The sequence below is a fragment of the Telmatherina bonti genome, assembly GCF_933228915.1.
Source record: "Telmatherina bonti genome assembly, chromosome: 7".
Taxonomy (NCBI): Eukaryota; Metazoa; Chordata; class Actinopteri; order Atheriniformes; family Telmatherinidae; genus Telmatherina; species Telmatherina bonti.
The window spans coordinates 3,226,632-3,370,810 of record NC_136625.1 but is presented as its reverse complement, the minus strand read 5'-3'; the positions used below and the strand labels follow the sequence as shown (position 1 = coordinate 3,370,810).

Below are 144,179 nucleotides of genomic sequence, written 5' to 3'. Positions count from 1 at the left end.
CATCCAGCCGACTTACAACCGACTTCAAGCCAACATCCAGCCGACTTACAACCGACATCAAGCCAACATCCAGCCGACTTACAACCAACATCAAGCAAACATCCAGCCGACTTACAACCGATATCAAGCCAACATCCAGCCGACTTACAACCGACATCAAGCAAACATCCAGCCGACTTACAACCGACTTCAAGCCAACATCCAGCCGACTTACAACCGACAACCAGCTGATATCAAGGCAAAATTCAAGTACCTTTCAGCCAAGATCCAGCCAACTGTCATCTGGTTTTCAGCTGACATCGAGTGAACTACATCTCATCTGGCTCTTTTCTGCCCCGCCTGACCCTCACCTATCTCCACAGAGTAGGATGGCATCTCTGTGCTCTCAAGGGGGAAACTGTACAGATGACATTCAGCACATGAGGATGTGGAAACGCTTCCAGGTACCTGACTACACCTCCACACAAAGCGCCCACCTGCAGCCTCATGTGTTTCCCACTGTGGACGTCCCCGACCACGCCCATTACATAATTGGGTCTGTCATCTTGTTGGTGGGAGTGACGGGCATGCTGGGAAATGCTCTGGTCATCTATGTGTTCTGTCGCAGTCGGACTCTGCGGTCTCCTAGCAATGTCCTGGTGGTGAACCTGGCAGCTGCGGACTTCCTGATGTCAGTGACGCAGTCTCCGGTCTTCTTCGTGGCGAGCCTGCACCGCCGCTGGGTGTTTGGGGAGCGAGCCTGCGAACTGTATGCCTTCTGTGGCGCTCTGTTTGGCATCGCCTCCATGATGACACTCACAGCCATTGCGGCAGACCGCTGCCTGGCAATCACGCGGCCTCTGGTGCTAGTGGGCGGAGCCAGTCGCCAGCGGGTGTACATGGTGGTGGCAGGGGTGTGGCTGTACTCCTTGGGTTGGAGCCTGCCTCCGTTCTTCGGGTGGAGTGCCTACGTCCCAGAAGGTCTGCAGACATCCTGCAGCTGGGACTACATGAGCTTCACGACGGCTGTGCGTGCCTACACCATCCTGCTCTTCATCTTCGTCTTCTTCTGTCCACTTGCTCTCATTGCCGGCTGCTACTTGGCCATCTTCAGGGCGGTCCGGAGGGCGGGGCAGGAGGTGGCGAGGCTTAACCGTGGAGAGACTAGTCAGGCGTATGAGCGGCTACGCAGCGAGTGGAGGATGGCCAAAGTTGCTCTGGCGGTGATTCTGCTCTTCATCTTGTCCTGGTCGCCTTACTCTGCAGTGGCTCTGATGGCCACCGCGGGCTACGCCCACCTGCTGACTCCATACATGAACTCAGTCCCTGCTGTCATCGCTAAGGCCTCCGCCATCCACAACCCCGTAATCTATGCCATCACACACCCAAAGTACCGAGCCGCCATCAGTCGCTACTTCCCACGACTGCGGTCCGTGCTCCGGGTCCACGACCATGATCTACGTTCGTCTTTCAGCTCCAGCGCTGCCTCATCGCGCAGCACCACGCTGACCAGCTCACCAGGACTCCGACTCGGCTCCGGGACAAGGACCAGCGGTCGCTGGGGCAGGAGCCGGCTGTCCTCTACGTCAGAAACGGAGTCCTGCTGGACGGAGAGCGAAGCTGATGCGTCCAGCGCGGGATCCAATGTCTTCAACAGGCAGCCCACCTCCAACACAGAGTCCTCCAGTCCCACAGACCGGCAGATGGAGGCAGACGTACCTGAAGGAGGCGTTGCCAAACCGCTGCTGCTTCCTTTGTGACACCTGAAGCACGAGTCAGAGCCAGATTCCAGTTGTGAAGCTCCTGAAGTGTCTCTCCCTGCTTCGGTCAGTGGCGAGATGAAGACGGCGTCTTGCTCTCCTCTCGGACTCCAGGATCAGGGGACTTTGAAACTCTTGGAAAGGAGGAGCTGTATCTCCTCAGTGTGAAGGTGTCAAATCCCCCGTCTGGTGGGAATGAAGGTGTCGAGGTAAACAGAAGTTTTTTCCCTGGTGGGCTGTTGGCGGTCTCTGTACAAGTCTCCAGTGGCAGACCGTACTTAATCCTGACACAGGCGAAACTCGTCCTTTCTGCTGGCAACCAGACGATCCATGATGTGTTGGACTGGCAGGGCTCCATGGGCTGTTGGGAACTTGGTTTCTAGCACTGGGAGTACCACTTTCTTTTTGTTTGGTTTTCCTAAGATCCGCACTATTCTGTAAAGTAGGGTTGTCACGATACCAAATTTCTGCTTGGATACCGATACCATGATGTATTTCCATGTTTTATAAAATGGTAAAACGCACTCTGGTATCAACATTTCCTTTATTCTAAAACAGACTTTGGGAAGAAAAACACTAATAGAGTTGGAAATGAAAAGAAAAGCACCATGTTAAAACAGTGAAGCAACAACTCCTCCTCGACTGGCTGCTTGTATGACTGGTTTTCCTTTTTTATTAATAATAATAATAATAGTCCGTTTTATTTCCATACCTCAGCTCACCTTCCAAAGAAGAAAATGAATAAATGAAAAATTTAACATTATCCCAAGACAAACTGCAGATGGTTAAAAGGGGCGGAGAGGGTCGGCCACTTTAACCAGAGGAGCTTCAAGTTCCGCAGCGACTGAAGGCTCCTCATGGTGGTGAGGTCCGACAGGTGAGGAGGAGGTCCGACGGGTGAGGAGGAGGTCCGACGGGTGAGGAGGAGGTCCGACGGGTGAGGAGGAGGTCAGACAGGTGAGGAGGAGGTCAGACGGGTGAGGAGGAGGTCCGACAGGTGAGGAGGAGGTCAGACAGGTGAGGAGGAGGTCAGACAGGTGAGGAGGAGGAGGTCAGACAGGTGAGGAGGAGGAGGTCAGACAGGTGAGGAGGAGCAGGTCAGACAGGTGAGAAGAAGGTCCGACAGGTGAGGAGGAGCAGGTCAGATAGGTGAGGAGGAGGTCAGATGGTGAAGAGGAGGTCAGACAGGTAAGGAGGTGGTCAGACAGGTGAGGAGGAGCAGGTCAAACAGGTGAGGAGGAGCAGGTCAGACAGGTGAGGAGGAGGTCAGACAGGTGAGGAGGAGGTCAGACAGGTGAGGAGAAGGTAAGACAGGTAAGGAGGAGCAGGTCAGACAGGTGAGGAGGAGCAGGTCAGATGGTGAGGAGGAGGTCAGATGGTGAAGAGCAGGTCAGACAGGTAAGGAGGAGGAGGTCAGACAGGTGAGCAGGAGGTCAGAAAGGTAAGGAGGAGCAGGTCCGACATGTGAGGAGGAGGTCAGACAGGAGAGGAGGAGGTCAGACAGGTGAGGAGCAGGTCAGACAGGTGAGGAGGAGGTCAAACAGGTGAGGAGGAGGTGAGACAGGTAAGGAGGAGCAGGTCAGACAGGTGAGGAGCAGGTCAGACAGGTGAGGGCGAGCAGGTCAGACAGGTGAGGAGGAGCAGGTCAGACAGGTGAGGAGGAGGTCAAACAGGTGAGGAGGTGGTCAGACAGATAATGAGGAGCAGGTCAGACAGGTGAGGAGGAGGTCAGACAGGTGAGGAGGAGGTCAGACAGGTGAGGAGGAGGTCAGACAGGTGAGGAGGAGGTCAGAAAGGTAAAGAGGAGGTCAGACAGGTGAGGAAGAGGTCACACAGGTGAGAAGCAGGTCAGACAGGTGAGGAGGAGGGCAGACAGGTGAGGAGGAGGTCAGACAGGTAAGGAGGAGAAGGTCAGAAAGGTAAAGAGGAGGTCAGACAGGTGAGGAGGAAGTCAAACAGGTGAGGAGCAGATCAGACAGGTAAGGGGGAGCAGGTCAGATAGGTGAGGAGGAGGTCAGACAGGTGAGCAGGAGGTCAGACAGGTGAGGATGAGGTCAGACAGGTGAGGAGGTGGTCAGACAGGTGAGGAGGAGGTCAGACAAGTGAGCAGGAGGTCAGACAGGTAAGGAGGAGAAGGTCAGACAGGTGAGGAGGAGGTCAGACAGGTGAGGATGAGGTCAGACAGGTGAGGAGGTGGTCAGACAGGTGAGGAGGAGGTCAGACAAGTGAGCAGGAGGTCACACAGGTAAGGAGGAGAAGGTCAGACAGGTGAGGAGGAGGTCAGACATGTGAGGAGGAGGTCAGACAGGTGAGGAGGAGGTCAGACAGGTAAGGAGGAGCAGGTCAGATAGGTGAGGAGGAGGTCAGACAGGTGAGGAGGAGGTCAGACAGGTGAGGAGGAGGTCCGACGGGTGAGGAGGAGGTCAGACATGAGAGGAGGAGCAGGTCAGACAGGTGATGAGGAGGTCCGACAGGTGAGGAGGAGGTCAGACGGGTGAGGAGGAGGTCCGACAGGTGAGGAGGAGGTCAGACAGGTGAGGAGGAGGTCAGACAGGTGAGGAGGAGGTCAGACAGGTGAGGAGGAGGAGGTCAGACAGGTGAGGAGGAGGAGGTCAGACAGGTGAGGAGGAGCAGGTCAGACAGGTGAGGAGGAGGTCAGAAAGGTAAGGAGGAGCAGGTCCGACAGGTGAGGTGGAGGTCAGAAGGTAAGGAGGAGCAGGTCCGACATGTGAGGAGGAGGTCAGACAGGAGAGGAGGAGGTCAGACAGGTGAGGATGAGGTCAGACAGGTGAGGAGCAGGTCAGACAGGTGAGGAGGAGGTCAGACAGGTGAGGAGGAGGTCAGACAGGTGAGGAGGAGGTCAGACAGGTGAGGAGGAGGAGGTCAGACAGGTGAGGAGGAGGAGGTCAGACAGGTGAGGAGGAGCAGGTCAGACAGGTGAGGATGAGGTCAGACAGGTGAGGAGCAGGTCAGACAGGTGAGGAGGAGGTCAGACAGGTGAGGAGGAGGTCAGACAGGTGAGGAGGAGGTCAGACAGGTGAGGAGGAGGAGGTCAGACAGGTGAGGAGGAGGAGGTCAGACAGGTGAGGAGGAGCAGGTCAGACAGGTGAGGAGGAGGAGGTCAGACAGGTGAGGAGGAGGAGGTCAGACAGGTGAGGAGGAGGAGGTCAGACAGGTGAGGAGGAGCAGGTCAGACAGGTGAGGAGGAGGAGGTCAGACAGGTGAGGAGGAGGAGGTCAGACAGGTGAGGAGGAGCAGGTCAGACAGGTGAGGAGGAGGAGGTCAGACAGGTAAGGAGGAGCAGGTCCGACAGGTGAGGTGGAGGTCAGAAGGTAAGGAGGAGGAGGTCCGACAGGTGAGGAGGAGGTCAGACGGGTGAGGAGGAGGTCAGACAGGTGAGGAGGAGGTCAGACAGGTGAGGAGAAGGTAAGACAGGTAAGGAGGAGCAGGTCAGACAGGTGAGGAGGAGCAGGTCAGATAGGTGAGGAGGAGGTCAGATGGTGAAGAGCAGGTCAGACAGGTAAGGAGGAGGTCAGACAGGTAAGAAGGAACAGGTCACACAGGCGAGGAGGAGGTCAGAAAGGTAAGGAGGAGCAGGTCCGACAGGTGAGGTGGAGGTCAGAAGGTAAGGAGGAGGAGGTCCGACAGGTGAGGAGGAGGTCAGACGGGTGAGGAGGAGGTCAGACAGGTGAGGAGGAGGTCAGACAGGTGAGGAGGAGGTCAGACAGGTGAGGAGGAGGTCAGACAGGAGAGGAGGAGGTCAGACAGGTGAGGATGAGGTCAGACAGGTGAGGAGCAGGTCAGACAGGTGAGGAGGAGGTCAGACAGGTGAGGAGGAGGTCATACAGGTGAGGAGGAGGTCAGACAGGTGAGGAGGAGGAGGTCAGACAGGTGAGGAGGAGGAGGTCAGACAGGTGAGGAGGAGGAGGTCAGACAGGTGAGGAGGAGCAGGTCAGACAGGTGATGAGGAGGTCCGACAGGTGAGGAGGAGGTCCGACGGGTGAGGAGGAGGTCAGACAGGTGAGGAGGAGGTCAGACAGGTGAGGAGGAGGTCCGACAGGTGAGGAGGAGGTCCGACAGGTGAGGAGGAGGTCAGACATGAGAGGAGGAGCAGGTCAGACAGGTGATGAGGAGGTCCGACAGGTGAGGAGGAGGTCAGACGGGTGAGGAGGAGGTCAGACAGGTGAGGAGGAGGTCAGACAGGTGAGGAGGAGGTCAGACAGGTGAGGAGGAGGAGGTCAGACAGGTGAGGAGGAGCAGGTCAGACAGGTGAGGAGGAGGTCAGAAAGGTAAGGAGGAGCAGGTCCGACAGGTGAGGTGGAGGTCAGAAGGTAAGGAGGAGGAGGTCCGACAGGTGAGGAGGAGGTCAGACGGGTGAGGAGGAGGTCAGACAGGTGAGGAGGAGGTCAGACAGGTGAGGAGGAGGTCAGACAGGTGAGGAGGAGGAGGTCAGACAGGTGAGGAGGAGGAGGTCAGACAGGTGAGGAGGAGCAGGTCAGACAGGTGAGGAGGAGGTCAGAAAGGTAAGGAGGAGCAGGTCCGACAGGTGAGGTGGAGGTCAGAAGGTAAGGAGGAGCAGGTCCGACATGTGAGGAGGAGGTCAGACAGGAGAGGAGGAGGTCAGACAGGTGAGGATGAGGTCAGACAGGTGAGGAGCAGGTCAGACAGGTGAGGAGGAGGTCAGACAGGTGAGGAGGAGGTCATACAGGTGAGGAGGAGGTCAGACAGGTAAGGAGGAGCAGGTCAGACAGTTGAGGAGGAGGTCAGACAGGTAAGAAGGAGCAGGTCAGACAGGTGAGGAGGAGGTCAGACAGGTGATGAGGAGGTCCGACAGGTAAGAAGGAACAGGTCACACAGGCGAGGAGGAGGTCAGACAGGTGAGGAGGAGGTCCGACAGGTGAGGAGGAGGTCCGACAGGTGAGGAGGAGGTCCGACGGGTGAGGAGGAGGTCAGATAGGTGAGGAGGAGGTCAGATGGTGAAGAGCAGGTCAGACAGGTAAGGAGGAGGTCAGACAGGTAAGAAGGAACAGGTCACACAGGCGAGGAGGAGGTCAGACAGGTGAGGAGGAGGTCCGACAGGTGAGGAGGAGGTCCGACAGGTGAGGAGGAGGTCCGACGGGTGAGGAGGAGGTCAGACAGGTGAGGAGGAGGTCAGACAGGTGAGGAGGAGGTCCGACAGGTGATGAGGAGGTCCGACAGGTGAGGAGGAGGTCAGACATGAGAGGAGGAGCAGGTCAGACAGGTGATGAGGAGGTCCGACAGGTGAGGAGGAGGTCAGACGGGTGAGGAAGAGGTCAGACAGGTGAGGAGGAGGTCAGACAGGTGAGGAGGAGGTCAGACAGGTGAGGAGGAGGAGGTCAGACAGGTGAGGAGGAGGAGGTCAGACAGGTGAGGAGGAGCAGGTCAGACAGGTGAGGAGGAGGTCAGAAAGGTAAGGAGGAGCAGGTCCGACAGGTGAGGTGGAGGTCAGAAGGTAAGGAGGAGCAGGTCCGACATGTGAGGAGGAGGTCAGACAGGAGAGGAGGAGGTCAGACAGGTGAGGATGAGGTCAGACAGGTGAGGAGCAGGTCAGACAGGTGAGGAGGAGGTCAGACAGGTGAGGAGGAGGTCATACAGGTGAGGAGGAGGTCAGACAGGTAAGGAGGAGCAGGTCAGACAGTTGAGGAGGAGGTCAGACAGGTAAGAAGGAGCAGGTCAGACAGGTGAGGAGGAGGTCAGACATGAGAGGAGGAGCAGGTCAGACAGGTGATGAGGAGGTCCGACAGGTGAGGAGGAGGTCAGACGGGTGAGGAGGAGGTCAGACAGGTGAGGAGGAGGTCAGACAGGTGAGGAGGAGGTCAGACAGGTGAGGAGGAGGTCAGACATGAGAGGAGGAGCAGGTCAGACAGGTGATGAGGAGGTCCGACAGGTGAGGAGGAGGTCAGACATGAGAGGAGGAGCAGGTCAGACAGGTGATGAGGAGGTCCGACAGGTGAGGAGGAGGTCAGACGGGTGAGGAGGAGGTCAGACAGGTGAGGAGGAGGTCAGACAGGTGATGAGGAGGTCAGACAGGTGCGGAGGAGGTCAGACAGGTGAGGAGAAGGTAAGACAGGTAAGGAGGAGCAGGTCAGACAGGTAAGGGGGAGCAGGTCAGACAGGTGAGCAGGAGGTCAGACAGGTAAGGAGGAGAAGGTCAGACAGGTGAGGAGGAGGTCAGACAGGTGAGGAGGAGCAGGTCAGATAGGTGAGGAGGAGGTCAGATGGTGAAGAGCAGGTCAGACAGGTGAGCAGGAGGTCAGACAGGTGAGGAGGAGGTCAGACATGAGAGGAGGAGCAGGTCAGACAGGTGATGAGGAGGTCAGACAGGTGAGGAGGAGCAGGTCAGACAGGTGAGGAGGAGGTCAGACAGGTGAGGAGGAGGTCAGACAGGTGAGGAGGAGGTCAGACATGAGAGGAGGAGCAGGTCAGACAGGTGATGAGGAGGTCCGACAGGTGAGGAGGAGGTCAGACATGAGAGGAGGAGCAGGTCAGACAGGTGATGAGGAGGTCCGACAGGTGAGGAGGAGGTCAGACGGGTGAGGAGGAGGTCAGACAGGTGAGGAGGAGGTCAGACAGGTGAGGAGGAGGTCAGACAGGTGAGGAGGAGGAGGTCAGACAGGTGAGGAGGAGGAGGTCAGACAGGTGAGGAGGAGCAGGTCAGACAGGTGAGCAGGAGGTCAGACAGGTGAGGAGGAGGAGGTCAGACAGGTGAGGAGGAGGTCAGACGGGTGAGGAGGAGGTCAGACAGGTGAGGAGGAGGTCAGACAGGTGAGGAGAAGGTAAGACAGGTAAGGAGGAGCAGGTCAGACAGGTGAGGAGGAGCAGGTCAGATAGGTGAGGAGGAGGTCAGATGGTGAAGAGCAGGTCAGACAGGTAAGGAGGAGGTCAGACAGGTAAGAAGGAACAGGTCACACAGGCGAGGAGGAGGTCAGAAAGGTAAGGAGGAGCAGGTCCGACAGGTGAGGTGGAGGTCAGAAGGTAAGGAGGAGGAGGTCCGACAGGTGAGGAGGAGGTCAGACGGGTGAGGAGGAGGTCAGACAGGTGAGGAGGAGGTCAGACAGGTGAGGAGGAGGTCAGATGGTGAAGAGCAGGTCAGACAGGTAAGGAGGAGGTCAGACAGGTAAGAAGGAACAGGTCACACAGGCGAGGAGGAGGTCAGAAAGGTAAGGAGGAGCAGGTCCGACAGGTGAGGTGGAGGTCAGAAGGTAAGGAGGAGGAGGTCCGACAGGTGAGGAGGAGGTCAGACGGGTGAGGAGGAGGTCAGACAGGTGAGGAGGAGGTCAGACAGGTGAGGAGGAGGTCAGACAGGTGAGGAGGAGGTCAGACAGGAGAGGAGGAGGTCAGACAGGTGAGGATGAGGTCAGACAGGTGAGGAGCAGGTCAGACAGGTGAGGAGGAGGTCAGACAGGTGAGGAGGAGGTCATACAGGTGAGGAGGAGGTCAGACAGGTGAGGAGGAGGAGGTCAGACAGGTGAGGAGGAGGAGGTCAGACAGGTGAGGAGGAGGAGGTCAGACAGGTGAGGAGGAGCAGGTCAGACAGGTGATGAGGAGGTCCGACAGGTGAGGAGGAGGTCCGACGGGTGAGGAGGAGGTCAGACAGGTGAGGAGGAGGTCAGACAGGTGAGGAGGAGGTCCGACAGGTGAGGAGGAGGTCCGACAGGTGAGGAGGAGGTCAGACATGAGAGGAGGAGCAGGTCAGACAGGTGATGAGGAGGTCCGACAGGTGAGGAGGAGGTCAGACGGGTGAGGAGGAGGTCAGACAGGTGAGGAGGAGGTCAGACAGGTGAGGAGGAGGTCAGACAGGTGAGGAGGAGGAGGTCAGACAGGTGAGGAGGAGCAGGTCAGACAGGTGAGGAGGAGGTCAGAAAGGTAAGGAGGAGCAGGTCCGACAGGTGAGGTGGAGGTCAGAAGGTAAGGAGGAGGAGGTCCGACAGGTGAGGAGGAGGTCAGACGGGTGAGGAGGAGGTCAGACAGGTGAGGAGGAGGTCAGACAGGTGAGGAGGAGGAGGTCAGACAGGTGAGGAGGAGGAGGTCAGACAGGTGAGGAGGAGCAGGTCAGACAGGTGAGGAGGAGGTCAGAAAGGTAAGGAGGAGCAGGTCCGACAGGTGAGGTGGAGGTCAGAAGGTAAGGAGGAGCAGGTCCGACATGTGAGGAGGAGGTCAGACAGGAGAGGAGGAGGTCAGACAGGTGAGGATGAGGTCAGACAGGTGAGGAGCAGGTCAGACAGGTGAGGAGGAGGTCAGACAGGTGAGGAGGAGGTCATACAGGTGAGGAGGAGGTCAGACAGGTAAGGAGGAGCAGGTCAGACAGTTGAGGAGGAGGTCAGACAGGTAAGAAGGAGCAGGTCAGACAGGTGAGGAGGAGGTCAGACAGGTGATGAGGAGGTCCGACAGGTAAGAAGGAACAGGTCACACAGGCGAGGAGGAGGTCAGACAGGTGAGGAGGAGGTCCGACAGGTGAGGAGGAGGTCCGACAGGTGAGGAGGAGGTCCGACGGGTGAGGAGGAGGTCAGATAGGTGAGGAGGAGGTCAGATGGTGAAGAGCAGGTCAGACAGGTAAGGAGGAGGTCAGACAGGTAAGAAGGAACAGGTCACACAGGCGAGGAGGAGGTCAGACAGGTGAGGAGGAGGTCCGACAGGTGAGGAGGAGGTCCGACAGGTGAGGAGGAGGTCCGACGGGTGAGGAGGAGGTCAGACAGGTGAGGAGGAGGTCAGACAGGTGAGGAGGAGGTCCGACAGGTGATGAGGAGGTCCGACAGGTGAGGAGGAGGTCAGACATGAGAGGAGGAGCAGGTCAGACAGGTGATGAGGAGGTCCGACAGGTGAGGAGGAGGTCAGACGGGTGAGGAAGAGGTCAGACAGGTGAGGAGGAGGTCAGACAGGTGAGGAGGAGGTCAGACAGGTGAGGAGGAGGAGGTCAGACAGGTGAGGAGGAGGAGGTCAGACAGGTGAGGAGGAGCAGGTCAGACAGGTGAGGAGGAGCAGGTCAGACAGGTAAGGAGGAGCAGGTCCGACAGGTGAGGTGGAGGTCAGAAGGTAAGGAGGAGCAGGTCCGACATGTGAGGAGGAGGTCAGACAGGAGAGGAGGAGGTCAGACAGGTGAGGATGAGGTCAGACAGGTGAGGAGCAGGTCAGACAGGTGAGGAGGAGGTCAGACAGGTGAGGAGGAGGTCATACAGGTGAGGAGGAGGTCAGACAGGTAAGGAGGAGCAGGTCAGACAGTTGAGGAGGAGGTCAGACAGGTAAGAAGGAGCAGGTCAGACAGGTGAGGAGGAGGTCAGACATGAGAGGAGGAGCAGGTCAGACAGGTGATGAGGAGGTCCGACAGGTGAGGAGGAGGTCAGACGGGTGAGGAGGAGGTCAGACAGGTGAGGAGGAGGTCAGACAGGTGAGGAGGAGGTCAGACAGGTGAGGAGGAGGTCAGACAGGTGAGGAGGAGGTCAGACATGAGAGGAGGAGCAGGTCAGACAGGTGATGAGGAGGTCCGACAGGTGAGGAGGAGGTCAGACATGAGAGGAGGAGCAGGTCAGACAGGTGATGAGGAGGTCCGACAGGTGAGGAGGAGGTCAGACGGGTGAGGAGGAGGTCAGACAGGTGAGGAGGAGGTCAGACAGGTGATGAGGAGGTCAGACAGGTGCGGAGGAGGTCAGACAGGTGAGGAGAAGGTAAGACAGGTAAGGAGGAGCAGGTCAGACAGGTAAGGGGGAGCAGGTCAGACAGGTGAGCAGGAGGTCAGACAGGTAAGGAGGAGAAGGTCAGACAGGTGAGGAGGAGGTCAGACAGGTGAGGAGGAGCAGGTCAGATAGGTGAGGAGGAGGTCAGATGGTGAAGAGCAGGTCAGACAGGTGAGCAGGAGGTCAGACAGGTGAGGAGGAGGTCAGACATGAGAGGAGGAGCAGGTCAGACAGGTGATGAGGAGGTCAGACAGGTGAGGAGGAGCAGGTCAGACAGGTGAGGAGGAGGTCAGACAGGTGAGGAGGAGGTCAGACAGGTGAGGAGGAGGTCAGACATGAGAGGAGGAGCAGGTCAGACAGGTGATGAGGAGGTCCGACAGGTGAGGAGGAGGTCAGACATGAGAGGAGGAGCAGGTCAGACAGGTGATGAGGAGGTCCGACAGGTGAGGAGGAGGTCAGACGGGTGAGGAGGAGGTCAGACAGGTGAGGAGGAGGTCAGACAGGTGAGGAGGAGGTCAGACAGGTGAGGAGGAGGAGGTCAGACAGGTGAGGAGGAGGAGGTCAGACAGGTGAGGAGGAGCAGGTCAGACAGGTGAGCAGGAGGTCAGACAGGTGAGGAGGAGGTCAGACAGGTGAGGAGAAGGTAAGACAGGTAAGGAGGAGCAGGTCAGACAGGTGAGGAGGAGCAGGTCAGATAGGTGAGGAGGAGGTCAGATGGTGAAGAGCAGGTCAGACAGGTAAGGAGGAGGTCAGACAGGTAAGAAGGAACAGGTCACACAGGCGAGGAGGAGGTCAGACAGGTGAGGAGGAGGTCATACAGGTGAGGAGGAGGTCAGACAGGTAAGGAGGAGCAGGTCAGACAGTTGAGGAGGAGGTCAGACAGGTAAGAAGGAGCAGGTCAGACAGGTGAGGAGGAGCAAGTCAGACAGGTGAGGAGGAGGTCAGACAGGTGAGGGCGAGCAGGTCAGACAGGTAAGGAGGAGGTCAGACAGGTAAGGAGCAGGTCAGACAGGTGAGGAGGAGCAGGTCAGACAGGTGAGGAGGAGGTCAGACAGGTGAGGAGCAGGTCAGACAGGTGAGGAGGAGGTCAAACAGGTGAGGAGGAGGTCAGACAGGTAAGGAGGAGCAGGTCAGACAGGTGAGGAGGAGGTCAGACAGGTGAGGAGGAGGTCCGACAGGTGAGGAGGAGGTCAGACATGAGAGGAGGAGCAGGTCAGACAGGTGATGAGGAGGTCCGACAGGTGAGGAGGAGGTCAGACATGAGAGGAGGAGCAGGTCAGACAGGTGATGAGGAGGTCCGACAGGTGAGGAGGAGGTCAGACGGGTGAGGAGGAGGTCAGACAGGTGAGGAGGAGGTCAGACAGGTGAGGAGGAGGTCAGACAGGTGAGGAGGAGGAGGTCAGACAGGTGAGGAGGAGGTCAGACAAGTGAGCAGGAGGTCAGACAGGTAAGGAGGAGAAGGTCAGACAGGTGAGGAGGAGGTCAGACAGGTGAGGAGGAGCAGGTCAGATAGGTGAGGAGGAGGTCAGATGGTGAAGAGCAGGTCAGACAGGTGAGCAGGAGGTCAGACAGGTGAGGAGGAGGTCAGACAGGTGAGGAGAAGGTAAGACAGGTAAGGAGGAGCAGGTCAGACAGGTGAGGAGGAGCAGGTCAGATAGGTGAGGAGGAGGTCAGATGGTGAAGAGCAGGTCAGACAGGTAAGGAGGAGGTCAGACAGGTAAGAAGGAACAGGTCACACAGGCGAGGAGGAGGTCAGACAGGTGAGGAGGAGGTCCGACAGGTGAGGAGGAGGTCCGACAGGTGAGGAGGAGGTCCGACGGGTGAGGAGGAGGTCAGACAGGTGAGGAGGAGGTCAGACAGGTGAGGAGGAGGTCCGACAGGTGAGGAGGAGGTCCGACAGGTGAGGAGGAGGTCAGACGGGTGAGGAGGAGGTCAGACGGGTGAGGAGGAGCAGGTCAGACAGGTGAGGAGGAGGTTAGACAGGTAAGGAGCAGGTCAGACAGGTAAGGGGGAGCAGGTCAGACATGTGAGGAGGAGGTCAGACAGGTGAGCAGGAGGTCAGACAGGTGAGGATGAGGTCAGACAGGTGAGGAGGTGGTCAGACAGGTGAGGAGGAGGTCAGACAGGTGAGGAGGAGGTCATACAGGTGAGGAGGAGGTCAGACAGGTAAGGAGGAGCAGGTCAGACAGTTGAGGAGGAGGTCAGACAGGTAAGAAGGAGCAGGTCAGACAGGTGAGGAGGAGCAAGTCAGACAGGTGAGGAGGAGGTCAGACAGGTGAGGGCGAGCAGGTCAGACAGGTAAGGAGGAGGTCAGACAGGTAAGGAGCAGGTCAGACAGGTGAGGAGGAGCAGGTCAGACAGGTGAGGAGGAGGTCAGACAGGTGAGGAGCAGGTCAGACAGGTGAGGAGGAGGTCAAACAGGTGAGGAGGAGGTCAGACAGGTAAGGAGGAGCAGGTCAGACAGGTGAGGAGGAGGTTAGACAGGTAAGGAGCAGGTCAGACAGGTAAGGGGGAGCAGGTCAGACAGGTGAGGAGGAGGTCAGACGGGTGAGGAGGAGGTCAGACGGGTGAGGAGGAGCAGGTCAGACAGGTGAGGAGGAGGTTAGACAGGTAAGGAGCAGGTCAGACAGGTAAGGGGGAGCAGGTCAGACAGGTGAGCAGGAGGTCAGACAGGTAAGGAGGAGAAGGTCAGACAGGTGAGGAGGAGGTCAGACAGGTGAGGAGGAGCAGGTCAGATAGGTGAGGAGGAGGTCAGATGGTGAAGAGCAGGTCAGACAGGTGAGCAGGAGGTCAGACAGGTGAGGAGGAGGTCAGACATGAGAGGAGGAGCAGGTCAGACAGGTGATGAGGAGGTCAGACAGGTGAGGAGGAGCAGGTCAGACAGGTGAGGAGGAGGTCAGACAGGTGAGGAGGAGGTCAGACAGGTGAGGAGGAGGTCAGACATGAGAGGAGGAGCAGGTCAGACAGGTGATGAGGAGGTCCGACAGGTGAGGAGGAGGTCAGACATGAGAGGAGGAGCAGGTCAGACAGGTGATGAGGAGGTCCGACAGGTGAGGAGGAGGTCAGACGGGTGAGGAGGAGGTCAGACAGGTGAGGAGGAGGTCAGACAGGTGAGGAGGAGGTCAGACAGGTGAGGAGGAGGAGGTCAGACAGGTGAGGAGGAGGAGGTCAGACAGGTGAGGAGGAGCAGGTCAGACAGGTGAGGAGGAGGTCAGAAAGGTAAGGAGGAGCAGGTCCGACAGGTGAGGTGGAGGTCAGAAGGTAAGGAGGAGCAGGTCCGACATGTGAGGAGGAGGTCAGACAGGAGAGGAGGAGGTCAGACAGGTGAGGAGCAGGTCAGACAGGTGAGGAGGAGGTCAAACAGGTGAGGAGGAGGTGAGACAGGTAAGGAGGAGCAGGTCAGACAGGTGAGGAGCAGGTCAGACAGGTAAGGGGGAGCAGGTCAGACATGTGAGGAGGAGGTCAGACAGGTGAGCAGGAGGTCAGACAGGTGAGGATGAGGTCAGACAGGTGAGGAGGTGGTCAGACAGGTGAGGAGGAGGTCAGACAGGTGAGGAGGAGGTCATACAGGTGAGGAGGAGGTCAGACAGGTAAGGAGGAGCAGGTCAGACAGGTGAGGAGGAGGTTAGACAGGTAAGGAGCAGGTCAGACAGGTAAGGGGGAGCAGGTCAGACATGTGAGGAGGAGGTCAGACAGGTGAGCAGGAGGTCAGACAGGTGAGGATGAGGTCAGACAGGTGAGGAGGTGGTCAGACAGGTGAGGAGGAGGTCAGACAGGTGAGGAGGAGGTCATACAGGTGAGGAGGAGGTCCGACGGGTGAGGAGGAGGTCAGACAGGTGAGGAGGAGGTCACACAGGTGAGAAGCAGGTCAGACAGGTGAGGAGGAGGGCAGACAGGTGAGGAGGAGGTCAGACAGGTAAGGAGGAGAAGGTCAGAAAGGTAAAGAGGAGGTCAGACAGGTGAGGAGGAAGTCAAACAGGTGAGGAGCAGATCAGACAGGTAAGGGGGAGCAGGTCAGATAGGTGAGGAGGAGGTCAGACAGGTGAGCAGGAGGTCAGACAGGTGAGGATGAGGTCAGACAGGTGAGGAGGTGGTCAGACAGGTGAGGAGGAGGTCAGACAAGTGAGCAGGAGGTCAGACAGGTAAGGAGGAGAAGGTCAGACAGGTGAGGAGGAGGTCAGACAGGTGAGGAGGAGCAGGTCAGATAGGTGAGGAGGAGGTCAGATGGTGAAGAGCAGGTCAGACAGGTGAGCAGGAGGTCAGACAGGTGAGGAGGAGGTCAGACAGGTGAGGAGAAGGTAAGACAGGTAAGGAGGAGCAGGTCAGACAGGTGAGGAGGAGCAGGTCAGATAGGTGAGGAGGAGGTCAGATGGTGAAGAGCAGGTCAGACAGGTAAGGAGGAGGTCAGACAGGTAAGAAGGAACAGGTCACACAGGCGAGGAGGAGGTCAGACAGGTGAGGAGGAGGTCCGACAGGTGAGGAGGAGGTCCGACAGGTGAGGAGGAGGTCCGACGGGTGAGGAGGAGGTCAGACAGGTGAGGAGGAGGTCAGACAGGTGAGGAGGAGGTCCGACAGGTGAGGAGGAGGTCCGACAGGTGAGGAGGAGGTCAGACGGGTGAGGAGGAGGTCAGACGGGTGAGGAGGAGCAGGTCAGACAGGTGAGGAGGAGGTTAGACAGGTAAGGAGCAGGTCAGACAGGTAAGGGGGAGCAGGTCAGACATGTGAGGAGGAGGTCAGACAGGTGAGCAGGAGGTCAGACAGGTGAGGATGAGGTCAGACAGGTGAGGAGGTGGTCAGACAGGTGAGGAGGAGGTCAGACAGGTGAGGAGGAGGTCATACAGGTGAGGAGGAGGTCAGACAGGTAAGGAGGAGCAGGTCAGACAGTTGAGGAGGAGGTCAGACAGGTAAGAAGGAGCAGGTCAGACAGGTGAGGAGGAGCAAGTCAGACTGGTGAGGAGGAGGTCAGACAGGTGAGGGCGAGCAGGTCAGACAGGTAAGGAGGAGGTCAGACAGGTAAGGAGCAGGTCAGACAGGTGAGGAGGAGCAGGTCAGACAGGTGAGGAGGAGGTTAGACAGGTAAGGAGCAGGTCAGACAGGTAAGGGGGAGCAGGTCAGACATGTGAGGAGGAGGTCAGACAGGTGAGCAGGAGGTCAGACAGGTGAGGATGAGGTCAGACAGGTGAGGAGGTGGTCAGACAGGTGAGGAGGAGGTCAGACAGGTGAGGAGGAGGTCATACAGGTGAGGAGGAGGTCAGACAGGTAAGGAGGAGCAGGTCAGACAGTTGAGGAGGAGGTCAGACAGGTAAGAAGGAACAGGTCACACAGGCGAGGAGGAGGTCAGACAGGTGAGGAGGAGGTCCGACAGGTGAGGAGGAGGTCAGAAAGGTAAAGAGGAGGTCAGACAGGTGAGGAGGAAGTCAAACAGGTGAGGAGCAGATCAGACAGGTAAGGGGGAGCAGGTCAGATAGGTGAGGAGGAGGTCAGACAGGTGAGCAGGAGGTCAGACAGGTGAGGATGAGGTCAGACAGGTGAGGAGGAGGTCCGACAGGTGAGGAGGAGGTCAGACGGGTGAGGAGGAGGTCAGACAGGTGAGGAGGAGGTCCGACAGGTGAGGAGGAGGTCCGACAGGTGAGGAGGAGGTCCGACAGGTGAGGAGGAGGTCAGACGGGTGAGGAGGAGGTCAGACAGGTGAGGAGGAGGTCAGACAGTTGAGGAGGAGGTCAGACAGGTAAGAAGGAACAGGTCACACAGGCGAGGAGGAGGTCAGACAGGTGAGGAGGAGGTCCGACAGGTGAGGAGGAGGTCCGACAGGTGAGGAGGAGGTCCGACGGGTGAGGAGGAGGTCAGACAGGTGAGGAGGAGGTCAGACAGGTGAGGAGGAGGTCCGACAGGTGAGGAGGAGGTCAGACGGGTTAGGAGGAGGTCAGACGGGTGAGGAGGAGGTCAGACAGGTGAGGAGGAGGTCCGACAGGTGAGGAGGAGGTCAGACATGAGAGGAGGAGCAGGTCAGACAGGTGAGGAGGAGGTCAGATAGGTGAGGAGGAGGTCAGATGGTGAAGAGCAGGTCAGACAGGTGAGGAGGAGGTCAGATGGTGAAGAGGAGGTCAGACAGGTAAGGAGGAGCAGGTCAGACAGGTGAGGAGGTGGTCAGACAGGTGAGGAGGAGCAGGTCAAACAGGTGAGGAGGAGCAGGTCAGACAGGTGAGGAGGAGGTCAGACAGGTGAGGAGGAGGTCAGACAGGTGAGGAGAAGGTAAGACAGGTAAGGAGGAGCAGGTCAGACAGGTGAGGAGGAGCAGGTCAGACAGGTAAGGAGGAGGTCAGACAGGTGAGCAGGAGGTCAGAAAGGTAAGGAGGAGCAGGTCCGACAGGTGAGGAGGAGGTCAGACAGGTGAGGAGGAGGTCATACAGGTGAGGAGGAGGTCAGAAAGGTAAGGAGGAGCAGGTCAGACAGGTAAGGAGGAGCAGGTCAGACAGTTGAGGAGGAGGTCAGACAGGTAAGAAGGAACAGGTCAGACAGGTAAGGAGGAGCAGGTCAGACAGGCGAGGAGGAGGTCATACAGGTGAGGAGGAGGTCAGAAAGGTAAGGAGGAGCAGGTCAGACAGGTAAGGAGGAGCAGGTCAGACAGGCGAGGAGGAGGTCAGACAGGTGAGGAGGAGGTCCGACAGGTGAGGAGGAGGTCCGACAGGTGAGGAGGAGGTCAGACGGGTGAGGAGGAGGTCAGACAGGTGAGGAGGAGGTCCGACAGGTGAGGAGGAGGTCCGACAGGTGAGGAGGAGGTCCGACAGGTGAGGAGGAGGTCAGACGGGTGAGGAGGAGGTCAGACAGGTGAGGAGGAGGTCAGACAGGTGAGGAGGAGGTCCGACAGGTGAGGAGGAGGTCAGACATGAGAGGAGGAGCAGGTCAGACAGGTGAGGAGGAGGTCAGACATGAGAGGAGGAGCAGGTCAGACAGGTGATGAGGAGGTCAGACAGGTGAGGAGGAGCAGGTCAGACAGGTGAGGAGGAGGTCAGACAGGTGAGGAGGAGGTCAGACAGGTGAGGAGGAGGTCAGACATGAGAGGAGGAGCAGGTCAGACAGGTGATGAGGAGGTCCGACAGGTGAGGAGGAGGTCAGACATGAGAGGAGGAGCAGGTCAGACAGGTGATGAGGAGGTCCGACAGGTGAGGAGGAGGTCAGACGGGTGAGGAGGAGGTCAGACAGGTGAGGAGGAGGTCAGACAGGTGAGGAGGAGGTCAGACAGGTGAGGAGGAGGAGGTCAGACAGGTGAGGAGGAGGAGGTCAGACAGGTGAGGAGGAGCAGGTCAGACAGGTGAGGAGGAGCAGGTCAGACAGGTCAGGAGGAGCAGGTCCGACAGGTGAGGAGGAGCAGGTCAGACAGGTGAGAAGAAGGTCAGACAGTTGAGGAGGAGCAGGTCAGATAGGTGAGGAGGAGGTCAGATGGTGAAGAGCAGGTCAGACAGGTGAGGAGGAGGTCAGATGGTGAAGAGGAGGTCAGACAGGTAAGGAGGAGCAGGTCAGACAGGTGAGGAGGTGGTCAGACAGGTGAGGAGGAGCAGGTCAAACAGGTGAGGAGGAGCAGGTCAGACAGGTGAGGAGGAGGTCAGACAGGTGAGGAGGAGGTCAGACAGGTGAGGAGAAGGTAAGACAGGTAAGGAGGAGCAGGTCAGACAGGTGAGGAGGAGCAGGTCAGATAGGTGAGGAGGAGGTCAGATGGTGAAGAGCAGGTCAGACAGGTAAGGAGGAGGTCAGACAGGTGAGCAGGAGGTCAGAAAGGTAAGGAGGAGCAGGTCCGACAGGTGAGGTGGAGGTCAGAAGGTAAGGAGGAGCAGGTCCGACATGTGAGGAGGAGGTCAGACAGGAGAGGAGGAGGTCAGACAGGTGAGGAGCAGGTCAGACAGGTGAGGAGGAGGTCAAACAGGTGAGGAGGAGGTGAGACAGGTAAGGAGGAGCAGGTCAGACAGGTGAGGAGCAGGTCAGACAGGTGAGGGCGAGCAGGTCAGACAGGTGAGGAGGAGCAGGTCAGACAGGTGAGGAGGAGGTCATACAGCTGAGGAGGAGGTCAAACAGGTGAGGAGCAGGTCAGACAGGTAAGGAGGAGCAGGTCAGACAGGTGAGGAGGTGGTCAGACAGATAATGAGGAGCAGGTCAGACAGGTGAGGAGGAGGTCAGACAGGTAAGGAGGAGAAGGTCAGAAAGGTAAAGAGGAGGTCAGACAGGTGAGGAAGAGGTCAGACAGGTGAGGAGGAGGTCACACAGGTGAGAAGCAGGTCAGACAGGTGAGGAGGAGGGCAGACAGGTGAGGAGGAGGTCAGACAGGTAAGGAGGAGAAGGTCAGAAAGGTAAAGAGGAGGTCAGACAGGTGAAAAGGAAGTCAAACAGGTGAGGAGCAGATCAGACAGGTAAGGGGGAGCAGGTCAGATAGGTGAGGAGGAGGTCAGACAGGTGAGCAGGAGGTCAGACAGGTGAGGATGAGGTCAGACAGGTGAGGAGGTGGTCAGACAGGTGAGGAGGTGGTCAGACAAGTGAGCAGGAGGTCAGACAGGTAAGGAGGAGAAGGTCAGACAGGTGAGGAGGAGGTCAGACAGGTGAGGATGAGGTCAGACAGGTGAGGAGGTGGTCAGACAGGTGAGGAGGAGGTCAGACAAGTGAGCAGGAGGTCACACAGGTAAGGAGGAGAAGGTCAGACAGGTGAGGAGGAGGTCAGACATGTGAGGAGGAGGTCAGACAGGTGAGGAGGAGGTCAGACAGGTAAGGAGGAGCAGGTCAGATAGGTGAGGAGGAGGTCAGACAGGTGAGGAGGAGGTCAGACAGGTGAGGAGGAGGTCATACAGGTGAGGAGGAGGTCAGAAAGGTAAGGAGGAGCAGGTCAGACAGGTAAGGAGGAGCAGGTCAGACAGGTAAGGAGGAGCAGGTCAGACAGGCGAGGAGGAGGTCAGACAGGTGAGGAGGAGGTCAGACAGGAGAGGAGCAGGTCAGACAGGTGAGGAGGAGGTCAGACAGGTGAGGAGGAAGTCAAACAGGTGAGGAGGAGGTCAGACAGGTAAAGAGGAGCAGGTCCGACAGGTGACGAGCAGGTCAGACAGGTGAGGGGGAGCAGGTCAGACAGGTGAGGAGGAGCAAGTCAGACAGGTAAGGAGGAGGTCAGACAGGTGAGGGCGAGCAGGTCAGACAGGTAAGGAGGAGGTCAGACAGGTAAGGAGCAGGTCAGACAGGTGAGGAGGAGCAGGTCAGACAGGTGAGGAGGAGGTTAGACAGGTAAGGAGCAGGTCAGACAGGTAAGGGGGAGCAGGTCAGATAGGTGAGGAGGAGGTCAGACAGGTGAGCAGGAGGTCAGACAGGTGAGGATGAGGTCAGACAGGTGAGGAGGTGGTCAGACAGGTGAGGAGGAGGTCAGACAAGTGAGCAGGAGGTCAGACAGGTAAGGAGGAGAAGGTCAGACAGGTGAGGAGGAGGTCAGACAGGTGAGGATGAGGTCAGACAGGTGAGGAGGTGGTCAGACAGGTGAGGAGGAGGTCAGACAAGTGAGCAGGAGGTCACACAGGTAAGGAGGAGAAGGTCAGACAGGTAAGGGGGAGCAGGTCAGATAGGTGAGGAGGAGGTCAGACAGGTGAGCAGGAGGTCAGACAGGTAAGGAGGAGCAGGTCAGACAGGTGAGGAGGTGGTCAGACAGGTGAGGAGGAGGTCAGACAGGTGAGGAGGAGGTCATACAGGTGAGGAGGAGGTCAGACAGGTAAGGAGGAGCAGGTCAGACAGTTGAGGAGGAGGTCAGACAGGTAAGAAGGAACAGGTCACACAGGCGAGGAGGAGGTCAGACAGGTGAGGAGGAGGTCCGACAGGTGAGGAGGAGGTCCGACAGGTGAGGAGGAGGTCCGACGGGTGAGGAGGAGGTCAGACAGGTGAGGAGGAGGTCCGACAGGTGAGGAGGAGGTCCGACAGGTGAGGAGGAGGTCAGACGGGTGAGGAGGAGGTCAGACGGGTGAGGAGGAGGTCAGACGGGTGAGGAGGAGGTCCGACAGGTGAGGAGGAGGTCAGACATGAGAGGAGGAGCAGGTCAGACAGGTGAGGAGGAGGTCAGACATGAGAGGAGGAGCAGGTCAGACAGGTGATGAGGAGGTCAGACAGGTGAGGAGGAGCAGGTCAGACAGGTGATGAGGAGGTCAGACAGGTGAGGAGGAGCAGGTCAGACAGGTGATGAGGAGGTCAGACAGGTGAGGAGGAGGTCAGACATGAGAGGAGGAGGTCAGACAGGTGAGGAGGAGCAGGTCAGACAGGTGATGAGGAGGTCAGACAGGTGATGAGGAGGTCAGACAGGTGAGGAGGAGGTCAGACATGAGAGGAGGAGCAGGTCAGACAGGTGATGAGGAGGTCCGACAGGTGAGGAGGAGGTCAGACATGAGAGGAGGAGCAGGTCAGACAGGTGATGAGGAGGTCCGACAGGTGAGGAGGAGGTCAGACGGGTGAGGAGGAGGTCAGACAGGTGAGGAGGAGGTCAGACAGGTGAGGAGGAGGTCAGACAGGTGAGGAGGAGGAGGTCAGACAGGTGAGGAGGAGCAGGTCAGACAGGTGAGGAGGAGCAGGTCAGACAGGTGAGGAGCAGGTCAGACATGAGAGGAGGAGCAGGTCAGACAGGTGATGAGGAGGTCAGACAGGTGAGGAGGAGCAGGTCAGACAGGTGAGGAGGAGGTCAGACAGGTGAGGAGGAGGTCAGACAGGTGAGGAGGAGGTCAGACATGAGAGGAGGAGCAGGTCAGACAGGTGATGAGGAGGTCCGACAGGTGAGGAGGAGGTCAGACATGAGAGGAGGAGCAGGTCAGACAGGTGATGAGGAGGTCCGACAGGTGAGGAGGAGGTCAGACGGGTGAGGAGGAGGTCAGACAGGTGAGGAGGAGGTCAGACAGGTGAGGAGGAGGTCAGACAGGTGAGGAGGAGGAGGTCAGACAGGTGAGGAGGAGGAGGTCAGACAGGTGAGGAGGAGCAGGTCAGACAGGTGAGGAGGAGCAGGTCAGACAGGTGAGGAGCAGGTCAGACAGGTAAGGAGCAGGTCCGACAGGTCAGGAGGAGCAGGTCCGACAGGTGAGGAGGAGCAGGTCAGACAGGTAAGGAGGAGCAGGTCAGACAGGCGAGGAGGAGGTCAGACAGGTGAGGAGGAGGTCAGACAGGAGAGGAGCAGGTCAGACAGGTGAGGAGGAGGTCAGACAGGTGAGGAGGAAGTCAAACAGGTGAGGAGGAGGTCAGACAGGTAAAGAGGAGCAGGTCCGACAGGTGACGAGCAGGTCAGACAGGTGAGGGGGAGCAGGTCAGACAGGTGAGGAGGAGCAAGTCAGACAGGTGAGGAGGAGGTCAGACAGGTGAGGGCGAGCAGGTCAGACAGGTGAGGAGGAGGTCAGACAGGTGAGCAGGAGGTCACACAGGTAAGGAGCAGGTCAGACAGGTGAGGAGGAGATCACACAGGTGAGCAGGAGGTCAGACAGGTAAGGAGGAGCAGGTCCGACATGTGAGGAGGAGGTCATACAGCTGAGGAGGAGGTCAAACAGGTGAGGAGCATGTCAGACAGGTAAGGAGGAGCAGGTCAGACAGGTGAGGAGGTGGTCAGACAGATAATGAGGAGCAGGTCAGACAGGTGAGGAGGAGGTCAGACAGGTGAGGAGGAGGTCAGACAGGTGAGGAGGAGGTCAGACAGGTAAGGAGGAGAAGGTCAGAAAGGTAAAGAGGAGGTCAGACAGGTGAGGAAGAGGTCAGACAGGTGAGGAGGAGGTCACACAGGTGAGAAGCAGGTCAGACAGGTGAGGAGGAGGTCAGACAGGTGAGGAGGAGGTCAGACAGGTGAGGAGCAGATCAGACAGGTAAGGGGGAGCAGGTCAGATAGGTGAGGAGGAGGTCAGACAGGTGAGCAGGAGGTCAGACAGGTGAGGATGAGGTCAGACAGGTGAGGAGGTGGTCAGACAGGTGAGGAGGAGGTCAAACAAGTGAGCAGGAGGTCAGACAGGTAAGGAGGAGAAGGTCAGACAGGTGAGGAGGAGGTCAGACAGGTGAGGATGAGGTCAGACAGGTGAGGAGGTGGTCAGACAGGTGAGGAGGAGGTCAGACAAGTGAGCAGGAGGTCACACAGGTAAGGAGGAGAAGGTCAGACAGGTGAGGAGGAGGTCAGACATGTGAGGCGCAGGTCAGACAGGTGAGGAGGAGGTCAGACAGGTAAGGAGGAGCAGGTCAGACAGGTGAGGAGGAGGTCAGACAGGTGAGGAGGAGGTCAGACAGGTGAGGAGGAGGTCATACAGGTGAGGAGGAGGTCAGAAAGGTAAGGAGGAGCAGGTCAGACAGGTAAGGAGGAGCAGGTCAGACAGTTGAGGAGGAGGTCAGACAGGTAAGGAGGAGCAGGTCAGACAGGTAAGGAGGAGCAGGTCAGACAGTTGAGGAGCAGGTCAGACAGGTAAGAAGGAACAGGTCACACAGGCGAGGAGGAGGTCAGACAGGTGAGGAGGAGGTCAGACAGGAGAGGAGCAGGTCAGACAGGTGAGGAGGAGGTCAGACAGGTGAGGAGGAAGTCAAACAGGTGAGGAGGAGGTCAGACAGGTAAAGAGGAGCAGGTCCGACAGGTGACGAGCAGGTCAGACAGGTGAGGGGGAGAAGGTCAGACAGGTGAGGAGGAGCAAGTCAGACAGGTGAGGAGGAGCAAGTCAGACAGGTGAGGAGGAGGTCAGACAGGTGAGGGCGAGCAGGTCAGACAGGTAAGGAGCAGGTCAGACAGGTGAGGAGGAGCAGGTCAGACATGTGAGGAGGAGCAGGTCTGACAGGTGACGAGCAGGTCAGACAGGTGAGGAGGAGGTTAGACAGGTAAGGAGCAGGTCAGACAGGTGAGGAGGAGCAGGTCAGACAGGTGAGGAGCAGGTCAAAAAGGTGAGGAGGAGGTCAGGCAGGCAAGGAGCAGGTCAGACAGGTGAGGAGGAGGTCAGACAGGTAAGGAAGAGTCAGACAGGTAAGGAGGAGGTCAGACAGGTAAGGAGGAGGTCAGACACGTAAGGAGGAGCAGGTCAGACAGGTGAGGAGGAGGTCAGACAGGTAAGGAGCAGGTAAGACAGGTAAGGAGGAGCAGGTCAGACAGGTAAGGAGGAGCAGGTCAGACAGGTAAGGAGGAGGTCAGACAGGTGAGGAGCAGGTCAGACAGGTGAGGAGGAGGTCAGACAGGTAAGGAAGAGTCAGACAGGTAAGGAGGAGGTCAGACACGTAAGGAGGAGCAGGTCAGACAGGTGAGGAGGAGGTCAGACAGGTAAGGAGCAGGTCAGACAGGTAAGGAGGAGCAGGTCAGACAGGTAAGGAGGAGCAGGTCAGACAGTTGAGGAGGAGGTCAGACAGGTAAGAAGGAGCAGGTCACACAGGCGAGGAGGAGGTCAGACAGGTGAGGAGGAGGTCAGACAGGAGAGGAGCAGGTCAGACAGGTGAGGATGAGGTCAGACAGGTGAGGAGGAAGTCAAACAGGTGAGGAGGCTGTCAGACAGGTAAAGAGGAGCAGGTCCGACAGGTGACGAGCAGGTCAGACAGGTGAGGAGGAGCAAGTCAGACAGGTGAGGAGGAGGTCAGACAGGTGAGGAGGAGGTCAGACAGGTAAGGAGCAGGTCAGACACGTAAGGAGGAGCAGGTCAGACAGGTGAGGAGGAGCAGGTCAGACAGGTGAGGAGGAAGTCAGACAGGAGAGGAGCAGGTCAGACAGGTGAGGAGGAGGTCAGACAGGTGAGGAGGAGGTCAAACAGGTGAGGAGAAGGTAAGACAGGTAAGGAGGAGCAGGTCAGACAGGTGAGGAGCAGGTCAGACAGGTGAGGGCGAGCAGGTCAGACAGGTGAGGAGGAGCAGGTCATACAGCTGAGGAGGAGGTCATACAGCTGAGGAGGAGGTCAAACAGGTGAGGAGCAGGTCAGACAGGTAAGGAGGAGCAGGTCAGACAGGTGAGGAGGTGGTCAGACAGATAATGAGGAGCAGGTCAGACAGGTGACAAGGAGGTCAGACGGGTGAGGAGGAGGTCAGACAGGTAAGGAGGAGAAGGTCAGAAAGGTAAAGAGGAGGTCAGACAGGTGAGGAAGAGGTCAGACAGGTGAGGAAGAGGTCAGACAGGTGAGGAGGAGGTCACACAGGTGAGGAGCAGGTCAGACAGGTGAGGAGGAGGTCAGACAGGTAAGGAGGAGAAGGTCAGAAAGGTAAAGAGGAGGTCAGACAGGTGAGGAGGAGGTCAGACAGGTGAGGAGGAGGTCAGACAGGTAAGGAGGAGAAGGTCAGAAAGGTAAAGAGGAGGTCAGACAGGTGAGAAGCAGGTCACACAGGTGAGGAGCAGGTCAGACAGGTGAGGAGGAGGTCAGACAGGTAAGGAGGAGAAGGTCAGAAAGGTAAAGAGGAGGTCAGACAGGTGAGGAGGAGGTCAAACAGGTGAGGAGCAGATCAGACAGGTAAGGGGGAGCAGGTCAGATAGGTGAGGAGGAGGTCAGACAGGTGAGCAGGAGGTCAGACAGGTAAGGAGGAGGAGGTCAGATAGGTGAGGAGGTGGTCAGACAGGTGAGGAGGAGGAGGTCAGACAGGTGAGGAGGTGGTCAGACAGGTGAGGAGGAGGAGGTCAGACAGGTGAAGAGCAGGTCAGACAGGTGAGGAGGAGGTCAGACAAGTGAGCAGGAGGTCAGACATGTGAGGCGCAGGTCAGACAGGTGAGGAGGAGGTCAGACAGGTGAGGAGGAGGTCAGACAGGTGAGGAGGAGGTCACACAGGTGAGGAGGAGGTCAGAAAGGTAAGGAGGAGCAGGTCCAACAGGTGAGGAAGAGGTCAGACAGGTAAGGAGGAGCAGGTCAGACAGTTGAGGAGGAGGTCAGACAGGTAAGAAGGAACAGGTCACACAGGCGAGGAGGAGGTCAGACAGGTGAGGAGGAGGTCAGACAGGAGAGGAGCAGGTCCGACAGGTGAGGAGGAGGTCAGACAGGTGAGGAGGAGGTCAGACAGGTGAGGAGGAGGTCAGACAGGTAAGGAGCAGGTCAGACAGGTGAGGAGGAGCAGGTCAGACAGGTGAGGAGCAGGTCAAAAAGGTGAGGAGGAGGTCAGGCAGGCAAGGAGCAGGTCAGACAGGTGAGGAGGAGGTCAGACAGGTAAGGAAGAGTCAGACAGGTAAGGAGGAGGTCAGACAGGTAAGGAGGAGGTCAGACACGTAAGGAGGAGCAGGTCAGACAGGTGAAGAGGAGGTAAGACAGGTAAGGAGCAGGTAAGACAGGTAAGGAGGAGCAGGTCAGACAGGTAAGGAGGAGCAGGTCAGACAGGTAAGGAGGAGGTCAGACAGGTGAGGAGGAGGTCAAACAGGTGAGGAGGAGGTCAGACAGGTAAGGAAGAGTCAGACAGGTAAGGAGGAGGTCAGACACGTAAGGAGGAGCAGGTCAGACAGGTGAGGAGGAGGTCAGACAGGTCAGGAGGAGGTCAGACAGGTAAGGAGCAGGTCAGACAGGTAAGGAGGAGCAGGTCAGACAGGTAAGGAGGAGCAGGTCAGACAGTTGAGGAGGAGGTCAGACAGGTAAGAAGGAGCAGGTCACACAGGCGAGGAGGAGGTCAGACAGGTGAGGAGGAGGTCAGACAGGAGAGGAGCAGGTCAGACAGGTGACGGGCAGGTCAGACAGGTGAGGAGGAGGTCAGACAGGCAAGGAGCAGGTCACACAGGTAAGGAGGAGGTCAGACAGGTGAGGAGCAGGTCAGACAGGTGAGGAGCAGGTCAAACAGGTGAGGAGGAGGTTAGACAGGTGAGGAGGAGCAGGTCCGACAGGTGAGGAGCAGGTCAGACAGGTGACGAGGAGGTCAGACAGGTGAGGAGGAGGTTAGAAAGGTAAGGAGGAGCAGGTCAGACAGGTGAGGAGGAGCAGATCAGACAGGTAAGGAGCAGGTCAGACAGGTAAGGAGGAGCAGGTCACACAGGCGAGGAGGAGGTCAGACAGGTGAGGAGGAGGTCAGACAGGAGAGGAGCAGGTCAGACAGGTGACGGGCAGGTCAGACAGGTGAGGAGGAGGTCAGACAGGCAAGGAGCAGGTCACACAGGTAAGGAGGAGGTCAGACAGGTGAGGAGCAGGTCAGACAGGTGAGGAGCAGGTCAAACAGGTGAGGAGGAGGTTAGACAGGTGAGGAGGAGCAGGTCAGACAGGTAAGGAGGAGCAGGTCCGACAGGTGACGAGGAGGTCAGACAGGTGAGGAGGAGGTTAGAAAGGTAAGGAGGAGCAGGTCAGACAGGTGAGGAGGAGCAGATCAGACAGGTAAGGAGCAGGTCAGACAGGTAAGGAGGAGCAGGTCAGACAGGTGAGGAGGAGGTCAGACAGGTAAGGAGGAGCAGGTCAGACAGGTGAGGGGGAGAAGGTCAGACAGGTAAGGAGGAGCAGGTCCGACAGGTGAGGAGGAGCATGTCAGACAGGTGAGGAGGAGGTCAGACAGGTGAGGAGGAGGTCAGACAGGTAAGGAGCAGGTCAGACAGGTAAGGAGGAGCAGGTCCGACAGGTGACGAGCAGGTCAGACAGGTGAGGAGGAGGTCAGACAGGTGAGGGCGAGCAGGTCAGACAGGTAAGGAGGAACAGGTCAGACAGGTGAGGAGGAGCATGTCAGACAGGTGAGGAGGAGGTCAGACAGGTGAGGAGGAGGTCAGACAGGTAAGGAGCAGGTCAGACACGTAAGGAGGAGCAGGTCAGACAGGTGAGGAGGAGGTCAGAAAGCTAAGGAGCAGGTCAGACACGTAAGGAGGAGCAGGTCAGACAGGTGAGGAGGAGGTCAGACAGGTTAGAAGGAGCTGCTCAGACAGGTGAGGAGCAGGTCAGACAGGTGAGGAGGAGCATGTCAGACAGGTGAGGAGGAGCATGTCAGACAGGTGAGGAGGAGGTCAGACAGGTGAGGAGGAGGTCAGACAGGTAAGGAGCAGGTCAGACACGTAAGGAGGAGCAGGTCAGACAGGTGAGGAGGAGGTCAGACAGGTGAGGAGGAGCAGGTCAGACAGGTGAGGAGCAGGTCAGACAGGTGAGGAGGAGCAGGTCAGACAGGTAAGGAGGAGCAGGTCAGACAGGTGAGGAGGAGGTCAGACAGGTAAGGAAAAGGTCAGACAGGTGAGGAGGAGGTCAGACAGGTAAGGAGGAGCAGGTCCGACAGGTGACGAGCAGGTCAGACAGGTGAGGAGGAGCATGTTAGACAGGTAAGGAGGAGCAGGTCAGACAGGTGAGGAGGAGGTCAGACAGGCAAGGAGCAGGTCACACAGGTAAGGAGGAGGTCAGACAGGTGAGGAGCAGGTCAGACAGGTGAGGAGGAGGTCAGACAGGTGAGGAGGAGCAGGTCCGACAGGTGAGGAGCAGGTCACACAGGTGACGGGGAGCAGGTCAGACAGGTGAGGAGGAGCAGGTCAGAAAGGTGAGGAGGAGGTCAGACAGGTAAGGAGGAGCAGGTCAGACAGGTGAGGAAGAGTTCAGACAGGTAAGGAGGAGGTCAGACACGTGAGGAGCAGATCAGACAGGTGACGGGGAGCAGGTCAGACAGGTGAGGAGGACGTCAGACAGGTGAGGAGGAGGTCAGACAGGTGAGGAGGAGTTCAGACAGGTAAGGAGGAGCAGGTCAGACAGGTCAGGAGCAGGTCAGACAGGTGAGGAGGAGGTCAGACAGGTAAGGAGCAGGTCAGACACGTAAGAAGGAGCAGGTCAGACAGGTGAGGAGGAGGTCAGACAGGTGAGGAGGAGGTCCGACAGGTAAGGAGCAGGTCAGACACGTAAGAAGGAGCAGGTCAGACAGGTGAGGAGGAGGTCAGACAGGTAAGGAGGAGCAGGTCCGACAGGTCAGGAGCAGGTCAGACAGGTAAGGAGCAGGTCAAACAGGTGAGGAGGAGGTCAGACAGGTAAGGAGGAGGAGGTTAGACAGGTAAGGAGGAGCAGGTCAGACAGGTGAGGAGGAGCATGTCAGACAGGTGAGGAGGAGCAGGTTAGAAAGGTGAGGAGGAGGTCAGACAGGTGAGGGCGAGCAGGTCAGACAGGTAAGGAGGAACAGGTCAGACAGGTGAGGAGGAGCATGTCAGACAGGTGAGGAGGAGGTCAGACAGGTGAGGAGGAGGTCAGACAGGTAAGGAGCAGGTCAGACACGTAAGGAGGAGCAGGTCAGACAGGTGAGGAGGAGGTCAGAAAGCTAAGGAGCAGGTCAGACACGTAAGGAGGAGCAGGTCAGACAGGTGAGGAGGAGGTCAGACAGGTTAGAAGGAGCTGCTCAGACAGGTGAGGAGCAGGTCAGACAGGTGAGGAGGAGCATGTCAGACAGGTGAGGAGGAGCATGTCAGACAGGTGAGGAGGAGGTCAGACAGGTGAGGAGGAGGTCAGACAGGTAAGGAGCAGGTCAGACAGGTGAGGAGGAGGTCAGAAAGCTAAGGAGCAGGTCAGACACGTAAGGAGGAGCAGGTCAGACAGGTGAGGAGGAGGTCAGACAGGTGAGGAGAAGCAGGTCAGACAGGTGAGGAGCAGGTCAGACAGGTGAGGAGGAGCAGGTCAGACAGGTAAGGAGGAGCAGGTCAGACAGGTGAGGAGGAGGTCAGACAGGTAAGGAAAAGGTCAGACAGGTGAGGAGGAGGTCAGACAGGTAAGGAGGAGCAGGTCCGACAGGTGACGAGCAGGTCAGACAGGTGAGGGGGAGCAGGTCAGACAGGTGAGGAGGAGCATGTTAGACAGGTAAGGAGGAGCAGGTCAGACAGGTGAGGAGGAGGTCAGACAGGCAAGGAGCAGGTCACACAGGTAAGGAGGAGGTCAGACAGGTGAGGAGCAGGTCAGACAGGTGAGGAGGAGGTCAAACAGGTGAGGAGGAGGTTAGACAGGTGAGGAGGAGCAGGTCCGACAGGTGAGGAGCAGGTCACACAGGTAAGGAGGAGGTCAGACAGGTGAGGAGCAGGTCAGACAGGTGAGGAGGAGGTCAAACAGGTGAGGAGGAGGTTAGACAGGTGACGGGGAGCAGGTCAGACAGGTGAGGAGGAGCAGGTCAGAAAGGTGAGGAGGAGGTCAGACAGGTGAGGAGGAGTTCAGACAGGTAAGGAGGAGCAGGTCAGACAGGTGAGGAAGAGTTCAGACAGGTAAGGAGGAGGTCAGACACGTGAGGAGCAGATCAGACAGGTGACGGGGAGCAGGTCAGACAGGTGAGGAGGACGTCAGACAGGTGAGGAGGAGGTCAGACAGGTGAGGAGGAGTTCAGACAGGTAAGGAGGAGCAGGTCAGACAGGTCAGGAGCAGGTCAGACAGGTGAGGAGGAGGTCAGACAGGTAAGGAGCAGGTCAGACACGTAAGAAGGAGCAGGTCAGACAGGTGAGGAGGAGGTCAGACAGGTGAGGAGGAGGTCCGACAGGTAAGGAGCAGGTCAGACACGTAAGAAGGAGCAGGTCAGACAGGTGAGGAGGAGGTCAGACAGGTAAGGAGGAGCAGGTCCGACAGGTCAGGAGCAGGTCAGACAGGTAAGGAGCAGGTCAAACAGGTGAGGAGGAGGTCAGACAGGTAAGGAGGAGGAGGTTAGACAGGTAAGGAGGAGCAGGTCAGACAGGTGAGGAGGAGCATGTCAGACAGGTGAGGAGGAGCAGGTTAGAAAGGTGAGGAGGAGGTCAGACAGGTGAGGAGGAGGTCCGACAGGTACGGAGGAGTGGTCAGACAGGTGAGGAGGAGGTCAGACAGGTGAGGAGGAGGTCAGACAGGTAAGGAACAGGTCAGACACGTAAGGAGGAGCAGGTCAGACAGGTGAGGAGGAGGTCAGACAGGTGAGGAGGAGGTCAGACAGGTGAGGAGGAGGTCCGACAGGTACGGAGGAGCAGGTCAGACAGGTGAGGAGGAGGTCAGACAGGTGGGGCGGAGGTCAGACAGGTGAGTAGCAGGTCAGACAGGTGAGGAGGAGGTCAGACCGGTGAGGAGGAGGTCAGACAGGTGACGGGGAGCAGGTCAGACAGGTGAGGAGGAGCAGGTCAGAAAGGTGAGGAGGAGGTCAGACAGGTGAGCAGGACGTCAGACAGGTGAGGAGGAGGTCAGACAGGTGGGGCGGAGGTCAGACAGGTGAGTAGCAGGTCAGACAGGTGAGGAGCAGGTCAAAAAGGTGAGGAGGAGGTCAGACAGGCAAGGAGCAGGTCACACAGGTGAGGAGCAGGTCAGACAGGTGAGGAGGAGGTCAGATAGGTAAGGAGGAGCAGGTCAGACAGGTGAGGAGCAGGTCCGACAGGTAAGGAGGAGCAGGTCAGTTAGGTAAGGAGGAGGTCAGACAGGTAAGGAGGAACAGGTCAGAGAGGTGAGGAGGAGGTCAGACAGGTGAGGAGGAGGTCAGACAGGTAAGGAGGAGCAGGTCAGACAGGTAAGGAGGACCAGATCAGAAAGGTGAGGAGGAGGTCAGACAGGTGAGGAGGAGGTCCGACAGGTGAGGAGCAGGTCAAAAAGTTGAGGAGGAGGTCAGTCAGTTGAGGAGCAGGTCAGACAGTTGAGGAGGAGGTCAGACAGGCAAGGAGCAGGTCACACAGGTGAGGAGCAGGTCAGACAGGTGAGGAGGAGGTCAGACAGGTAAGGACGAGCAGGTCAGACAGGTAAGGAGGAGCAGGTCAGACAGGTGAGGAGCAGGTCAAAAAGGTGAGGAGGAGGTCAGACAGGTGAGGTGGCGGTCAGACAGGTGAGGAGCAGGTCAGACAGGTGAGGAGCAGGTCAAAAAGGTGAGGAGGAGGTCAGACAGGTGAGGTGGCGGTCAGACAGGTGAGGAGCAGGTCAGACAGGTGAGGAGCACGTCAAAAAGGTGAGGAGGAGGTCAGACAGGTGAGGAGCAGGTCACACAGGTGAGGAGGAGGTCAGACAGGTGAAGTGGCGGTCAGACAGGTGAGGAGCAGGTCAGACAGGTAAGGAGCAGGTCAGACAGGTGAGGAGGAGGTCAGACAGGTGAGGAGGAGGTCAGATAGGTAAGGAGCAGGTCAGACACGTAAGGAGGAGCAGGTCAGACAGGTAAGGAGGAGGTCAGACACGTGAGGAGCAGGTCAGAAAGGTGAGGAGGAGGTCAGACAGGTGAGGTGGCGGTCAGGCAGGTAAGGAGCAAGTCAGACAGGTAAGGAGGAGCAGGTCAGATAGGTAAGGAGGAACAGGTCAGAAAGGTGAGGAGGAGGTCAGACAGGTGAGGAGGAGGTCCGACAGGTAAGGAGCAGGTCAGACACGTAAGGAGGAGCAGGTCAGACAGGTGAGGAGGAGCAGGTCAGACAGGTAAGGAGGAGCAGGTTAGAAATGTAAGGAGGAACAGGTCAGAAAGGTGAGGAGGAGGTCAGACAGGTGAGGAGGAGGTCCGACAGGTAAGGAGCAGGTCAGACAGGTAAGGAGCAGGTCAGACAGGTAAGGAACAGGTCAGACACGTAAGGAGGAGCAGGTCAGACAGGTGAGGAGGAGGTCAGACAGGTGGGGCGGAGGTCAGACCGGTGAGGAGGAGGTCAGACAGGTGACGGGGAGCAGGTCAGACAGGTGAGGAGGAGCAGGTCAGAAAGGTGAGGAGGAGGTCAGACAGGTGAGGAGGAGGTCCGACAGGTAAGGAGCAGGTCAGACAGTTGAGGAGGAGGTCAGACAGGTAAGGGACAGGTCAGACACGTAAGGAGGAGCAGGTCAGACAGGTGAGGAGGAGGTCAGACAGGTGGGGCGGAGGTCAGACAGGTGAGTAGCAGGTCAGACAGGTGAGGAGAAGGTCAGACCGGTGAGGAGGAGGTCAGACAGGTGACGGGGAGCAGGTCAGACAGGTGAGGAGGAGCAGGTCAGAAAGGTGAGGAGGAGTTCAGACAGGTAAGGAGGAGCAGGTCAGACAGGTCAGGAGCAGGTCAGACAGGTAAGGAGCAGGTCAGACAGGTGAGGAGGAGGTCAGACAGGTAAGGAGCAGGTCAGACAGGTGAGGAGGAGGTCAGACAGGTGAGGAGGAGGTCAGATAGGAGAGGAGCAGGTCAGACACGTAAGGAGGAGCAGGTCAGACAGGTAAGGAGGAGGTCAGACACGTGAGGAGCAGGTCAGACAGGTGACGGGGAGCAGGTCAGACAGGTGAGGAGGAGCAGGTCAGAAAGGTGAGGAGGAGGTCAGACAGGTGAGCAGGACGTCAGACAGGTGAGCAGGACGTCAGACAGGTGAGGAGGAGTTCAGACAGGTAAGGAGGAGCAGGTCAGACAGGTAAGGAGCAGATCAGACAGGTAAGGAGGAGCAGGTCAGACAGGTAAGGAGGAACAGGTCAGAAAGGTGAGGAGGAGGTCCGACAGGTAAGGAGCAGGTCAGACACGTACGGAGGAGCAGGTCAGACAGGTGAGGAGGAGCATGTCAGACAGGTGAGGAGGAGCAGGTTAGAAAGGTGAGGAGGAGGTCAGACAGGTGAGGAGGAGGTCCGACAGGTACGGAGTAGGTCAGACAGGTGAGGAGGAGGTCAGACAGGTAAGGAACAGGTCAGACACGTAAGGAGGAGCAGGTCAGACAGGTGGGGCGGAGGTCAGACAGGTGAGTAGCAGGTCAGACAGGTGAGGAGGAGGTCAGACCGGTGAGGAGGAGGTCAGACAGGTAACGGGGAGCAGGTCAGACAGGTGAGGAGGAGCAGGTCAGAAAGGTGAGGAGGAGGTCAGACAGGTGAGCAGGACGTCAGACAGGTGAGGAGGAGGTCAGACAGGTGAGGAGGAGTTCAGACAGGTAAGGAGGAGCAGGTCAGACAGGTCAGGAGCAGGTCAGACAGGGGAGGAGGAGGTCAGACAGGTAAGGAGCAGGTCAGACAGGTAAGGAGCAGGTCAGACAGGTAAGGAGGAGGTCAGACAGGTGAGGAGCAGGTCAGACAGGTGAGGAGCAGGTCAAACAGGTGAGGAGGAGGTTAGACAGGTGAGGAGGAGCAGGTCCGACAGGTGAGGAGCAGGTCAGACAGGTGACGGGGAGCAGGTCAGACAGGTAAGGAGGAGCAGGTCAGACAGGTGAGGAGGAGGTCAGAGAGGTGAGGAGGAGCAGGTCCGACAGGTGAGGAGGAGGTCAGACAGGTGAGGAGGAGGTTAGAAAGGTAAGGAGGAGCAGGTCAGACAGGTGAGGAGGAGCAGATCAGACAGGTAAGGAGCAGGTCAGACAGGTAAGGAGGAGCAGGTCAGACAGGTGAGGAGGAGGTCAGACAGGTAAGGAGGAGCAGGTCAGACAGGTGAGGGGGAGAAGGTCAGACAGGTAAGGAGGAGCAGGTCCGACAGGTGAGGAGGAGCATGTCAGACAGGTGAGGAGGAGGTCAGACAGGTGAGGAGGAGGTCAGACAGGTAAGGAGCAGGTCAGACAGGTAAGGAGGAGCAGGTCCGACAGGTGACGAGCAGGTCAGACAGGTGAGGAGGAGGTCAGACAGGTAAGGAGGAACAGGTCAGACAGGTGAGGAGGAGCATGTCAGACAGGTGAGGAGGAGGTCAGACAGGTAAGGAGGAACAGGTCCGACAGGTGAGGGCGAGCAGGTCAGACAGGTAAGGAGGAACAGGTCAGACAGGTGAGGAGGAGCATGTCAGACAGGTGAGGAGGAGGTCAGACAGGTGAGGAGGAGGTCAGACAGGTAAGGAGCAGGTCAGACAGGTAAGGAGGAGCAGGTCAGACAGGTAAGGAGCAGGTCAGACACGTAAGGAGGAGCAGGTCAGACAGGTGAGGAGGAGGTCAGACAGGTTAGAAGGAGCTGCTCAGACAGGTGAGGAGCAGGTCAGACAGGTGAGGAGGAGCATGTCAGACAGGTGAGGAGGAGCATGTCAGACAGGTGAGGAGGAGGTCAGACAGGTGAGGAGGAGGTCAGACAGGTAAGGAGCAGGTCAGACACGTAAGGAGGAGCAGGTCAGACAGGTGAGGAGGAGGTCAGAAAGCTAAGGAGCAGGTCAGACACGTAAGGAGGAGCAGGTCAGACAGGTGAGGAGGAGGTCAGACAGGTGAGGAGGAGCAGGTCAGACAGGTGAGGAGCAGGTCAGACAGGTGAGGAGGAGCAGGTCAGACAGGTAAGGAGGAGCAGGTCAGACAGGTGAGGAGGAGGTCAGACAGGTAAGGAAAAGGTCAGACAGGTGAGGAGGAGGTCAGACAGGTAAGGAGGAGCAGGTCCGACAGGTGACGAGCAGGTCAGACAGGTGAGGGGGAGCAGGTCAGACAGGTGAGGAGGAGCATGTTAGACAGGTAAGGAGGAGCAGGTCAGACAGGTGAGGAGGAGGTCAGACAGGCAAGGAGCAGGTCACACAGGTAAGGAGGAGGTCAGACAGGTGAGGAGCAGGTCAGACAGGTGAGGAGCAGGTCAAACAGGTGAGGAGGAGGTTAGACAGGTGAGGAGGAGCAGGTCCGACAGGTGAGGAGCAGGTCACACAGGTGACGGGGAGCAGGTCAGACAGGTGAGGAGGAGCAGGTCAGAAAGGTGAGGAGGAGGTCAGACAGGTGAGGAGGAGTTCAGACAGGTAAGGAGGAGCAGGTCAGACAGGTGAGGAAGAGTTCAGACAGGTAAGGAGGAGGTCAGACACGTGAGGAGCAGATCAGACAGGTGACGGGGAGCAGGTCAGACAGGTGAGGAGGACGTCAGACAGGTGAGGAGGAGGTCAGACAGGTGAGGAGGAGTTCAGACAGGTAAGGAGGAGCAGGTCAGACAGGTCAGGAGCAGGTCAGACAGGTGAGGAGGAGGTCAGACAGGTAAGGAGCAGGTCAGACACGTAAGAAGGAGCAGGTCAGACAGGTGAGGAGGAGGTCAGACAGGTAAGGAGGAGCAGGTCAGACAGGTGAGGAGGAGGTCAGACAGGTAAGGAGGAGAAGGTCCGACAGGTCAGGAGCAGGTCAGACAGGTAAGGAGCAGGTCAAACAGGTGAGGAGGAGGTCAGACAGGTAAGGAGGAGGAGGTTAGACAGGTAAGGAGGAGCAGGTCAGACAGGTGAGGAGGAGCATGTCAGACAGGTGAGGAGGAGCAGGTTAGAAAGGTGAGGAGGAGGTCAGACAGGTGAGGAGGAGGTCCGACAGGTACGGAGGAGCAGGTCAGACAGGTGAGGAGGAGGTCAGACAGGTGAGGAGGAGGTCAGACAGGTAAGGAACAGGTCAGACACGTAAGGAGGAGCAGGTCAGACAGGTAAGGAGGAGGTCAGACACGTGAGGAGCAGGTCAGACAGGTGACGGGGAGCAGGTCAGACAGGTGAGGAGGAGCAGGTCAGAAAGGTGAGGAGGAGGTCAGACAGGTGAGCAGGACGTCAGACAGGTGAGGAGGAGGTCAGACAGGTGAGGAGGAGTTCAGACAGGTAAGGAGGAGCAGGTCAGACAGGTAAGGAGCAGATAAGACAGGTAAGGAGGAGCAGGTCAGACAGGTAAGGAGGAACAGGTCAGAAAGGTGAGGAGGAGGTCCGACAGGTAAGGAGGAGCAGGTCAGACAGGTGAGGAGGAGGTCAGACAGGTGAGGAGGAGGTCAGACAGGTAAGGAACAGGTCAGACACGTAAGGAGGAGCAGGTCAGACAGGTAAGGAGGAGGTCAGACACGTGAGGAGCAGGTCAGACAGGTGACGGGGAGCAGGTCAGACAGGTGAGGAGGAGCAGGTCAGAAAGGTGAGGAGGAGGTCAGACAGGTGAGCAGGACGTCAGACAGGTGAGGAGGAGGTCAGACAGGTGAGGAGGAGTTCAGACAGGTAAGGAGGAGCAGGTCAGACAGGTAAGGAGCAGATCAGACAGGTAAGGAGGAGCAGGTCAGACAGGTAAGGAGGAACAGGTCAGAAAGGTGAGGAGGAGGTCCGACAGGTAAGGAGGAGCAGGTCAGACAGGTGAGGAGGAGGTCAGACAGGTGAGGAGGAGGTCAGACAGGTAAGGAACAGGTCAGACACGTAAGGAGGAGCAGGTCAGACAGGTAAGGAGGAGGTCAGACACGTGAGGAGCAGGTCAGACAGGTGACGGGGAGCAGGTCAGACAGGTGAGGAGGAGCAGGTTAGAAAGGTGAGGAGGAGGTCAGACAGGTGAGGAGGAGGTCCGACAGGTATGGAGGAGCAGGTCAGACAGGTGAGGAGGAGGTCAGACAGGTGAGGAGGAGGTCAGACAGGTAAGGAACAGGTCAGACACGTAAGGAGGAGCAGGTCAGACAGGTAAGGAGGAGGTCAGACACGTGAGGAGCAGGTCAGACAGGTGACGGGGAGCAGGTCAGACAGGTGAGGAGGAGCAGGTCAGAAAGGTGAGGAGGAGGTCAGACAGGTGAGCAGGACGTCAGACAGGTGAGGAGGAGGTCAGACAGGTAAGGAGGAGCAGGTCAGACAGGTAAGGAGCAGATCAGACAGGTAAGGAGGAGCAGGTCAGACAGGTAAGGAGGAACAGGTCAGAAAGGTGAGGAGGAGGTCCGACAGGTAAGGAGCAGGTCAGACACGTACGGAGGAGCAGGTCAGACAGGTGAGGAGGAGCATGTCAGACAGGTGAGGAGGAGCAGGTTAGAAAGGTGAGGAGGAGGTCAGAAAGGTGAGGAGGAGGTCCGACAGGTACGGAGCAGGTCAGACAGGTGAGGAGGAGGTCAGACAGGTAAGGAACAGGTCAGACACGTAAGGAGGAGCAGGTCAGACAGGTGGGGCGGAGGTCAGACAGGTGAGTAGCAGGTCAGACAGGTGAGGAGGAGGTCAGACCGGTGAGGAGGAGGTCAGACAGGTAACGGGGAGCAGGTCAGACAGGTGAGGAGGAGCAGGTCAGAAAGGTGAGGAGGAGGTCAGACAGGTGAGCAGGACGTCAGACAGGTGAGGAGGAGGTCAGACAGGTGAGGAGGAGTTCAGACAGGTAAGGAGGAGCAGGTCAGACAGGTCAGGAGCAGGTCAGACAGGGGAGGAGGAGGTCAGACAGGTAAGGAGCAGGTCAGACAGGTAAGGAGCAGGTCAGACAGGTAAGGAGGAGGTCAGACAGGTGAGGAGCAGGTCAGACAGGTGAGGAGCAGGTCAAACAGGTGAGGAGGAGGTTAGACAGGTGAGGAGGAGCAGGTCCGACAGGTGAGGAGCAGGTCAGACAGGTGACGGGGAGCAGGTCAGACAGGTAAGGAGGAGCAGGTCAGACAGGTGAGGAGGAGGTCAGAGAGGTGAGGAGGAGCAGGTCCGACAGGTGAGGAGGAGGTCAGACAGGTGAGGAGGAGGTTAGAAAGGTAAGGAGGAGCAGGTCAGACAGGTGAGGAGGAGCAGATCAGACAGGTAAGGAGCAGGTCAGACAGGTAAGGAGGAGCAGGTCAGACAGGTGAGGAGGAGGTCAGACAGGTAAGGAGGAGCAGGTCAGACAGGTGAGGGGGAGAAGGTCAGACAGGTAAGGAGGAGCAGGTCCGACAGGTGAGGAGGAGCATGTCAGACAGGTGAGGAGGAGGTCAGACAGGTGAGGAGGAGGTCAGACAGGTAAGGAGCAGGTCAGACAGGTAAGGAGGAGCAGGTCCGACAGGTGACGAGCAGGTCAGACAGGTGAGGAGGAGGTCAGACAGGTAAGGAGGAACAGGTCAGACAGGTGAGGAGGAGCATGTCAGACAGGTGAGGAGGAGGTCAGACAGGTAAGGAGGAACAGGTCCGACAGGTGAGGGCGAGCAGGTCAGACAGGTAAGGAGGAACAGGTCAGACAGGTGAGGAGGAGCATGTCAGACAGGTGAGGAGGAGGTCAGACAGGTGAGGAGGAGGTCAGACAGGTAAGGAGCAGGTCAGACACGTAAGGAGGAGCAGGTCAGACAGGTGAGGAGGAGGTCAGAAAGCTAAGGAGCAGGTCAGACACGTAAGGAGGAGCAGGTCAGACAGGTGAGGAGGAGGTCAGACAGGTTAGAAGGAGCTGCTCAGACAGGTGAGGAGCAGGTCAGACAGGTGAGGAGGAGCATGTCAGACAGGTGAGGAGGAGCATGTCAGACAGGTGAGGAGGAGGTCAGACAGGTGAGGAGGAGGTCAGACAGGTAAGGAGCAGGTCAGACACGTAAGGAGGAGCAGGTCAGACAGGTGAGGAGGAGGTCAGAAAGCTAAGGAGCAGGTCAGACACGTAAGGAGGAGCAGGTCAGACAGGTGAGGAGGAGGTCAGACAGGTGAGGAGGAGCAGGTCAGACAGGTGAGGAGCAGGTCAGACAGGTGAGGAGGAGCAGGTCAGACAGGTAAGGAGGAGCAGGTCAGACAGGTGAGGAGGAGGTCAGACAGGTAAGGAAAAGGTCAGACAGGTGAGGAGGAGGTCAGACAGGTAAGGAGGAGCAGGTCCGACAGGTGACGAGCAGGTCAGACAGGTGAGGGGGAGCAGGTCAGACAGGTGAGGAGGAGCATGTTAGACAGGTAAGGAGGAGCAGGTCAGACAGGTGAGGAGGAGGTCAGACAGGCAAGGAGCAGGTCACACAGGTAAGGAGGAGGTCAGACAGGTGAGGAGCAGGTCAGACAGGTGAGGAGCAGGTCAAACAGGTGAGGAGGAGGTTAGACAGGTGAGGAGGAGCAGGTCCGACAGGTGAGGAGCAGGTCAGACAGGTGACGGGGAGCAGGTCAGACAGGTGAGGAGGAGCAGGTCAGAAAGGTGAGGAGGAGGTCAGACAGGTGAGGAGGAGTTCAGACAGGTAAGGAGGAGCAGGTCAGACAGGTGAGGAAGAGTTCAGACAGGTAAGGAGGAGGTCAGACACGTGAGGAGCAGATCAGACAGGTGACGGGGAGCAGGTCAGACAGGTGAGGAGGACGTCAGACAGGTGAGGAGGAGGTCAGACAGGTGAGGAGGAGTTCAGACAGGTAAGGAGGAGCAGGTCAGACAGGTCAGGAGCAGGTCAGACAGGTGAGGAGGAGGTCAGACAGGTAAGGAGCAGGTCAGACACGTAAGAAGGAGCAGGTCAGACAGGTGAGGAGGAGGTCAGACAGGTAAGGAGGAGCAGGTCAGACAGGTGAGGAGGAGGTCAGACAGGTAAGGAGGAGCAGGTCCGACAGGTCAGGAGCAGGTCAGACAGGTAAGGAGCAGGTCAAACAGGTGAGGAGGAGGTCAGACAGGTAAGGAGGAGGAGGTTAGACAGGTAAGGAGGAGCAGGTCAGACAGGTGAGGAGGAGCATGTCAGACAGGTGAGGAGGAGCAGGTTAGAAAGGTGAGGAGGAGGTCAGACAGGTGAGGAGGAGGTCCGACAGGTACGGAGGAGCAGGTCAGACAGGTGAGGAGGAGGTCAGACAGGTGAGGAGGAGGTCAGACAGGTAAGGAACAGGTCAGACACGTAAGGAGGAGCAGGTCAGACAGGTGGGGCGGAGGTCAGACAGGTGAGTAGCAGGTCAGACAGGTGAGGAGGAGGTCAGACCGGTGAGGAGGAGGTCAGACAGGTGACGGGGAGCAGGTCAGACAGGTGAGGAGGAGCAGGTCAGAAAGGTGAGGAGGAGGTCAGACAGGTGAGCAGGACGTCAGACAGGTGAGGAGGAGGTCAGACAGGTGGGGCGGAGGTCAGACAGGTGAGTAGCAGGTCAGACAGGTGAGGAGCAGGTCAGACTTGTAAGGAGGAGGTCAGTCAGTTGAGGAGCAGGTCAAAAAGGTGAGGAGGAGGTCAGACAGGCAAGGAGCAGGTCACACAGGTGAGGAGCAGGTCAGACAGGTGAGGAGGAGGTCAGATAGGTAAGGAGGAGCAGATCAGACAGGTGAGGAGCAGGTCCGACAGGTAAGGAGGAGCAGGTCAGTTAGGTAAGGAGGAGGTCAGACAGGTAAGGAGGAACAGGTCAGAGAGGTGAGGAGGAGGTCAGACAGGTGAGGAGGAGGTCAGACAGGTAAGGAGGAGCAGGTCAGACAGGTAAGGAGGAGCAGGTCAGACAGGTGAGGAGCAGGTCAAAAAGGTGAGGAGGAGGTCAGACAGGTGAGGTGGCGGTCAGACAGGTGAGGAGCAGGTCAGACAGGTGAGGAGCAGGTCAAAAAGGTGAGGAGGAGGTCAGACAGGTGAGGTGGCGGTCAGACAGGTGAGGAGCAGGTCAGACAGGTGAGGAGCAGGTCAAAAAGGTGAGGAGGAGGTCAGACAGGTGAGGAGCAGGTCACACAGGTCAGGAGGAGGTCAGACAGGTGAGGTGGCGGTCAGACAGGTGAGGAGCAGGTCAGACAGGTAAGGAGCAGGTCAGACAGGTGAGGAGGAGGTCAGACAGGTGAGGAGGAGGTCAGATAGGTAAGGAGCAGGTCAGACACGTAAGGAGGAGCAGGTCAGACAGGTAAGGAGGAGGTCAGACACGTGAGGAGCAGGTCAGAAAGGTGAGGAGGAGGTCAGACAGGTGAGGTGGCGGTCAGGCAGGTAAGGAGCAAGTCAGACAGGTAAGGAGGAACAGGTCAGAAAGGTGAGGAGGAGGTCAGACAGGTGAGGAGGAGGTCCGACAGGTAAGGAGCAGGTCAGACACGTAAGGAGGAGCAGGTCAGACAGGTGAGGAGGAGCAGGTCAGACAGGTAAGGAGGAGCAGGTTAGAAATGTAAGGAGGAACAGGTCAGAAAGGTGAGGAGGAGGTCAGACAGGTGAGGAGGAGGTCCGACAGGTAAGGAGCAGGTCAGACAGGTAAGGAGCAGGTCAGACAGGTAAGGAACAGGTCAGACACGTAAGGAGGAGCAGGTCAGACAGGTGAGGAGGAGGTCAGACAGGTGGGGCGGAGGTCAGACCGGTGAGGAGGAGGTCAGACAGGTGACGGGGAGCAGGTCAGACAGGTGAGGAGGAGCAGGTCAGAAAGGTGAGGAGGAGGTCAGACAGGTGAGGAGGAGGTCCGACAGGTAAGGAGCAGGTCAGACACGTAAGGAGGAGCAGGTCAGACAGGTGAGGAGGAGCAGGTCAGACAGGTAAGGAGGAGCAGGTTAGAAAGGTAAGGAGGAACAGGTCAGAAAGGTGAGGAGGAGGTCAGAAAGGTGAGGAGGAGGTCAGACAGGTGAGGAGGAGGTCCGACAGGTAAGGAGCAGGTCAGACAGGTGAGGAGGAGGTCAGACAGGTAAGGGACAGGTCAGACACGTAAGGAGGAGCAGGTCAGACAGGTGAGGAGGAGGTCAGACAGGTGGGGCGGAGGTCAGACAGGTGAGTAGCAGGTCAGACAGGTGAGGAGAAGGTCAGACCGGTGAGGAGGAGGTCAGACAGGTGACGGGGAGCAGGTCAGACAGGTGAGGAGGAGCAGGTCAGACAGGTGAGGAGGAGTTCAGACAGGTAAGGAGGAGCAGGTCAGACAGGTCAGGAGCAGGTCAGACAGGTAAGGAGCAGGTCAGACAGGTGAGGAGGAGGTCAGACAGGTAAGGAGCAGGTCAGACAGGTGAGGAGGAGGTCAGACAGGTGAGGAGGAGGTCAGATAGGAGAGGAGCAGGTCAGACACGTAAGGAGGAGCAGGTCAGACAGGTAAGGAGGAGGTCAGACACGTGAGGAGCAGGTCAGACAGGTGACGGGGAGCAGGTCAGACAGGTGAGGAGGAGCAGGTCAGAAAGGTGAGGAGGAGGTCAGACAGGTGAGCAGGACGTCAGACAGGTGAGGAGGAGGTCAGACAGGTGAGGAGGAGTTCAGACAGGTAAGGAGGAGCAGGTCAGACAGGTAAGGAGCAGATCAGACAGGTAAGGAGGAGCAGGTCAGACAGGTAAGGAGGAACAGGTCAGAAAGGTGAGGAGGAGGTCCGACAGGTAAGGAGCAGGTCAGACACGTACGGAGGAGCAGGTCAGACAGGTGAGGAGGAGCATGTCAGACAGGTGAGGAGGAGCAGGTTAGAAAGGTGAGGAGGAGGTCAGACAGGTGAGGAGGAGGTCCGACAGGTACGGAGCAGGTCAGACAGGTGAGGAGGAGGTCAGACAGGTAAGGAACAGGTCAGACACGTAAGGAGGAGCAGGTCAGACAGGTGGGGCGGAGGTCAGACAGGTGAGTAGCAGGTCAGACAGGTGAGGAGGAGGTCAGACCGGTGAGGAGGAGGTCAGACAGGTAACGGGGAGCAGGTCAGACAGGTGAGGAGGAGCAGGTCAGAAAGGTGAGGAGGAGGTCAGACAGGTGAGCAGGACGTCAGACAGGTGAGGAGGAGGTCAGACAGGTGAGGAGGAGTTCAGACAGGTAAGGAGGAGCAGGTCAGACAGGTCAGGAGCAGGTCAGACAGGGGAGGAGGAGGTCAGACAGGTAAGGAGCAGGTCAGACAGGTAAGGAGCAGGTCAGACAGGTAAGGAGGAGGTCAGACCGGTGAGGAGGAGGTCAGACAGGTAAGGAGGAGCAGGTCCGACAGGTAAGGAGGAGCAGGTCAGACAGGTGAGGAGGAGGTAAGACAGGTGGGGCGGAGGTCAGACAGGTGAGGAGCAGGTCAGACAGGTGAGGAGCAGGTCAGACAGGTGAGGAGCAGGTTCCGTTTGTTCTCCTGGTTAGTATGATTGAAATGCTGTTTTTTCCTCCTCAGTGTTCTCTGTGTTTGGAAACTGTACATGAAACATTATATGGACATAACTCGTGCAATAAACCTCATCTATTGTAGGCTAATAGAATGGTTTGACTTAATGGTTAATAATAAATATGAAAGGTGAAATGGTCGATGAGATACGTTCGGTCTGAAAGCAGGTTTGTGCTGCAGCTGCACTCCAACATTAGTCAGAGGATTTCTGCAGGAAACCGGATCGGTGAAGCGTTACCGTTAGCTTCTGCCTGTTTGGTTCTGGTTCCTGTTTGTTTAGATCTACTTTCTTTTTTCTACTGTTGTTGTTTGTGGTTGTTTTAATAAACTCCTCCTTCTTCTCATCTGCCACATCCCGTTTCTTCTCCTTAATCTGCTCTGCTGTTCAGCACGTCTGTGTAAATAAAGTTAAACAGATTAGCGTGGCATGCTAGCAGAGCTGATTAGCTCCTGTTAATCCAGCTTCAGTCAAGATGGCGGACAGGATCCCCGTCCTGCTCTCAGGTACGTCCTACACCACACTCCAGAACCAGAACCACAGAGACCTTACAGGACCAGAACCACAGAGACCTTACAGGACCAGAACCACAAGGACCCGAAGGGTCCAAAACCAGAACCACAGAGACCCAGCAGGTCCAGAACCACAGAGACCCAGCAGGTCCAGAACCACAGGGATCCAGCAGGACCAGACCCAGAACCACAGGGACCCGGCAGGTCCAGAACCACAGAGACCCAGCAGGTCCAGAACCACATAGACACAGCAGGACCAGAAATTAGGACATCGTGAAAACTGCCCTGAAAGTAGAACCTGGTCTGGGCTGGTCCAGTCTGGTCTGGTCTGGTCCAGTCTGGTCTTGTCCGGTCTTGTCCGGTCTGGTCCAGTCTGGTCTGATCTGGTCTGGTGTGGTCCACTCTGGTCCTACACCTGGACTTACACCTGGACCGGGACCTGGACCTACACTTTGACCTGGACCTCGACCTACACCTTGACTTACACCTGGACCTACACCTTGACTTACACCTGGACCTACACCTTGACTTACACCTGGACCTACACCTTGACTTACACCTGGACATACACCTGGCGTTACACCTGGATCTACACCTGGACCTGAAACTACACCTGGACCTGAACCTACACCTGGACCTACACCTTGACTTACACCTGGACCTACACCTTGACCTGGACCTGGACCTACACCTGGATTTACACCTGGACCTACACCTGGCGTTACACCTGGATCTACACCTGGACCTGAAACTACACCTGGACCTGAACCTACACCTGGACCTACACCTTGACCTGGACCTACACCTGGACTTGCACCTGGACCTACACCTGGACCTGGACCTGGACTTACACCGGCACCTACACCTGGACTTACACCTGGACCTGAACCTACACCTGGACATGGACTGACACCTGGACCTACACCTGGACTTGCACCTGGACCTACTCCTGGACCTGGACCTGGAACTGCACCTGGCGTTACACCTGGACCTGGACCTGGAACTACACCTGGCGTTACACCTGGACCTCAACCTACACGTGGACCTGGACCTACACCTGGACTTACACCTGGACCTGGACCTTGACCTGGACCTACACCTGGACCTGGACCTACACCTGGACCTGGACCTGAACCTGGACCTACACCTGGACCTACATCTGGACCTGGACCTGAACCTGGACCTACACCTGGACCGACATCTGGACCTGGAGCTGAACCTACACGTGGACCTGGACCTACACCTGGACCTACACCTGGACCTACACCTTGACCTGGACCTACACCTGGACTTACAACTGAACCTGAACCTGCACTTGGACCTGGACCTTCACCTTGACTTACACCTGGACCTGGACCTGGACTTACACCTGGACCTGGACCTACACCTGGACCTGGACCTACACCTGGATTTACACCTGGACCTACCCCTGGACTTGGACCTGGTCCTACACCTGGACCTGGACCTACACCTGGACTTACACCTGGACCTGAACCTGGACCTACACCTGAACCTGGACTTACACCTGGGCCAACACTTGGACCTGGACCTACACCTGGACCTACACCTGGACTTAAACCTGGACCTACACCAGTACCTGGACCTACACCTAGACTTACACCTGGACATGGACCTACACCTGGACTTACACCTGGACCTTGACCTACACCTGGACCTGCCCCTGTAGCTGGACCTATACCTGGACCTGGACCTACACCTGGACTTGGACCTACACCTGGACCTGGACCTGGACTTACACCTGGAACTGGACCTGGACCTACACCTGGACCTGGCCTTACACCTGGACTTGGACCTACACCTGGACCTGGACCTGGACCTACACCATGACTTACACCTGGACCTACACCTGGACTTAGACCTACATCTACACTTACACGTGGACCTGGACCTACACCTGGAACTACACCTGGAGTTACACCTGGACCTACACCTGGACCAGGACCTACACCAGGACCTGGACCTGGACCTACACCTGGACATACAACTGGACATGGACCTGGACCTGCACCTGGACCTGGACTTACACCTGGAACTGGACCTGGACCTGGACTTACACCTTGACTTACACCTGGACTTACACCTGGACCTGAACCTACATCTACACTTACACCTGGACCTGGATCTACACCTAGACCTACACCTGGAGTTAAACCTGGACCTACACCTGGACCTGGACCTAAACCTGGACCTGGACCTACACCTGGACTTACAACTGAACCTTAACCGGCACCGACACCTGGACCTGGACCTTCACCTGGACTTACACCTGGACCTACCCCTGGACCTGGACCTGGACCTACACCTGGACCTGGACCTACACCTTGACTTACACCTGGACCTAGACCTTCACCTGGACCTACACCTGGACCTACCCCTGGACCTGGACCTGGACCTACACCTGAACCTGGACCTGGACCTACATCTGGGCCTACACCTGGACTTACACCTGGACCTACACCTGGACCTGGACCTACACCTGGACCTACACCTGGACCTGGACTTACACCTGGACTTACACCGTGACCTGGACCTAAACCTGAAACTGGACCTACACCTGGACATACAACTGGACATGGACCTGGACCTGGACCTACACCTGGACTTATACCTGGACCGACACCTGGACCTGGACCTGGACCTACACCTGGAGTTACACCTGGACGGACACCTGGACCTGGACCTGGACCTGGACCTGGACCTACACCTGGAGTTACACCTGGACCTACACCTGGAGTTGGATTTACACCTTGACCTGGACCTACACCCGGACTTACAACTGAACCTGAACCGGCACCTACACCTCGACCTGGACCTACACCTTGACTTACACCTGGACCTGGACTTAGACCTGGACTTACACCTTGACCTGGATCTTCACCTGGACTTACACCTGGACCTACCCCTGGACCTGGACCTTAACCTACACCTGGACCTGGACCTGGACCTACATCTCGACCTACACCTGGACTTAAACTTGGACCTACACCTGGACTTACACCTGGACCTACACCTGGACCTCAACCTACACCTGGACCTAGACCTACACCTCGACCTACACCTGGACCTGGACCTACACCTGGACTTACACTGTGACCTGGACCTAAACCTGGACCTGGACCTGGATGTGGACCTACACCTGAATCTGAACCTGGACCTGGACCTCCACCTGGACTTAGACTTACACCTGGACCTGGACCTGGACCTCTACCTAGACCTGGACGTGGACCTACACCTGAATCTGAACCTGGACCTGGACCTACACCTGGACCTGCACCTGGATCTACACCTGGACGTGGACCTACACCTGAATCTGAAGCTGCACCTGGACCTACACCTGGACCTGGACCTACACCTGGACTTACACCTGGACCTACACCTAGACCTGGACCTACGCCTGGACTTACACCTGGACCTACACCTGGAACTGGACCTACACCTGGACCTGGACCTAGACCTGGACCTACACCTGGAACTGGACCTACACCTTGACGTGGACTTACACCTGGAACTGAACCTACACCTGGATCTACACCTGGACTTACACCTCGACCTACACCTGGACTTACACCTGGACCTGGATCTACACCTGGACCTGGACCTACACCTTGACTTACACCTGGACTTACACCTGCACCTACACCTGGACCTGGACTTAGACTTGGACTTACACCTGGACCTGGACTTACACTTGGACTTACACCTGGACCTGGACCTACACCTGGACTTACACCTGGACCTGGACCTACACCTGGACTTACACCTGGACCTGGACGTGGACCTGGACCTACACCTGGACTTACACCTGGACCTGGACCTACACCTGGACCTACACCTGGACCTGGACCTACACCTAGACTTACACCTGGACCTGGACGTGGACCTGGACCTACACCTGGACCTACACCTAGACTTGCACCTGGACCTGGACCTACACCTGGACCTGGACCTACACCTGGACCTACACCTGGACCTGGATCTACACCTGGACCTACACATGGACCTGGACCTACACCTGAACTCACACCTACACCTGGACCTACACCTGAACTTACACCTGGACCTGGACCTACACCTAAACCTACTCCTGGACCTACACCTGGACCTGGACCTGGACCTGGACGTGGACCTACACCTGAATCTGAACGTGGACTTGGACCTACACCTGGACTTAGACTTAAACCTGGACCTGGACCTACACCTGGACTTGGACCTACACCTGGACCTGGACCTACACCTTGACCTGGACTTACACCTGGACCTGGACCTGGACCTGGACCTGGACCTACACCTGGACCTGGACCTACAACTGGAACTACACCTGTACCTGGACCTACACCTGGACCTGGACTTACACCTGTACCTGGACATGGACCTACAGCTTGACTTACACCTGGACCTACACCTGGCGTTACACCTGGACCTGTAACTACACCTGGACCTGGACTTACACCTGGACCTACACCTTGACCTGGACATGGACCTACACCTGGACTTGCACCTGGACCTACACCTGGACCTGGACATGGACCTACACCTGGACTTACACCTGGACCTACACCTGGCGTTACACCTGGACCTGTAACTACACCTGGACCTGGACTTACACCTGGACCTGGACCTGGACCTACGCCTGGACTTACACCTGGACCTGGACCTGGACCTACACCTAGACCTACACCTGGACCTACACCTTGACCTGGACCTACACCTGGACTTGCACCTGTACCTGGACCTGGACATGGACCTACACCTGGACTTACACCTGGACCTACACCTGGCGTTACACCTGGACCTGTAACTACACCTGGACCTGGACCTGGACCTACGCCTGGACTTACACCTGGACCTGGACCTGGAACTACACCTAGACCTACACCTGGATTTACACCTGGACCTACACCAGGACCTGGACCTGGATCTACACCTGGACATGGACCTGGACCTACACCTGGACCTTGACCTACACCTGGCGTTACACCTGGACCTGGACCTGGAACTACACCTGGCGTTACACCTGGACCTCAACCTACACGTGGACCTGGACCTACACCTGGACTTACACCTGGACCTGGACCTTGACCTGGACCTACACCTGGACCTGGACCTGAACCTGGACCTACACCTGGACCTACATCTGGACCTGGACCTGAACCTGGACCTACACCTGGACCGACATCTGGACCTGGAGCTGAACCTACACCTGGACCTACACCTGGACCTGGACCTACACCCGGACTTACAACTGAACCTGAACCTGCACTTGGACCTGGACCTTCACCTTGACTTACACCTGGACCTGGACCTGGACTTACACCTGGACCTGGACCTACACCTGGACCTGGACCTACACCTGGATTTACACCTGGACCTACCCCTGGACTTGGACCTGGTCCTACACCTGGACTTGGACCTGGTCCTACACCTGGACCTGGACCTACACCTGGACTTACACCTGGACCTGGACCTGGATCTACACCTGAACCTGGACCGAAACCTGGGCCAACACTTGGACTTGGACCTACACCTGGACTTAAACTTGGACCTACACCTGGACTTACACCTGGACCTACAACTGGACCTCAACCTACACCTGGACCTAGACCTACACCTCGACCTACACCTGGACCTGGACTTACACCTGGACTTACACTGTGACCTGGACCTAAACCTGGACCTGGACCTGGATGTGGACCTACACCTGAATCTGAACCTGGACCTGGACCTCCACCTGGACTTAGACTTACACCTGGACCTGGACCTGGACCTCTACCTACACCTGGACGTGGACCTACACCTGAATCTGAACCTGGACCTGGACCTACACCTGGACCTGCACCTGGATCTACACCTGGACGTGGACCTACACCTGAATCTGAAGCTGCACCTGGACCTACACCTGGACCTGGACCTACACCTGGACTTACACCTGGACCTACACCTAGACCTGGACCTACGCCTGGACTTACACCTGGACCTACACCTGGAACTGGACCTACACCTGGACCTGGACCTAGACCTGGACCTACACCTGGAACTGGACCTACACCTTGACGTGGACTTACACCTGGAACTGAACCTACACCTGGATCTACACCTGGACTTACACCTCGACCTACACCTGGACTTACACCTGGACATACACCTGGACCTGGATCTACACCTGGACCTGGACCTACACCTTGACTTACACCTGGACTTACACCTGCACCTACACCTGGACCTGGACTTAGACTTGGACTTACACCTGGACCTGGACTTACACTTGGACTTACACCTGGACCTGGACCTACACCTGGACTTACACCTGGACCTGGACCTACACCTGGACCTACACCTGGACCTGGACCTACACCTAGACTTACACCTGGACCTGGACGTGGACCTGGACCTACACCTGGACCTACACCTAGACTTGCACCTGGACCTGGACCTACACCTGGACCTGGACCTACACCTGGACCTACACCTGGACCTGGACCTACACCTGGACCTACACATGGACCTGGACCTACACCTGAACTCACACCTACACCTGGACCTACACCTGAACTTACACCTGGACCTGGACCTACACCTAAACCTACTCCTGGACCTACACCTGGACCTGGACCTGGACCTGGACGTGGACCTACACCTGAATCTGAACGTGGACTTGGACCTACACCTGGACTTAGACTTAAACCTGGACCTGGACCTACACATGGACCTGGACCTACACCTGGACTTGGACCTACACCTGGACCTGGACCTACACCTTGACCTGGACTTACACCTGGACCTGGACCTGGACCTGGACCTGGACCTACACCTGGACCTGGACCTACAACTGGAACTACACCTGTACCTGGACCTACACCTGGACCTGGACTTACACCTGTACCTGGACATGGACCTACAGCTTGACTTACACCTGGACTTACACCTGGACCTACACCTTGACCTGGACATGGACCTACACCTGGACTTGCACCTGGACCTACACCTGGACCTGGACATGGACCTACACCTGGACTTACACCTGGACCTACACCTGGCGTTACACCTGGACCTGTAACTACACCTGGACCTGGACTTACACCTGGACCTGGACCTGGACCTACGCCTGGACTTACACCTGGACCTGGACCTGGACCTACACCTAGACCTACACCTGGACCTACACCTTGACCTGGACCTACACCTGGACTTGCACCTGTACCTGGACCTGGACATGGACCTACACCTGGACTTACACCTGGACCTACACCTGGCGTTACACCTGGACCTGTAACTACACCTGGACCTGGACCTGGACCTACGCCTGGACTTACACCTGGACCTGGACCTGGAACTACACCTAGACCTACACCTGGATTTACACCTGGACCTACACCAGGACCTGGACCTGGATCTACACCTGGACATGGACCTGGACCTACACCTGGACCTTGACCTACACCTGGCGTTACACCTGGACCTGGACCTGGAACTACACCTGGCGTTACACCTGGACCTCAACCTACACGTGGACCTGGACCTACACCTGGACTTACACCTGGACCTGGACCTTGACCTGGACCTACACCTGGACCTGGACCTGAACCTGGACCTACACCTGGACCTACATCTGGACCTGGACCTGAACCTGGACCTACACCTGGACCGACATCTGGACCTGGAGCTGAACCTACACCTGGACCTACACCTGGACCTGGACCTACACCTGGACTTACAACTGAACCTGAACCTGCACTTGGACCTGGACCTTCACCTTGACTTACACCTGGACCTGGACCTGGACTTACACCTGGACCTGGACCTACACCTGGACCTGGACCTACACCTGGATTTACACCTGGACCTACCCCTGGACTTGGACCTGGTCCTACACCTGGACTTGGACCTGGTCCTACACCTGGACCTGGACCTACACCTGGACTTACACCTGGACCTGGACCTGGATCTACACCTGAACCTGGACCGAAACCTGGGCCAACACTTGGACTTGGACCTACACCTGGACCTACACCTGGACTTACACCTGGACCTACACTTGGACCTGGACCTACACCTGGAATTACACCTGGACCTGGACCTACACCTGGACTTACACCTGGACCTTGACCTACACCTGGACCTACCCCTGTAGCTGGACCTATACCTGGACCTGGACCTTCACCTGGATTTGGACCTACACCTGGACCTGGACCTGGACTTACACCTGGAACTGGACCTGGACCTACACCTGGACCTGGACTTACACCTGGACTTGGACCTACACCTGGACCTGGACCTGGACCTACACCATGACTTACACCTGGACCTACACCTGGACTTAGACCTACACCTGGACAACTGAACCTTAACTGGCACCGACACCTGGACCTGGACTTACACCTTGACTTACACCTGGACCTGGACCTAGACCTGGACTTACACCTCTTCCTGGACCTACACCTGGACCTGGACCTTTACCTGGACTTACACCTGGACCTACCCCTGGACCTGGACCTGGACCTACACCTGAACCTGGACCTGGACCTACATCTGGGCCTACACCTGGACTTACACCTGGACCTAAACCTGAAACTGGACCTACACCTGGACGTACAACTGGACATGGACCTGGACCTGGACCTACACCTGGACCTACACCTGGAGTTACACCTGGACCTACACCTGGAGTTGGATTTACACCTTGACCTGGACCTACACCCGGACTTACAACTGAACCTGAACCGGCACCTACACCTCGACCTGGACCTACACCTTGACTTACACCTGGACCTGGACCTACACCTGGACTTACACCTTGACCTGGACCTTCACCTGGACTTACACCTGGACCTACCCCTGGACCTGGACCTTAACCTACACCTGCACCTGGACCTACATCTCGACCTACACCTGGACTGACACTTGGACCTACACCTGGACTTACACCTGGACCTACACCTGGACCTCAACCTACGCCTGGACCTAGACCTACACCTCGACCTACACCTGGACTTACACCTGGACCTGGACTTACACCTGGACTTACACTGTGACCTGGACCTAAACCTGGACCTGGACCTGGACCTGGACGTGGACCTACACCTGAATCTGAACCTGGACCTAGACCTCCACCTGGACTTAGACTTACACCTGGACCTGGACCTGGACCTCTACCTAGACCTGGACGTGGACCTACACCTGAATCTGAACCTGGACCTGGACCTACACCTGGACCTGCACCTGGATCTACACCTGGACGTGGACCTACACCTGAATCTGAACCTGCACCTGGACCTACACCTGGACCTACACCTGGACCTGGACCTGGACCTACACCTGGACTTACACCTGGACCTACACCTAGACCTGGACCTACGCCTGGACTTACACCTGGACCTACACCTGGAACTGGACCTACACCTGGACCTGGACCTAGACCTGGACCTACACCTGCACCTGGACCTGGACTTACACCTGGAACTGAACCTACACCTGGACCTACACTTGGACCTACACCTGGACTTACACCTCGACCTACACCTGGACTTACACCTGGACATACACCTGGACCTGGACCTACACCTGGACTTGGACCTACACCTGGACCTGGACCTACACCTTGACCTGGACTTACACCTGGACCTGGACCTGGACCTGGGCCTACACCTGGACCTGGACCTACACCTGGACCTGGACCTACACCTGTACCTGGACCTACACCTGGACCTGGACCTGGACCTACACCTGGACCTACACCTGAACTTACACCTGGACGTGGACCTTCACCTGGACTTACACCTGGACCTGGACCTACACCTGAATCTGAACCTGGACCTGGACCTACACCTGGACTTACACCTGGACCTGGACCTGGACCTGGACTTACACCTGGACCTACATCTTGACTTACACCTGGATGTGGACGTGGACCTGGACCTACACCTGGACCTACACCTGGACCTGGACCTACACCTGGACTTGCACCTGGACGTGGACCTACACCTGGACCTGGACCTACACCTGGACCTGGACCTGGACCTACACCTGGACCTACACCTGAACTTACACCTGGACGTGGACCTTCACCTGGACTTACACCTGGACCTGGACCTACACCTGAATCTGAACCTGGACCTGGACCTACACCTGGACTTAGACTTACACCTGGACCTGGACCTACACCTGGACTTACACCTGGACCTGGACCTACACCTGGACTTACACCTGGACCTGGACGTGGACCTGGACCTACACCTGGACCTACACCTGGACTTACACCTGGACCTGGACGTGGACCTGGACCTACACCTGGACCTACACCTGGACTTGCACCTGGACCTGGACCTACACCTGGACCTACACCTGGACCTCGATCTACACCTGGAACTACACATGGACCTGGACCTACACCTGAACTCACACCTACACCTGGACCTACACCTGAACGTACACCTGGACCTGGACCTACACCTGGACCTACTCCTGGACCTGCACCTGGACCTGGACCTGGACCTGGACGTGGAATTACACCTGAATCTGAACCTGGACTTGGACCTACACCTGGACTTAGACTTACACCTGGACCTGGACCTACACATGGACCTGGACCTACACCTGGACCTGGACCTACACCTGGACCTGGACCTGGACCTACACCTGGACCTGAACTTACACCTGGACGTGGACCTTCACCTGGACTTACACCTGGACCTGGACCTACACCTGAATCTGAACCTGGACTTGGACCTACACCTGGACTTAGACTTACACCTGGACCTGGACCTACACCTGGACTTACACCTGGACCTGGACCTACACCTGGACTTACACCTGGACCTGGACGTGGACCTGGACCTACACCTGGACTTGCACCTGGACCTGGACCTACACCTGGACCTACACCTGGACCTTGATCTACACCTGGAACTACACCTGGACCTGGACCTACACCTGGACCTACTCCTGGACCTGCACCTGGACCTGGACCTGGACCTGGACGTGGAATTACACCTGAATCTGAACCTGGACTTGGACCTACACCTGGACTTAGACTTACACCTGGACCTGGACCTACACATGGACCTGGACCTACACCTGGACCTGGACCTACACCTGGACCTGGACTTACACCTGGACATGGACCTGGACCTACACCTTGACTTACACCTGGACCTACACCTGGACCTGGACTTACACTTGGACTTACACCTGGACCTGGACCTACACCTGGACTTGGACCTACACCAGGACCTGGACCTACACCTTGACCTGGACTTACACCTGTACCTGGACCTGGACCCGGACTTACACTTGGACTTACACCTGAACCTGGGCTTACACCTGGACCTACACCTGCACCTGGACCTGGACTTACACCTGGACCTACATCTTGACTTACACCTGGATGTGGACCTGGACCTGGACCTACAGCTTGACTTACACCTGGACTTACACCTGGACCTATACCTGGACCCAGACTTACACTTGGACTTACACCTGAACCTGGGCTTACACCTGGACCTACACCTGGACCTGGACCTGGACTTACACCTGGACCTACATCTTGACTTACACCTGGATGTGGACGTGGACCTGGACCTACACCTGGACTTACACCTGGACCTGGACCTACATCTTGACTTACACCTGGATGTGGATGTGGACCTGGACCTACACCTGAACTTACACCTGGACGTGGACCTTCACCTGGACTTACACCTGGACCTGGACCTACACCTTGACTTACACCTGGACCTGGACCTACACCTGGACATACACCTGGACTTGAAACTGGACCTGGACCTACACCTGGACCTACACCTAGACCTGGACCTGGACCTACACCTGGACCTCGATCTACACCTGGACCTACACATGGACCTGGACTTACACCTGGACTTACACCGTGACCTGGACCTAAACCTGAAACTGGTCCTACACCTGGACGTACAACTGGACATGGACCTGGACCTGGACCTACACATGGACCTGGACTTACACCTGGACTTACACCGTGACCTGGACCTAAACCTGAAACTGGACCTACACCTGGACGTACAACTGGACATGGACCTGGACCTGGACCTACACCTGGACCTGGACCTGAACCTGGACCTACACCTGGAGTTGGATTTACACCTTGACCTGGAACTACACCCGGACTTACAACTGAACCTGAACCGGCACCTACACCTCGACCTGGACCTACACCTTGACTTACACCTGGACCTGGACCTTCACCTGGACTTACACCTTGACCTGGACCTTCACCTGGACTCACACCTGGACCTACCCCTGGACCTGGACCTTAACCTACACCTGCACCTGGACCTACATCTCGACCTACACCTGGACTTACACCTGGACCTCAACCTACGCCTGGACCTAGACCTACACCTCGACCTACACCTGGACTTACACCTGGACCTGGACCTACACCTGGACTTACACTGTGACCTGGACCTAAACCTGGACCTGGACCTGGACCTGGACGTGGACCTACACCTGAATCTGAACCTGGACCTGGACCTACACCTGGACCTGCACCTGGATCTACACCTGGACGTGGACCTACACCTGAATCTGAACCTACACCTGGACCTGCACCTGGATCTACACCTGGACGTGGACCTACACCTGAATCTGAAGCTGCACCTGGACCTACACCTGGACCTGGACCTACACCTGGACTTACACCTGGACCTACACCTAGACCTGGACCTACGCCTGGACTTACACCTGGACCTACACCTGGAACTGGACCTACACCTGGACCTGGACCTAGACCTGGACCTACACCTGGAACTGGACCTACACCTTGACGTGGACTTACACCTGGAACTGAACCTACACCTGGATCTACACCTGGACTTACACCTCGACCTACACCTGGACTTACACCTGGACATACACCTGGACCTGGATCTACACCTGGACCTGGACCTACACCTTGACTTACACCTGGACTTACACCTGCACCTACACCTGGACCTGGACTTAGACTTGGACTTACACCTGGACCTGGACTTACACTTGGACTTACACCTGGACCTGGACCTACACCTGGACTTACACCTGGACCTGGACCTACACCTGGACTTACACCTGGACCTGGACGTGGACCTGGACCTACACCTGGACTTACACCTGGACCTGGACCTACACCTGGACCTACACCTGGACCTGGACCTACACCTAGACTTACACCTGGACCTGGACGTGGACCTGGACCTACACCTGGACCTACACCTAGACTTACACCTGGACCTGGACCTACACCTGGACCTGGACCTACACCTGGACCTACACCTGGACCTGGATCTACACCTGGACCTACACATGGACCTGGACCTACACCTGAACTCACACCTACACCTGGACCTACACCTGAACTTACACCTGGACCTGGACCTACACCTAAACCTACTCCTGGACCTACACCTGGACCTGGACCTGGACCTGGACGTGGACCTACACCTGAATCTGAACGTGGACTTGGACCTACACCTGGACTTAGACTTAAACCTGGACCTGGACCTACACATGGACCTGGACCTACACCTGGACTTGGACCTACACCTGGACCTGGACCTACACCTTGACCTGGACTTACACCTGGACCTGGACCTGGACCTGGACCTGGACCTACACCTGGACCTGGACCTACAACTGGAACTACACCTGTACCTGGACCTACACCTGGACCTGGACTTACACCTGTACCTGGACATGGACCTACAGCTTGACTTACACCTGGACTTACACCTGGACCTACACCTTGACCTGGACATGGACCTACACCTGGACTTGCACCTGGACCTACACCTGGACCTGGACATGGACCTACACCTGGACTTACACCTGGACCTACACCTGGCGTTACACCTGGACCTGTAACTACACCTGGACCTGGACTTACACCTGGACCTGGACCTGGACCTACGCCTGGACTTACACCTGGACCTGGACCTGGACCTACACCTAGACCTACACCTGGACCTACACCTTGACCTGGACCTACACCTGGACTTGCACCTGTACCTGGACCTGGACATGGACCTACACCTGGACTTACACCTGGACCTACACCTGGCGTTACACCTGGACCTGTAACTACACCTGGACCTGGACCTGGACCTACGCCTGGACTTACACCTGGACCTGGACCTGGAACTACACCTAGACCTACACCTGGATTTACACCTGGACCTACACCAGGACCTGGACCTGGATCTACACCTGGACATGGACCTGGACCTACACCTGGACCTTGACCTACACCTGGCGTTACACCTGGACCTGGACCTGGAACTACACCTGGCGTTACACCTGGACCTCAACCTACACGTGGACCTGGACCTACACCTGGACTTACACCTGGACCTGGACCTTGACCTGGACCTACACCTGGACCTGGACCTGAACCTGGACCTACACCTGGACCTACATCTGGACCTGGACCTGAACCTGGACCTACACCTGGACCGACATCTGGACCTGGAGCTGAACCTACACCTGGACCTACACCTGGACCTGGACCTACACCTGGACTTACAACTGAACCTGAACCTGCACTTGGACCTGGACCTTCACCTTGACTTACACCTGGACCTGGACCTGGACTTACACCTGGACCTGGACCTACACCTGGACCTGGACCTACACCTGGATTTACACCTGGACCTACCCCTGGACTTGGACCTGGTCCTACACCTGGACTTGGACCTGGTCCTACACCTGGACCTGGACCTACACCTGGACTTACACCTGGACCTGGACCTGGATCTACACCTGAACCTGGACCGAAACCTGGGCCAACACTTGGACTTGGACCTACACCTGGACCTACACCTGGACTTACACCTGGACCTACACTTGGACCTGGACCTACACCTGGAATTACACCTGGACCTGGACCTACACCTGGACTTACACCTGGACCTTGACCTACACCTGGACCTACCCCTGTAGCTGGACCTATACCTGGACCTGGACCTTCACCTGGATTTGGACCTACACCTGGACCTGGACCTGGACTTACACCTGGAACTGGACCTGGACCTACACCTGGACCTGGACTTACACCTGGACTTGGACCTACACCTGGACCTGGACCTGGACCTACACCATGACTTACACCTGGACCTACACCTGGACTTAGACCTACACCTGGACAACTGAACCTTAACTGGCACCGACACCTGGACCTGGACTTACACCTTGACTTACACCTGGACCTGGACCTAGACCTGGACTTACACCTCTTCCTGGACCTACACCTGGACCTGGACCTTTACCTGGACTTACACCTGGACCTACCCCTGGACCTGGACCTGGACCTACACCTGAACCTGGACCTGGACCTACATCTGGGCCTACACCTGGACTTACACCTGGACCTAAACCTGAAACTGGACCTACACCTGGACGTACAACTGGACATGGACCTGGACCTGGACCTACACCTGGACCTACACCTGGAGTTACACCTGGACCTACACCTGGAGTTGGATTTACACCTTGACCTGGACCTACACCCGGACTTACAACTGAACCTGAACCGGCACCTACACCTCGACCTGGACCTACACCTTGACTTACACCTGGACCTGGACCTACACCTGGACTTACACCTTGACCTGGACCTTCACCTGGACTTACACCTGGACCTACCCCTGGACCTGGACCTTAACCTACACCTGCACCTGGACCTACATCTCGACCTACACCTGGACTGACACTTGGACCTACACCTGGACTTACACCTGGACCTACACCTGGACCTCAACCTACGCCTGGACCTAGACCTACACCTCGACCTACACCTGGACCTGGACCTACACCTGGACTTACACTGTGACCTGGACCTAAACCTGGACCTGGACCTGGACGTGGACCTACACCTGAATCTGAACCTGGACCTAGACCTCCACCTGGACTTAGACTTACACCTGGACCTGGACCTGGACCTCTACCTAGACCTGGACGTGGACCTACACCTGAATCTGAACCTGGACCTGGACCTACACCTGGACCTGCACCTGGATCTACACCTGGACGTGGACCTACACCTGAATCTGAACCTGCACCTGGACCTACACCTGGACCTACACCTGGACCTGGACCTGGACCTACACCTGGACTTACACCTGGACCTACACCTAGACCTGGACCTACGCCTGGACTTACACCTGGACCTACACCTGGAACTGGACCTACACCTGGACCTGGACCTAGACCTGGACCTACACCTGCACCTGGACCTGGACTTACACCTGGAACTGAACCTACACCTGGACCTACACTTGGACCTACACCTGGACTTACACCTCGACCTACACCTGGACTTACACCTGGACATACACCTGGACCTGGACCTACACCTGGACTTGGACCTACACCTGGACCTGGACCTACACCTTGACCTGGACTTACACCTGGACCTGGACCTGGACCTGGGCCTACACCTGGACCTGGACCTACACCTGGACCTGGACCTACACCTGTACCTGGACCTACACCTGGACCTGGACCTGGACCTACACCTGGACCTACACCTGAACTTACACCTGGACGTGGACCTTCACCTGGACTTACACCTGGACCTGGACCTACACCTGAATCTGAACCTGGACCTGGACCTACACCTGGACTTACACCTGGACCTGGACCTGGACCTGGACTTACACCTGGACCTACATCTTGACTTACACCTGGATGTGGACGTGGACCTGGACCTACACCTGGACCTACACCTGGACCTGGACCTACACCTGGACTTGCACCTGGACGTGGACCTACACCTGGACCTGGACCTACACCTGGACCTGGACCTGGACCTACACCTGGACCTACACCTGAACTTACACCTGGACGTGGACCTTCACCTGGACTTACACCTGGACCTGGACCTACACCTGAATCTGAACCTGGACCTGGACCTACACCTGGACTTAGACTTACACCTGGACCTGGACCTACACCTGGACTTACACCTGGACCTGGACCTACACCTGGACTTACACCTGGACCTGGACGTGGACCTGGACCTACACCTGGACCTACACCTGGACTTACACCTGGACCTGGACGTGGACCTGGACCTACACCTGGACCTACACCTGGACTTGCACCTGGACCTGGACCTACACCTGGACCTACACCTGGACCTCGATCTACACCTGGAACTACACATGGACCTGGACCTACACCTGAACTCACACCTACACCTGGACCTACACCTGAACGTACACCTGGACCTGGACCTACACCTGGACCTACTCCTGGACCTGCACCTGGACCTGGACCTGGACCTGGACGTGGAATTACACCTGAATCTGAACCTGGACTTGGACCTACACCTGGACTTAGACTTACACCTGGACCTGGACCTACACATGGACCTGGACCTACACCTGGACCTGGACCTACACCTGGACCTGGACCTGGACCTACACCTGGACCTGAACTTACACCTGGACGTGGACCTTCACCTGGACTTACACCTGGACCTGGACCTACACCTGAATCTGAACCTGGACTTGGACCTACACCTGGACTTAGACTTACACCTGGACCTGGACCTACACCTGGACTTACACCTGGACCTGGACCTACACCTGGACTTACACCTGGACCTGGACGTGGACCTGGACCTACACCTGGACTTGCACCTGGACCTGGACCTACACCTGGACCTACACCTGGACCTTGATCTACACCTGGAACTACACCTGGACCTGGACCTACACCTGGACCTACTCCTGGACCTGCACCTGGACCTGGACCTGGACCTGGACGTGGAATTACACCTGAATCTGAACCTGGACTTGGACCTACACCTGGACTTAGACTTACACATGGACCTGGACCTACACATGGACCTGGACCTACACCTGGACCTGGACTTACACCTGGACATGGACCTGGACCTACACCTTGACTTACACCTGGACCTACACCTGGACCTGGACTTACACTTGGACTTACACCTGGACCTGGACCTACACCTGGACTTGGACCTACACCAGGACCTGGACCTACACCTTGACCTGGACTTACACCTGTACCTGGACCTGGACCCGGACTTACACTTGGACTTACACCTGAACCTGGGCTTACACCTGGACCTACACCTGCACCTGGACCTGGACTTACACCTGGACCTACATCTTGACTTACACCTGGATGTGGACGTGGACCTGGACCTACACCTGGACTTACACCTGGACCTGGACCTACAGCTTGACTTACACCTGGACTTACACCTGGACCTATACCTGGACCCGGACTTACACTTGGACTTACACCTGAACCTGGGCTTACACCTGGACCTACACCTGGACCTGGACCTGGACTTACACCTGGACCTACATCTTGACTTACACCTGGATGTGGACGTGGACCTGGACCTACACCTGGACTTACACCTGGACCTGGACCTACATCTTGACTTACACCTGGATGTGGATGTGGACCTGGACCTACACCTGAACTTACACCTGGACGTGGACCTTCACCTGGACTTACACCTGGACCTGGACCTACACCTTGACTTACACCTGGACCTGGACCTACACCTGGACATACACCTGGACTTGAAACTGGACCTGGACCTACACCTGGACCTACACCTGGACCTGGACCTACACCTGGACCTCGATCTACACCTGGACCTACACATGGACCTGGACTTACACCTGGACTTACACCGTGACCTGGACCTAAACCTGAAACTGGTCCTACACCTGGACGTACAACTGGACATGGACCTGGACCTGGACCTACACATGGACCTGGACTTACACCTGGACTTACACCGTGACCTGGACCTAAACCTGAAACTGGACCTACACCTGGACGTACAACTGGACATGGACCTGGACCTGGACCTACACCTGGACCTGGACCTGAACCTGGACCTACACCTGGAGTTGGATTTACACCTTGACCTGGAACTACACCCGGACTTACAACTGAACCTGAACCGGCACCTACACCTCGACCTGGACCTACACCTTGACTTACACCTGGACCTGGACCTTCACCTGGACTTACACCTTGACCTGGACCTTCACCTGGACTCACACCTGGACCTACCCCTGGACCTGGACCTTAACCTACACCTGCACCTGGACCTACATCTCGACCTACACCTGGACTTACACCTGGACCTCAACCTACGCCTGGACCTAGACCTACACCTGGACCTACACCTGGACTTACACCTGGACCTGGACCTACACCTGGACTTACACTGTGACCTGGACCTAAACCTGGACCTGGACCTGGACCTGGACGTGGACCTACACCTGAATCTGAACCTGGACCTGGACCTACACCTGGACCTGCACCTGGATCTACACCTGGACGTGGACCTACACCTGAATCTGAACCTGCACCTGGACCTACACCTGGACCTACACCTGGACCTGGACCTGGACCTACAACTGGACTTACACCTGGACCTACACCTAGCCCTGGACCTACGCCTGGACTTACACCTGGACCTACACCTGGAACTGGACCTACACCTGGACCTGGACCTAGACCTGGACCTACACCTGCACCTGGACCTGGACTTACACCTGGAACTGAACCTACACCTGGACCTACACCTGGACCTACACCTGGACTTACACCTCGACCTACACCTGGACTTACACCTGGACCTGGACCTTCACCTGGACTTAGACCTACACCTGGACTTAGACTTACACCTGGACCTGGACCTTCACCTGGACTTAGACCTACACCTGGACTTAGACTTACACCTGGACCTGGACCTTCACCTGGACTTAGACCTACACCTGGACCTGGACCAGTCCTGCATTGTTCCATTCTCAGAGCAACACTGTTAGATATAGTCGTTTTTATCTGGTACATCCCCCTTCCAAACGGTTCCGGGTCTGAAGCTTCCAGCAGCGTCACATGATCTTCAGACGTTACCTGATGATGTCGCGTCCTCGGAGATGAAGATGATGATGAAGATGATTATGATGAAGATGAAGATGATGATGATGATGATGATGATGAAGATGATGATAATGAAGCTGATTATGATGAGGCTGATGATGATGATGATGATGATGATGATGATGAAGCTGATGATGAAGATGATGATGATGATGAAGCTGATTATGATGAAGATGACTATGATGAGGCTGATGATGAAGCTGATGATGATGATGAAGCTGATTATGATGAAGATGATGATGATGATGATGATGATGAAGATGATGATGATGATGAAGATGATGATAATGAAGCTGATTATGATGAGGCTGATGATGATGATGATGATGATGATGATGATGAAGCTGATGATGAAGATGATGATGATGATGAAGCTGATTATGATGAAGATGATTATGATGAGGCTGATGATGAAGCTGATGATGATGATGAAGCTGATTATGATGAAGATGAAGATGATGATGATGATGATGATGATGAAGATGATGATGATGATGAAGATGATGATAATGAAGCTGATTATGATAATGAAGCTGATTATGATGAAGATGATGATGATGATGATGATGAAGCTGATGATGAAGATGATGATGATGATGAAGCTGATTATGATGAAGATGATGATGAAGCTGATTATGAAGATGATGAAGATGATGATGATGATGATGAAGCTGATGATGAAGATGATGATGATGATGAAGCTGATTATGAAGATGATGATGATGATGATGATGAAGCTGATGATGATGATGATGAAGCTGATGATGAAGATGATGATGAAGCTGATGATGAAGATGATGATGATGATGATGATGAAGCTGATGATGAAGATGATGAAGATGATGATGATGATGAAGCTGATGATGAAGATGATGATGATGATGAAGCTGATTATGAAGATGATGATGATGATGAAGCTGATGATGATGATGATGATGATGAAGCTGATGATGAAGATGATGATGAAGCTGATGATGAAGATGATGAAGATGAAGCTGATGATGAAGATGATGATGATGATGAAGCTGATTATGAAGATGATGATGATGATGATGATGATGAAGCTGATGATGATGAAGCTGATGATGAAGATGATGATGATGATGATGATGAAGCTGATGATGATGATGATGATGATGAAGCTGATGATGAAGATGATGATGAAGCTGATGATGAAGCTGATGATGAAGATGATGATGAAGCTGATGATGATGATGATGATTATGAAGCTGATGATGAAGATGATGATGAAGCTGATGATGAAGATGATGATGATGATGATGATTATGAAGCTGATGATGAAGATGATGATGAAGCTGATGATGAAGATGATGATGATGATGATGATGATGAAGCTGATGATGATGATGATGATGATGATGATGAAGATGATGAAGATGATGATGATGATGAAGCTGATGATGATGATGATGATTATGAAGCTGATGATGAAGATGATGATGAAGCTGATGATGAAGATGATGATGATGATGATGATGATGAAGCTGATGATGATGATGATGATGATGAAGCTGATGATGAAGATGATGATGAAGCTGATGATGAAGATGATGATGATGATGAAGCTGATGATGAAGATGATGATGATGATGAAGCTGATGATGATGATGATGATGAAGCTGATGATGAAGATGATGATGAAGCTGATGATGAAGATGATGATGATGATGAAGCTGATGATGATGATGATGATTATGAAGCTGATGATGAAGATGATGATGAAGCTGATGATGAAGATGATGATGATGATGATGATGATGATGAAGCTGATGATGAAGATGATGCATGTAGTATACCTCTCTCTGTGTCTCCAGCGCTGCTGCTGCTGCTGGCGGCGCCTCCTCCAGCCTCGGCCTTTGTGGAGGAACTCGACGACTCGTGAGTAAAAATATTTTTTATTTCAGTTTTTTTACTTTAAATTCCAAGAAAAGCGCGGCTGACAGATCCGGTCGTGTTTAGCTTCATGGAAAGCAGAGGACCAGACGACATCTGGCTGATCAAGGTATGTACTCCTCCTGACCGACGCTGTTCACGTTGTCCACTCGGCTAACTCCTCCCTGTCTCCGTACAGTTTTACGCTCCCTGGTGTACCTTCTGTAAACAGCTGGATCCGGTTTGGCACCAGGTCGGATCAGAACTGCGGAGTCATGGATCTCTGGTTCAGGTCGGCAAAGCCGATGCTTCAGTCAATCCTGGTTGGTAACGATCCGCCAAAGCTGCCGGTGTCTGAAGTGAAGCTGTGGGTCTGAACAGTTTTATTTGTGCAGGTTTGACCAAGGAGTTCCGTGTAAGGACTTATCCTGCCATCTTCATGTAAGTTGTGGCGAAAACCAGCAAATCTGATCACTCTGCTGAAACTTCACTTCATAAACACATCAGTTTCATAAAAAAGCTTTTTTCAAATTAAACAAACTTTCAGCTGCAGGCGTTACATGTTATTCTGCGTTGGAGTCTGGGGTACCGGACCCCCTTGTACGAGCTGTCCGGTCCCTGTACGACAGGTGTCAGAGTTTGGTCCACATTGCCGGTAGTAAGTCGGATTCGTTTCCGGTGAGGGTTGGACTCCGCCAAGGCTGCCCTTTATCACCGATTCTGTTCATAACTTATATGGACAGAATTTCTAGGTGCAGCCGAGGCGTTGAGGGGATCCGACTTGGTGGCCTCAGGATTGGGTCCCTGCTTTTTGCAGATGACGTGGTCCTGTTGGCTTCATCTGGTCGTGATCTCCAGCTCTCACTTGAGCGATTCGCGGCCGAGTGTGAAGCGGCTGGGATGAGAATCAGCACCTCCAAATCTGAGACCATGGTCCTCAGCCGGAATAGGGTGGATTGCCCTCTCCGGGTCGGGAGTCAGGTCCTGCCTCAAGTGGAGGAGTTTAAATATCTCGGGGTCTTGTTCACGAGTGAGGGAAGGATGGAGCGCGAGATCGACAGACGGATCGGTGCGGCGTCTGCAGTAATGCGGACTCTGCGCCGGTCTGTCGTGGTGAAGAAGGAGCTGAGCCAGAAGGCGAAGCTCTCCATTTACCAGTCGATCTACGTTCCTACCCTCACCTATGGTCATGAGCTGTGGGTCGTGACCGAAAGAAGGAGATCTCGTATACAGGCGGCTGAAATGGGTTTCCTCCACAGGGTGGCCGGGCTCTCCCTTAGAGATAGGGTGAGGAGCTCGGTCATCCGGGAGGAGATCAGAGTAGAGCCGCTGCTCCTCCGCATCGAGAGGAACCAGTTAAGGTGGCTCGGGCATCTGGTCAGGATGCCTCCTGGACCTCCCTGGTGAGGTGTTCCAGGCACGTCCCTCTGGGAGGAGACCCCGGGGAAGACCCAGGACACGCTGGAGGGATTATATCTCTCGGCTGGCCTGAGAACACCTCGGGATCCCCCCGCAGAGTTGGCAAATGTGGCTGGGGAGAGGGAAGTCTTGGCTTCCCTGCTTAGGCTGCTGCCCGCGTAACCTGACCTCGGATAAGCGGTGGACTGATGGAGGTCTTCGTTCTTTGACTCATGTTAGTTCACTGACATCAGCTGTTTTCTTTTTCCAGGGTCAAGAAGGATGTGAAATATAATTATTTAGGCCCAAGAACCAAAGACGGAATCATGGATTTTGCTGATCGAGTCGGAGGGTGAGTTTAAGCTTCTTTCATGGTGGAATAGAACAGACAGGACTCCCTTCTCCTTCTGAGCCAGGTTGTGGGATGATGCACAAAGCTGTTCAGGTCTTAATAAAATCAGGTTTATTTAAACGGGAGAAGTTCAGGGGAAGACGGGTCCAGCCCAGCAGGAAGTGGCAGTTGCCTACTGAAAGACTGTTGGAATCCAGAACCTGGAGCGGTGGTTGGTAGACAGACATGAGTCATAACGAGAGGCAGAGATTAGCTACCTATACGTTGGAGAAGGCAAGGATCCAAGTCCAGGCAGAGTACGGGGCGAGGAGGGTCCGACACGGCGAGAGGAGATAAATCTGGGGACAAGTAGAGGTGGAACGTCTGAAACCGAAGCCCCGAATCCGGTTTGATATCACATGAATGATGACGTCACACGACCGATGACATCACAAGACCAATGGCGACCGATGACTTCACATGACCGATGGCGACCGATGACGCCACATGACCGATGGCGACCGATGACGCCACACGACCGATGGCGACCGATGACGCCACACGACCGATGGCGACCGATGACGCCACATGACCGATGGCGACCGATGACGCCACACGACCGATGGCAATCGATGACGCCATACGACCGATGGCGACCGATGATGCCACACGACCGATGGCGACCGATGATGCCACACGACCGATGGCGACCGATGACGCCACACGACCGATGGCGACCGATCACGCCACACGACCGATGGCGATCGATGACGCCACACGACCGATGGCGATCGATGACGCCACACGACCGATGGCGAACGATGACGCCACACGACCGATGGCAACCGATGACGCCACACGACCGATGGCAACCGATGACGCCACACGACCGATGGCGACCGATGACGCCACACGACCGATGGCGACCGATCACGCCACACGACCGATGGCGACCGATCACGCCACACGACCGATGGCGATCGATGACGCCACACGACCGATGGCGATCGATGACGCCACACGACCGATGGCGAACGATGACGCCACACGACCGATGGCGATCGATGACGCCACACGACCGATGGCAACCGATGATGCCACACGACCGATGGCGACCGATGACGCCACACGACCGATGGCGATCGATGACGCCACACGACCGATGGCGACCGATGACGCCACACGACCGATGGCAACCGATGACGCCACACGACCGATGGCGACCGATGACGCCACACGACCGATGGCAACCGATGACGCCACACGACCGATGGCGATCGATGACGCCACACGACCGATGGCGATCGATGACGCCACACGACCGATGGCGACCGATGACGCCACACGACCGATGGCGACCGATCACGCCACACGACCGATGGCGATCGATGACGCCACACGACCGATGGCGACCGATGACGCCACACGACCGATGGTGACAGATGACGTCACACGACCGATGGCGACCTATGACGTCACACGACCTATGGAGACCGATGACGTCACACGACCGATGGAGACCGATGACGTCACACGACCGATGGAGACCGATGACGTCACACGACCGATGGAGACTGATGACGTCACACGACCGATGGCGACCTATGACGTCACACGACCAATGGCGACCGATGATGTCACATGACCGATGGCGACCGATGACGCCACACGACCGATGGCGACCGATGATGTCACATGACCGATGGCGACCGATGACGCCACACGACCGATGGCGACCTATGACGTCACACGACCGATGGAGACCGATGACGTCACACGACCGATGGAGACCGATGACGTCACACGACCGATGGCGACCTATGACGTCACACGACCTATGGCGCCCGATGATGTCACACGACCAATGGCGACCGATGATGTCACATGACCGATGGCGACCGATGACGCCACACGACCGATGGAGACCGATGACGTCACACAACCGATGGAGACCGATGACGTCACACGACCGATGGCGGCCTATGACGTCACACGATCTATGGCGACCGATGACGCCACACGACCGATGGCAATCGATGACGTCACACGACCGATGGCGGCCTATGACGTCACACGATCTATGGCGACCGATGACTTCACACGACCAATGATGTTACATGAACGATGGCGACCGATGACTTCACACGACCGATGACGTCACACGACCGATGACGTCACAGGACCGATGGCGACCGATGATGTCACACGACCAATGGCGACCGATGATGTCACATGACCGATGGCGACCGATGACGTCACACGACCGATGGAGACCGATGACGTCACACGACCGATGGCGATCGATGACGCCACACGACCGATGGCAATCGATGATGCCACACGACCGATGGCGACCGATCACGCCACACGACCGATGGCAATCGATGATGCCACATGACCGATGGAGACCGATGACGTCACACGACCGATGGCGGCCTATGACGTCACACAATCTATGGCGACCGATGACATCACACGACCGATGGCGATCGATGACGCCACACGACCGATGGCGACCGATGATGCCACACGACCGATGGCGACCGATCACGCCACACGACCGATGGCAATCGATGACGCCACACGACCGATGGCGACCGATGATGCCACACGACCGATGGCGACCGATGACGCCACACGACCGATGGTGACAGATGCCACACGACCGATGGTGACAGATGACGTCACACGACCGATGGCGATCGATGACGCCACACGACCGATGGCGACCGATGACACCACACGACCGATGGAGACCGATGACGTCACACGACCGATGGCGACCTATGACGTCACACGACCTATGGCGACCGATGACGTCACACGACCAATGGCAACCGATGATGTCACATGACCGATGGCGAACGATGACGCCACACGACCGATGGCAACCGATGACGCCACACGACCGATGGCGACCGATCACGCCACACGACCGATGGCGACCGATGACGCCACACGACCGATGGCGATCGATGACGCCACACGACCGATGGCGAACGATGACGCCACACGACCTATGGCGACCGATGACGTCACACGACCAATGGCAACCGATGATGTCACATGACCGATGGCGAACGATGACGCCACACGACCGATGGCAACCGATGACGCCACACGACCGATGGCGACCGATCACGCCACACGACCGATGGCGACCGATGACGCCACACGACCGATGGCGATCGATGACGCCACACGACCGATGGCGAACGATGACGCCACACGACCGATGGTGACAGATGCCACACGACCGATGGTGACAGATGACGTCACACGACCGATGGCGATCGATGACGCCACACGACCGATGGCGACCGATGACACCACACGACCGATGGAGACCGATGACGCCACACGACCGATGGCGATCGATGACGCCACACGACCGATGGCGAACGATGACGCCACACGACCGATGGCAACCGATGACGCCACACGACCGATGGCAACCGATGACGCCACACGACCGATGGCGACCGATCACGCCACACGACCGATGGCGACCGATGACGCCACACGACCGATGGCGATCGATGACGCCACACGACCGATGGCGAACGATGACGCCACACGACCGATGGCGATCGATGACGCCACACGACCGATGGCAACCGATGATGCCACACGACCGATGGCGACCGATCACGCCACACGACCGATGGCGATCGATGACGCCACACGACCGATGGCGACCGATGACGCCACACGACCGATGGCAACCGATGACGCCACACGACCGATGGCGACCGATGACGCCACACGACCGATGGCAACCGATGACGCCACACGACCGATGGCGATCGATGACGCCACACGACCGATGGCGAACGATGACGCCACACGACCGATGGCGATCGATGACGCCACACGACCGATGGCGATCGATGACGCCACACGACCGATGGCGACCGATCACGCCACACGACCGATGGCGATCGATGACGCCACACGACCGATGGCGACCGATGACGCCACACGACCGATGGTGACAGATGACGTCACACGACCGATGGCGACCTATGACGTCACACGACCTATGGAGACCGATGACGTCACACGACCGATGGAGACCGATGACGTCACACGACCGATGGAGACCGATGACGTCACACGACCGATGGCGACCTATGACGTCACACGACCTGTGGCGACCGATGATGTCACACGACCAATGGCGACCGATGATGTCACATGACCGATGGCGACCGATGACGCCACACGACCGATGGCGACCTATGACGTCACACGACCTATGGAGACCGATGACGTCACACGACCGATGGAGACCGATGACGTCACACGACCGATGGAGACCGATGACGTCACACGACCGATGGCGACCTATGACGTCACACGACCGATGGCGACCGATGATGTCACACGACCAATGGCGACCGATGATGTCACATGACCGATGGCGACCGATGACGCCACACGACCGATGGAGACCGATGACGTCACACAACCGATGGAGACCGATGACGTCACACGACCGATGGCGGCCTATGACGTCACACGATCTATGGCGACCGATGACGCCACACGACCGATGGCAATCGATGACGTCACACGACCGATGGCGGCCTATGACGTCACACGATCTATGGCGACCGATGACTTCACACGACCAATGATGTTACATGAACGATGGCGACCGATGACTTCACACGACCGATGACGTCACACGACCGATGACGTCACAGGACCGATGGCGACCGATGATGTCACACGACCAATGGCGACCGATGATGTCACATGACCGATGGCGACCGATGACGTCACACGACCGATGGAGACCGATGACGTCACACGACCGATGGCGGCCTATGACGTCACACAATCTATGGCGACCGATGACGTCACACGACCGATGGCGATCGATGACGCCACACGACCGATGGCAATCGATGATGCCACACGACCGATGGCGACCGATCACGCCACACGACCGATGGCAATCGATGATGCCACATGACCGATGGCGACCGATGACGTCACACGACCGATGGAGACCGATGACGTCACACGACCGATGGCGGCCTATGACGTCACACAATCTATGGCGACCGATGACGTCACACGACCGATGGCGATCGATGACGCCACACGACCGATGGCGACCGATGATGCCACACGACCGATGGCGACCGATCACGCCACACGACCGATGGCAATCGATGATGCCACACGACCGATGGCGACCGATGATGCCACACGACCGATGGCGACCGATGACGCCACACGACCGATGGTGACAGATGCCACACGACCGATGGTGACAGATGACGTCACACGACCGATGGCGATCGATGACGCCACACGACCGATGGCGACCGATGACACCACACGACCGATGGAGACCGATGACGTCACACGACCGATGGCGACCTATGACGTCACACGACCGATGGCGACCGATGACGTCACACGACCAATGGCAACCGATGATGTCACATGACCGATGGCGACCGATGACGCCACACGACCGATGGAGACCGATGACGTCACACGACCTATGGCGACCGATGACGTCACACGACCTATGGTGACCGATGACGCCACACGACCGATGGCGACCGATGACGTCACACAACCGATGGAGACCGATGACGTCACACAACCGATGGAGACCGATGACGCCACACGACCGATGGCGGCCTATGACGTCACACGATCTATGGCGACCGATGATGTCACACGACCAATGATGTTACATGAACGATGGCGACCGATGACTTCACACGACCGATGACGTCACACGACCGATGACGTCACACGACCGATGACGTCACATGACCGATGGCGACCGATGATGTCACACGACCAATGGCGACCGATGACGTCACACGACCGATGGCGACCGATGACGTCACACGATCAATTATGTTACATGAACGATGGCGACCGATGACTTCACACGACCGATGACGTCACACGACCGATGACGTCACAGGACCGATGGCGACCGATGATGTCACACGACCAATGGCAACCGATGACGTCACACGACCAATGGTGACCGATGATGTCACATGACCGATGGCGACCGATGACATCACACGACCGATGGAGACCGATGACGGCACACGACCGATGGCGACCTATGACGTCACACGACCGATGACGTCAGAGGACCGATGGCGACCGATGATGTCACACGACCAATGGCGACCGATGACGTCACACGACCAATGGCGACCGATGATGTCACATGACCGATGGCGACCGATGACGTCACACGACCGATGGAGACCGATGACGTCACACGACCTATGGAGACCGATGACGCCACACGACCGATGGAGACCGATGATGTCACACGACCAATGGAGACCAATGACGTCACACGATCTATGGCGACCGATGATGTCACATGACCGATGGCGACCGATGACTTCACACGACCGATGACGACCGATGACTTCACAGGACCGATGGCGACCGATGACTTCACAGGACCGATGGCGACCGATGACGTCACACAACCAATGGTGAACGATGACGTCACACGACCGATGGCGACCGATGACGTCACACGACCAATGTCGGCCGATGACGTCACACGACCGATGGCGACCGATGAAGTCACACGACCAATGGCGACCGATGACGTCACACGACCGATGATGACCGATGACTTCACACGACCGATGGCGACCGATGACGTCACACGACCAATGGCGACCGATGACGTCACATGACCAATGGTGACCGATGATGTCACATGACTGATGGCGACCGATGACGTCACACGACCGATGACGACCGATGACTTCACAGGACCGATGGCGGCCGATGACGTCGCACGAGCTATGGCGAACGATGATGTCACACGACCGATGGTGAACGATGACGTCACATGACATCACATGACCGCTGACATACTAAATATGATAAATGACAATATGATAAAACAGTGGATTATTTACAATAACCTCACTGCACTGGATCAATAACTATTTACCTGTTGTTACCTGTTGTTACCTGTTTACTTGTTGTTACCTGATTACCTGTTGTTATCTGTTTACCTGTTTTTACCTGTTTACTTGTTGTTACCTGTTGTTACCTGTTGTTACCTGTTTACTTGTTGTTACCTGTTTACCTGTTGTTACCTGTCTACCTGTTGTTACCAGTTTACCTGTTTTTACCTGTTGTTATCTGTTGTTACCTGTCTACCTGTTGTTACCTGTTTACTTGTTGTTACCTGGTTACCTGTTGTTATCTGTTTACCTGTTGTTACCTGTTGTTATCTGTTGTTACCTGTCTGCCTGTTGTTACCTGTTTACTTGTTGTTACCTGTTTACCTGTTGTTACCTGTCGTTATCTGTTTACTTGTTTTTACCTGTTTACCTGTTGTTACCTGTTGTTACCTGTCTACCTGTTGTTACCTGTCTACCTGTTGTTACCTGTTTACCTGTTGTTACCTGTTGTTACCTGTCTACCTGTTGTTACCTGTTTACCTGTTGTTACCTGTTGTTACCTGTCTACCTGTTGTTACCTGTTTACTTGTTGTTACCTGTTTACTTATTGTTACCTGTTTACCTGTTGTTACCTGTTGTTATCTGTTTACCTGTTGTTACCTGTTGTTACCTGTCTACCTGTTGTTACCTGTTTACTTGTTGTTACCTGTTTACTTATTGTTACCTGTTTACCTGTTGTTACCTGTTGTTATCTGTTTACCTGTTGTTACCTGTTGTTACCTGTCTACCTGTTGTTACCTGTCTACCTGTTGTTACCTGTTTACCTGTTGTTACCTGTTTACTTGTTGTTATCTGTTTACCTGTTGTTACCTGTTGTTACCTGTCTACCTGTTGTTACCTGTTTACCTGTTGTTACCTGTTTACTTGTTGTTATCTGTTTACTTGTTGTTATCTGTTTACCTGTTGTTACCTGTTGTTACCTGTCTACCTGTTGTTACCTGTTTACCTGTTGTTACCTGTTTACTTGTTGTTACCTGTTTACCTGTTGTTACCTGTTGTTACCTGTTGTTACCTGTCTACCTGTTGTTACCTGTTTACTTGTTGTTACCTGTTTACCTGTTGTTACCTGTTTACTTGTTGTTACCTGATTACCTGTCCGTCAGGTTTAGAGACATCTGTTGTAAACACACAGACGAGGACGAAGCCAGTCCTACTATGCAGACATGAGCCAGTCTCGTTCCAGCTCATCGTGGGAAGCAGGAGACACACAGTTACCTGTTAACCTAACATGCATGTGTTCGGAGGAGGGGTCAGGGTTAGCAGGGATCAAACCAGTGATCTTGCTGTGAGGCCACAGTGCTAACCACTACGCCACCGTGCAGCTGACAGACACAGAGCACAGTGTCCTCAGCCTGCCTGAAAGCAAACATCCATCTCTCTTTTGTTCAGACCGCTGGTTCGATCTCTGAGGAGTCTGCAGCTGTTTCAGCATGCTATGAGCCGCCATGACGTCATGTTTGTTTACATCGGAGCGACGTCACAGCTCAAGGTACCTGCATTTACACCTGGAGAATGTTTATGAGAACCGTGTTTTATGTGGAACCGTGTTTCCACATAAAAACCGTTTCTTTGCATATCTGCCGAAGAAAAACCCGTTTAGAGACATCAGAGTGAAAACTACAAGCCTGCAGGAAAACCGGATCAGTGGCGGCACTGTGGCAGGACACTTCACCACCACACACTACAGCTGTGAAGGTTCTGCAGGTTCTGCATGTTCTCAGTGTTCTCATCGGATCACAAAACACAACAGATGCATTGGGTTCTAACTGCTAGTTATGTAACCTAAATGTTCCACCAGCACAGGTTCTACTTCAACAGAACACATACATTCTAAAGATACAGCAGAAACATGAGACCAACATGTTGGTTGTGCAGGTTCTGCAGGTTCTGTATGTTCTGCATGTTATACAGGTTCTGTATGTTTTACAGGTTCTGTATGTTCTGCAGGTTCTGTATGTTCTACATGTAACCACATAGACACACCTGAATATAAGCAGCTGATCTGTTCTGTTTGAAGGGAAACTACACCTCAGCAGCAGAAGAACTCATCGTCCACACGTACTTCTTCTCTGCTAGCAGAGACGTCCTGCCGGAGGTACGAGGCACCGAAGTGAACCACTTCTTCTCAGGATGTTTCTGTCTTGTAAGAAGTCTGTCTGTCTGTCTGTCAGGGTGTGTCTCCGGCCTTTCTTCCAGCCGTGGTGCTTTTTAAAGATGGAACCTTCTTCACTTACAGCGGTGAGGCATTAATGTGACCCACCCTTCTACATCCAGGACCAGCTGCTCCTGCTTATGTGGACTCATGTTTCTCCAGATGAACAGTCATTTTATACATGTTCCGTTTGTTTTTAAATGTATCGGAGAAAGGAACCATCATAAAATCCTTTTTTGATCTGGAAGTGAACAATAAAAGAAGCGAGCTGAGATGCAGCTGATCTGTGTTTCAGAGGAACATGACGGAGACCTGAAGTCCTGGATCAAGAGAGAACGTTTCCCCAACTTCATGAAAATAGATGACTATACTCTGTACGCCATGGGAGATTCAGGTAACCATAGCAACCTTAGGTCATCACCTGCAGGCCCGTCCATCCAGCCGCCATGACGGTTGTCCCAAGCTGTCCATTGATCCAGAAAATATGAATATTTCACATCTTAACGGGACTGAATCAGAACCAACCTGTCGGCAGGTAAACTGGTGGTGTTGGCACTGCTGGAGGAGCGGTTCCAGTCTGAGGAGAGCCTGAGGTAACATCCACCCATCCTCCACCCATCATCATCATCATCATCCTCCACCCATCCTCCACCCATCATCATCATCATCCTCCACCCATCATCATCATCCTCCACCCATCCTCCATCCATCATCCACCTATCCAACATCCACCTATCCAACATCCACCTATCCATCATCCACCTATCCATCATCCACCTATCCATCATCCACCTATCCAACATCCACCTATCCATCATCCACCTATCCAACATCCACCTATCCAACATCCACCTATCCATCATCCACCTATCCAACATCCACCTATCCATCATCCACCTATCCATCATCCACGTATCCAACATCCACCTATCCATCATCCACCTATCCATCATCCACCTATCCATCATCCACGTATCCATCATCCACCTATCCAACATCCACCTATCCATCATCCACCTATCCAACATCCACCTATCCAACATCCACCTATCCATCATCCACCTATCCAACATCCACCTATCCAACATCCACCTATCCATCATCCACCTATCCAACATCCACCTATCCATCATCCACCTATCCATCATCCACCTATCCAACATCCACCTATCCATCATCCACCTATCCAACATCCACCTATCCAACATCCACCTATCCATCATCCACCTATCCAACATCCACCTATCCATCATCCACCTATCCAACATCCACCTATCCATCATCCACCTATCCAACATCCACCTATCCATCATCCACCTATCCATCATCACCTATCCAACATCCACCTATCCATCATCCACCTATCCATCATCCACCTATCCAACATCCACCTATCCAACATCCACCTATCCATCATCCACCTATCCAACATCCACCTATCCAACATCCACCTATCCAACATCCACCTATCCAACATCCACCTATCCATCATCCACCTATCCAACATCCACCTATCCATCATCCACCTATCCATCATCCACCTATCCAACATCCACCTATCCATCATCCACCTATCCAACATCCACCTATCCATCATCCACCTATCCAACATCCACCTATCCATCATCCACCTATCCAACATCCACCTATCCATCATCCACCTATCCAACATCCACCTATCCATCATCCACCTATCCAACATCCACCTATCCATCATCCACCTATCCATCATCACCTATCCAACATCCACCTATCCAACATCCACCTATCCATCATCCACGTATCCAACATCCACCTATCCATCATCCACCTATCCAACATCCACCTATCCAACATCCACCTATCCATCATCACCTATCCAACATCCACCTATCCATCATCACCTATCCATCATCCACCTATCCAACATCCACCTATCCATCATCCACCTATCCATCATCACCTATCCAACATCCACCTATCCATCATCCACCTATCCATCATCCACCTATCCAACATCCACCTATCCATCATCCACCTATCCATCATCACCTATCCAACATCCACCTATCCATCATCACCTATCCAACATCCACCTATCCAACATCCACCTATCCATCATCCACGTATCCAACATCCACCTATCCATCATCCACCTATCCAACATCCACCTATCCAACATCCACCTATCCATCATCACCTATCCATCATCCACCTATCCAACATCCACCTATCCATCATCCACCTATCCAACATCCACCTATCCAACATCCACCTATCCATCATCCACCTATCCAACATCCACCTATCCATCATCCACCTATCCAACATCCACCTATCCAACATCCACCTATCCAACATCCACCTATCCATCATCCACCTATCCAACATCCACCTATCCATCATCCACCTATCCAACATCCACCTATCCATCATCCACCTATCCATCATCCACCTATCCAACATCCACCTATCCATCATCCACCTATCCATCATCCACCTATCCATCATCCACCTATCCAACATCCACCTATCCAACATCCACCTATCCATCATCCACCTATCCAACATCCACCTATCCATCATCCACCTATCCAACATCCACCTATCCATCATCCACCTATCCATCATCCACCTATCCAACATCCACCTATCCAACATCCACCTATCCATCATCCACCTATCCAACATCCACCTATCCATCATCCACCTATCCAACATCCACCTATCCATCATCCACCTATCCAACATCCACCTATCCATCATCCACCTATCCATCATCCACGTATCCATCATCCACCTATCCAACATCCACCTATCCAACATCCACGTATCCATCATCCACCTATCCATCATCCACCTATCCATCATCCACGTATCCATCATCCACCTATCCAACATCCACCTATCCATCATCCACCTATCCAACATCCACCTATCCAACGTCCACCTATCCATCATCCACCTATCCAACATCCACCTATCCATCATCCACCTATCCATCATCCACGTATCCATCATCCACCTATCCATCATCCACCTATCCATCATCCACCTATCCAACATCCACCTATCCATCATCCACCTATCCAACATCCACCTATCCATCATCCACCTATCCATCATCCACCTATCCAACATCCACCTATCCATCATCCACCTATCCAACATCCACCTATCCATCATCCACCTATCCATCATCCACCTATCCATCATCCACCTATCCAACATCCACCTATCCATCATCCACCTATCCAACATCCACCTATCCATCATCCACCTATCCAACATCCACCTATCCATCATCCACCTATCCAACATCCACCTATCCATCATCCACCTATCCAACATCCACCTATCCATCATCCACCTATCCAACATCCACCTATCCATCATCCACCTATCCAACATCCACCTATCCATCATCCACCTATCCAACATCCACCTATCCATCATCCACCTATCCATCATCCACCTATCCATCATCCACCTATCCATCATCCACCTATCCAACATCCACCTATCCATCATCCACCTATCCAACATCCACCTATCCATCATCCACCTATCCAACATCCACCTATCCATCATCCACCTATCCAACATCCACCTATCCATCATCCACCTATCCAACATCCACCTATCCATCATCCACCTATCCAACATCCACCTATCCAACATCCACCTATCCATCATCCACCTATCCAACATCCACCTATCCAACATCCACCTATCCATCATCCACCTATCCATCATCCACCTATCCAACATCCACCTATCCATCATCCACCTATCCAACATCCACCTATCCATCATCCACCTATCCAACATCCACCTATCCATCATCCACCTATCCAACATCCACCTATCCAACATCCACCTATCCATCATCCACCTATCCAACATCCACCTATCCAACATCCACCTATCCATCATCCACCTATCCATCATCCACCTATCCAACATCCACCTATCCATCATCCACCTATCCAACATCCACCTATCCATCATCCACGTATCCATCATCCACCTATCCAACATCCACCTATCCATCATCCACGTATCCATCATCCACCTATCCATCATCCACCTATCCATCATCCACCTATCCAACATCCACCTATCCATCATCCACCTATCCAACATCCACCTATCCATCATCCACCTATCCAACATCCACCTATCCATCATCCACGTATCCATCATCCACCTATCCAACATCCACCTATCCATCATCCACGTATCCATCATCCACCTATCCATCATCCACCTATCCATCATCCACGTATCCATCATCCACCTATCCATCATTCACCTATCCAACATCCACCTATCCATCATCCACGTATCCATCATCCACCTATCCATTTTGAGATCAGACCTTTTCACTGAACTAAAAGTCAGAACCAGATAAAACTGGTTCCTGGTCGGATCAAACAGAGACCAAGTCAAACTGACGACATTCAACCAATCAGATCATTGATCAGGCTGATTCTGACTGGCTGAAGCTGTGTAGATGGATGCTCTTCTTCTCTGATTCCTACTTTTAGTCTCTGGCCCGTCCAGGTGGGGTTGGAGGTTCTGGATTTGGTTCTAGTGGAGACCAGGAGTGGACAAACGGGGTGGACTTCCTATCTGTTCCTGACTGTCTTGTTTTCCTTCCAGGTGTAAAACTCTGGTGGAGAAAGTTGCTGTGGAGCACAGAGACACCTACAGCAGGTGAGTTTGGTTCTGAGAACCAGCAGAGATCCCAGCTGGCCCAGTAACCAGACTGGGTTGAAATGAAGTCAGCATTAGACATGTCCTCCTGTCTGTCTTCAGGAACTTCTACTTTGGCTTCATGGAGGGAAGCGAATACATCAGAGGATACGTGATGGGGTGAGTTCAAGGCTCGGCATTCAAAACATGTTGCATTCTGATTGGATGTCTGCTCATCCCCATCATCATCCTCAGTGAGGTCACCATCCCCTCCTTCATGGTGGTGAATCTGTCCAATGACGGCTACTTCCTGCCACCGGGTCCCATAGCAACGGAAGACCACCTGCTGGACTTCATGGATGCTGTCCTGGAGGGCAGTGTGGAGGTGAGCCAGACCGGACTGGATGAGGACGGGAACTGGACCGGACTGGATGAGGACGGGAACTGGACCGGACTGGATGAGGACGGGAACTGGACCGGACTGGATGAGGACGGGAACTGGACCGGACTACATGAGGACGGGAACTGGACCGGACTACATGAGGACGGGAACCGGACCGGACTACATGAGGACGGGAACTGGACCGGACTACATGAGGACGGGAACTGGACCGGACTACATGAGGACGGGAACCGGACCGGACTAGATGAGGACGGGAACTGGACCGGACTAGATGAGGACAGGAACTGGACTTAGATGAAAACATGAAACCTGTCATGTTTCTGGTCTCAGGCCCGGGGAGGAAACGGGGTTCTGCAGCGACTCAGACGGATGATTTATGACGCTAAAACGTCTCTGACGGTAAGTGACATCAGTAGTCCACCTTCCTGGTCCTGTCCAGCTCACGGTCTGTCCTCTCTGTCCCTGCAGCCAGTCTTCAGAGATGCTCCGGTGCTCGGCGGCTTCCTCGTCCTCTTCCCGGTCTCTGTGGCCGCCGTCTTCTTCTACCTGTGCTGTAAGAACCGTCCCAGCCTGAAGGAAGACGAGGACGAGGTCATGCTGATGGCGCCGACGGCGAAGTGCAGCAAGAAGCTGTCTGAGAAGAAGTCAGACTGATGGAGACAAGTCAGAGAGACCTTCTGGTTTTACTTGGATGAGATAAAAACCTGGTTCAGATTCTGTTCCCTCCTCAGGTCTGACAATAAAGATGAAATTCTGCAGAACGACTCCGACTCTGGTCTGGTTCGATGGTTTCTACTTGGTTGATTTGTTCAGATGGAAGTGATTCATGTTTCCATAGCAACCCCCTCATTTCAGACGGACATCTGGCAGGTTGTCCCTGAAGTCCCCGTCCGCTTAGTTCCGGGGTGGACCAGGTTTATAGAGGACCTGAACTGGACCGGGTTTATAGAGGACCAGAACTGGACCAGGTTTATAGAGGACCTGAACTGGACCAGGTTTATAGAGGACAGAAACTGGACCAGGTTTATAGAGGACCTGAACTGGACCAGGTTTATAGAGGACAGAAACTGGACCAGGTTTATAGAGGACCTGAACTGGACCAGGTTTATAGAAGACCTGAACTGGACCAGGTTTATAAAGGACAGAAACTGGACCAGGTTTATAAAGGACCTGAACTGGACCAGGTTTATAGAGGACCTGAACTGGACCAGGTTTATAGAGGACAGAAACTGGACCAAGTTTATGGAGGACCTGAACTGGACCAAGTTTATGGAGGACCTGAACTGGACCAGGTTTATAGAGGACCTGAACTGGATCAGGTTTATAGAGGACCTGAACTGGACCAGGTTTATAGAGGACAGAAACTGGACCAAGTTTATGGAGGACCTGAACTGGACCAAGTTTATGGAGGACCTGAACTGGACCAGGTTTATAGAGGACCTGAACTGGATCAGGTTTATAGAGGACCTGAACTGGACCAGGTTTTTAGAGGACCTGAACTGGACCAGGTTTATAGAGGACAGAAACTGGACCAAGTTTATGGAGGACCTGAACTGGACCAAGTTTATGGAGGACCTGAACTGGACCAGGTTTATAGAGGACCTGAACTGGACCAGGTTTATGGAGGACCTGAACTGGACCAGGTTTATAGAGGACCTGAACTGGACCAAGTTTATAGACGTCCTGAACTGGACCAGGTTTATAGAGGACCTGAACTGGACCAGGTTTATAGAGGACCTGAACTGGACCAGGTTTATAGACGTCCTGAACTGGACCAGGTTTATAGAGGACCTGGACTGGACCAGGTTTATAGAGGACCTGAACTGTACCAGGTTTATAAAGGACCTGAACTGGACCAGGTTTATAGAGGACCTGAACTGTACCAGGTTTATAGAGGACCTGAACCGGTCCAGGGTTATAGAGGAAAGAAACTGGACCAGGTTTATAGAGGACCTGAACTGGACCAGGTTTATAGACGTCCTGAACTGGACCAGGTTTATAGAGGACCTGAACCGGTCCAGGGTTATAGAGGAAAGAAACTGGACCAGGTTTATAGAGGACCTGAACTGGACCAGGTTTATAGACGACAGAAACTGGACCAGGTTTATAGAGGACCTGAACTGGACCAGGTTTATAGAGGACCTGAACTGGACCAGGTTTATAGAGGACAGAAACTGGACCAGGTTCATAGAAAACCTGAACTGGACCAGGTTTATAGACGACAGAAACTGGACCAGGTTTATAGAGGACCTGAACTGGACCAGGTTTATAGAGGACCTGAACTGGACCAGGTTTATAGAGGACCTGAACTGGATCAGGTTTATAGACGACAGAAACTGGACCAGGTTTATAGAGGACCTGAACTGGACCAGGTTTATAGAGGACCTGAACTGGATCAGGTTTATAGACGACAGAAACTGGACCAGGTTTATAGAGGACCTGAACTGGACCACGTTTATAGAGGACCTGAACTGGACCAGGTTTATGAAGGACCTGAACTGGACCAGGTTTATAGAGGACCTGGACTGGACCAGGTTTATGGAGGACCTGAACTGGACCATGTTTATAGAGGACAGAGACTAGACCAGGTTTATGGAGGACCTGAACTGGACCAGGTTTATAGAGGACAGAAACAGGACCAGGTTTATAGAGGACCTGAACTGGACCAGGTTGATAGAGGACAGAAACTGGACCAGGTTTATAGACGTCCTGAACTGGACCAGGTTTATAGAGGACCTGTACCGGTCCAGGGTTATAAAGGACAGAAACTGGACCAGGTTTATGGAGGACCTGAACTGGACCAGGTTTATAGAGGACCTGAACTGGATCAGGTTTATAGAGGACAGAAACTGGACCAGGTTCATGGAAAACCTGAACTGGACCAGGTTTATAGAGGACCTGAACTGGATCAGGTTTATAGACGACAGAAACTGGACCAGGTTTATAGAGGACCTGAACTGGACCAGGTTTATAAAGGATCTGAACTGGACCAGGTTTATAAAGGACCTGAACTGGACCAGGTTTATAGAGGACCTGAACTGGACCAGGTTTATAAAGGACAGAAACTGGACCAGGTTTATAAAGAACCTGAACTGGACCAGTTTTATAGAGGACCTGAACTGGACCAGGTTTATAGAGGACCTGAAATGGACCAGGTTTATAGAGGACCTGAACTGGACCCGTTTTATAGAGGACCTGAACTGGACCAGGTTTATCGAGGACCTGAACTGGACCAGGTTTATAGAGGTCAGAAACTGGCCCAGGTTTATAGAGGACCTGAACTGGACCAGGTTTATAGAGGACCTGAACCGGTCCAGGGTTATAGAGGACAGAAACTGGACCAAGTTCATAGAAAACCTGAACTGGACCAGGTTTATAGAGGAGCTGAACTGGACCAGGTTTATAGAGGACCTGAACTGGACATGGTTTATGGAGGACCTGAACTGGACCAGGTTTATAGACGACCTGAACTGGACCAGGTTTATAGAGGACCTGAACTGGACCAGGTTTATAGAGGCCCTGAACTGGACCCGTTTTATAGAGGACCTGAACTGGACCAGGTTTATAGAGGACCTGAACTGGACCCGTTTTATAGAGGACCTGAACTGGACCAGGTTTATAGAGGACCTGAACTGGACCAGGTTTATAGAGGACCTGAACTGGACCAGGTTTATAGACGTCCTGAACTGGACCAGGTTTATAGAGGACCTGAACCGGTCCAGGGTTATAGAGGACAGAAACTGGACCAGGTTTATGGAGGACCTGAACTGGACCAGGTTTATAGAGGACCTGAACTGGATCAGGTTTATAGAGGACAGAAACTGGACCAGGTTCATAGAAAACCTGAACTGGACCAGGTTTATAGAGGACCTGAACTGGACCAGGTTTATAGAGGACCTGAACTGGACCAGGTTTATAGACGTCCTGAACTGGACCAGGTTTATAGAGGACCTGAACTGGAGCAGGTTTATAGAGGAGCTGAACTGGATCAGGTTTATAGACGACAGAAACTGGACCAGGTTTATAGAGGACCTGAACTGGACATGGTTTATGGAGGACCTGAACTGGACCAGGTTTATAGACGACCTGAACTGGACCAGGTTTATAGAGGACCTGAACTGGACCAGGTTTATAGAGGACCTGAACTGGACCCGTTTTATAGAGGACCTGAACTGGACCAGGTTTATAGAGGACCTGAACTGGACCCGTTTTATAGAGGACCTGAACTGGACCAGGTTTATAGAGGACCTGAACTGGACCAGGTTTATAGAGGACCTGAACTGGACCAGGTTTATAGACGTCCTGAACTGGACCAGGTTTATCGAGGACCTGAACTGGACCAGGTTTATAGAGGACAGAAACTGGACCAGGTTTATGGAGGACCTGAACTGGACCAGGTTTATAGAGGACCTGAACTGGATCAGGTTTATAGAGGACCGAAACTGGACCAGGTTCATAGAAAACCTGAACTGGACCAGGTTTATAGAGGACCTGAACTGGATCAGGTTTATAGACGACAGAAACTGGACCAGGTTTATAGAGGACCTGAACTGGACATGGTTTATGGAGGACCTGAACTGGACCAGGTTTATAGAGGACCTGAACTGGACCAGGTTTATAGAGGACCTGAACTGGACCAGGTTTATAGAGGACCTGAACTGGATCAGGTTTATAGACGACAGAAACTGGACCAGGTTTATAGAGGACCTGAACTGGACATGGTTTATGGAGGACCTGAACTGGACCAGGTTTATAGACGTCCTGAACTGGACCAGGTTTATAGAGGACCTGAACTGGACCAGGTTTATAAAGGACCTGAACTGGACCAGGTTTATAGACGTCCTGAACTGGACCAGGTTTATAGAGGACCTGAACCGGTCCAGGGTTATAGAGGACAGAAACTGGACCAGGTTTATGGAGGACCTGAACTGGACCAGGTTTATAGAGGACCTGAACTGGACCCGTTTTATAAAGGACCTGAACTGGACCAGGTTTATAGAGGACCTGAATTGGACCAGGTTTATAAAGGACCTGAACTGGACCAGGTTTATAGAGGACAGAAACTGGACCTGGTTTATAGACGTCCTGAACTGGACCAGGTTTATAGAGGACCTGAACCGGTCCAGGGTTATAGAGGACAGAAACTGGACCAGGTTTATGGAGGACCTGAACTGGACCAGGTTTATAGAGGACCTGAACTGGACCAGGTTTATAGAGGTCAGAAACTGGACCAGGTTCATAGAAAACCTGAACTGGACCAGGTTTATAGAGGACCTGAACTGGATCAGGTTTATAGACGACAGAAACTGGACCAGGTTTATAGAGGACCTGAACTGGACATGGTTTATGGAGGACCTGAACTGGACCAGGTTTATGGAGGACCTGAACTGGACCAGGTTTATAGAGGACCTGAACTGGACCAAGTTTATAGACGTCCTGAACTGGACCAGGTTTATAGAGGACCTGAACTGGACCAGGTTTATAGAGGACCTGAACTGGACCAGGTTTATAGACGTCCTGAACTGGACCAGGTTTATAGAGGACCTGAACTGGATCAGGTTTATAGACGACAGAAACTGGACCAGGTTTATAGAGGACCTGAAGTGGACCAGGTTTATAGAGGACCTGAACTGGATCAGGTTTATAGACGACAGAAACTGGACCAGGTTTATAGAGGACCTGAACTGGACCAGGTTTATAGAGGACCTGAACTGGACCAGGTTTATAGAGGACCTGAACTGTACCAGGTTTATAAAAGACCTGAACTGGACCAGGTTTATAGAGGACCTGAACTGGACCAGGTTTATAAAGGACCTGAACTGGACCAGGTTCATAGAGGACAGAAACTGGACCAGGTTTATAGAGGACCTGAACTGGACCAGGTTTATAGAGGACCTGAACTGGACCACGTTTATAGAGGACCTGAACTGGACCAGGTTTATGAAGGACCTGAACTGGACCAGGTTTATAGAGGACCTGGACTGGACCAGGTTTATAGAGGACAGAAACTGGACCAGGTTTATGGAGGACCTGAACTGGACCAGGTTTATAGAGGACAGAAACAGGACCAGGTTTATAGAGGACCTGAATTGGACCAGGTTTATAGAGGACCTGAACTGGACCAGGTTGATAGAGGACAGAAACTGGACCAGGTTTATAGACGTCCTGAACTGGACCAGGTTTATAGAGGACAGAAACAGGACCAGGTTTATAGAGGACCTGAATTGGACCAGGTTTATAGAGGACCTGAACTGGACCAGGTTGATAGAGGACAGAAACTAGACCAGGTTTATGGAGGACCTGAACTGGACCAGGTTTAGAGGACAGAAACAGGACCAGGTTTATAGAGGACCTGAATTGGACCAGGTTTATAGAGGACCTGAACTGGACCAGGTTTATAGAGGACACAAACTGGACCAGGTTTATAGACGTACTGAACTGGACCAGGTTTATAGAGGACCTGAACTGGATCAGGTTTATAGAGGACAGAAACTGGACCAGGTTCATGGAAAACCTGAACTGGACCAGGTTTATAGAGGACCTGAACTGGATCAGGTTTATAGACGACAGAAACTGGACCAGGTTTATAGAGGACCTGAACTGGACCAGGTTTATAAAGGACCTGAACTGGACCAGGTTTATAAAGGACCTGAACTGGACCAGGTTTATAGAGGACCTGAACTGGACCAGGTTTATAAAGGACCTGTACTGGACCAGGTTGATAGAGCACTGAAACTGGACCAGGTTTATAGAGGACAGAAACTGGACCAGGTTTATAAAGAACCTTAAACTGGACCAGTTTTATAGAGGACCTGAACTGGACCAGGTTTATAGAGGACCTGAAATGGACCAGGTTTATAGAGGACCTGAACTGGACCCGTTTCTTAGAGGACCTGAACTGGACCAGGTTTATCGAGGACCTGAACTGGACCAGGTTTATAGACGTCCTGAACTGGACCAGGTTTATAGAGGACCTGAACCGGTCCAGGGTTATAGAGGAGCTGAACTGGATCAGGTTTATAGACGACAGAAACTGGACCAGGTTTATAGAGGACCTGAACTGGACATGGTTTATGGAGGACCTGAACTGGACCAGGTTTATAGACGACCTGAACTGGACCAGCTTTATAGAGGACCTGAACTGGACCAGGTATATAGAGGACCTGAACTGGACCAGCTTTATAGAGGACCTGAACTGGACCAGGTTTATAAAGGACCTGAACTGGACCAGGTTTATAGAGGACCTGAACTGGACCAGGTTTATAAAGGACCTGTACTGGACCAGGTTTATAGAGGACCTGATCTGGACCAGGTTTATAGAGGACCTGAACTGGACCAGGTTTATGAAGGACCTGAACTGGACCAGGTTTATCGAGGACCTGAACTGGACCAGGTTTATAGAGGACCTGAACTGTACCAGGTTTATAAAGGACCTGAACTGGACCAGGTTTATAAAGAACCTGAACTGGACCAGGTTTATAGAGGACCTGAAGTGGACCAGGTTTATAAAGGACCTGTACTGGACCAGGTTTATAGAGGACCTGAACTGGACCAGGTTTATAAAGGACCTGTACTGGACCAGGTTTATCGAGGACCTGAACTGGACCAGGTTTATAGAGGAAAGAAACTGGACCAGGTTTATAGAGGATCTGAACTGGACCAGGTTTATAAAGAACCTGAACTGGACCAGGTTTATAGAGGACCTGAACTGGACCAGGTTTATAAAGAACCTGAACTGGACCAGGTTTATAGAGGACCTGAACTGGACCAGGTTTATAAAGGACCTGTACTGGACCAGGTTTATAGAGGACCTGATCTGGACCAGGTTTATAGAGGACCTGAACTGGACCAGGTTTATGAAGGACCTGAACTGGACCAGGTTTATCGAGGACCTGAACTGGACCAGGTTTATAGAGGACCTGAACTGTACCAGGTTTTTAAAGGACCTGAACTGGACCAGGTTTATAAAGAACCTGAACTGGACCAGGTTTATAGAGGACCTGAACTGGACCAGGTTTATAAAGGACCTGTACTGGACCAGGTTTATAGAGGACCTGATCTGGACCAGGTTTATAGAGGACCTGAACTGGACCAGGTTTATGAAGGACCTGAACTGGACCAGGTTTATCGAGGACCTGAACTGGACCAGGTTTATAGAGGAAAGAAACTGGACCAGGTTTATAGAGGATCTGAACTGGACCAGGTTTATCGAGGACCTGAACTGGACCAGGTTTATAGAGGAAAGAAACTGGACCAGGTTTATAGAGGACAGAAACTGGACCAGGTTTATAGAGGACCTGAACTGGACCAGGTTTATAGAGGACAGAAACTGGACCAGGTTTATAGACGACCTGAACTGGACCAGGTTTATCGAGGACCTGAACTGGACCAGGTTCATAGAGGACAGAAACTGGACCAGGTTTATAGAGGACCTGAACTGGACCAGGTTTATCGAGGACCTGAACTGGACCAGGTTTATAGAGGAAAGAAACTGGACCAGGTTTATAGAGGACAGAAACTGGACCAGGTTCATAGAAAACCTGAACTGGACCAGGTTTATAGAGGACCTGAACTGGATCAGGTTTATAGACGACAGAAACTGGACCAGGTTTATAGAGGACCTGAACTTGACCAGGTTTATCGAGGACCTGAACTGGACCAGGTTTATAGAGGAAAGAAACTGGACCAGGTTTATAGAGGACAGAAACTGGACCAGGTTCATAGAAAACCTGAACTGGACCAGGTTTATAGAGGACCTGAACTGGATCAGGTTTATAGACGACAGAAACTGGACCAGGTTTATAGAGGACCTGAACTGGACATGGTTTATGGAGGACCTGAACTGGACCAGGTTTATGGAGGACCTGAACTGGACCAGGTTTATAGAGGACCTGAACTGGACCAGGTTTATAAAGGACCTGAACTGGACCAGGTTTATAGAGGACCTGAACTGGACCAGGTTTATAAAGGACCTGAACTGGACCAGGTTTATAGAGGACCTGAACTGGACCAGGTTTATAAAGGACCTGTACTGGACCAGGTTGATAGAGCACTGAAACTGGACCAGGTTTATAGAGGACCTGAACTGGACCAGGTTTATCGAGGACAGAAACTGGACCAGGTTTATAGAGGACCTGAAACTGGACCAGGTTTATAAAGGACCTTAAACTGGACCAGTTTTATAGAGGACCTGAACTGGACCAGGTTTATAGAGGACCTGAACTGGACCCATTTTATAGAGGACCTGAACTGGACCAGATTTATCGAGGACCTGAACTGGACCAGGTTTATAGAGGACAGAAACTGGACCAGGTTTATAGAGGACCTGAACTGGACCAGGTTTATAGAGGACCTGAACTGGACCAGGTTTATAGAGGACCTGGACTGGACCAGGTTTATAGAGGACCTGAACTGGAACAGGTATATAGAGGACCTGAACTGTACCAGGTTTATAGAGGACAGAAACTGGACCAGGTTTATAGAGGACCTGAACTGGACCAGGTTGATAGAGGACCTGAACTGTACCAGTTTTATAGAGGACCTGAACTGGACCAGGTTTATGAAGGACCTGAACTGGACCAGTTTTATAGAGGACCTGAACTGGACCAGGTTTATAGAGGACCTGAACTGGACCAGGTTTATAGAGGACCTGGACTGGACCAGGTTTATAGAGGACCTGAACTGGAACAGGTATATAGAGGACCTGAACTGTACCAGGTTTATAGAGGACAGAAACTGGACCAGGTTGATGGAGGACCTGAACTGGACCAGGTTTATAGAGGACCTGAACTGGACCAGTTTTATAGAGGACCTGAACTGGACCAGGTTTATGAAGGACCTGAACTGGACCAGTTTTATAGAGGACCTGAACTGGACCAGGTTTATAGAGGACCTGAACTGGACCAGGTTTATAGAGGACCTGAACTGGACCAGGTTTATAGAGGACCTGAACTGGATCAGGTTGATAGGGGAAATAAATTGGACCAGGTTTATAGAGGACCTGGACTGGAGCAGGTTTATAGAGGACCTGAACTGGACCAGGTTGATAGAGGACCAGAACTGGACCAGGTTTATAGAGGACAGACACTGGACCAGGTTTATATAGGACCTGGACTGGACCAGGTTTATAGAGGACAGAAACTGGACCAGGTTTATAGAGGACCTGAACTGGACCAGGTTTATAGAGGACCTGAACTGGACCAGATTTATAGAGGACCTGAACTAGACCAGGTTTATAGAGGACCTGAACTGGACCAGGTTTATAGAGGACCTGAACTGGACCAGGTTTATAGAGGACAGACACTGGACCAGGTTTATAGAGGACCTGAACTGGACCAGGTTTATAGAGGACCTGAACTGGACCAGGTTTATAGAGGATCTGAACTGGACCAGGTTTATCGAGGACCTCAACTGGACCAGGTTTATAGAGGACAGAAACTGGCCCAGGTTGATAGAGGACCTGGACCGGACCAGGTTTATAGAGGACCTGAACTAGACCAGGTTTATCGAGGACCTGAACTGGACCAGGTTTATAGAGGATCTGAACTGGACCAGGTTTATCGAGGACCTGAACTGGACAAGGTTTATGGAGGACAGAAACTGGCCCAGGTTGATAGAGGACCTGGACCGGACCACGTTGATAGAGGACCTGAACTGGACCAGGTTGATAGAGGACCAGAACTGGACCAAGTTTATAGAGGACCTGAACTGGACCAGGTTTTTAGAGGACCTGAACTAGACCAGGTTGATAGAGGACCTGAACTGGACCAGGTTTATAGAGGACCTGAACTGGACCAGGTTTATAGAGGACCTGAACTGGACCAGGTTTATACAGGACCTGAACTGGACCAGGTTTATAGAGGACCTGAACTGGACCAGGTTTATACAGGACCTGAACTGGACCAGGTTTATAGATGACCTGAACTGGACCAGGTTTATCGAGGACCTGAACTGGACCAGGTTTATAGAGGAAAGAAACTGGACCAGGTTTATAGAGGACAGAAACTGGACCAGGTTCATAGAGAACAGAAACTGGACCAGGTTTATAGAGGACCTGAACTTGACCAGGTTTATCGAGGACCTGAACTGGACCAGGTTTATAGAGGAAAGAAACTGGACCAGGTTTATAGAGGACAGAAACTGGACCAGGTTCATAGAAAACCTGAACTGGACCAGGTTTATAGAGGACCTGAACTGGATCAGGTTTATAGACGACAGAAACTGGACCAGGTTTATAGAGGACCTGAACTGGACATGGTTTATGGAGGACCTGAACTGGACCAGGTTTATAGAGGACCTGAACTGGACCAGGTTTATAGAGGACCTGAACTGGACCAGGTTTATAAAGGACCTGAACTGGACCAGGTTTATAGAGGACCTGAACTGGACCAGGTTTATAAAGGACCTGAACTGGACCAGGTTTATAGAGGACCTGAACTGGACCAGGTTTATGAAGGACCTGTACTGGACCAGGTTGATAGAGCACTGAAACTGGACCAGGTTTATAGAGGACCTGAACTGGACCAGGTTTATCGAGGACAGAAACTGGACCAGGTTTATAGAGGACCTGAAACTGGACCAGGTTTATAAAGGACCTTAAACTGGACCAGTTTTATAGAGGACCTGAACTGGACCAGGTTTATAGAGGACCTGAACTGGACCCATTTTATAGAGGACCTGAACTGGACCAGATTTATCGAGGACCTGAACTGGACCAGGTTTATAGAGGACAGAAACTGGACCAGGTTTATAGAGGACCTGAACTGGACCAGGTTTATAGAGGACCTGAACTGGACCAGGTTTATAGAGGACCTGGACTGGACCAGGTTTATAGAGGACCTGAACTGGAACAGGTATATAGAGGACCTGAACTGTACCAGGTTTATAGAGGACAGAAACTGGACCAGGTTTATAGAGGACCTGAACTGGACCAGGTTGATAGAGGACCTGAACTGTACCAGTTTTATAGAGGACCTGAACTGGACCAGGTTTATGAAGGACCTGAACTGGACCAGTTTTATAGAGGACCTGAACTGGACCAGGTTTATAGAGGACCTGAACTGGACCAGGTTTATAGAGGACCTGGACTGGACCAGGTTTATAGAGGACCTGAACTGGACCAGGTTGATAGAGGACCAGAACTGGACCAGGTTTATAGAGGACCTGAACTGGACCAGTTTTATAGAGGACCTGAACTGGACCAGGTTTATGAAGGACCTGAACTGGACCAGTTTTATAGAGGACCTGAACTGGACCAGGTTTATAGAGGACCTGAACTGGACCAGGTTTATAGAGGACCTGAACTGGATCAGGTTGATAGGGGAAATAAATTGGACCAGGTTTATAGAGGACCTGAACTGGACCAGGTTTATAGAGGACCTGGACTGGAGCAGGTTTATAGAGGACCTGAACTGGACCAGGTTGATAGAGGACCAGAACTGGACCAGGTTTATAGAGGACAGACACTGGACCAGGTTTATATAGGACCTGGACTGGACCAGGTTTATAGAGGACAGAAACTGGACCAGGTTTATAGAGGACCTGAACTGGACCAGGTTTATAGAGGACCTGAACTGGACCAGATTTATAGAGGACCTGAACTAGACCAGGTTTATAGAGGACCTGAACTGGACCAGGTTTATAGAGGACCTGAACTGGACCAGGTTTATAGAGGACAGACACTGGACCAGGTTTATAGAGGACCTGAACTGGACCAGGTTTATAGAGGACCTGAACTGGACCAGGTTTATAGAGGATCTGAACTGGACCAGGTTTATCGAGGACCTCAACTGGACCAGGTTTATAGAGGACAGAAACTGGCCCAGGTTGATAGAGGACCTGGACCGGACCAGGTTTATAGAGGACCTGAACTAGACCAGGTTTATCGAGGACCTGAACTGGACCAGGTTTATAGAGGATCTGAACTGGACCAGGTTTATCGAGGACCTGAACTGGACAAGGTTTATGGAGGACAGAAACTGGCCCAGGTTGATAGAGGACCTGGACCGGACCACGTTGATAGAGGACCTGAACTGGACCAGGTTGATAGAGGACCAGAACTGGACCAAGTTTATAGAGGACCTGAACTGGACCAGGTTTTTAGAGGACCTGAACTAGACCAGGTTGATAGAGGACCTGAACTGGACCAGGTTTATAGAGGACCTGAACTGGACCAGGTTTATAGAGGACCTGAACTGGACCAGGTTTATACAGGACCTGAACTGGACCAGGTTTATAGATGACCTGAACTGGACCAGGTTGATAGAGGACCTGAACTGGACCAGGTTTATAGAGGACCTGAACTGCACCAGGTTTATAGAGGACCTGAACTGGACCAGGTTTATAGAGGACAGAAACTGGACCAGGTTTATAGAGGACCTGAACTGGACCAGGTTTATAGAGGACCTGAACTGGACCAGGTTTATAAAGGACCTGAACTGGACCAGGTTTATAGAGGACCTGAACTGGACCAGGTTGATAGAGGACCAGAACTGGACCAAGTTTATAGAGGACCTGAACTGGACCAGGTTTTTAGAGGACCTGAACTAGACCAGGTTTATAGAGGACCTGAACTGGACAAGGTTTATGAAGGACCTGAACTGGACCAGGTTTATGAAGGACCTGAACTGGACCAGGTTTATAGAGGACAGACACTGGACCAGGTTTATAGAGGACCTGGACTGGACCAGGTTTATAGAGGACCTGAACTGTACCAGGTTGATAGAGGACCTGAGCTGGACCAGGTTTATAGAGGACCTGGACTGGACCAGGTTTATAGAGGACCTGAACTGTACCAGGTTGATAGAGGACCTGAGCTGGACCAGGTTTATACAGGACCTGAACTGGACCAGGTTTATAGAGGACCTGAACTGGACCAGGTTTATAGAGGACCTGAACTGGACCAGGTTGATAGAGGACCTTAACTGGACCAGGTTTATAGAGGAAAGAAATTGGACCAGGTTTATAGAGGACAGAAACTGGACCAGGTTTATAGAGGACCTGAACTGGACCAGGTTTATAGAGGACAGAAACTGGACCAGGTTTATAGAGGACAGAAACTGGACCAGGTTTATAGAGAACAGAAACTGGACCAGGTTTATAGAGGACCTGAACTGGACCAGTTTTATAGAGGAACTGATCTGGACCAGGTTTATAGAGGACAGAAACTGGACCAGGTTTATAGAGGTCAGAAACTGGACCAGGTTTATAGAGGACCTGAACTGGAACAATTTTATAGAGGACCTGATCTGGACCAGGTTTATAGAGGACCTGAACTGGATCAGGTTTATAGACGACAGAAACTGGACCAGGTTTATAGAGGACCTGAACTGGACCAGGATTATAAAGGACCTGAACTGGACCAGGTTTATAAAGGACCTGAACTGGACCAGGTTTATAGAGGACCTGAAATGGACCAGGTTTATAGAGGACCTGAAATGGACCAGGTTTATAGAGGACCTGAACTGTACCAGGTTTATAGAGGACAGAAACTGGACCAGGTTTATAGAGGACCTGAACTGGACCAGGTTGATAGAGGACCTGAACTGTACCAGTTTTATAGAGGACCTGAACTGGACCAGGTTTATGAAGGACCTGAACTGGACCAGTTTTATAGAGGACCTGAACTGGACCAGGTTTATAGAGGACCTGAACTGGACCAGGTTTATAGAGGACCTGGACTGGACCAGGTTTATAGAGGACCTGAACTGGAACAGGTATATAGAGGACCTGAACTGTACCAGGTTTATAGAGGACAGAAACTGGACCAGGTTGATGGAGGACCTGAACTGGACCAGGTTTATAGAGGACCTGAACTGGACCAGTTTTATAGAGGACCTGAACTGGACCAGGTTTATGAAGGACCTGAACTGGACCAGTTTTATAGAGGACCTGAACTGGACCAGGTTTATAGAGGACCTGAACTGGACCAGGTTTATAGAGGACCTGAACTGGATCAGGTTGATAGGGGAAATAAATTGGACCAGGTTTATAGAGGACCTGAACTGGACCAGGTTTATAGAGGACCTGGACTGGAGCAGGTTTATAGAGGACCTGAACTGGACCAGGTTGATAGAGGACCAGAACTGGACCAGGTTTATAGAGGACAGACACTGGACCAGGTTTATATAGGACCTGGACTGGACCAGGTTTATAGAGGACAGAAACTGGACCAGGTTTATAGAGGACCTGAACTGGACCAGGTTTATAGAGGACGTGAACTGGACCAGATTTATAGAGGACCTGAACTAGACCAGGTTTATAGAGGACCTGAACTGGACCAGGTTTATAGAGGACCTGAACTGGACCAGGTTTATAGAGGACAGACACTGGACCAGGTTTATAGAGGACCTGAACTGGACCAGGTTTATAGAGGACCTGAACTGGACCAGGTTTATAGAGGATCTGAACTGGACCAGGTTTATCGAGGACCTCAACTGGACCAGGTTTATAGAGGACAGAAACTGGCCCAGGTTGATAGAGGACCTGGACCGGACCAGGTTTATAGAGGACCTGAACTAGACCAGGTTTATCGAGGACCTGAACTGGACCAGGTTTATAGAGGATCTGAACTGGACCAGGTTTATCGAGGACCTGAACTGGACAAGGTTTATGGAGGACAGAAACTGGCCCAGGTTGATAGAGGACCTGGACCGGACCACGTTGATAGAGGACCTGAACTGGACCAGGTTGATAGAGGACCAGAACTGGACCAAGTTTATAGAGGACCTGAACTGGACCAGGTTTTTAGAGGACCTGAACTAGACCAGGTTGATAGAGGACCTGAACTGGACCAGGTTTATAGAGGACCTGAACTGGACCAGGTTTATAGAGGACCTGAACTGGACCAGGTTTATACAGGACCTGAACTGGACCAGGTTTATAGAGGACCTGAACTGGACCAGGTTTATAGATGACCTGAACTGGACCAGGTTGATAGAGGACCTGAACTGGACCAGGTTTATAGAGGACCTGAACTGCACCAGGTTTATAGAGGACCTGAACTGGACCAGGTTTATAGAGGACAGAAACTGGACCAGGTTTATAGAGGACCTGAACTGGACCAGGTTTATAGAGGACCTGAACTGGACCAGGTTTATAAAGGACCTGAACTGGACCAGGTTTATAGAGGACCTGAACTGGACCAGGTTGATAGAGGACCAGAACTGGACCAAGTTTATAGAGGACCTGAACTGGACCAGGTTTTTAGAGGCCCTGAACTAGACCAGGTTTATAGAGGACCTGAACTGGACAAGGTTTATGAAGGACCTGAACTGGACCAGGTTTATGAAGGACCTGAACTGGACCAGGTTTATAGAGGACAGACACTGGACCAGGTTTATAGAGGACCTGGACTGGACCAGGTTTATAGAGGACCTGAACTGTACCAGGTTGATAGAGGACCTGAGCTGGACCAGGTTTATAGAGGACCTGGACTGGACCAGGTTTATAGAGGACCTGAACTGTACCAGGTTGATAGAGGACCTGAGCTGGACCAGGTTTATACAGGACCTGAACTGGACCAGGTTTATAGAGGACCTGAACTGGACCAGGTTTATAGAGGACCTGAACTGGACCAGGTTGATAGAGGACCTTAACTGGACCAGGTTTATAGAGGAAAGAAATTGGACCAGGTTTATAGAGGACAGAAACTGGACCAGGTTTATAGAGGACCTGAACTGGACCAGGTTTATAGAGGACAGAAACTGGACCAGGTTTATAGAGGACAGAAACTGGACCAGGTTTATAGAGAACAGAAACTGGACCAGGTTTATAGAGGACCTGAACTGGACCAGTTTTATAGAGGAACTGATCTGGACCAGGTTTATAGAGGACAGAAACTGGACCAGGTTTATAGAGGTCAGAAACTGGACCAGGTTTATAGAGGACCTGAACTGGAACAATTTTATAGAGGACCTGATCTGGACCAGGTTTATAGAGGACCTGAACTGGATCAGGTTTATAGACGACAGAAACAGGACCAGGTTTATAGAGGACCTGAACTGGACCAGGATTATAAAGGACCTGAACTGGACCAGGTTTATAAAGGACCTGAACTGGACCAGGTTTATAGAGGACCTGAACTGGACCAGGTTTATAAAGGACCTGTACTGGACCAGGTTGATAGAGGACTGAAACTGGACCAGGTTTATAGAGGACAGAAACTGGACCAGGTTTATAAAGAACCTTAAACTGGACCAGTTTTATAGAGGACCTGAACTGGACCAGGTTTATAGAGGACCTGAAATGGACCAGGTTTATAGAGGACCTGAAATGGACCAGGTTTATAGAGGACCTGAACTGGACCAGGTTTATCGAGGACCTGAACTGGACCAGGTTTATAGAGGTCAGAAACTGGCCCAGGTTTATAGAGGACCTGAACTGGACCAGGTTTATAGACGTCCTGAACTGGACCAGGTTTATAGAGGACAGAAACTGGACCAGGTTTATAGAAAACCTGAACTGGACCAGGTTTATAGAGGAGCTGAACTGGATCAGGTTTATAGACGACAGAAACTGGACCAGGTTTATAGAGGACCTGAACTGGACCAGGTTTATAGAGGACCTGAACTGTACCAGGTTTATAAAGGACCTGAACTGGACCAGGTTTATAAAGGACCTGAACTGGACCAGGTTTATAGAGGACCTGACCTGGACCAGGTTTATAAAGGACCTGTACTGGACCAGGTTTATAGAGGACCTGATCTGGACCAGGTTTATAGAGGACCTGAACTGGACCAGGTTTATGAAGGACCTGAACTGGACCAGGTTTATCGAGGACCTGAACTGGACCAGGTTTATAGAGGAAAGAAACTGGACCAGGTTTATCGAGGACCTGAACTGGACCAGGTTTATAGAGGAAAGAAACTGGACCAGGTTTATAGAGGACAGAAACTGGACCAGGTTTATAGAGGACAGAAACTGGACCAGGTTTATAGACAACCTGAACTGGACCAGGTTTATCGAGGACCTGAACTGGACCAGGTTCATAGAGGACAGAAACTGGACCAGGTTTATAGAGGACCTGAACTGGACCAGGTTTATCGAGGACCTGAACTGGACCAGGTTTATAGAGGAAAGAAACTGGACCAGGTTTATAGAGGACAGAAACTGGACCAGGTTCATAGAAAACCTGAACTGGACCAGGTTTATAGAGGACCTGAACTGGACCCGTTTTATAGAGGACCTGAACTGGACCCGTTTTATAGAGGACCTGAACTGGACCAGATTTATCGAGGACCTGAACTGGACCAGGTTTATAGAGGACAGAAACTGGACCAGGTTTATAGAGGACCTGAACTGGACCAGGTTTATAGAGGACCTGAACTGGACCAGGTTTATAGAGGACCTGGACTGGACCAGGTTTATAGAGGACCTGAACTGGAACAGGTATATAGAGGACCTGAACTGTACCAGGTTTATAGAGGACAGAAACTGGACCAGGTTGATAGAGGACCTGAACTGTACCAGGTTGATGGAGGACCTGAACTGGACCAAGTTTATAGAGGACCTGAACTGGACCAGTTTTATAGAGGACCTGAACTGGACCAGGTTTATGAAGGACCTGAACTGGACCAGGTTTATAGAGGACCTGGTCTGGAGCAGGTTTATAGAGGACCTGAACTGGACCAGGTTGATAGAGGACCTGAACTGGACCAGGTTTATAGAGGACAGACACTGGAACAGGTTTATATAGGACCTGGACTGGACCAGGTTTATAGAGGAAAGAAACTGGACCAGGTTTATAGAAGACCTGAACTGGACCAGGTTTATAAAGGACCTTAAACTGGACTAGTTTTATAGAGGACCTGAACTGGACCAGGTTTATAGAGGACCTGAACTGGACCAGGTTTATAGAGGACCTGAACTGGACCAGATTTATAGAGGACCTGAACTAGACCAGGTTTATAGAGGACCTGAACTGGACCAGGTTTATAGAGGACCTGAACTGGACCAGGTTTATAGAGGACAGACACTGGACCAGGTTTATAGAGGACCTGAACTGGACCAGGTTTATAGAGGACCTGAACTGGACCAGGTTTATAGAGGATCTGAACTGGACCAGGTTTATCGAAGACCTGAACTGGACCAGGTTTATAGAGGACAGAAACTGGCCCAGGTTGATAGAGGACCTGGACCGGACCAGGTTTATAGAGGACCTGAACTGGACCAGGTTTATAGAGGACCTGAACTGGACCAGGTTTATAGAGGATCTGAACTGGACCAGGTTTATCGAGGACCTGAAGTGGACCAGGTTTATAGAGGACAGAAACTGGACCAGGTTGATAGAGGACCTGAACTGGACCAGGTTTATAGAGGACCTGAACTGGACCAGGTTTATAGAGGACCTGAACTGGACCAGGTTTATAGAGGACCTGAACTGGACCAGGTTTATAGAGGACCTGAACTGGACCAGGTTTATAGAGGACCTGAACTGGACCAGGTTGATAGAGGACCTGAGCTGGACCAGGTTTATACAGGACCTGAACTGGACCAGGTTTATAGAGGACCTGAACTGGACCAGGTTGATAGAGGACCTGAGCTGGACCAGGTTTATACAGGACCTGAACTGGACCAGGTTTATAGAGGACCTGAACTGGACCAGGTTTATAGATGACCTGAACTGGACCAGGTTGATAGAGGACCTGAACTGGACCAGGTTTATAGAGGACCTGAACTGCACCAGGTTTATAGAGGACCTGAACTGGACCAGGTTTATAGAGGACAGAAACTGGACCAGGTTTATAGAGGACCTGAACTGGACCAGGTTTATAGAGGACCTGAACTGGACCAGGTTTATAAAGGACCTGAACTGGACCAGGTTTATAGAGGACCTGAACTGGACCAGGTTTATGAAGGACCTGAACTGGACCAGGTTTATAGAGGACAGAAACTGGACCAGGTTTATAGAGGACCTGAACTGGACCACGTTTATAGAGGACCTGAACTGGACCAGGTTTATAGAGGACCTGAACTGGACCAGGTTTTTAGAGGACCTGAACTAGACCAGGTTTATAGAGGACCTGAACTGGACAAGGTTTATGAAGGACCTGAACTGGACCAGGTTTATGAAGGACCTGAACTGGACCAGGTTTATAGAGGACAGACACTGGACCAGGTTTATGGAGGACCTGGACTGGACCAGGTTTATAGAGGACCTGAACTGTACCAGGTTGATAGAGGACCTGAGCTGGACCAGGTTTATAGAGGACCTGGACTGGACCAGGTTTATAGAGGACCTGAACTGTACCAGGTTGATAGAGGACCTGAGCTGGACCAGGTTTATACAGGACCTGAACTGGACCAGGTTTATAGAGGACCTGAACTGGACCAGGTTTATAGAGGACCTGAACTGGACCAGGTTTATAGAGGAAAGAAATTGGACCAGGTTTATAGAGGACAGAAACTGGACCAGGTTTATAGAGGACAGAAACTGGACCAGGTTTATAGAGGACAGAAACTGGACCAGGTTTATAGAGGACCTGAACTGGACCAGTTTTATAGAGGAACTGATCTGGACCAGGTTTATAGAGGACAGAAACTGGACCAGGTTTATAGAGGTCAGAAACTGGACCAGGTTTATAGAGGACCTGAACTGGACCAGTTTTATAGAGGACCTGATCTGGACCAGGTTTATAGAGGACAGAAACTGGACCAGGTTTATAGAGGACCTGAACTGGACCAGGTTTATAAAGGACCTGAACTGGACCAGGTTTATAGAGGACCTGAACTGGACCAGGTTTATAAAGGACCTGAACTGGACCAGGTTTATGAAGGACCTGAACTGGACCAGGTTTATAGAGGACCTGAACCGGACCAGGTTTATAGAGGACAGAAACTAGACCAGGTTTATAGACGTCCTGAACTGGACCAGGTTTATAGAGGACAGAAACTGGACCAGGTTTATGGAGGACCTGAACTGGACCAGGTTTATAGAGGACCTGAACTGGATCAGGTTTATAGAGGACAGAAACTGGACCAGGTTCATAGAAGACCTGAACTGGAGCAGGTTTATAGAGGACCTGAACTGGATGAGGTTTATAGACGACAGAAACTGGACCAGGTTTATAGAGGACCTGAACTGGAAAAGGTTTATCGAGGACCTGAACTGGACCAGGTTTATAAAGGACCTGAACTGGACCAGGTTTATAGAGGACCTGAACTGGACCAGGTTTATAGAGGACCTGAACTGGACCAGGTTTATAGAGGACTGAAACTGGACCAGGTTTATAGAGGACCTGAACTGGACCAGGTTTATAGAGGACCTGAACTGGACCAGGTTTATAGAGGACCTGAACTGGACCAGGTTGATAAAGGACCTGAACTGGACCAGGTTTATAGAGGACCTGAACTGGACCAGGTTTATGAAGGACCTGAACTGGACCAGGTTTATAGAGGACAGAAACTGGACCAGGTTTATAGAGGACCTGAACTGGACCACGTTTATGAAGGACCTGAACTGGACCAGGTTTATAAAGGACCTGAACTGGACCAGGTTTATAGAGGACAGAAACTGGACCAGGTTTATAGAGGACAGAAGATGGACCAGGTTTATAGAGGACCTGAATTGGACCAAGTTTATAGAGGACCTGAACTGGACCAGGTTTATAAAGGACCTGAAATGGACCAGGTTTATAGAGGACCTGAATTGGACCAGGTTTATAGAGGACAGACACTGGACCAGGTTTATCGAGGACCTGGACTGGACCAGGTTTATAGAGGACCTGAACTGTACCAGGTTTATAGAGGACAGACACTGGACCAGGTTTATCGAGGACCTGAAATGGACCAGGTTTATAGAGGACCTGAATTGGACCAGGTTCATAGAGGACAGACACTGGACCAGGTTTATCGAGGAAAGAAATTGGACCAGGTTTATAGAGGACAGAAACTGGACCAGGTTTATAGAGGACAGAAACTGGACCAGGTTTATAGAGGACAGAAACTGGACCAGGTTTATAGAGGACCTGAACTGGACCAGTTTTATAGAGGAACTGATCTGGACCAGGTTTATAGAGGACAGAAACTGGACCAGGTTTATAGAGGTCAGAAACTGGACCAGGTTTATAGAGGACCTGAACTGGACCAGTTTTATAGAGGACCTGATCTGGACCAGGTTTATAGAGGACAGAAACTGGACCAGGTTTATAGAGGACCTGAACTGGACCAGGTTTATAAAGGACCTGAACTGGACCAGGTTTATAGAGGACCTGAACTGGACCAGGTTTATAAAGGACCTGAACTGGACCAGGTTTATGAAGGACCTGAACTGGACCAGGTTTATAGAGGACCTGAACCGGACCAGGTTTATAGAGGACAGAAACTAGACCAGGTTTATAGACGTCCTGAACTGGACCAGGTTTATAGAGGACAGAAACTGGACCAGGTTTATGGAGGACCTGAACTGGACCAGGTTTATAGAGGACCTGAACTGGATCAGGTTTATAGAGGACAGAAACTGGACCAGGTTCATAGAAGACCTGAACTGGAGCAGGTTTATAGAGGACCTGAACTGGATGAGGTTTATAGACGACAGAAACTGGACCAGGTTTATAGAGGACCTGAACTGGAAAAGGTTTATCGAGGACCTGAACTGGACCAGGTTTATAAAGGACCTGAACTGGACCAGGTTTATAGAGGACCTGAACTGGACCAGGTTTATAGAGGACCTGAACTGGACCAGGTTTATAGAGGACTGAAACTGGACCAGGTTTATAGAGGACCTGAACTGGACCAGGTTTATAGAGGACCTGAACTGGACCAGGTTTATGAAGGACCTGAACTGGACCAGGTTTATAGAGGACAGAAACTGGACCAGGTTTATAGAGGACCTGAACTGGACCACGTTTATGAAGGACCTGAACTGGACCAGGTTTATAAAGGACCTGAACTGGACCAGGTTTATAGAGGACAGAAACTGGACCAGGTTTATAGAGGACAGAAGATGGACCAGGTTTATAGAGGACCTGAATTGGACCAAGTTTATAGAGGACCTGAACTGGACCAGGTTTATAAAGGACCTGAAATGGACCAGGTTTATAGAGGACCTGAATTGGACCAGGTTTATAGAGGACAGACACTGGACCAGGTTTATCGAGGACCTGGACTGGACCAGGTTTATAGAGGACCTGAACTGTACCAGGTTTATAGAGGACAGACACTGGACCAGGTTTATCGAGGACCTGAAATGGACCAGGTTTATAGAGGACCTGAATTGGACCAGGTTCATAGAGGACAGACACTGGACCAGGTTTATCGAGGACCTGGACTGGACCAGGTTTATAGAGGACCTGAACTGTACCAGGTTGATAGAGGACCTGAGATGGACCAGGTTTATAGAGGACCTGGACTGGACCAGGTTTATAGAGGACCTGAACTGTACCAGGTTGATAGAGGACCTGAGCTGGACCAGGTTTATACAGGACCTGAACTGGACCAGGTTTATAGAGGACCTGAACTGGACCAGGTTGATAGAGGACCTTAACTGGACCAGGTTTATAGAGGAAAGAAATTGGACCAGGTTTATAGAGGACAGAAACTGGACCAGGTTTATAGAGGACCTGAACTGGACCAGGTTTATAGAGGACAGAAACTGGACCAGGTTTATAGAGGACAGAAACTGGACCAGGTTTATAGAGGACCTGAACTGGACCAGTTTTATAGAGGACCTGATCTGGACCAGGTTTATAGAGGACAGAAACTGGACCAGGTTTATAGAGGACCTGAACTGGACCAGGTTTATAAAGGACCTGAACCGGACCAGGTTTATAGAGGACAGAAACTAGACCAGGTTTATCGAGGACCTGAACTGGACCAGGTTTATAGAGGACAGAAACTGGACCAGGTTTATAGAGGACAGAAACTAGACCAGGTTTATAGAGGACCTGAACTGGACCACGTTTATGAAGGACCTGAACTGGACCAGGTTTATAGAGGACCTGAACTGGACCAGGTTTATAAAGGACCTGAACTGGACCAGGTTTATAGAGGAAAGAAACTGGACCAGGTTTATAGAGGACAGAAGATGGACCAGGTTTATAGAGGACCTGAATTGGACCAAGTTTATAGAGGACCTGAACTGGACCAGGTTTATAAAGGACCTGAAATGGACCAGGTTTATAGAGGACCTGAACTGGACCAGGTTTATCGAGGACCTGAAATGGACCAGGTTTATAGAGGACCTGAATTGGACCAGGTTTATAGAGGACAGACACTGGACCAGGTTTATCGAGGACCTGGACTGGACCAGGTTTATAGAGGACCTGAACTGTACCAGGTTGATAGAGGACCTGAGCTGGACCAGGTTTATAGAGGACCTGAACTGTACCAGGTTGATAGAGGACCTGAGCTGGACCAGGTTTATACAGGACCTGAACTGGACCAGGTTTATAGAGGACCTGAACTGGACCAGGTTTATAGAGGACCTGAACTGGACCAGGTTGATAGAGGACCTTAACTGGACCAGGTTTATAGAGGAAAGAAATTGGACCAGGTTTATAGAGGACAGAAACTGGACCAGGTTTATAGAGGACCTGAACTGGACCAGGTTGATAGAGGACCTTAATTGGACCAGGTTTATAGAGGACAGAAACTGGACCAGGTTTATAGAGGACAGAAACTGGACCAGGTTTATAGAGGACCTGAACTGGCCCAGTTTTATAGAGGACCTGATCTGGACCAGGTTTATAGAGGACAGAAACTGGACCAGGTTTATAGAGGACCTGAACTGGACCAGTTTTATAGAGGACCTGATCTGGACCAGGTTTATAGAGGACAGAAACTGGACCAGGTTTATAGAGGACCTGAACTGGACCAGGTTTATAAAGGACCTGAACTGGACCAGGTTTATAGAGGACCTGAACTGGACCAGGTTTATAAAGGACCTGAACTGGACCAGGTTTATGAAGGACCTGAACTGGACCAGGTTTATAGAGGACCTGAACCGGACCAGGTTTATAGAGGACAGAAACTAGACCAGGTTTATCGAGGACCTGAACTGGACCAGGTTTATAGACGTCTTGAACTGGACCAGGTTTATAGAGGACCTGAACCGGACCAGGTTTATAGAGGACAGAAACTAGACCAGGTTTATCGAGGACCTGAACTGGACCAGGTTTATAGACGTCTTGAACTGGACCAGGTTTATAGAGGACCTGAACCGGACCAGGTTTATAGAGGACAGAAACTGGACCAGGTTTATAGAGGACAGAAACTGGACCAGGTTTATAGACGTCCTGAACTGGACCAGGTTTATAGAGGACAGAAACTGGACCAGGTTTATAGACGTCCTGAACTGGACCAGGTTTATAGAGGACAGAAACTGGACCAGGTTTATGGAGGACCTGAACTGGACCAGGTTTATAGAGGACCTGAACTGGATCAGGTTTATAGAGGACAGAAACTGGACCAGGTTCATAGAAGACCTGAACTGGAGCAGGTTTATAGAGGACCTGAACTGGATCAGGTTTATAGACGACAGAAACTGGACCAGGTTTATAGAGGACCTGAAATGGACCAGGTTTATAGAGGACCTGAACTGGACCAGGTTTATAAAGGACCTGAACTGGACCAGGTTTATAGAGGACCTGAACTGGACCAGGTTTATAAAGGACCTGTACTGGACCAGGTTGATAGAGGACCTGAACTGGACCAGGTTTATAGAGGACCTGAGCTGGACCAGGTTTATACAGGACCTGAACTGGATCAGGTTTATAGAGGACAGAAACTGGACCAGGTTTATAGAGGACTGAAACTGGACCAGGTTTATAGAGGACCTGAACTGGACCAGGTTTATAGAGGACCTGAACTGGACCAGGTTTATAAAGGACCTGAACTGGACCAGGTTTATAGAGGACCTGAAATGGACCAGGTTTATAGAGGACCTGAATTGGACCAGGTTTATAGAGGACAGACACTGGACCAGGTTTATCGAGGACCTGGACTGGACCAGGTTTATAGAGGACCTGAACTGTACCAGGTTGATAGAGGACCTGAGCTGGACCAGGTTTATAGAGGACCTGAACTGTACCAGGTTGATAGAGGACCTGAGCTGGACCAGGTTTATACAGGACCTGAACTGGACCAGGTTTATAGAGGACCTGAACTGGACCAGGTTTATAGAGGACCTGAACTGGACCAGGTTGATAGAGGACCTTAACTGGACCAGGTTTATAGAGGAAAGAAATTGGACCAGGTTTATAGAGGACAGAAACTGGACCAGGTTTATAGAGGACCTGAACTGGACCAGGTTTATAGAGGACCTGAACTGGACCAGGTTGATAGAGGACCTTAACTGGACCAGGTTTATAGAGTAAAGAAATTGGACCAGGTTTATAGAGGACAGAAACTGGACCAGGTTTATAGAGGACAGAAACTGGACCAGGTTTATAGAGGACCTGAACTGGCCCAGTTTTATAGAGGACCTGATCTGGACCAGGTTTATAGAGGACAGAAACTGGACCAGGTTTATAGAGGACCTGAACTGGACCAGTTTTATAGAGGACCTGATCTGGACCAGGTTTATAGAGGACAGAAACTGGACCAGGTTTATAGAGGACCTGAACTGGACCAGGTTTATAAAGGACCTGAACTGGACCAGGTTTATAGAGGACCTGAACTGGACCAGGTTTATAAAGGACCTGAACTGGACCAGGTTTATGAAGGACCTGAACTGGACCAGGTTTATAGAGGACCTGAACCGGACCAGGTTTATAGAGGACAGAAACTAGACCAGGTTTATCGAGGACCTGAACTGGACCAGGTTTATAGAGGACAGAAACTGGACCAGGTTTATAGACGTCCTGAACTGGACCAGGTTTATAGAGGACAGAAACTGGACCAGGTTTATAGACGTCCTGAACTGGACCAGGTTTATAGAGGACAGAAACTGGACCAGGTTTATGGAGGACCTGAACTGGACCAGGTTTATAGAGGACCTGAACTGGATCAGGTTTATAGAGGACAGAAACTGGACCAGGTTCATAGAAGACCTGAACTGGAGCAGGTTTATAGAGGACCTGAACTGGATCAGGTTTATAGACGACAGAAACTGGACCAGGTTTATAGAGGACCTGAAATGGACCAGGTTTATAGAGGACCTGAACTGGACCAGGTTTATAAAGGACCTGAACTGGACCAGGTTTATAGAGGACCTGAACTGGACCAGGTTTATAAAGGACCTGTACTGGACCAGGTTGATAGAGGACCTGAACTGGACCAGGTTTATAGAGGACCTGAGCTGGACCAGGTTTATACAGGACCTGAACTGGATCAGGTTTATAGAGGACAGAAACTGGACCAGGTTTATAGAGGACTGAAACTGGACCAGGTTTATAGAGGACCTGAACTGGACCAGGTTTATAGAGGACCTGAACTGGACCAGGTTTATAAAGGACCTGAACTGGACCAGGTTTATAGAGGACCTGAACTGGACCAGGTTTATGAAGGACCTGAACTGGACCAGGTTTATAGAGGACAGAAACTGGACCAGGTTTATAGAGGACCTGAACTGGACCACGTTTATGAAGGACCTGAACTGGACCAGGTTTATGAAGGACCTGAACTGGACCAGGTTTATCGAGGACCTGAACTGGACCAGGTTTATAGAGGACAGAAGATGGACCAGGTTTATAGAGGACCTGAACTGGACCAGGTTTATAACGGACCTGAAATGGACCAGGTTTATAGAGGACCTGAACTGGACCAGGTTTATCGAGGACCTGAACTGGACCAGGTTTATCGAGGACCTGAACTGGACCAGGTTTATAAAGGACCTGAAATGGACCAGGTTTATCGAGGACCTGAACTGGACCAGGTTTATCGAGTACCTGAACTGGACCAGGTTTATCGAGGACCTGAACTGGACCAGGTTTATAGAGGACCTGAACTGGACCAGGTTTATAGAGGACCTGAACTGGACCAGGTTTATCGAGGACCTGAACTGGACCAGGTTTATAGAGGACCTGAACTGGACCAGGTTTATAGAGGACAGAAGATGGACCAGGTTTATAGAGGACCTGAATTGGACCAAGTTTATAGAGGACCTGAACTGGACCAGGTTTATAAAGGACCTGAAATGGACCAGGTTTATCGAGGACCTGAACTGGACCAGGTTTATCGAGGACCTGAACTGGACCAGGTTTATAGAGGACCTGAACTGGACCAGGTTTATAGAGGACCTGAACTGGACCAGGTTTATCGAGGACCTGAACTGGACCAGGTTTATCGAGGACCTGAACTGGACCAGGTTTATAGAGGACCTGAACTGGACCAGGTTTATAGAGGACCTGAATTGGACCAGGTTTATAGAGGACAGACACTGGACCAGGTTTATAGAGGACCTGAACTGGACCAGGTTGATAGAGGACCTGAGCTGGACCAGGTTTATAGAGGACCTGAACTGGACCAGGTTTATAGAGGACCTGAACTGGACCAGGTTTATAGAGGACCTGAACTGGACCAGGTTTATAGAGGACCTGAACTGGACCAGGTTGATAGAGGACCTGAACTGGACCAGGTTGATAGAGGAAAGAAATTGGACCAGGTTTATAGAGGACCTGAACTGGACCAGGTTTATAGAGGACAGAAACTGGACCAGGTTTATAGAGGACAGAAACTGGACCAGGTTTATCGAGGACCTGAACTGGACCAGTTTTATAGAGGACCTGATCTGGACCAGGTTTATAGAGGACAGAAACTGGACCAGGTTTATAGAGGACCTGAACTGGACCAGGTTTATAAAGGACCTGAACTGGACCAGGTTTATGAAGGACCTGAACTGGACCAGGTTTATAGAGGACCTGATCTGGACCAGGTTTATAGAGGACCTGATCTGGACCAGGTTTATAGAGGACAGAAATTGGACCAGGTTTTTAGAGGTCCTGAACTGGATCAGGTTTATAAAGGACCTGAACTGGACCAGGTTTATAGAGGACAGAAACTGGACCAGGTTTATAGAGGACAGAAATTGGACCAGGTTTTTAGAGGTCCTGAACTGGATCAGGTTTATAAAGGACCTGAACTGGACCAGGTTTATAGAGGACAGAAACTGGACCAGGTTTATAGAGGACAGAAACTGGACCAGGTTTATAGAGGACAGAAACTGGACCAGGTTTATAGAGGTCCTGAACTGGATCAGGTTTATAAAGGACCTGAACTGGACCAGGTTTATAGAGGACCTTAAACTGGACCAGTTTTATAGAAGACCTGAACTGGACAGTACTCCCACGGGGTTACTAGGTAAACTCCCCCCTCACCTACCCCTCCCATCTCCCAGGGTAGGGCGGGTGGATGTTCATCTCTCTAGCTCGGGTTCTCTACCAGAGTCCTGGGAGGCTCCTCTTCAGTATCTTAGCTGTTCGTGGGATTGATCTTCTCTGGACGGAGATGTCTGATGTTCCACCAGGTATCTGTTGGAGCCACTTCTCCAGTGTGGAGGACACGGCCCCCAGTGCTCCCATCACTATGGGTACTACTGTTGCTTCCACCCTCCAGACCTTCTCCAGGTCTTCCTTGAGCCCTTGGTACTTCTCCAGTTTCTCCTTTTTCCTGATATCCCCATCATTGGGGATGGATCCATCAATCACTACGGCTTTCCTCTGCTGCTTATCCATGATCACTTTGTCCGCTTGGTTGGCCACCACCATTTTATCTGTCTGGATCTGGAATACCCAGAGGATCTTAGTCCTCTCATTCTCCACCACCTTGGGGGGAATTTCCCACTGGGACTTAGGGGTCTCGCCCAAAGACTGTTGGGATAGGCTCCAGCTTCCCTGCGACGCAATAATCGGACTAAGCGGTTGGGAAAATGAATGAACGAATGAACATATACTGTATAAAGAGAACTGGCGCGCGCCACCAGAGGCATACACTCTTATTTTGGAGGCCAGCGAGCGGAACCGGAAATGTCCTTGAAGCGGCGGCGCTAACGGCTAACGGCTAGCGGAGAGAAACGCGAGCATCCCGGTGATTAACGGACAAACCGACTGGTAGCGCGAGCCGCCGACCTTACTCACATGCTGTCGCTCAACTGAAGAAGCTTCTGGAAGCTGCCCGTGCGTCGTCTCCATGGCTACGGAGGACTTGTACGAGGTGACGCTAGTGAATGCTAAATGCTAACTGTTAGCGAGAAGTTTTTAAGTTTGGTGAAGTTCGTCGGTGCAGCTAGTTAGCAGCTGGTTAGCAACCGGTTGACCAACTGGTTAGCAGCTGGTTGACCAGCTGGTTAGCAGCCGGTTAGCAGCTAGTAGCAGCCGGATGACCAGCTGGTTAGCAACCGGTTAGCAGCTGGTTGACCAGCCGGTTAGCACCTGGTTGACCAGCCGGTTGACCAGCTGGTTAGCAACCAGTGGACCAGCTGATTAGCAGCTAGTTAGCATCCGGTTGACCAGCTGGTTAGCAACCGGTCAGCAGCTAGTTGACAGCCGGTTGACCAGCTGGTTAGCAACCGGTTAGCAGCTAGTAGCAGCCGGATGACCAGCTGGTTAGCAACCGGTTAGCAGCTGGTTGACCAGCCGGTTAGCACCTGGTTGACCAGCCGGTTGACCAGCTGGTTAGCAACCAGTGGACCAGCTGATTAGCAGCTAGTTAGCATCCGGTTGACCAGCTGGTTAGCAACCGGTCAGCAGCTAGTTGACAGCCGGTTGACCAGCTGGTTAGCAACCGGTCAGCAGCTAGTTGACAGCCGGTTGACCAGCTGGTTAGCAACCGGTTAGCAGTCGGTTGACCAGCTGGTTGACCAGCTGGTTAGCAGTTGGTTGACCAGCTGGTTAGCAACCGGTTAGCAGACGGTTGAACAGCTGGTTAGCAGCCGGGTGACCAGCTGGTTGACAAGCCGGTTAGCAGCTGGTCAGCAGCCGAGTGAACAGCTGGTTAGCAACCGGTTAACAGCCGGTTGACCAGCTGGTTAGCAGCTGGTTGACTACCTGGTTAGCAGCTGGTTGATCCGTAATCTAATGATTGAACCAGATAAACCGTCTGAATTAGCTTGCTGTTAGCTTCATGCTAACTGACAGCAGAGGAAGTTTGGTGTGTTCCGCAGGTTCAGGTGTTTCTGGTCATCAGCTGATCCAGATCAAACACTGTGATGGTGGCGTGTGTGTTGATGGAGGACGTGTCTTACAGGTGGAGAGGATCGTGGACAGGAGGAAGACCAGGAAAGGTAGGGTGGAGTACCTGGTCAGGTGGAGGGGTTACGGCTCTGACGGGGACACCTGGGAGCCCGAGAGCCACCTGTCCACGTGCATGAGCTACGTGCACGAGTTCAACCGTCAGCAAAGACAGAACACTTTACTGCGCTCCACCCGCACCCTCCCCCCCACCCCCAGATCTCCTCCCACCCCCCCTACATCCCCGCCTCGCCAAGGTCTCAGCGGGGACGTACGTCTCCAGGTGAGAACACCTGTCAGCCTGTCTCACCTGCCCAGCCCACCCCCACATGGCCCCCAGCAGTCCCAGTCCAGCTCCCAGCAGTCCCAGTCTGGTCCCCAGCAGTCCCAGTCCAGCTCCCAGCAGTCCCAGTCCGGCCCCCAGCAGTCCCAGTCCGGCCCCCAGCAGTCCCAGTCCAGCTCCCAGCAGTCCCAGTCCGGCCCCCAGCAGTCCCAGTCCGGCCCCCAGCAGTCCCAGTCCAGCTCCCAGCAGTCCCAGTCCGGCCCCCAGCAGTCCCAGTCCGGCCCCCAGCAGTCCCAGTCCAGCTCCCAGCAGTCCCAGTCCGGCCCCCAGCAGTCCCAGTCCAGCTCCCAGCAGTCCCAGTCCGGCCCCCAGCAGTCCCAGTCCGGCCCCCAGCAGTCCCAGTCCAGCTCCCAGCAGTCCCAGTCCGGCCCCCAGCAGTCCCAGTCCGGTCCCCAGCAGTCCCAGTCCAGCTCCCAGCAGTCCCAGTCCGGCCCCCAGCAGTCCCAGTCTGGTCCCCAGCAGTCCCAGTCCAGCTCCCAGCAGTCCCAGTCCGGCCCCCAGCAGTCCCAGTCCGGCCCCCAGCAGTCCCAGTCCAGCTCCCAGCAGTCCCAGTCCGGCCCCCAGCAGTCCCAGTCCGGCCCCCAGCAGTCCCAGTCCAGCTCCCAGCAGTCCCAGTCTGGTCCCCAGCAGTCCCAGTCCAGCTCCCAGCAGTCCCAGTCTGGTCCCCAGCAGTCCCAGTCCAGCTCCCAGCAGTCCCAGTCCGGCCCCCAGCAGTCCCAGTCCGGCTCCCAGCAGTCCCAGTCTGGTCCCCAGCAGTCCCAGTCCGGCTCCCAGCAGTCCCAGTCCGGCCCCCAGCAGTTGGATGAAGGTTATTGTGGCGGTCTGATGTCGGCGCTGCTGGCCAGCTCTGCCCGCCGTAGTATTGACCTGTCGAAGACGGGCATCAAGATCCTGGTTCCGAAGAGTCCAATGAACAGCCGGCCGGACTCGGAGGAGTCCCTGAGTCTGGAGGCCGGAGCCCAGGAGGCCCACCAGGTCCCCCCGGAGGTGGCCCTGCTGCAGAAACCTGCAGGAGTCCAGCTGGGTCCTGGAGAGGAGAGGGCCCGCATGGGGACCAGACCCAGGGGCCAGAACCCCCTGGTCCCCCCCCGGGTTCCTGTCACACCTGCCGCCATGCGCTGCCTCAACAGTTCAGGTGAGTCTGGACCAGGACCGGGTCTAATCTAGGATTCATCAGACCTGCAAAACCAGTCATAGAGCTGACTGGTGAGACAGACGAGTAGACAGGTGGACAGACAGACGGACAGATGGACAGACAGAAGGACAGACGGGACAGAAGGACAGAAGAACGGACAGATGGACAGACGGGACAGAAGGACAGAAGAATGGACAGATGGACAGACAGACAGAAGGACGGACAGAAGAACGGACAGATGGACAGACAGAAGGACAGACGGACAGAAGAACGGACAGACAGAAGGACAGAAGAACGGACAGATGGACAGACAGAAGGACAGACGGACAGAAGAACGGACAGACAGAAGGACAGAAGAACGGACAGATGGACAGACAGAAGGACAGACGGACAGAAGGACAGACGGACAGAAGGACGGACAGACAGAAGGACAGACGGACGGACAGACAGAAGGACGGACAGAAGAACGGACAGATGGACAGACAGAAGGACAGACGGACAGAAGAACGGACAGACAGAAGGACAGAAGAACGGACAGATGGACAGACAGAAGGACAGACGGACAGAAGGACGGACAGACAGAAGGACAGACGGACGGACAGACAGAAGGACAGACGGAAATACGGACAGAAGGACGGACAGACAGAAGGACAGACGGAAATACGGACAGAATGACGGACAGACAGAAGGACAGAAGGACGGACAGACAGAAGGACAGACAGACAGAAGGACGGACAGACAGAAGGACAGACGGAAATACGGACAGAAGGACGGACAGACAGAAGGACAGAAGGACGGACAGACAGAAGGACAGACAGACAGACAGACAGAAGGACGGACAGAAGGACGGATGGACAGAAGGACAGACAGACTGACAGACAGAAGGACAGACGGTAAGGTATGGTAACCAGGTGCGCAGGTGTTTCTGGATCCAGGTGACCCTCTGGACCACCTGGATCCGGAAACAGTGAGTCTCGTCCCTCCAGGACTCTCGGGGCTGATGGAGGCGGTTGCCGCCAGTGGGTTGCCAGGTGTGCAGACAGCTGTTGCCGGGGCGACGGTTGTGATGGGGAAGAGGCGCCTGGAGGAGCGGTCGGCGTTCGACAAGCGTCTGCGGTTCAGCGTCCGCCAGACAGAGAGCGCCTACCGTTACCGTGACATCGTGGTGAAGAAACAAGATGGCTTCACTCACATCCTGCTGTCCACCAAGAGTTCTGAGAACAACACGCTGAACCCCGAGGTGAGGCCCCGCCCACAGCCCCGCCCACTTCACCTGTCCGCACACCTGAGTCCCTCCCTCTCCTGCCAGGTGATGAAGGAGATCCAGAGCGCCATGGCCACAGCGGCGTCTGACGACAGTAAGCTGGTGCTGCTGGGCGCCGTCGGCAGCATCTTCTGCTGCGGCCTGGACTTCCTGGATTTCATCAGACGGCTGGCGGACGACCGGAAGAAGGAGAGCATCAAGATGGCCGAGACCATCAGGTAGGCGCCGCTGCCGCCACCTGCACGCAGCATCACACCGTCCTCCTCCTGGACCGTCTGTGTCTCCTCAGGACCTTCATCAACACCTTCATCCAGTTCAGGAAGCCCATCGTGGCGGCGGTGAACGGACCGGCGCTCGGACTCGGCGCCGCCCTCCTGCCGCTCTGCGACGTGGTCTGGGCCAATGAGAAGGCCTGGTTCCAGACGCCGTACACGGCCTATGGACAGACGCCGGACGGATGCTCCTCCTTCACCTTCCCACGCGTCATGGGCGTGGCCTCGGTCAGCACGCCGCCTCTTCATCACATCCTCATCACATCCTCCTCTTCATCACATCCTCCTCTTCATCACATCCTCCTCTTTATCACATCCTCATCATATCCTCCTCTTCATCACATCCTCATCATATCCTCCTCTTTATCACATCCTCATCATATCCTCCTCTTCATCACATCCTCATCACATCCTCCTCTTTATCACATCCTCATCATATCCTCCTCTTCATCACATCCTCATCACATCCTCCTCTTCATCACATCCTCCTCTTCATCACATCCTCCTCTTCATCACATCCTCATCACATCCTCCTCTTCATCACATCCTCATCACATCCTCCTCTTCATCACATCCTCATCACATCCTCCTCTTCATCACATCCTCCTCTTTATCACATCCTCATCACATCCTCCTCTTCATCACATCCTCATCACATCCTCCTCTTCATCACATCCTCCTCTTCATCACATCCTCCTCTTCATCACATCCTCCTCTTTATCACATCCTCATCACATCCTCCTCTTCATCACATCCTCATCACATCCTCCTCTTCATCACATCCTCCTCTTCATCACATCCTCCTCTTCATCACATCCTCCTCTTTATCACATCCTCATCACATCCTCCTCTTCATCACATCCTCATCACATCCTCCTCTTCATCACATCCTCCTCTTTATCACATCCTCATCACATCCTCCTCTTCATCACATCCTCATCACATCCTCCTCTTCATCACATCCTCCTCTTCATCACATCCTCCTCTTCATCACATCCTCCTCTTTATCACATCCTCATCACATCCTCCTCTTCATCACATCCTCCTCTTTATCACATCCTCATCATATCCTCCTCTTCATCACATCCTCATCACATCCTCCTCTTTATCACATCCTCATCACATCCTCCTCTTCATCACATCCTCATCACATCCTCCTCTTCATCACATCCTCCTCTTCATCACATCCTCCTCTTTATCACATCCTCATCATATCCTCCTCTTCATCACATCCTCATCACATCCTCCTCTTTATCACATCCTCATCACATCCTCCTCTTCATCACATCCTCATCACATCCTCCTCTTCATCACATCCTCCTCTTCATCACATCCTCCTCTTTATCACATCCTCATCACATCCTCCTCTTCATCACATCCTCCTCTTCATCACATCCTCATCACATCCTCCTCTTTATCACATCCTCATCACATCCTCCTCTTCATCACATCCTCCTCTTCATCACATCCTCATCACATCCTCCTCTTTATCACATCCTCATCACATCCTCCTCTTCATCACATCCTCCTCTTTATCACATCCTCATCACATCCTCCTCTTCATCACATCCTCATCACATCCTCCTCTTCATCACATCCTCATCACATCCTCCTCTTCATCACATCCTCCTCTTTATCACATCCTCCTCTTCATCACATCCTCATCACATCCTCCTCTTCATCACATCCTCATCACATCCTCCTCTTCATCACATCCTCATCACATCCTCCTCTTCATCACATCCTCCTCTTCATCACATCCTCATCACATCCTCCTCTTCATCACTTCCTCATCACATCCTCCTCTTCATCACATCCTCATCACATCCTCCTCTTCATCACATCCTCATCACATCCTCCTCTTCATCACATCCTCATCACATCCTCCTCTTCATCACATCCTCCTCTTTATCACATCCTCATCACATCCTCCTCTTCATCACATCCTCATCACATCCTCCTCTTCATCACATCCTCCTCTTCATCACATCCTCCTCTTCATCACATCCTCATCACATCCTCCTCTTCATCACATCCTCCTCTTCATCACATCCTCCTCTTCATCACATCCTCCTCTTCATCACATCCTCATCACATCCTCCTCTTCATCACATCCTCATCACATCCTCCTCTTTATCACATCCTCATCACATCCTCCTCTTCATCACATCCTCCTCTTTATCACATCCTCATCACATCCTCCTCTTCATCACATCCTCATCACATCCTCCTCTTCATCACATCCTCATCACATCCTCCTCTTCATCACATCCTCCTCTTTATCACATCCTCATCACATCCTCCTCTTCATCACATCCTCATCACATCCTCCTCTTTATCACATCCTCCTCTTCATCACATCCTCCTCTTTATCACATCCTCATCACATCCTCCTCTTCATCACATCCTCATCACATCCTCCTCCTCATCACATCCTCCTCTTCATCACATCCTCCTCTTCATCACATCCTCATCACATCCTCCTCTTCATCACTTCCTCATCACATCCTCCTCTTCATCACATCCTCATCACATCCTCCTCTTCATCACATCCTCATCACATCCTCCTCTTCATCACATCCTCATCACATCCTCCTCTTCATCACATCCTCCTCTTCATCACATCCTCATCACATCCTCCTCTTTATCACATCCTCATCACATCCTCCTCTTCATCACATCCTCATCACATCCTCCTCTTCATCACATCCTCCTCTTCATCACATCCTCCTCTTCATCACATCGTCATCACATCCTCCTCTTTATCACATCCTCATCACATCCTCCTCTTCATCACATCCTCCTCTTCATCACATCCTCATCACATCCTCCTCTTTATCACATCCTCCTCTTCATCACATCCTCCTCTTCATCACATCCTCCTCTTCATCACATCCTTCTCTTTATCACATCCTCCTCTTCATCACATCCTCATCACATCCTCCTCTTTATCACATCCTCCTCTTCATCACATCCTCCTCTTCATCACATCCTTCTCTTTATCACATCCTCCTCTTCATCACATCCTCCTCTTCATCACATCCTCATCACAGCCTCCTCTTCATCACATCCTCATCACATCCTCCTCTTCATCACATCCTCCTCTTTATCACATCCTCATCACAGCCTCCTCTTCATCACATCCTCATCACATCCTCATCTTCATCACATCCTCCTCTTCATCACATCCTCATCACATCCTCCTCTTCATCACATCTTCCTCTTCATCACCTCTTCATCACATCCTCCTCTTCATCACATCCTCATCACATCCTTCTCTTCATCACATCCTCATCACATCCTCCTCTTCATCACATCCTCATCACATCCTCCTCTTCATCACATCCTCCTCTTCATCACATCCTCCTCTTTATCACATCCTCATCACATCCTCCTCTTCATCACATCCTCATCACATCCTCCTCTTCATCACATCCTCATCACATCCTCCTCTTCATCACATCCTCATCACATCCTCCTCTTCATCACATCCTCCTCTTTATCACATCCTCCTCTTCATCACATCCTCCTCTTTATCACATCCTCATCACATCCTCCTCTTCATCACATCCTCATCACATCCTCCTCTTCATCACATCCTCCTCTTCATCACATCCTCCTCTTCATCACATCCTCCTCTTTATCACATCCTCATCACATCCTCCTCTTCATCACATCCTCATCACATCCTCCTCTTCATCACATCCTCCTCTTCATCACATCCTCCTCTTCATCACATCCTCCTCTTTATCACATCCTCATCACATCCTCCTCTTCATCACATCCTCATCACATCCTCCTCTTCATCACATCCTCCTCTTCATCACATCCTCATCACATCCTCCTCTTCATCACATCGTCATCACATCCTTCTCTTTATCACATCCTCCTCTTCATCACATCCTCATCACATCCTCCTCTTCATCACATCGTCATCACATCCTCCTCTTCATCACATCCTCCTCTTCATCACATCCTCATCACATCCTCCTCTTCATCACATCGTCATCACATCCTTCTCTTTATCACATCCTCATCACATCCTCCTCTTCATCACATCCTCCTCTTCATCACATCGTCATCACATCCTCCTCTTCATCACATCCTCATCACATCCTCCTCTTCATCACATCCTCATCACATCCTCCTCTTCATCACATCCTCCTCTTCATCACATCCTCCTCTTCATCACCTCTTCATCACATCCTCCTCTTCATCACATCCTCATCACATCCTCATCTTCATCACATCCTCCTCTTCATCACATCCTCCTCTTCATCACCTCTTCATCACATCCTCCTCTTCATCACATCCTCATCACATCCTTCTCTTCATCACATCCTCCTCTTCATCACATCCTCATCACATCCTCCTCTTCATCACATCCTCATCACATCCTCCTCTTCATCACATCCTCATCACATCCTCCTCTTCATCACATCCTCATCACATCCTCCTCTTCATCACATCCTCATCACATCCTCCTCTTCATCACATCCTCCTCTTCATCACATCCTCATCACATCCTCCTCTTCATCACATCCTCCTCTTATCACATCCTCATCACATCCTCCTCTTCATCACATCCTCATCACATCCTCCTCTTCATCACATCCTCATCACATCCTTCTCTTTATCACATCCTCCTCTTCATCACATCCTCATCACATCCTCCTCTTCATCACATCGTCATCACATCCTCCTCTTCATCACATCCTCCTCTTCATCACATCCTCATCACATCCTCCTCTTCATCACATCCTCCTCTTCATCACATCCTCCTCTTCATCACATCCTTCTCTTTATCACATCCTCATCACATCCTCCTCTTCATCACATCCTCCTCTTCATCACATCGTCATCACATCCTCCTCTTCATCACATCCTCATCACATCCTCCTCTTCATCACATCCTCATCACATCCTCCTCTTCATCACATCCTCCTCTTCATCACATCGTCATCACATCCTCCTCTTCATCACATCCTCATCACATCCTCCTCTTCATCACATCGTCATCACATCCTCCTCTTCATCACATCCTCATCACATCCTCCTCTTCATCACATCGTCATCACATCCTTCTCTTTATCACATCCTCATCACATCCTCCTCTTCATCACATCCTCCTCTTCATCACATCCTCCTCTTCATCACATCCTTCTCTTTATCACATCCTCATCACATCCTCCTCTTCATCACATCCTCATCACATCCTCCTCTTCATCACATCCTTCTCTTTTTCACATCCTCCTCTTCATCACATCCTCCTCTTCATCACATCCTCATCACATCCTTCTCTTTATCACATCCTCCTCTTTATCACATCCTCCTCTTCATCACCTCTTCATCACATCCTCCTCTTTATCACATCCTCATCACAGCCTCCTCTTCATCACATCCTCATCACATCCTTCTCTTTTTCACATCCTCCTCTTCATCACATCCTCCTCTTCATCACATCCTCATCACATCCTTCTCTTTATCACATCCTCCTCTTTATCACATCCTCCTCTTCATCACCTCTTCATCACATCCTCCTCTTTATCACATCCTCATCACATCCTCCTCTTCATCACATCCTTCTCTTCATCACATCCTCCTCTTCATCACATCCTCATCACATCCTTCTCTTCATCACATCCTCCTCTTCATCACATCCTTCTCTTTATCACATCCTCCTCTTCATCACATCCTCCTCTTCATCACATCCTCATCACATCCTCCTCTTCATCACATCCTCATCACAGCCTCCTCTTCATCACATCCTCATCACATCCTTCTCTTTTTCACATCCTCCTCTTCATCACATCCTCCTCTTCATCACATCCTCATCACATCCTTCTCTTTATCACATCCTCCTCTTTATCACATCCTCCTCTTCATCACCTCTTCATCACATCCTCCTCTTTATCACATCCTCATCACAGCCTCCTCTTCATCACATCCTCATCACATCCTTCTCTTTTTCACATCCTCCTCTTTATCACATCCTCCTCTTTATCACATCCTCCTCTTCATCACCTCTTCATCACATCCTCCTCTTTATCACATCCTCATCACATCCTCCTCTTCATCACATCCTTCTCTTCATCACATCCTCCTCTTCATCACATCCTCATCACATCCTTCTCTTCATCACATCCTCCTCTTCATCACATCCTTCTCTTTATCACATCCTCCTCTTCATCACATCCTCCTCTTCATCACATCCTTCTCTTTATCACATCCTCCTCTTCATCACATCCTCCTCTTCATCACATCCTCATCACATCCTCCTCTTCATCACATCCTCATCACAGCCTCCTCTTCATCACATCCTCATCACATCCTCCTCTTCATCACATCCTCATCACATCCTTCTCTTCATCACATCCTCCTCTTCATCACATCCTCCTCTTCATCACATCCTTCTCTTTATCACATCCTCCTCTTCATCACATCCTCATCACATCCTCCTCTTCATCACATCCTCATCACATCCTCCTCTTCATCACATCCTCCTCTTTATCACATCCTCCTCTTCATCACATCCTCCTCTTTATCACATCCTCATCACATCCTCCTCTTCATCACATCCTCATCACATCCTCCTCTTCATCACATCCTCCTCTTCATCACATCCTCCTCTTCATCACATCCTCCTCTTTATCACATCCTCATCACATCCTCCTCTTCATCACATCCTCATCACATCCTCCTCTTTATCACATCCTCCTCTTCATCACATCCTTCTCTTTATCACATCCTCCTCTTCATCACATCCTCATCACATCCTCCTCTTCATCACATCGTCATCACATCCTCCTCTTCATCACATCCTCCTCTTCATCACATCCTCATCACATCCTCCTCTTCATCACATCGTCATCACATCCTCCTCTTCATCACATCCTCCTCTTCATCACATCCTCATCACATCCTCCTCTTCATCACATCCTCCTCTTCATCACATCGTCATCACATCCTCCTCTTCATCACATCCTCATCACATCCTCCTCTTCATCACATCCTCCTCTTCATCACATCCTCATCACATCCTCCTCTTCATCACATCCTCATCACATCCTCCTCTTCATCACATCCTCCTCTTCATCACATCGTCATCACATCCTCCTCTTCATCACATCCTCATCACATCCTCCTCTTCATCACATCCTCCTCTTCATCACATCCTCCTCACATCCTCCTCTTCATCACATCCTCTTCATCACATCCTCCTCTTCATCACATCCTCATCACATCCTCCTCTTCATCACATCCTCCTCACATCCTCCTCTTCATCACATCCTCCTCTTCATCACATCCTCCTCTTCATCACATCCTCATCACATCCTCCTCTTCATCACATCCTCATCACATCCTCCTCTTCATCACATCCTCCTCTTCATCACATTCTCATCACATCCTCCTCTTCATCACATCCTCATCACATCCTCCTCTTCATCACATCCTCCTCTTCATCACATCCTCCTCTTCATCACATCGTCATCACATCCTCCTCTTCATCACATCCTCATCACATCCTCCTCTTCATCACATCCTCCTCTTCATCACATCCTCCTCACATCCTCCTCTTCATCACATCCTCCTCTTCATCACATCCTCCTCTTCATCACATCCTCATCACATCCTCCTCTTCATCACATCCTCCTCACATCCTCCTCTTCATCACATCCTCCTCTTCATCACATCCTCCTCTTCATCACATCCTCATCACATCCTCCTCTTCATCACATCCTCATCACATCCTCCTCTTCATCACATCCTCCTCTTCATCACCTCTTCATCACATCCTCCTCTTCATCACATCCTCATCACATCCTCCTCTTCATCACATCCTCCTCTTCATCACATCCTCCTCTTCATCACATCCTCCTCTTTATCACATCCTCCTCTTCATCACATCCTCCTCTTCATCACATCCTCCTCTTCATCACATCCTCCTCTTTATGACATCCTCATCACATCCTTCTCTTCATCACATCCTCCTCTTCATCACATCCTCATCACATCCTTCTCTTCATCACATCCTCCTCTTCATCACATCCTCATCACATCCTTCTCTTCATCACATCCTCCTCTTCATCACATCCTCATCACATCCTCCTCATCATCACATCCTCATCACATCCTCCTCTTCATCACATCCTCCTCTTCATCACATCCTCATCACATCCTCCTCTTCATCACATCCTCCTCTTTATCACATCCTCATCACAGCCTCCTCTTCATCACATCCTCATCACATCCTCATCTTCATCACATCCTCCTCTTCATCACATCCTCCTCTTCATCACCTCTTCATCACATCCTCCTCTTCATCACATCCTCATCACATCCTCATCTTCATCACATCCTCCTCTTCATCACATCCTCCTCTTCATCACCTCTTCATCACATCCTCCTCTTCATCACATCCTCATCACATCCTTCTCTTCATCACATCCTCCTCTTCATCACATCCTCATCACATCCTCCTCTTCATCACATCCTCATCACATCCTCCTCTTCATCACATCCTCATCACATCCTCCTCTTCATCACATCCTCCTCTTTATCACATCCTCCTCTTCATCACATCCTCCTCTTCATCACATCCTCATCACATCCTCCTCTTCATCACATCCTCCTCTTTATCACATCCTCCTCTTCATCACATCCTCCTCTTCATCACATCCTCATCACATCCTCCTCTTCATCACATCCTCCTCTTCATCACCTCTTCATCACATCCTCCTCTTCATCACATCCTCATCACATCCTTCTCTTCATCACATCCTTCTCTTCATCACATCCTCATCACATCCTCCTCTTCATCACATCCTCATCACATCCTCCTCTTCATCACATCCTCATCACATCCTCCTCTTCATCACATCCTCATCACATCCTCCTCTTCATCACATCCTCCTCTTCATCACATCCTCCTCTTCATCACATCCTCATCACATCCTCCTCTTTATCACATCCTCCTCTTCATCACATCCTCATCACATCCTCCTCTTCATCACATCCTCATCTTCATCACATCCTTCTCTTTATCACATCCTCCTCTTCATCACATCCTCATCACATCCTCCTCTTCATCACATCGTCATCACATCCTCCTCTTCATCACATCCTCCTCTTCATCACATCCTCCTCTTCATCACATCCTCATCACATCCTCCTCTTCATCACATCCTCCTCTTCATCACATCCTCCTCTTCATCACATCCTTCTCTTTATCACATCCTCATCACATCCTCCTCTTCATCACATCCTCCTCTTCATCACATCGTCATCACATCCTCCTCTTCATCACATCCTCATCACATCCTCCTCTTCATCACATCCTCATCACATCCTCCTCTTCATCACATCCTCCTCTTCATCACATCGTCATCACATCCTCCTCTTCATCACATCCTCATCACATCCTCCTCTTCATCACATCGTCATCACATCCTCCTCTTCATCACATCCTCATCACATCCTCCTCTTCATCACATCGTCATCACATCCTTCTCTTTATCACATCCTCATCACATCCTCCTCTTCATCACATCCTCCTCTTCATCACATCGTCATCACATCCTCCTCTTCATCACATCCTTCTCTTTATCACATCCTCATCACATCCTCCTCTTCATCACATCCTCATCACATCCTTCTCTTTATCACATCCTCCTCTTCATCACATCCTCCTCTTTATCACATCCTCCTCTTCATCACCTCTTCATCACATCCTCCTCTTTATCACATCCTCATCACAGCCTCCTCTTCATCACATCCTCATCACATCCTTCTCTTCATCACATCCTCCTCTTCATCACATCCTTCTCTTTATCACATCCTCCTCTTCATCACATCCTCCTCTTCATCACATCCCCATCACATCCTCCTCTTCATCACATCCTCATCACATCCTCCTCTTCATCACATCCTCATCACATCCTCATCTTCATCACATCCTCATCACATCCTCCTCTTCATCACAGCCTCCTCCTCATCACATCCTCATCACAGCTTCCTCCTCATCACATCCTCATCACAGCCTCCTCTTCATCACATCCTCATCACATCCTCCTCTTCATCACATCCTCATCACATCCTTCTCTTCATCACATCCTCCTCTTCATCACATCCTCCTCTTCATCACATCCTTCTCTTTATCACATCCTCCTCTTCATCACATCCTCCTCTTCATCACATCATCATCACATCCTCCTCTTCATCACATCCTCATCACATCCTCCTCTTCATCACATCCTCCTCTTCATCACATCCTCATCACATCCTCCTCTTCATCACATCCTCCTCTTCATCACATCCTCATCACATCCTCCTCTTCATCACATCCTCATCACATCCTCATCCTCATCACATCCTCCTCTTCATCACATCCTCATCTTCATCACATCCTCCTCCTTCTCCTCCTAACCCTCCTCCTCCTCCTCCTCCTCCCCAGGCCAGTGAGCTCCTCCTGGGGGGCAGGAGGCTGACGGCCCAGGAGGCGTGTCTGAAGGGTCTGGTGTCTCAGGTCATGTGGCCGGGAACCTTCAGCCAGGAAGTCCTGCTGAGGATCAGAGAACTGGTGTCGGTGGACCCCATGGTCGGTAAGCCGCCTTCACGCCGATCCCGGCCCGCTGCGCTCCCTAAGTTCTGGTTCTGGTCTGCAGGTCCTGCGAGAGTCCAAAGCCCTGATGAGGAGCAGCAGCCGCAGTGCCTTGGAGCAAGCCAACGAGCGCGAGTGTGAAGCCCTGAAGAGGGTGTGGGGGTCGTCGCAGGGGACCGACTCCATCCTGCAGTACCTGCAGAGGAGAACCGACCTCTGCTGAGACCCGCTCTGGTTCTGGACCGGTACCCTGCTGAGACCCGCTCTGGTTCTGGACCGGTACCCTGCTGAGACCCGCTCTGGTTCTGGACCGGTACCCTGCTGAGACCCGCTCTGGTTCTGGACCGGTCCTCTGATGGACTGGTCTACTGGCGAACCGGTTCTGGACTCGGCTGACTGTTCCCTTCATGTTCTCAGTGGAACATTAGAACCTTCTGGGTCTAGTAGATGCATCTAAGCCAACCAGAACCGACTCCAGAACCACCAGGCCACCTGAGGGGTTCCTCAGAATCATCCTGGACCACTTGAACCCGTCATGGAGCAGGTGAGGTCACACCTGAACAGGTCCTCTCAACTCCACGGAAACCAGACCGTGGTCTCTGGACCAGATCAAGTTGGACTCTTCTGGACCGGTTCTAGTCTGTTCTGTTGGACTGTGTGCAGCACTCCCCACAGGCGGAACCGGTCCAGTTGCTGGTTACTCAGGATCATGTTGATATAAAACTGCCTGGATCCGGCCCGGACCGGGTCCATGTCGGTCTGGACCGGATCCGTTCGGGACCGGGTCCATGTCGGTCTGGACCGGATCCGGCCGGGACCGGGTCCATGTCGGTCTGGACCGGATCCGTTCGGGACCGGGTCCATGTCGGTCTGGACCGGGTCCGGCCGGGACAGGGTCCATGTCGGTCTGGACCGGGTCCGGCCGGGACAGGGTCCATGTCGGTCTGGACCGGGTCCGGCCGGGACCGGGTCCATGTCGGTCTGGACCGGATCCGGCCGGTCAGCAGCAGCATCATTTTATTCTGATCAGGAATCGATACTGAATGTGAATAAAATATTTAAATTTCCTGTAAATGTCAGATTCTTTTGTTCTGGTCGGTTTTCTATGTGGATCAGGACCACGGGGGGTTCTGGCTGTCACATCTACCGTCAGTACCGCCAATCCGCTACCCGACCGTGAGGATCCGTCGGGACGGGGATTCAGGGTTTACGTTGTTCTGAGCTGCAGAAAAGAAAGACCCAACAAAGTCAGCAGAACTTTTATTCAGCACATAAACACCAACAAAAGAACACGGTTTCAGGGCCCGGCTTGGTCCTGAGGTCCCAAAGTCTCGAGGTCCCGGGGTCCTGAGGTCCCAAAGTCCCGGGGTCCCCATGTCTCGAGGTCTCGAGGTCCCCATGTCTCGAGGTCCCCATGTCTCGAGGTCCCCATGTCTCGAGGTCCCCATGTCTCGAGGTCCCGGGGTCCCCATGTCTCGAGGTCCCCATGTCTCGAGGTCTCGAGGTCCCCATGTCTCGAGGTCCCCATGTCTCGAGGTCCCCATGTCTCGAGGTCCTGAGGTCCCAAAGTGCCATGGCCATGGTTTTAAAACCTCTTGGTGCTTTGCTGGGTTTTACAGGTTTCCTGTTCCTGGTTATCAAACTCAGGTGAAGCTGCGAGGTTTCGGAGACCGGTCATGGTGGTCACTGATGGAACACAGACCAGTTTGTTCAACTGGTACCCATCCAGAACTGGTTTGTTCCCATCAAAGTTATGGGACTCTTTAAAACAGACAAGAGGACCCAACAAGGGGACAGGTGTCTCGTGGAGGACAGGTGTCTTGTGGAGGACAGGTGTCTCTTGGGGGACAGGTGTCTTGTGGAGGACAGGTGTCTTGTGGAGGACAGGTGTCTCGTGGAGGACAGGTGTCTCGTGGAGGACAGGTGTCTCTTGGGGGACAGGTGTCTTGTGGAGGACAGGTGTCTTGTGGAGGACAGGTGTCTCGTGGAGGACAGGTGTCTCGTGGAGGACAGGTGTCTCTTGGGGGACAGGTGTCTCGTGGAGGACAGGTGTCTCGTGGAGGACAGGTGTCTCGTGGGGGACAGGTGTCTCTTGGGGGACAGGTGTCTCTTGGGGGACAGGTGTCTTGTGGAGGACAGGTGTCTCTTGGGGGACAGGTGTCTCGTGGAGGACAGGTGTCTCTTGGGGGACAGGTGTCTCGTGGAGGACAGGTGTCTCTTGGGGGACAGGTGTCTCGTGGAGGACAGGTGTCTCTTGGGGGACAGGTGTCTCTTGGGGGACAGGTGTCTTGTGGAGGACAGGTGTCTCTTGGAGGACAGGTGTCTCTTGGGGGACAGGTGTCTCTTGGGGGACAGGTGTCTTGTGGAGGACAGGTGTCTTGTGGAGGACAGGTGTCTCTTGGGGGACAGGTGTCTCGTGGAGGACAGGTGTCTCGTGGAGGACAGGTGTCTCATGGAGGACAGGTGTCTCTTGGGGGACAGGTGTCTCTTGGGGGACAGGTGTCTCTTGGGGGACAGGTGTCTTGTGGGGGACAGGTGTCTTGTGGAGGACAGGTGTCTCTTGGGGGACAGGTGTCTCTTGGGGGACAGGTGTCTCGTGGGGGACAGGTGTCTCATGGAGGACAGGTGTCATGTGCTCCTGTCGCCAGGTGAAGGTGGTAGGTGTTGTCCTGGAACATCAGCAGGTTGTAGAAGTTGTCCCCTCCTTTCAAGAAGCCGTGCTCGTTTCCCCCCCAGGACACGGGACTGTCTGCGAAGCCATGGACCGTCAAGGAGACCCAGGATTCAGGTCCAGCCGTCTCTAGGTGACACCTGTCGGGGAGTAACATGCATCTGGTCACATTTTTGGCTCATTTCGTCATGTGACCTTCGTCTGCGGCGTCCTCTGACCTGAGCTGTTGGATGAGGCGGTGGACGTCCTGCGGCAGCAGCAGACCGCAGACGGAGGCGCTCAGAGCCTGGCTCGGCGTCCCGCTGGGTTCAGGACAGACCAGAGAGGACAGGAAGCTGCTGGACGAGTTTTCACTGAAACCACGGAAGAACGAGACGTAAGTGGTCACATGACACGGTGGCTATGTGGTGACAAGGTCGTCTCACCTGCAAGCGCCGGCGTCCACTGCTCCCAGCCACTCCATGAAGCTGTGAGGGTCACATGACCGTGGGGTGGGGCTACACAGGTCGGTCAGGTGGCGACAACTAACCTCAGGTCTGAGCTCTGACCAATCACAGCGGGACAGGAGGGGCTGCAGAGAGGCTCCGCCACCTGAGGGACAGAGGTGGATGCAATGGAAGGCTGACGATGTCACTCACCTGGGTGATGATGTCACTCACCTGGGTGATGATGTCACTCACCTGGGTGATGATGTCACTCACCTGGGTGATGTGAAAGCAGGAAGTCTGTCTGCAGCTGAAGGCGGGACTTCAGACCTGTGAGGAGCCTCCGGTAGCTCCGCCCACCAGGAGCCATGTTGGCGTGCTTTAGATCCACAGACACAACTGCAAGAGATGTCCACATCAGGGGTGGAATGAAATATTACACTCAGTCCCAAATACAATATGGGTCAATTTCCAGTTAATAATACTGGGCTGGCCTGGCGGGGGTGGGACTGCTGCTGGCCCTGGGTGGTGCTGGATGGGCTGCATGTGTGGGGTAGTGGGGGGGCGTTGGCGGGGGTGGGGGGGCGTTGTGGGGCCCTGATCGGGGCCCTCCTATCCCCTGCCCCCCCCAGGGGTATCTCACAGGGGACACGTTGGGAAGGAAAGATGAGGACGTGCATGAGCCAATGGATGAAGTGGTGAATGAATGTTAGGGTAGAGGGGTTGGGGTCTGCGCCTGGGGATGGCTGCCGATGGCCCGGGTCTCGGGGGTCCTCCTGGCGTGCCTCTTGCCTTTGTGTGGGAGGGGTCACACTGGCATGATCTTCTCTGAACACGTTCCACTCTGCATGTTCTGCATGTGACACAGTCACCGAGTCGTCTGCAGGTTTATTCACTAACAGCAGCTGGTTTTCTCATTTCTGTTTGTTTCTCATTTATATTTAACTTTTTACATTCATAGTTTAGTTACTATGATCTAAAGTTGGCTTGTATGTGTATGTATATGTGTTAATACTGGCAAGTGCGTATATGTTTGTACGTATGTATGTGGGTGTGTGCATAGATGTGTGTTTATATATGTATACATATGTGTGTATACGTGTATATGTATGTATCTGTAGGTAGTTTTTTCTTTTTGTTTTTAGGTTATTTTGTTGTTTTTTTTCCTTTCCTCTCCCTTTATCTCTTTCACTTTTCCTATGAGGTGTTTTCTTTTCTTTCTTTCTGTCTTTTGTCTGTCCTCTCTGGTCCAGCAGTACAAACTCTACAATTTTAGAAATAATACAAAATAAATATAGAAATAAAATAAAAATTCAGAAAGTCAAGGGGATCATTATATCTATAAAGCTTCCCTTGGCAAAGAAAATTTGCTCAGCAGAACATCCAGACCATCATTCTGCTGCCTAAATGCTGGACACAAAAAAAAAAAAACAAAAACAAAAAAAACGATACAGGGCTAACAATGCAATATACTCAATAATACGATACAGGGCTAATAATACGATGTACTCAATAATACGATAAGGGCTAACAATACGATGTACTCAGTATGATACATGGCTAATAATACGATGTACTTAATACAATACAGGGCTAATGACACGATATACTCAATAATACGATACAGGGCTAACGATACAATATACTCAATAATACAATACAGGGATTACGACACAATATTCTCAATAATACGTCAAAGGGCTTACAATAAGATATACTTAATACAATACAGGACTAACCATACGATATACTCAATACAATACAGGACTAACCATACGATATACTCAATACAATACAGGACTAACCATACGATATACTCAATACAATACAGGACTAACCATACGATATACTCAATACGATACAGGACTAACCATACGATATACTCAATACGATACAGGGCTAACGATACGACATACTCAATACGATACGGGGCTAACGATACAATCTACTCAATACGATACGGGGCTAACGATACAATCTACTCAATACGATACGGGGCTAACGATACGATAAACTCAATAAGATACAGGGCTAACGATACAATCTACTCAATAAGATACAGGGCTAACGATACGATAAACTCAATAAGATACAGGGCTAACGATACAATCTACTCAATAAGATACAGGGCTAACGATACAATCTACTCAATAAGATACAGGGCTAACGATACAATCTACTCAATAAGATACAGGGCTAACGATACAATCTACTCAATACGATACGGGGCTAACGATACAATCTACTCAATACGATACGGGGCTAACGATACAATCTACTCAATACGATACGGGGCTAACGATACAATCTACTCAATACGATACGGGGCTAAGGATATGATAAACTCAATACGATAGAGTTAACGAGACAAAACAAAAACCAGCAGGATCCTTTTGAACCCAACTAGCAGGACAGAACAATTGATGATCAGATGTGAAGACAAACCGAATCTGCTGCTCCGTCTGTTGCTGAATCTGGATGCTTTTCCCTCAAAACCAAACAACTCAAAGGAGTCCTTGTCCAGGGACAGGGTCAGGTGACCTGCAGGTAAACGGAAGGCAGAGTCAGGTGACCTGCAGGTAAACGGAAGGCAGGGTCAGGTGACCTGCAGGTAAACGGAAGGCAGGGTCAGGTGACCTGCAGGTAAACGGAAGGCAGGGTCAGGTGACCTGCAGGTAAACGGAAGGCAGGGTCAGGTGACCTGCAGGTAAACGGAAGGCAGGGTCAGGTGACCTGCAGGTAAACGGAAGGCAGGGTCAGGTGACCTGCAGGTAAACGGAAGGCAGGGTCAGGTGACCTGCAGGTAAAGAGAAGTGATGGATGTGTTATTTCAAAAAACAAACAGGAAGTGATGTCACTTCAGGCAGTTCTTACCGTTTGGCATCAAAGCAACGCAGTTGTCTTCATCAATATGAGTCCTGTAGGACAGACCATACACGCTACCTGGAGGACACAGACAGGACAGGTATGCATCAGGTGGGCATCACCTGTGCTGGGTACCCATACAGATCTTCAGGCCAGTTTCCTTCCTGTGGCAAACGGTGGATTAGTCTGGATTAGTCCTAAAACATGGTGCTGTGGTCCGAGGCGTCTTGGACAAAGAGGCGTCCGAGACTCCCTTCTGGCCACCCAGGCTGCCGGTTCTTCATGCTCTCTCAGAACTTCTGCTTGACCCTCAGTCAGCAACGTTTAGTATCCACATCCTGTTCAGGTGTTTCACGTTTCAAAATAAAAGTTCCTCTTAAAGCAGCTGATAGAAAGTAAGACCACCACCATCCCTTTGTCCTCTTCCACCCAGGATGATGTGTCTCAGGTGTGTCTTAAATGTGTCTCAGGTGCATCTCAGGTGCATCTCAGATGTGTCCTATGTGTGTGTCTCAGGTGCGTCTCAGGTGTGTCCTATGTGTGTCTCAGGTGCGTCTCAGGTGTGCTTACCTTGGTAAACAGCAGCCTTCAGGAAGTCCTGGTCTAGAAGTTCATAAATAGGAAGCTTTCTGATCAGGTAGAAACTGCTGAAACTGTTCAACACTGAGTCCAGGTGGGGGGGGGTGGATCTAAGGTCAGGTAGGAGCACAGATACCTGCACAGGTGAGACACTCCGGGTCAAATAAAATCAATCAGAACAGAGATGTGAATAAAGTGTCCTTGTTTGTAAACACACTATGAAGACATCTTTTGTTATTGTTTACCATAAATATTCTTTTAACAACTGGTTTACATGGAAACATGTTTACCATAAACATGGTACTACCGTGCTGTCTGCAGCCCTGTCAGCGATGGCAGAGCTCTGGTGGGGGTTACGTTACCATGGTAACCAGGTCACTGAGGAGGCCTTGTGGACTGATGATGAACACATCTCTTTTTCTTACACCACTTCCTCAGGTTCCAGTACACCAGCCTGGTTCAGGTGAACCAGTTGGGTTTATGGTAAACCAGCTGGGTTCGGGTTCAGGTGAACCAGCTGGGTTCAGGTTCACGTGAACCAGTTGGGTTCATGATAAACCAGCAGGGTTCAGGTTCAGGTGAACCAGTTGTGTTCATGATAAACCAGCAGGGTTCAGGTTCAGGTGAACCAGTTGGGTTCATAGTAAACCAGCTGGGTTCGGGTTCAGGTGAACCAGCTGGGTTCAGGTTCAGGTGAACCAGTTGGGTACATGATAAACCAGCAGGGTTCAGGTTCAGGTGAACCAGTTGGGTTCATAGTAAACCAGCTGGGTTCAGGTTCAGGTGAACCAGTTGTGTTCATGATAAACCAGCAGGGTTCAGGTTCAGGTGAACCAGTTGTGTTCATGATAAACCAGCAGGGTTCAGGTTCAGGTGAACCAGTTGGGTTCATAGTAAACCAGCAGGGTTCAGGTTCAGGTGAACCAGTTGGGTTCATAGTAAACCAGCAGGGTTCAGGTTCAGGTGAACCAGTTGGGTTCATAGTAAACCAGCTGGGTTCAGGTTCAGGTGAACCAGTTGTGTTCATGATAAACCAGCAGGGTTCAGGTTCAGGTGAACCAGTTGGGTTCATAGTAAACCAGCAGGGTTCAGGTTCAGGTGAACCAGTTGGGTTCATAGTAAACCAGCTGGGTTCAGGTTTAGGTGAACCAGTTGGGTTCATAGTAAACCAGTTGGGTTAAGGTGAACCAGTTGGGTTCATAGTAAACCAGTTGGGTTAAGGTGAACCAGTTGGGTTTATAGTATACCAGTTGGGTTCAGGTGAACCAGTTGGGTTCGTGGTAAACCAGCTGGGTTCAGGTTCAGGTGAACTAGTTGGGTTCATAGTAAACCAGTTGGGTTCATAGTAAACCAGCTGGGTTGAGGTGAACCAGTTAGGTTCATGGTAAACCAGCTGGGGTCAGGTTAAGGTGAACCAGTTGGGTTCATGGTGAACCAGCTGGGTTCGGGTTCAGGTGAACCAGCTGGGTTCAGGTTCACGTGAACCAGTTGGGTTCATGATAAACCAGCAGGGTTCAGGTTCAGGTGAACCAGTTGTGTTCATGATAAACCAGCAGGGTTCAGGTTCAGGTGAACCAGTTGGGTTCATAGTAAACCAGCAGGGTTCAGGTTCAGGTGAACCAGCTGGGTTCAGGTTCAGGTGAACCAGTTGGGTACATGATAAACCAGCAGGGTTCAGGTTCAGGTGAACCAGTTGGGTTCATAGTAAACCAGCTGGGTTCGGGTTCAGGTGAACCAGCTGGGTTCAGGTTCAGGTGAACCAGTTGGGTACATGATAAACCAGCAGGGTTCAGGTTCAGGTGAACCAGTTGGGTTCATGATAAACCAGCAGGGTTCAGGTTCAGGTGAACCAGTTGGGTTCATAGTAAACCAGCAGGGTTCAGGTTCAGGTGAACCAGTTGGGTTCATAGTAAACCAGCTGGGTTCATAGTAAACCAGCTGGGTTCAGGTGAACCAGCTGGGTTCAGGTTTAGGTGAACCAGTTGGGTTCATAGTAAACCAGTTGGGTTCAGGTGAACCAGCTGGGTTCAGGTTCAGGTGAACCAGTTGGGTACATGATAAACCAGCAGGGTTCAGGTTCAGGTGAACCAGTTGGGTTCATAGTAAACCAGCTGGGTTCAGGTTCAGGTGAACCAGTTGTGTTCATGATAAACCAGCAGGGTTCAGGTTCAGGTGAACCAGTTAGGTTCATAGTAAACCAGCAGGGTTCAGGTTCAGGTGAACCAGTTGGGTTCATAGTAAACCAGCTGGGTTCATAGTAAACCAGCTGGGTTCAGGTGAACCAGCTGGGTTCAGGTTTAGGTGAACCAGTTGGGTTCATAGTAAACCAGTTGGGTTAAGGTGAACCAGTTGGGTTTATAGTATACCAGTTGGGTTCAGGTGAACCAGTTGAGTTCGTGGTAAACCAGCTGGGTTCAGGTTCAGGTGAACTAGTTGGGTTCATAGTAAACCAGTTGGGTTCAGGTTCAGGTGAACCAGTTGGGTTCATAGTAAACCAGCTGGGTTCAGGTTCAGGTGAACCAGTTGTGTTCATGATAAACCAGCAGGGTTCAGGTTCAGGTGAACCAGTTGGGTTCATAGTAAACCAGCAGGGTTCAGGTTCAGGTGAACCAGTTGGGTTCATAGTAAACCAGCTGGGTTCATAGTAAACCAGCTGGGTTCAGGTGAACCAGCTGGGTTCAGGTTTAGGTGAACCAGTTGGGTTCATAGTAAACCAGTTGGGTTAAGGTGAACCAGTTGGGTTCATAGTAAACCAGTTGGGTTAAGGTGAACCAGTTGGGTTTATAGTATACCAGTTGGGTTCAGGTGAACCAGTTGGGTTCGTGGTAAACCAGCTGGGTTCAGGTTCAGGTGAACTAGTTGGGTTCATAGTAAACCAGTTGGGTTCATAGTAAACCAGCTGGGTTGAGGTGAACCAGTTAGGTTCATGGTAAACCAGCTGGGTTCAGGTTAAGGTGAACCAGTTGGGTTCATGGTGAACCAGTTGGGTTCAGGTTCAGGTGAACTAGTTGGGTTCATAGTAAACCAGTTGGGTTCATAGTAAACCAGCTGGGTTCAGGTCCAGGTGAACCAGTTGGGTTTGTGGTAAGCCAGCTGGGTTCAGGTTCATAGTGAACCAGTTGGGTTCAGATGAACCAGTTGGGTTCAGGTTCATAGTAAACCAGTTGGGTTCATGGTGAACCAGTTGGGTTCAGGTAAACCAGCTGGGTTCAGGTAAACCAGCTGGGTTCAGGTAAACCAGCTGGGTTCAGGTTCAGGTGAACCAGTTGGGTTCATAGTAAACCAGTTGGGTTAATGTGAACCAGTTGGGCTCATAGTAAACCAGTTGGGTTCAGGTGAACCAGTTGGGTTCAGGTAAACCAGCAAGGTTCAGGTGAACCAGTTGGGTTCAGGTAAACCAGCAAGGTTCAGGTTCAGGTGAACCAGTTGGGTTTGTGGTAAACCAGCTGGGTTCAGGTTCATAGTGAACCAGTTGGGTTCAGGTAAACCAGTTGGGTTCATAGTAAACCAGTTGGGTTAATGTGAACCAGTTGGGTTCAGGTTCAGGTGAACCAGTTGGGTTCATAGTAAACCAGTTGGGTTAATGTGAACCAGTTGGGCTCATAGTAAACCAGTTGGGTTCAGGTGAACGAGTTGGGTTCAGGTAAACCAGCAAGGTTCAGGTTCAGGTGAACCAGTTGGGTTCAGGTAAACCAGCAAGGTTCAGGTTCAGAACCACCTGGGTTCAGGTTCATAGTGAACCAGTTGGGTTCAGGTAAACCAGTTGGGTTCAGGTAAACCAGCACGGTTCAGGTTCAGGTGAACCAGTTGGGTTCATAGTAAACCAGCTGGGTTCAGGTTCAGGTGAACCAGTTGGGTTCAGGTAAACCAGTTGGGTTCAGGTAAACCAGCTGGGTTCAGGTTCAGGTGAACCAGTTGGGTTCAGGTAAACCAGTTGGGTTCAGGTAAACCAGCTGGGTTCAGGTTCAGGTGAACAAGTTGGGTTCAGGTTCAGGTGAACCAGTTGGGTTCATGGTGAACCAGTTGGGTTCATAGTAAACCAGTTGGGTTCAGGTGAACCAGTTGGGTTTATAGTAAACCAGTTGGGTTCAGGTGAACCAGCTGGGTTCGTGGTAAACCAGCTGGGTTCAGGTTCAGGTGATCCAGCTGAGTTCAGCTGTTGTAGGATCTGAATTATGTAGACCTGGTTCTGGATCAGGTCTAAGTCATACTCGACCAGAACCTCTGAAGTCGTTTGGATACATATCAGGTCGAGTTCTAGCGGCTGGATCGAAACTGGAGTCTGGTGCGGTTCAGTTCATCTAGAAAGTTTTCATCAGTTGATCTTCTGTCCGCGTGCGCGTTCGTCACGTGACCCACCTTGTAGTTGAAACTCCGCTGCTCCACGCATGCGCTGACTCGGTTCTGCGGGTCCTGGAAACTGGACTGTTCACAAACCATAAGGTTCCGGGGGGTCTGGTTCAGGGTTTGGGACATCGTTTCAGATCTGGACCACGCCGTCATACAAACAGGAAACTCTGGTCGCGCTTCCGGTGCGGATTTTCAACTTAAAATATCCGGAAACAAAAACGGAAACTTTTCATTTTTCTGTAACTTTTTGCCTTTAGGGCAGGGATCCCTAATCCTGGTCCTGGTCCTGGAGGACCGGTTTTCTGCAGCTTTTCCAAGTGTTTCTGCTGAACACAACGGACGCAGACGAGCTCTGCACACGTCTGCTAAACACACACTGATGTGAATCAGGTGTGTTGCAGCAGGGACACCAGGAAAACCTGCAGGACACCGGTCCTCCGGGACCAGGATTAGGGATCCCTGCATGGTGCGTTCCAGTTGCCTGACCCAGACTCCTGGCTTTCAGGTGGACCAGAATCTGCTTCTTTGGTCCACATCAGAGCCTCAGATCCTGGGGACCCACACAAGGCCCCTGAGGTCAAAGTTCCTTCTTTACATCTTGCTTCCATATTCCTTTTTCTTTTTTTTTTTTTTCCCACTTAAGTCTTTATTAATTTTTTTAGAAATAAAATATAAACATATACAGAAGGCAAACCAGTGCCCCTTCGATGCATAGATTTACATTGTGTAAAATAACACAACATTAAAAGAAGAACAAACACACAAAGTGAGAGCAACAAAAAAAAAAAGGAAAAGACAGCAACCAGTATGCGAATATACAGGTATATACGAAAAATAGCAATAAATCGAATCGGCACCCATGCATTTTTCTCCCTTTTTTCTTCCATTCTCCTTCTTTTCCTCTTTTTTTCTCTTTTTCCCTTCTCCCTTTTCCTTCCCTTTCTTTTCTTCCCTTGTTTTCTTTCCTTCCTTCTTTCCCCTTTTTCTCCCTTTTTCTCCTTTTCTCTTTTTCCCTTCTCCCTTTTCCTTCCCTTTCTTTTCTTCCCTTGTTTTCTTTCCTTCCTTCTTTCCCCTTTTTCTCCCTTTTTCTCCTTTTCTCTTTTTCCCTTCTCCCTTTTCCTTCCCTTTCTTTTCTTCCCTTGTTTTCTTTCCTTCCTTCTTTCCCCTTTTTCTCCCTTTTTCTCCTTTTCTCTTTTTCCTTTTTTCCCTTCTCCTTCCCTTTCTTTTCTTCCCTTTTTTTCTTTCCTTCCTTCTTTCCCCTTTTTTTCTTCCTTTTCTCCTTTTTTCTTTTTCTTTTTCCCTTTTCCTTCCCTTTCTTTTCTTCCCTTGTTTTCTTTCCTTCCTTCTTTCCCCTTTTTTTCTTCCTTTTCTCCTTTTTTCTTTTTCTTTTTCCCTTTCCCTTCTTTTCTCTTTTCTTTTTCTCCCCCTCTTTTTTTTCTTTTTAAAATGTGTTCTTTGAAATTTTGTAGGCAATCCATTTGTCCCATTTTTCATGAAATTCACCCTCTTTAAGTCTCAAGACATAAGTCCTTTTCTCCGTGGTGAAAATCTCCTGAACGACCTCCATCCACTGAGTATGGCTGGGCGGTTCAGGTTTTAGCCATCGCCGTGTTATTGCTTTTCTTGCGGCTGTCAATAATATTTTTACTAAATACTGGTCATCCTTATTTACAACATCAGAAAGATAGCCAAGATACAATGTAATGAATGTCAAAGGAATGGGGTATTTTAACATCTCGCACAAAGTTACGTGGACAGATGTCCAAAACAATTTAATCTGTGAACAATCCCAGAAGTTATGAGTATGATTAGCACCTATAGTGCCACACTGCCTCCAACACATTTGCTGACAGGATAATTGTTTACTTTTAATAGATGGCGTAATAAAGAACCGCATAAAGTTTTTCCAATTAAACTTTCTCCATTTTAAAGAATTTGTAGAAGACTGAGATAGCTCACAGATTTTATGCCATACCTCATCAGAAATTGTAGTAAGTGATTCCTTCTCCCATTTTTCCTTGATATACAGAGTTGTACGTTTTTGACAGGACATTAAGCTCAAATAAAGCTTAGATATAATTTTACGTGTTTTTTGTTGGTACGCATCGCATATTGTCTCTAAAACTACATGAGATACACTTCCTTTTACTTTAATTTCTTTGTTATAATATTCTCTTAGTTGTAAATACCGAAATAAATCCTGATTATCGAGACCAAATTTGTCCTTCAAATATTGAAAACTCCTCATCTCACCATTATTAATCAAAATGCAAAACGCTGTAACACCCTTATAGTGCCAATACCTGAAGGTTGAGTCATACATTCCTGGTTTAAAATCCTTGTCGTACGCTGTCCATTTAAATATTTTACACTAAACCAAATTTCTAAAGTGAATTGTGTAATTGGACTTAGTATATCTTTCAAATTAATTGGTATAGAATCTTCACCTATAATTGTTTGGATGTTATGTCCCGGAATGCATGCCTCAATCTCTTTCTATTTTGCTAGATAGCCAGGATCGCACCAGCAGCACAAATACCTCAGTTGTGCTGCATAAAAGTACATTTTCAGGTTAGGGAGGTTCATGCCCCCTCTATCCTTTGGCAACTGTAGTGTTGCGTATTTAACCCTGGCCCTCTTACCATCCCAAATAAATTTTGATATCAACTTATCCCATTCTGTAAATTGTTTAGGTGGTATATTTATCGGGAGGGATAGGAACAAGTAAAGAAGCCTGGGGAGAATGCTCATTTTCACCACGTTTATTCTATTGCTTAAGTCGAGTGGATAGGTGGACCATCTTTGAATATCCGTTCTAATACTTTGATCAATTGGTTTGTAGTTAAAGTCGTATAAAAGTAGTGGATCTTTAGACAGGTATACACCTAGATATTGCATTTTGTTGGCGTTCCACTTTATATTATATTTAAGAGTGATGTCATTTGAGGGTGAGTGGTTGAAAATTAATATTTGGGTTTTAGATATATTCAGCTTGTGTCCTGCATGGGTGTTATACATTTCTAGAAGGTTCATTAGTTTAGGTAAAGATGTGTTGATATCCTCAAGATATAACAACACGTCGTCTGCGAATAGTCCAATCTTTTGTTCTCTATGGTTAATTATAATGCCCTTTAAATCATCTTTCTGTCGTATCGCCTGAGCCAGCGGTTCGATGTATAAGGCAAAGAGGGTGGGACTTAGTCCACATCCTTGTCTACATCCTCTACTGAGTTTGAATCGTTCTGTAAGTGACCCATTCATTTTTATTCTAGCAGTGGGCTTAGTATAAGTTGCTTTTATACACTGAATAGATTGAGTTGTAAGGCCAAATTTTTCTAATGTTTGATATAAAAAATCCCAATTTACTCGATCGAAGGCCTTTTCTGCATCAAGGCTAATCAAGGCTGCTTTAAGTTTTTTGTTAGTTATAGTGTGAATGATTTGTAAACTTCTTCTAATGTTATCTTGCGTTTGCCTGCCAACTATGAAGCCAGTCTGGTCTTCGTCGACGATGTCTGAAATAAATGTTTCAAATCTTTTAGAGATAAAGGATGTGTATAATTTGTAATCCACATTTAATATTGATATTGGCCTATAATTGCCACAATTTTCTCTATCTTTATTTTCTTTGGGGATTAGGGAGATAATTGCTTCCTTCCATGATGGAGGGGTTTTGCCTTCCTTATGAATATAGTTTAAGGCCCTAAGAAGAGATGGCTTAAGTTCTTCCTTGAAAGTCCTATACCACTCACCAGGGAAACCATCACTGCCAGGGGCTTTATTTGCCTTCAGTCTACTTATTGCTTTGTCCAGTTCTTCTGGTGTTATTTCAGCTAATATTCTGTTGTTTTGTGCTTCTCCTATGCATGGAAGGTCTAATTCGTCTAAAAATGTTTGATGGAGTCTTTATCAGGAGCGCCTTCTAGTGAATATAAGTTGCTATAATACTGATAAAAGGTTTTTTCTATTTCTCTTGGTTCTGTCTGTAATTTTTGCGCCGTAGGATCCCTAATTTTAACAATTGTTGAGTCTGCTTGTTGTTTACGTAATTTTCGAGCAAGTAACTTTGTTGACTTTGGGCCAAGTTCATAATATGCCTGCTTTGTATATCTGGCTTTTTTTTCTACTTCATCGTCCAAATATTTTTCAAGTTGCAATTTTAAATCTTGGATTTCTTTTTGAGTTTCTTGGTCCTTTTTCAATTTGAATTTATTTTCTTTATCTTTTAAATCTTGAATCAAATTTTTATATGCTTCTAATTTTATTTTCTTAAGGTGCGTTGCCTTAGCTATCAATTTTCCCCTTAAGACTGCTTTCATTGAGTCCCATAATATTGATGGATCCACTTCTCCATTATCATTGTCTATTACAAATGTGTTAATTTCCTGCTTAACATAGCCAACAACTGATTGGTTATTCAATAGGCCTACGTTTAGCCTCCATAGGGTACTTTTGGGATCATTCTCCAAACTGATGTGTAAATAAATTGCACTATGGTCCGAAACATCTGCGACCCCAATCCTACATTCTTTAACCCTATAGTAATCTTCCTGTCTCATTAAAAAGTAGTCTATTCTTGAATGTGCCAGATGTGGCACTGAGTAATATGTATAGTCTCTCTCAGTAGGGTGAAGCCGCCTCCACACATCCACCATGCCCACTTCTTCCAAAGTTATGTTTAGTAGTTTCGTAATATTTTTTTTGCTCCTGTTTTTACTTGTAGTATCTAATTTCAAATTTAACACTGCATTCCAGTCCCCTCCACAAATACAGATCCCTTCTGCTTCAACTGTTACATTGTTAAATAATGCTTTGTAAAATCCTCCATCACTTTCAGGTGGCGCATATATATTAACTAGTGTCATCAGATGGTTTTCAACTTTACCCTTCAATATAAAAAATCGACCCTCTTTATCCTTTACTTCTTTAACAACCTCAAATTTTATTTTTTTTTATAAGAGTGTTGCTACCCCCCTCCTATGACTTTGTGAGTAAGAACTATAGAAGACATTGTAACCAAATTTGGCAAGTTTTTCATGTTCCTGAGGCTCCATGTGTGTTTCTTGAAGCATCACAACATGTACATTGTCTTTTCTTATCTTCTTCATCACCCTTGCCCTTTTAACCGGATTACCCAGTCCGTTGACATTCAATGACATTATTCTAAGTGTTTGACTGCATAAAAAAAATGAAATAAACTAAGTTGGTTGCTTATCTTACAAATAAAGTAACTCTCAACTTTTAACACAAACATTGCAATTGAGAACGGTAATAGAACTAAACTTTGAGTAGTAATACAACAAAAAAACAGTTGAGGGGACTCCCAAGCTGGGGCATTATAAATCCCCTCATTTTCATCCTCAACAGGTAAGGGGAAAGGCCTCTCTTCCCGAGAGGGCCCCCTCCCAGAATCAGTGAATAACCCTATCAGAGCTTTTCCACCAATTCCACCTTGGCGTCTTAGCTTACCCAAGTCAGGTTATATGAATCATGTATTAAAACAGCAGAACTAAGATATTAATCAGTACCTTAATGCAGTTAAACATAGTGTCTTTGGAGCATCGTTTGTACCTATGTTTTCCCACGTCCGTGTCCGTATACTCGCTGTCTCAGATTAAGTGGTGGTCTTCCACTGGAACTCTAGTAGGCGCTCCCGAGCCCGCATGGCTGTCTCCTTCCCCCGGCGCCGGTGCACGCGTTGCCATGGCGAGGTCTGCTCCAGTCTTCTGGTCGCTGAAGGTCCGGAGGTCGTGGCTGCTTCCTCTTCAGGGTGGTTGACAGGTAAAAAACCTCTCTGGCGCAGTTCTCTTTCGGCGTCCTCCGCGCTGTTGTACGTTTGAGGGCCGCTTTCCCAGTGGATGCGCATTCGGGTATATGGCGTCTGGAATCGAAGACCTTCTTGTATGCTTTCCGCAGCTGGATCACATCTGATGCATAATCATGGTCGAATGACAAAATCCTGTCCCCAAGCTGAATTTTCTTTTTCCATGCATTCCTGAGAATCGATTCCTTTACTCTGTACTGAAGAAAGTTAACAACGATTGATCTGGGGGGGCGTTGAGGGGCCCTTTGGGCCCAAGTGAGCAGTGGGCACGCTGTATTTGAGCATCCATCCCCTCCTCGATCAGATTTTCGCTCGCCAGAAGTTTCTCCACAAACGCAATCATAGAAGAGCCCTCCATGTCCTCTTGTACCCCATAAATCCTGAGGTTGTTACGCCGTCCTCTTGATTCCAAGTCATTTACTTTGTCAATCAATGCCCTCTGCTCTTTCAATGTGTCTTGGAGGGCTTCATTAGCCGCTGCGGACCAGCTTTCCAGCTCTTCAATGCGTGCGGCGACCTCCTCGAGTTTTTTGTCGTGCTCTTGGAGAGTTAGCGTTGTAGTAGCAAACTGCTGGTTTATCTGTTGCCTGAATTCTGTCAACTCCCCTTTCATTTCTCGTTTGACGTCTTCCTTGAACGACATCAAATCGGCGTTCAGCTGAGTTCGGAGTCAAGTAATCTGCTTTGGAGCTAAGTCTTTCAAACTTAGCTCCGAAGCCGACTC

General features: G+C 52.3%; 4 protein-coding genes across 5 annotated transcripts; 3 read left to right on the top strand and 1 right to left on the bottom strand.

Annotated features, from left to right (window-relative positions):
* Positions 1-368: 368 nt before the first annotated feature.
* On the top strand, positions 369-1,739 carry opn4.1 (opsin 4.1; the record flags this gene model as incomplete). The annotated part of the gene is made up of 1 exon (XM_079243298.1): positions 369-1,739. The coding sequence occupies one exon, from the start codon at positions 369-371 to the stop codon at positions 1,737-1,739; it is 1,371 nt and encodes a 456-aa protein (XP_079099424.1).
* Positions 1,740-44,176: 42,437 nt separating this feature from the next.
* Positions 44,177-82,678, top strand: LOC306758081 (protein disulfide-isomerase tmx3a-like; the record flags this gene model as incomplete). The annotated part of the gene is made up of 16 exons (XM_079243297.1): positions 44,177-44,207; positions 66,020-66,083; positions 66,165-66,207; positions 66,277-66,404; positions 66,459-66,518; positions 67,747-67,827; positions 76,182-76,281; positions 76,810-76,887; positions 76,964-77,030; positions 77,240-77,338; positions 77,480-77,537; positions 81,589-81,642; positions 81,745-81,801; positions 81,877-82,006; positions 82,355-82,423; positions 82,493-82,678. The coding sequence occupies 16 exons, from the start codon at positions 44,177-44,179 to the stop codon at positions 82,676-82,678; spliced, it is 1,305 nt and encodes a 434-aa protein (XP_079099423.1).
* A 29,258-nt stretch (positions 82,679-111,936) lies between these two features.
* Positions 111,937-127,746, top strand: cdyl (chromodomain protein, Y-like). 2 transcript variants are annotated; one of them, XM_079243706.1, is made up of 7 exons: positions 111,937-112,111; positions 113,144-114,605; positions 115,592-115,845; positions 115,915-116,087; positions 116,159-116,369; positions 126,595-126,738; positions 126,806-127,746. In XM_079243706.1, exons 1-7 carry the CDS (start codon positions 112,088-112,090, stop codon positions 126,962-126,964), a joined length of 2,427 nt encoding a protein of 808 aa, XP_079099832.1. In that variant the 5' UTR covers positions 111,937-112,087; the 3' UTR covers positions 126,965-127,746. The 2 variants fall into 2 exon arrangements, with proteins under 2 accessions (XP_079099832.1, XP_079099833.1); XM_079243707.1 differs by having other exon boundaries at positions 126,595-126,742.
* A 1,360-nt stretch (positions 127,747-129,106) lies between these two features.
* On the bottom strand, positions 129,107-137,757 carry rpp40 (ribonuclease P/MRP 40 subunit; the record flags this gene model as incomplete). Its single annotated transcript, XM_079243294.1, has 8 exons — positions 129,107-129,552; positions 129,631-129,765; positions 129,838-130,003; positions 130,114-130,236; positions 132,283-132,378; positions 132,712-132,780; positions 133,273-133,417; positions 137,641-137,757. The coding sequence occupies 8 exons, from the start codon at positions 137,755-137,757 to the stop codon at positions 129,354-129,356; spliced, it is 1,050 nt and encodes a 349-aa protein (XP_079099420.1). The 3' UTR covers positions 129,107-129,353.
* Between the last annotated feature and the right edge of the window lie 6,422 nt (positions 137,758-144,179).

What these genes read in the sequence shown, in the direction of transcription:
- cdyl (XM_079243706.1), top strand. Translation starts at nt 112,088, where the DNA reads ATGGCTACGGAGGACTTGTACGAG. An exon ending in CTACGGAGGACTTGTACGAG is followed by an intron (nt 112,112 to 113,143) that starts GTGACGCTAGTG and finishes CGTGTCTTACAG; the next exon opens with GTGGAGAGGATCGTGGACAG. An exon ending in TGGTGTCGGTGGACCCCATG is followed by an intron (nt 126,739 to 126,805) that starts GTCGGTAAGCCG and finishes TCTGGTCTGCAG; the next exon opens with GTCCTGCGAGAGTCCAAAGC.